Source organism: Megalops cyprinoides, chromosome 10 (assembly GCF_013368585.1).
Source record: "Megalops cyprinoides isolate fMegCyp1 chromosome 10, fMegCyp1.pri, whole genome shotgun sequence".
NCBI classification, from domain to species: domain Eukaryota; kingdom Metazoa; phylum Chordata; class Actinopteri; order Elopiformes; family Megalopidae; genus Megalops; species Megalops cyprinoides.
Genome location: NC_050592.1, coordinates 31,258,496 through 31,379,308, shown reverse-complemented (window position 1 = coordinate 31,379,308; position 120,813 = coordinate 31,258,496). Strand labels below are relative to the sequence as shown.

At 44.9% G+C, this 120,813-nt stretch overlaps 5 protein-coding genes across 13 annotated transcripts; 1 reads left to right on the top strand and 4 right to left on the bottom strand.

The window, feature by feature from the left end:
• The first annotated feature begins 10,776 nt into the window (after nucleotides 1-10,776).
• LOC118784913 (60S ribosomal protein L30) lies at nucleotides 10,777-12,757 on the top strand. Its single transcript, XM_036539392.1, has 5 exons — nucleotides 10,777-10,819; nucleotides 10,931-10,979; nucleotides 11,656-11,801; nucleotides 12,011-12,141; nucleotides 12,694-12,757. Exons 2-5 carry the CDS (start codon nucleotides 10,959-10,961, stop codon nucleotides 12,744-12,746), a joined length of 351 nt encoding a protein of 116 aa, XP_036395285.1. The 5' UTR covers nucleotides 10,777-10,819; nucleotides 10,931-10,958; the 3' UTR covers nucleotides 12,747-12,757.
• A 2,405-nt stretch (nucleotides 12,758-15,162) lies between these two features.
• On the bottom strand, nucleotides 15,163-38,922 carry LOC118784731 (matrilin-2-like). Of its 2 annotated transcripts, none has more exons than XM_036539126.1 (14): nucleotides 38,857-38,922; nucleotides 35,713-35,897; nucleotides 33,994-34,566; nucleotides 31,906-32,028; nucleotides 31,019-31,141; nucleotides 28,749-28,871; nucleotides 23,995-24,117; nucleotides 23,588-23,710; nucleotides 23,056-23,178; nucleotides 18,673-18,795; nucleotides 17,597-18,007; nucleotides 17,232-17,384; nucleotides 15,721-15,813; nucleotides 15,163-15,414 (listed from the first exon to the last, which is right to left on the bottom strand). In XM_036539126.1, exons 2-14 carry the CDS (start codon nucleotides 35,846-35,848, stop codon nucleotides 15,359-15,361), a joined length of 2,283 nt encoding a protein of 760 aa, XP_036395019.1. In that variant the 5' UTR covers nucleotides 35,849-35,897; nucleotides 38,857-38,922; the 3' UTR covers nucleotides 15,163-15,358. The 2 variants fall into 2 exon arrangements, with proteins under 2 accessions (XP_036395019.1, XP_036395018.1); XM_036539125.1 differs by lacking the exon at nucleotides 38,857-38,922 and adding an exon at nucleotides 38,345-38,433.
• Nucleotides 38,923-40,252: 1,330 nt separating this feature from the next.
• On the bottom strand, nucleotides 40,253-56,901 carry LOC118784967 (lysosomal-associated transmembrane protein 4B-like). Its single transcript, XM_036539477.1, has 7 exons — nucleotides 56,648-56,901; nucleotides 53,935-54,046; nucleotides 51,190-51,263; nucleotides 50,604-50,726; nucleotides 50,399-50,497; nucleotides 46,586-46,681; nucleotides 40,253-42,187 (listed from the first exon to the last, which is right to left on the bottom strand). Exons 1-7 carry the CDS (start codon nucleotides 56,738-56,740, stop codon nucleotides 42,113-42,115), a joined length of 672 nt encoding a protein of 223 aa, XP_036395370.1. The 5' UTR covers nucleotides 56,741-56,901; the 3' UTR covers nucleotides 40,253-42,112.
• A 3,169-nt stretch (nucleotides 56,902-60,070) lies between these two features.
• On the bottom strand, nucleotides 60,071-72,462 carry LOC118784804 (protein LYRIC-like). 3 transcript variants are annotated; one of them, XM_036539231.1, is made up of 13 exons: nucleotides 71,756-72,462; nucleotides 70,476-70,574; nucleotides 69,881-69,968; nucleotides 69,221-69,391; nucleotides 67,589-67,639; nucleotides 67,211-67,381; nucleotides 66,389-66,469; nucleotides 65,783-65,857; nucleotides 65,053-65,174; nucleotides 64,714-64,827; nucleotides 64,357-64,461; nucleotides 64,112-64,238; nucleotides 60,071-61,737 (listed from the first exon to the last, which is right to left on the bottom strand). In XM_036539231.1, exons 1-13 carry the CDS (start codon nucleotides 72,098-72,100, stop codon nucleotides 61,670-61,672), a joined length of 1,617 nt encoding a protein of 538 aa, XP_036395124.1. In that variant the 5' UTR covers nucleotides 72,101-72,462; the 3' UTR covers nucleotides 60,071-61,669. The 3 variants fall into 3 exon arrangements, with proteins under 3 accessions (XP_036395124.1, XP_036395126.1, XP_036395125.1); XM_036539233.1 differs by having other exon boundaries at nucleotides 64,357-64,458; XM_036539232.1 differs by having other exon boundaries at nucleotides 67,589-67,636.
• Nucleotides 72,463-75,360: 2,898 nt separating this feature from the next.
• On the bottom strand, nucleotides 75,361-118,580 carry LOC118783953 (E3 ubiquitin-protein ligase UBR5-like). Of its 6 annotated transcripts, none has more exons than XM_036537889.1 (59): nucleotides 118,358-118,580; nucleotides 107,580-107,624; nucleotides 106,906-106,987; nucleotides 106,238-106,314; nucleotides 103,879-103,998; nucleotides 102,868-103,156; nucleotides 102,184-102,343; nucleotides 101,693-101,842; nucleotides 100,684-100,895; nucleotides 99,362-99,478; nucleotides 99,059-99,169; nucleotides 98,527-98,681; nucleotides 97,759-97,876; nucleotides 97,192-97,376; nucleotides 96,992-97,101; nucleotides 96,367-96,479; nucleotides 95,714-95,857; nucleotides 94,960-95,071; nucleotides 94,694-94,848; nucleotides 94,355-94,552; nucleotides 93,829-94,021; nucleotides 93,230-93,356; nucleotides 92,793-92,944; nucleotides 92,598-92,693; nucleotides 91,946-92,069; nucleotides 91,604-91,701; nucleotides 91,237-91,391; nucleotides 91,038-91,129; nucleotides 90,708-90,854; nucleotides 90,495-90,613; nucleotides 90,031-90,157; nucleotides 89,432-89,561; nucleotides 88,665-88,825; nucleotides 88,219-88,458; nucleotides 87,547-87,670; nucleotides 87,292-87,403; nucleotides 86,813-86,944; nucleotides 86,277-86,309; nucleotides 85,401-85,658; nucleotides 84,712-84,980; nucleotides 84,231-84,442; nucleotides 83,394-83,627; nucleotides 83,071-83,144; nucleotides 82,179-82,351; nucleotides 81,651-81,764; nucleotides 81,096-81,313; nucleotides 80,737-80,857; nucleotides 79,937-80,282; nucleotides 79,269-79,356; nucleotides 79,029-79,173; nucleotides 78,743-78,873; nucleotides 78,572-78,632; nucleotides 78,156-78,337; nucleotides 77,969-78,053; nucleotides 77,711-77,866; nucleotides 77,286-77,399; nucleotides 76,494-76,638; nucleotides 76,185-76,270; nucleotides 75,361-75,687 (listed from the first exon to the last, which is right to left on the bottom strand). In XM_036537889.1, the coding sequence occupies exons 1-59, from the start codon at nucleotides 118,417-118,419 to the stop codon at nucleotides 75,475-75,477; spliced, it is 8,502 nt and encodes a 2,833-aa protein (XP_036393782.1). In that variant the 5' UTR covers nucleotides 118,420-118,580; the 3' UTR covers nucleotides 75,361-75,474. The 6 variants fall into 6 exon arrangements, with proteins under 6 accessions (XP_036393782.1, XP_036393780.1, XP_036393785.1 ...); XM_036537887.1 differs by having other exon boundaries at nucleotides 93,769-94,021; nucleotides 100,684-100,877; XM_036537892.1 differs by lacking the exon at nucleotides 86,277-86,309.
• Nucleotides 118,581-120,813: the final 2,233 nt, after the last annotated feature.

Here is a 120,813-nt window from a genome sequence, read left to right as displayed (position 1 = left end):
ATTAGTGCATTTTGTGATAACTGGGAATTCAGCTGTCAGTGGTTTGCAGTAGGGAGGAGGAGGAGAGACAGACAGAGAGAGAGGGTGGGAATAGTGAGACAAAAAGACGGGGAGAACAGGAGATTTTAAAATTTGTTTTAACTGGAGCCACTGCTCTTGCTACCCAAATTGGCTCAAGACATACTCCAATTACAGTTCAGACTACAAAATGGTAGTATTACAACGATCAGCTCTGAAGGTTGAAGGAAAGTGAGACAGGAACAAGACAAAACAGAAAACTTTGAAATCTGGAATTAGTCTGAATTGTCTATCACAAGTGTAGCATCAAGTATTATCATTACAATCACATTGCTTTCATGACAATAACCATTGAAAACGGCTGCTAAAAATGACTACTACCCAGCAATTTCTGACTGTAGTCACGTGCAGTACACATACTACAAACTCAAGCTTCTGACTGAAAATGCGTGAGGCTTGCAGGCTACCCACGTTTCATTATTTGATCTTACACAAAATTAAAAGGAATGATTTTCATTCCTAACGAATGACCAAGGAATATACAAACTGCAATAAAAGTGAAATACAAAGTTATTCACCCGAGAAATTACCATATTCCAAGATATCAAAACTTACATGCTTCTACAGGGGAATGGCAAAAAACAATGAATATCTTAAAAAAAAATTAACTATACATTTCTTTATTGTAGTTACAAATTATCTGTGAACAAATGCCTACAATCCGCAAAAATCATAATATTGGCTTCGATAAATACACTGAAGCCTAGCTCGTACTTTTGTACAGTATGATATGATAGCACCATCTAGTGGAGCACAGTAGATGTTTCAGTATCAAACTTCGACTACAGTCCAAGTGTTTCTGTAACGACGTACCCCCAGCAGGGTAAAGGACGATACAGTACCAGGAAAGCGGGAACGGGGAACAAGACTGTACTGGAAATGGCAGATGTAGTGGAACATTTGTCCAAACGTTCTAACAACTAGCTGGCAAGTAAGGTCACTTGCATTTGACATATGCCATCTGGTAAAAGTAGTATGTAGTAGCATGCAAAACGAATAATAATAAATAATATATAAATCTCTGATACAATAAATACAATTACAATAAATTAATATCTGCATTAATTGATAAAGGTACAGCCGGGGAGTATTTCTTAACTGTTTGTTATATTAACATGTCAATACACAAACATTAACGCAAGAAAGCCCTGAGCATATATTGGTATTGTATTGGAATAGTAGGCTACTCTGCTGTGGGGTATTTTGTGTTGCACGTGACCAGGTGCGCATTTGTTGTATCAGTCTTGCGTGGTTTACACTTAATCCTGCTTGTGTGTGGAAAGTGGTTTGCTTGTTTGTGTAAAATGTTGTGTCGTTTTGCTAGATGCCCTTTGTGCTTGACTTTTGGAGTCGCTCTGGATAAGAGCGTCTGCTGTATGACAACAATGTAAATGTACTGTTAAATGTAGGCCTACTCATCTTTTACCTCGCTCTGGATACAGCCGCTCTTACCCCAAGAAGCATGAATCAGCGGCCCTTGAGCGTGTAATCTAGGTAACCAAACGTAAATTGAATGAAATTGTGACGTCATGAGAGAAACCATGAAAATGGCTCACACGAGTAATCGCAAAGAAAGGCTAATAAGGACTTGCAGCCTCAAAACACCGCTGCGCATGACATCCGTTTAACAGTACTGTTCTACACTGCGTCCCTGCAGTTTAGCGCACTGCACCGCGGTCCTGGCGCTCTCTGCAGCTGTTTCTGTGCCAAGAACTTGCCGCGCTACCCTGTGATCCTATTGTGTTGTGTTACGGCACAGGAACGTATTGTGCGTACAGCTCAGTTCAGTCAAAATTAGCTAGCCACCTGTCTTAATTGCGAATAGTATCTGCAATGCAGTTTTTATTTCGCCATCCATAGGTTTCCCGAAATATGAGCGCAATCAAAATGAACATTTCCAAATGGTGCATGTGGATACAATGCTATATGCCTATTCGTCAAACGTTATCTGGATTCATTTTGGATTTTTATCTGATAAATAATAAACTCGTCCTTTTTGCCATCGCTACCATTTTGAAACAGCAACGTTAGCCAGGTAGTTTACTAGCTTTGTCTATAAATGTGCAGCAGGGGTGCAGCCTGGATCCTATAATAAGACTCTCTTCACCCTGGCTTTGTGCGGCCAGCTCATCCATAAGCAGAGGTGGACACCCCAGCTTCAGAAAGAAAAATCCTACCATCTAGCCATTCACTAAACAAGGTGATTTCACTAATTAGCTCCTCTACCTGGCTGATGAGTTGTGCTAATTAAATTCAGCTGGTGTAGTGCATGGGTGGAACAAATACATGGCAGGACTTTTACTTTCTGAAGCCGCGGTGTCCACCTCTGTCCATAAGGCATCGCCCCATAAAGACCACTCAACATGCGACCTCCTCAACAAATTATTGCCAGTAAGGATACTGCTAGCCACCTCGCAAACATGACAGGGATGCGATCTCCAGACTACATCATGAGAATGCGACAGTCGAATACAAGTGAGGTCTTCCCAAATCACCCTACTTGAGATGATGCCAAAATGTTAACACAGTAGACCCACAGAGGCCTCTGCCAAAATAAACTAAATGCAAATGACTGTAAGCTGTGAGAAAACCATTATTAGACAGCTGATTAATGCACGAATGGACGATTTGAATGGCCACTGCCAACCAAATAGTATGTTAATTAGATGTATCTATGACTGCTACCTTGATCCTTTGTGCAGCACATTGTACTCACAGTGTCTGTGAAGAACTAAGGTTTACTGTCTCTGCTTTGTACACTCGTGACAGAAACAGTTTATGGCTTCAAGGATATAAAGGTACTGTAAGATAACCCAAACTACAGTTTTGATTTAAATGTAAACATGAAAAAAATCAATATTAAATAAATATATATGATCCTTAAACCTTTTATGTAGCAGGGTGACAGTTGACTGAGCTTTATTAACACCTTGTTAATGTAGAAATATTACTATTACTATTAATATTTTCTAACGCCAAACTGAATTGAATTATTATTCTCATAATAACGGAGATATTGCGTTTCACTGACATGTTGAATCCTGTACATTTTTTTTGTTATCTCAGCACTGCGTTTGTCACTAACACGTTTAATGCCTAGTTGTATGCTTGTTTCTGCAAGGACTTCATGCTGTTTTTAATGCACTTCGTATTTGCACTTTGAAAGTCTCCCAGGATAAGAGTGTCTGCTAAATCACAAAATGTAAATGTAAATAAATATAAAATAGGAAAACCAAAAATTAAGTAGTCGCTAAGGAATAATTATCCTTCGTTAAAGAGCAAACATGTTGTGAGAATGGTTGTGGGTCTATATTAGAATCAAATGGTTCATTCCAGATATTAGCTAAGCGTGGATGTGGAGAAGAAAAAATGTTGAAGTGTAACAGGGTGATTCTGCATTCTGTGAAAAGACTGGCCTGAGTCACTGGTGGCTGCCAGCATCTTTATGGATTCACCTTACATATGTAGGAAGTACAACCCCATGAGTGTGCAGCCTATCCTTCAAAAATCCGGGGTTCCAGTGTAGTCAGCACTCTCGCTGGTATTATAGTATTTGTTGGTGCAGTTGTTCGTGTTGCAGGTGAGACTGCGTGCCACACCAAATAAACCTTCGGGGTTTACTCGTCAGTCATTTACTCGCTTTAAGCACACGGAACGTACTAAGCGGCCATTTCAAAACCCTCGACCCGCGACCTTTAAACAGCACTCAACTATCCCAGAATGTCAACATCAAGGCAAAACTAATCAACAACATCCCTCCAGGATAACAACTCTTTAAACAAGCAAGAGAACGCGTTATAAACAGGTAAATCTTACACTGTAAAAAGAAAATAACGGTTTTGGCTACACTACATCTCCCGGAGGATAACCTCCGTAGACCGCTCTATACCTCCACCCAGTAAGTAAAAACAATAATAAATTTACTTTTAAAGATACATATGAAATATATTATAAATACATGTACAATATTATTTGGATTTTAAACAATTATACAATATTTGGGTGAAGGGGTCTTTGATGCGACCTACGCATATAGTTGCACCCTCCCTCGTATGCCAACACTAGCCAATAACAACATCTGCATAACATAATAACTGCTGATAAATATAAATTGACGTGAACTATCTGAAACAAAGGCTTTTGTATAAGGGGCAAAGTCGAAGCCTAACTAACTCCATTACATAAGGAGATGTTCAAGAAAGAATGTTTTATTAATCTAAGTGAGGGTCATGTCTATTTTCTTTTATGACAATGGAGTAATTTAGAAGAGTACAGTATTCGTATTGAATAGTTTATATTAAATCCAAAAGTTTAAACATGGGGAAATATTAAATTGAATCCTTGGAAAATAATAAGGCATCTTGAAAATGAACCTTGTGATAGCTGAAATATAAACAGAGCGATGATGAAAAAGGCTGGAAAACTTAAACATTGTGGCCTCCCTGCATGTGTTCAGCCTTTGAGAGAAGGGGTGAGAAAACTCATCCAAAGAACAAAAAGAGGTCTTTATCATGCTATGAGAATGAAGAAGCAGAAAGGAAGACAGGACAAGAGAACTCCCAAACCTTTGGGGACAACTGGGGCCCCTCCAACTCAAAGGGGAGGGGGGGGGGTGTCCATCACTGAACTGTTTTTCTCAAAATCACTTGAAAAGATGTACATTAGATGTTGGCTCAGTGGCTTGCTAATACAAAAATGCTTTGTAGCTAAAATAGTTTTGAGTAAAACCAGGTTTACTGGTCACCTCGGGTATCTGGGGGGCACAGCCTCAGTTCCTTGGTGTATAGTGTATGTTTTACTTTGCTGCTAATGCTGGAATCCTTAGCCAAAGCACATAAAGTGCAAGATACTGTAGCTGTCCTTCAGAACAGTTTCAGCTTTAAAAAGTTCCAATTTATGTTTTTGTTAAATCAGAAAAATGTAACTGATGCATCTCATTTCCCACAAAACTAAAATGGAAATGTGTTTAGTTTCAGCTTAATTCCCAATGATACTACCTACAGCTGCACATTTTGAAACACATTATGAACAAAAAAAGGCAATGGCTTAGAATATTAACAACCTACAAAAATGGTATAGTGTGTGTGTGTGTGTGTGTGTGTGTGTGTGTGTGTGTGTGTGTGTGTGTGTGCGCATTTTCTCTTGCAGCCTCTGAGAGGAGAGGTAAGAATAACCCAGAGGGCCACACAAGGTGAGGCAGTAACAGGAAGAAGTCACTGCCACCTTATGATGAGGAGGTGACAGTGCCGAAGACAGTGAAAGGTCATGAAGACTCCAAGAAGTCTTGGGACAGCTTGGGCCGCATCACCTTCTGCACAGTGCTGTCAGAAGACAATCACAACCACATTCTCCACTAGGGGGTGCACTGTACCACTGCACAGCTGGGCATCCTGTGTCTTTTTGTAGCTCAATGATGTGCAGGATGCAAAAATAACCTCTCAGAGTCCTTCATCCCTAGAGGAGGGTCAGAGTACCATGCTGTCGGTGTCTTGTGTGCCTGCTCTGTGTTGTAGAGTGGGTGGAAAAGCTCTATAGAAGGGGAGCTTTAATAGGAGGAGGAGGGGGATTCAGCTCAGCCTATGCAGGGACCCATACATCAGATGGACTGCAGGCAGGATTTAACCACTTTCAGTTTACTCTTATTCAGCTGGATAGCTTAATTTTAATTACATGATATGTGAAATATTAAGACCACAATTTAACAAGTCTTTGATCAGTTTTACTGTATAACTGCAGTCACCCCTGTCACAAAGCAGTGTGGAAAGACTGTACTGTAGCTCTCATCTCTACCATGGTTTCCTCAGGTGGCCCTGAAATATGCAGAGAAGCTTGAGGATGATGAACTGCAGCTTGTAAGTACCTCTTGCATCACCTGTCACAGCCCAAGACAGGGAGCAATAGAGCCATAGCCAGAGAACTATGAATAAAGAGGTAGCAGCGTTCCTGTTTGTGTTTCAGTGCCATTTGTCTGCACAGAAGCAGACTTATTTACTCCCACCTGCTACTAGGCTTAGCTGACTAAATGCAGATAAGCCTCCAAAAAGATCTTTATTTCTTTAATCTGTGGGCTTTAAAGACATTTGATAACTTTTTAAAACTAATTGGCCTTCCTGGGCAGTAGGAACAGTTTCTTATTAGCTAGCATCAGCTTTGTTATAGGTCTTCAGTAACATAACTCTACATCATATGGTTCTTGTTTTGCCTCACAGAGCAGATAAACCAAGCAAATCAGAACCACGATTCCAGTTCTAGCTCCTGGTTCTTATTCCTACAGTGGAAAAACCCCAATGACTTATATGTTAGCCTAGCCCCAGCACCCACAATGTACTGGTACCAGGGGGACGTCTTGAGTGAGGCCCAGGTGCACAAAGTGATGGAGCAGCTACTGCCAGCTTTCCACCGCTGCCAGGAGAGGGGAGTTGTGCAAGACATAAAGCCTGAAAATCTCCTCATCCAAACAGATACAAGGGAGATTAATTTGAAAAATCTCATTGATTTTGGCTGCAGGGATCCTCTTAAATTCATCCCGTTATGATGAGTTTCCAGGTCAGTGAGGGGGGTTGCTCATGCATCTTAATAGATATTTGGGAATATGGAGGTAAACACTGATTCTTTGATGGATACAGGGGGGGTAACCTTCTATTGTATCTTTACACTTTAATCATTGTAATGTAGTGCTTACACAGCAGTTTTCTCTGTCAGTGTCTTAGTGTGGCACTATATTAAACTGTCATATCCTTATATGCCTCATTGTATAACTGGCCATACTGTAAGGTGTCTCTGTTTATTGCATACCTCTCAACCCCTGCACTGGTTCCCTGCAGTGGTGATACACTATACAGACTGGTTTGTGGTCATTGTGGTTGTGGCCATTCACCAAATTTAATAAGGTGACCATGAGCCAGGTGACATTTACTGAAGAACTTTTACCCCAGGTAAGGAGCCAGCAGGAGAAAGAGGGGTTTATTTGTTTGACAGTGTTTTTCTCAGTCCAGTCAAACATTTTCTGTCTCCTCTCCAAGAGAAATCAGGACCCACACTAGAGGAGCTCCAGCTTCACTCCTGGCTCTATCCCTGTTCTTAAAGTTTCCCCTTCACCCCCCCCCCACATGAATTTCAGGTGTTTGCTGAAACTGGCAAGTAAATTAGAATTTTGGATTGAGATCTGAGGTAGGATTCTCACCTGACTGTGGCACAAGGTTATTTAACCCCCAAAATATAAGGCAGTACCCAAGGGTAGATGGAATATAGAAGCAGATATAGAAGCCTGTCCATGCAGACAAGGAGGAAGAAGGGCTTCTGGTTTCTGTATACCCATTGACAAAGATAAAATGGTAACTGCATGCATTAAATCATTCCTGTGTTAAGCTTCATCAGTGTAATGATTCCCTTAAAAGTTTTTGCATTCTGTGGATTGGAGAACTTCATGATAGATCTCTTCTTGCAAACTAGTCAATGTTAATTTCAGGTTTAGAGATACATTTACTGTGAATAACAATAGTTATAATAATAATTATTAATAGTAATATACACATTTCATTTCATATTAATTATATTTCTGTGAAAATTGCTTTGGCAATATTGTGCATTTGTGTCAACATGCCAAATACACCTTGTTTGAAGAAACTTTCCACTTTCCACTTTCCACTTTCCTAGCAAGTTACACCAATGATTGGAATCTCCATTAACACCTCCCTCCTTGTAAGAGATTTCCTGGGTCACATGGTATAATTTTTGCTGGGGACTTTGATTGTGTAATGGCATTTCAGTCTCCACAGCTGAAAAGAGGGCGATTTACTGTTTGTTGGAATGGACCAAGGAGGTTAAACGACACGAGGTGGTTATTTGCTCAAAGTGCTCGGTAGCAGTGATAGCTGCACAGGTCACACTTGGTGGCTCACTCTGACCTGTTCCTGGACTTGCTGGTGCGTCTGCATGGAAAACATGGGACAGCATGCTGGGTGGGTTTCATGCAGGTTCCAGCTCTTGGAGGTGGAGGGGAAGGACAGATAAGGCCGCTAAATATGCCTTGGGTTTAGCCATTGTGCGGGTGTCTTTTCCCAACAGGACAGAGTAGAATAGGGGTTGGCCTAAGTGCTAATGGTAGCTGGAGTGGAACGCTGCTGTTAATGAGGGGGCACATTTTTATTTTATACATTTATTTGTGAAGGGGCCCCTGACTGGGAGGGGACAAATGGGTGAGGGATCGGTGACCAGGTTACGGCTGGGGCAAACACCCTGACAGTCATTGCGATAAGGGTACTTGAAACTGTGGCACATGTGCTGTTAAAGTGTGCTAACACTATGCTGTGCTAGGGAAAAGAGGGAATTGTTTTGCTGCCTGGCAGATATTTTGGGTTTACTTCTACTCTCTGCAGAATAGTGCTAGTGTTTTCTCTCTGGTTTTGGATTCCTTATGCTACAGGTTTGAATTCCAGGCTGCAAACCTGACTGTGAATTCCAAAACAGTGTAACTCCATACCTGTGGGTAGCAGCTATATGCTTCACTGCGTACAGACTAGTAGCAGAGGAACTAAAGCCTTCAAAAGTTGAGATACCTCCACCCGAGGCAGAACAAAGCACAACCATGTTTTTTCATATCTTTGATATGTTTATTTTATGAAATGGATGGTTGTATAAAATAAATAAACTAAAAAAATATACTGCACAAGTGGTTTATTTGGATGATATTTGGATCCTCCCCAAAACCAAAAATAGTGAAAATTTTGGATTCTACAACAGGGACAGCGTCTGCTTTATCACATGTATCTCTGGGAATAATGACCAGAAACTCACCAAATTTGGACTGCTTGTCCACAGGCAGTTGATGCATACAGTGAAACAAGAAAGTCATCAATATCTCTGAATATTTTGAAAATACATACCCTTAAACATACATTGAATATAGGTGGAAATTGTATATGTATATGCATGTAAATAAAAAAATAAGGACAACAATGACCACAAAATGTAATTTACAAGTACTAGAGACTTATCTTCTCATAAAAGCAAGTTGTTTGACCATTCAATTAACCCTCTGGTGTCACTAGCCCCAAACAGACACCCTGTGCCACCACACTGCACTGGTGTAAATATGTGAAGAGAAAGACACAAAACATGTCTTAATTCAAAAAGCTATATACATTTAACTCTAACATTTTGAACAAAGATGTGTTCATCATTTCCAACATTTGTTTTCTTTATAGTACCATGACTATCCTAGATATGATATTATGTACAATGGAGGTTACAATTTCCATTCTTGGGGAAGGATTTAATGTGCGCACTGGGGTATTTTGTTTTCTTGAAGATACATTGCTGATGTATGTCAATATTTATGTCAAAATATCTGTTTTGACAGATATTTGCCCAACATTTAGGATGCAACTGTGCTTTCATCCAGAATTATATTGGGGCACTCTAGACACACAGACGCACAGCCAGCTGCAATACAAGGACACCCCTTCCTCTGACTACACTGTTTGTCCTTACAGTACAGGTGAGTCAGGTCTCGCACTTCTTGAGGTGCTGCTGGCTTGTCATATATCACAGGCTCCATCATTCCTCCTGTCAACCTCCAGCCCTTCCCCACAGGACTCCAAAGCACTGACTTTTGGTGATGGTGATGGCTGTGGCACCAAATGCCAGTTTGGTACATGGCTCTCAGTACGTGGTGCCCTAATGCATCCTCTGTTGGGGGTAGATGAGAGGCAGGCATGTCGGAGGTGGAAGCCAGCACATACCGCAACTCGTTTAGAGTGGTACACTGTTTGCCTTTCTTGTTTTTCTTTTGGCCATACAGAATCAGAATGTACTGTCAGGCCACAGGCAATGAATCCTCCAGGTTTCCACTCAAACCAAAGTGACTTAAGCCAGTCAACTCTCCCAAGTGCCTCTCAAGTTTTGTGACAGCAGTTGTTTTTCCTATTCTGAAAAAACTGCTCGTTGTGTCACATCCTGTCAGTACATGGCATGCTGGAAGGCACTGGCAGAAGGGTTTCCCCAGCTGTTTGTACATTGTACTGATTGGCACAAACTTCTCTTTGCCAGCATAGCCTTTGTGCATGAAAAGCAAAGCGGAGTCCATGCTGCAACTTGCATAATACAAGAGCAGCACAAGCATGTCAGTGTCATCACACCTGATGAATACTCTCGCATGTGTCTTGGTGAAGTGGGTGGCGTGTAGCACTATTCTCGTGTCAGCCTCCTCATGGTCACTGCTCAAATCAGGTAGGCTCTCCGCTTTGTCTTTTTGAATACTTTTTGTCTCTTCAGCTTTTTCAAAACCTCCAGCCAAGACAATCGTCTGTTCTTCATTGAGTCTATGTGGTCCTGAGATTGTGATGTAATGGCAAACAAATGCAGAAAGCATAGCTTTGTTACCACTACTTGTCAGAAATCTCCTATAGTTTGGCATTTTTGTATTTCCTATCATGGGCGTCAGTTTCCTTTGAAAAGTGCTGGGGACAACGACGGGTTCTGCGTGTTCAGCTAACTAAAGGCTTTCAAAAAGTGGTGGGGACGAAATGGGCCACGACAAAAAGTGGTGGGGACATGTCCCCAGCGTAAATAACGCCTATGTTTCCTATAGCCCTAGCCCTAAAATTGAAAAACAGAAGAGGAGTTCAAGGGTTTCTTCCCTACTTTGTTCGCTCTCGCGATAATGACAACTCTGCACAAGCGCAAAGCACGATGGGTACTGCCTCCTTTTTCTCTCAGGCTGCATATTAGCTGAAGGCCGGTGAGTTGCGCTCCGTGTTTTGTGATAAAATATATACGATTGATATAATTGCCAGGTCCTGGACATATATGTTTTGAAAGAGTGGAGTCTCACTTTCTTTATATTGTTTAGGTGGGTCGCAGGGGACCAAACCGCGAAAATGGTGGCCGCAAAGAAAACGGTGAGTGAAGAAATGAATGCGGAGCCGCGCGGGTGTTGCGATTGCAGGGAAACGGCTAACATGCTAGCTCCTCACGTGGAGTTTATGTATGGGAGTTGCGTTTGGTTAACTGTGGAGTGGTTTTAACTGTTTCATACAGAGTCTGTTTTATAAAAACCGTCTCATAAAAAGTCTTACGCAAGTGCGTAGACCTGACAAACCATACTCAGCCTTTAGATGCTTCCTGTCTTCGTTTAACACACTGTGCTAGTGACTTAAAGTGACATAAACTGGTTGCTAATTAGGTGGGCTGGTCCAGTGCTCATTTTGATAGCTGGATAGCTAGTTTCCACCTGAACGTAACACGGACTTTTCTGTGCGTGGCTAGCAAGATATCAGCATGCATTTATCCACATGCAAAAAGTGGATTTGTTTAGCCAAGCTACATTTGTTTTAAGATGAATTGAAAAGAGGTTTCCCGGTATCTCTAGTAAAATTAGATTGTTGTGCATTGGCGTCAACTGCATGGTGTGGTTAGATGTGTCGTCATGTCTCCTTTTAAATGTGCATTTCGCCAAGTGTTGGAACTGGAGCAACGGGTGTTTAATGTTCCTATGCAATCAGTAGATGTTGACCAAAGTATGAGCAGAGGTTAGTCAGATGAGTGGCATAACCACTTTTCTCGCCTCGTACACAGAAAAAGTCGTTGGAGTCCATCAACTCCCGGCTCCAGCTGGTTATGAAGAGCGGCAAATATGTGCTGGGATACAAACAGACTCTGAAGATGATCCGCCAGGGAAAAGCCAAGCTGGTGATCCTGGCCAACAACTGCCCAGCACTGAGGTGAGCGTTGCAGACGCCGTTGGGGCACTTCGCCGGTTGCGTCCGGTTTGTGAATATGCCATCCTGCAATGGCCATTCATCGACGAGTGGCTGAAGCTCAGCGTTCTGCTGCTGGCGGTGGTTCATTTGCTCCAGCTGTAATACGTAATGTTGCGTTGAATTGGATTGCCGAATGTCTGTCCATAACCACAACGTTTGCGTCTCTACAGGAAGTCTGAAATCGAATACTACGCCATGCTGGCCAAGACCGGTGTCCATCACTACAGTGGAAATAACATTGAACTTGGTACAGCTTGCGGCAAATATTACAGAGTGTGCACACTGGCAATCATCGATCCTGGTGAGTTTTGGAGCTCTCAGCTGTTGCTGAAGCTCTCTGAGACTTGTCTCATCCTTTTTACGCTTGTGGATGTCATGATGCACAGACAGGGTCTCTGGTCAGGCTGTTTTGGATTGATTAATCTGTTCAGTGTTTGAAGTTTACGCAATGTAGTTTTTCCAATGCCAAGATTTGCAATGTAAGTTGTTGTTGTTTAACCCAGTTGACACTAACAACAGCCAAATGTAATTGCTTAGAATTAGTGGGATACCTGTAAATGTGTCCCTTTTTTAGCATCCATATATGTTTCTCAGCGAATAATTCTCGTCTGTTTGATCAGTCTGTGATCAGATCAGGGCTAGAAATTTGCTAGATTGACACCAGCTCGAGAGCTCACAGATTTGACCCGCAAGTCTCTTCTGTTCTCACTCCTGCCCTACTGGTTACATTTTCAAAGGCTTACCTTGGCTTTCTCAATCAGATACATCGATGCAGAGTGTGTTGTGAAACAGCGACTTGGGAATACGGCATGTGAAAAGTGGTTGAGGTGACACACTCTTTGTTTCCCGACAGGTGACTCTGACATCATCAGGAGTATGCCAGACCAGCAGCAGGGCGAGAAGTAAAGTCACGTTTTGTTGATGTTGTTATAAATAAATCTGCTGAACAGATTAAGTGCGGTTTGTCCTTCTTTTGTATGGTGCTTTGGGCTTGTTCATGGACTCATGTATACTTGTGTTGGAACACTAAGTACACAAGTAATATAGACAGTATCTGAGAAATATTACCTGGTTTCGGTATGCTGATTGGGTGGAGCAGTGGCAGCTGCGGCTTGCCTTGTAGCTTCATGGACATATAGGTTAAAGGAGGGTCTTTCATGGGAAAAACACAGTTTTGTGCTCCCAAACTTGATCTTGGTAGTTGGCGTTTGTAGGATTCTGAATAACTACATTGCTGTTATGAAAGGATATCGGTGCATATAATCTTGAATTTTTTCCCTAATTTTATTAATGTGGTACTTCATCATAATGCTGCTTTATTTAGTGGCTCACACTGATACTTCAACTCCTGTTCTAGAAGTTAATTGAATATACTGTCACGCATTTACACACGATTCAGAATGTCACGGTTCCTTGATGTAGATATATTCCCTTAAGAGTTGTTCATTAAGTCGCTGAGGAGGAAGCAGATAATTCCTGAATTTGTTTTTTGTGATCGAGTGTCTCACATTTCTCCTTGACCTGAAGCAGAGGCTTACAGCTACATGTATCTGTCTTCCCAACCCCACATGATGTACAAGGCAGTCAGTTCAAGTACTGCTATCCAAGTTAATAAATCGGATGGTAAACAGTATGCAGTACCATTTTAATGTTTGGACTGTTGTCACTGTCAGAATCATGCTTAAAATACATGTCTAAGGTCTTTGTGTTCTGAATGTGAATGAATTCCATTTTGCAAAAATGATGTATATCATGTAAACACTATTCTGCGCATGCCTGTTTAAGGGGAGCACATTTTAACACCACCTGAGGAGACCCAGGTTTGTACACTCCTGGATCAAGATCTACATAAAGAAAATGTGTCCTAAAGTATATTGGCATGTAAGGCCTGGTCATGAGGATCATAACCACTTGAAAAATACAAGCCATAAGTAATGTTTAGGCTGTGTGTTTGACCATATTATATTACATGAACATATCCTGCCCATGCCGAAAATTTCCCTGATTAATGTAGAGGGTTGTCTAAGTTCTGGGAATATTCAAAAGGAGTTCATTTCAACATGAAATTTCAGTACTAACATCAATGTTCTGTCGTCTACACAGCGTGAAGGCACTTGGTAACATTTAGGAAGAGAGAATTGCTTTCAGCAGCTTGGAGTAGGCTTAATGGGTTTGGGCAGTTAATAAATGTAATAAATGTGGGTAGCTTGGATTGCTCTCAGGCAATTGTGAGTCAGGATGAGAGTAGAGCCCTGTAAAAATGATTCGAATCTGTTAGGGAATTACATTTTTTCACTGCAACATATATAGGCGTAAAGGCCATACAGAACCAGTGATTTAGGGACAAAATACCTGATGAGTAAGTTCAAGCATATTGGTGTAGTGTTTGGTCTTCCTTCCATAACTGTACAATAAGCACACCCTCTTCAGGAATATGGGAAATGTTCAGGGTCTTTTAAGTGATTCCTGATGTGTAACGCTTTTCTGGGCTTATCTTCAGGAGTAATTCTGGTGTTCCACACATGATGTCGCTGTTGTGTTTCAACAGATCGGTAGCATCCATCACTCGGTATTCCAGGACCCTGCTGTCTAGCTGAACCAACAGTTTTCCATATGAAGGTTTACAGTCAGGGCCTCAGGAGCGAGTAAGCTTAGAGTTTTTACTTTGAACTTCAAAGAGGCATCAATAATCAAGCATGGTTTTATATTTTACTCTCCTCCTTACCACATAATTGCCCCTGGGTCTGGTGATCATGCTGTGAACTGACCTTCAACCCAAACAAACCATTAAATGGAATTCACTCCAAAAGACAAAAGCACAGTGCTTGGGCTGACAGACCAAAATATCCTGGCTGTGTCTTTTGGAGTGAATTTTGCCATTAATTGTTGCTTAGTTTGAAGGTCAGCTCACAGCATGATCGAAAACTAATGAAACGTTTGAAGCCTATTTGAAGTGGTATGGCAAATACATCATAATTAACAGGAGATTTCATATATGGCTCACTTCTTTACACTTAAAATTACGGAAACCCACTGAAGTGTAAAATACCAGACAATATCATGAATTACAACAGAGTACCAAGATCTTATAGTTGAAAATTTATTTAATCACTACAAAGTGTGTTGTTTTAATTCTGCTTTGTTTCTCTTGTTGGTATACAGAACCAATTCTCTTACATGTCATATAATATTTAATGTATATTGCATATACTCTCATGTTACACAGCAATGTAAAAAAGTAAAAACAAAATATCTTCCCTTATACCAGCAGGTAGCAAAGATATATCTGTAATATACCACCAGCCACGGTCACCTACCAGGTCCTTAGCTTTGCCAAAATGTGAAGTATGGCCATGTGTATAAATACCTCTTACAGTAAAAAAATAGCTTAACATCTGTCTCAGTGTAGTAAACAGAAATAGCTTTAAAGCACCACTTGTTCATGAGACAACACCTTGGATGTTTTGCTCAATGATAAGTCAAAACACACAGACATGAAGCGAGGTGTCTGGGATGGTTTAGTTGAATACCATGCGGTTCTCCAGGGTTTCCAGTCTCTTGGTCAAGATCTCCAGTGTTGATGGATTAAGGCAGCAACATAACATCTCATTCACACAAAATACTTTCACAGCGACTGATGTTTGACAGAGATTGGTTACTCTGAAATGGAAGTAAATTAACCTAATTGGAAAACTACAGGAAATGGTCCTTAAAAATAAACACACATAAAGATTCTACAGATATCCCTGTATTTATTTAGCCTGTCAGTCCCAGCTGGGACATTTGGCTGCAATAGTACTTGGGCAGCAGATGCTAGCAACCCCCTGCACAGTCTGTTGTATTTCATATCTATCTTGTGACAATACAGCTTAAAGGATATGTTTCTGGGTCAGTTTCCGAAGTTGTTCTGTGGCCTGGTTCTGGAAGGTTACCACATTTTCGCACTTGCACAGATCTTCAGGGGAGGGCTTTTCTGTGAGGAAACAGTACATGAGAAATAGAAATGACATTATTGCATTGATGGAGACACAGGGAGATGTGCTCACTGCGATGAAATTGTTAATTTTTTGAACAGGAGTGTAAATGTATGGTGGGACCCATCAGTTAAGTACAGACTTGTAGAATGAGCGTGACATTTGTGAGTGACTCTGGAGCTGTAGTTCCACATAACTTGCCAACAGGGGGCGTGGAAGTTCCATATGTAAGATAATAGCTGTTTACACATGCAAAGATGTCCATCCTTTGAAAACACACCTAACTCTTATAACAGATGGAAGGTTTTTTTGACATGATTTCACAATCAAAGCTATCCTTTTAACATGGAAAGAGGCAGTGTTTTGCAACGACATCTGCAGCAGAGGAAAACACAGTGTTTTTAATTCATAGTAAATATGGCCAGTTCAGGAGTAACCTTCCATATGGCAACACACTTCAACATGCAGCTTCATTGGCAGGTTTTCATCATCTGAGAAATAAATATTTAGTGGAGAAATCTGCTGGCACAGAAGATGTATTCTCCCTGCAAACGTGATCCAGCCGGTAAGAGGATATACCCATTCAGCCCCCCTCTGCAACAATATGCCCATCATCGGGCCATTGAGAACATTCACATCCATAAAACATTTACTGTGTTGTGGAAAATTACACAGGTAATATTTGCTGAACTACCACATGCAGAAACACACTGACGGATGAAAACATGCTCCCCAATAAACAGTACATGCTGTGATACCATGCATTTTATACTGAAGGGTTTTAAAAAGAAGACATTGTCTTTAGTATCAATGAAAGACATTATTTACTTTTATAGTTTGTTTAACAGTATTTAACAGTATTTAATGACATGCCTGCTTTAAATGCCTGCTTTGTTGGCAGATTCTTAAACACAGTGCAGTGAGCTGCCGTCTTGAGGTTCCCAGCATATGGCATTCAGAGCAATACAGTCTGTCAGCATTAGTCAGAATATAATGATTCGATCACTTTCCAGGCCCACACAAATCCAACAGCTGGTACACAAGCAAGAAGGCAAAAAATGTTATGGTCCAATGCCAGCTCTTTGGAGCATGTAATGGGAAGGTAATCACTAATGATAACAATAATCGCAACCATCACAGCAACCCCTGAAAGAGTCGTACACAGAGGACACACATGTTGCGTGGCACAGAATGGCAAGGCAGTTAACTGAGAGTAAAAGTGAGAGTCGTGATCACCATGCGGCATGCACCGTGTTCTCCTCGAGTTTGAGATGAAGGGGTGACACCCGGGACACCCACAAGCTTTATGTTTGGGTTCACCATGTGACGTGGTATGCGTGCAGCTTTGCAGAGACCATGCAGTGATGTTCCTTCGAAATGGAGCAGGCTGACGCTAGGACCTCCAGGGCGCGGGTACCTTGGCATATCCGCGCTTTCAGCTTGTCTGTTATCTGACCCATCAGGCTAAAGTCTTCGGCATAAAACAAGTGCTTCTCATCTGGCTCTGAGGCGATTTCCCTAAGCTCCTCCTCTATGGCTTTCCCAACACCAACCGCGTACATCGTGATGCCTGGGGGGACCGAAGCAGGAGACGATCAGGGCTGGAACAGAAAAAGGTTTGACCCCAAACAGGCAGCCGACACTGTGGCGTGTCTTGCTACTCTCAGAAATGCATTCTGTACTTCACACAGGGTGGGTTTTTTCATGCACACATTTAGGACCAGGCTAATCGTGACTCCTATAGCATGCTGTTGAACACTCTTCCATGGTGCATCACGTTACCAGCCTCCTTCGCCTGTGCAGCCCATTTGGAGACATCGTCCTGGGAGCGCCCGTCTGTGAACACTACAGCGACCCTGGGTGTGTCCGGCCGGGCGCCCTCTTTGGCGGAGAAGCTGAATTCGAACATGTGGCGCAAAGCGGAGCCGGTCATGGAGCCCCGGCCCATGTACTCCATGCGGGAGACGGCCTCCTTGATGTCCTGGGCGGAGCTGAACTGGGCCAGGGTGAACTCGGTGCGCACTTTGGTAGAATACTGCAGGAGGCCTACGTGTGTGGCCCCGCCCGACACGTCCAGCGAGTCCACGATGCCATTCACAAACTGCTTGACCAGCTCGAAGTTGGCCGGGCCCAGGCTCTTGGAGCCGTCGATAACAAACACCATGTCCATAGCCCCGTCCACACATTCGGGCTCTGCCACAGGGTCAGAGGGTCAGAGGGTCAAAGGGCACAATAAACCAGAACATCACTGCGCAGGTGCATCTTTTGTATCAAGATTTGTATCAAGACTCGGTAAGTCTGAAAAACTAATGTTAACTGCATAATACCCTGAATCCTAAATTAAGGACGCTTTTTTTTTTTTTTTTTTTACTGTTTAGCGATTATCTGAAGCAAGAGTTAACATATCATTGTATGCTTGCTTTTTCCATTTTGTAGGTTTTGTTGAAGGTGAACCTCAACAGGCCTGCTGTTCTCTAGAAGCCCTAGATGTGCATGACTGCATAAACATGACATAACAGGGATGACTCTATACCCTACAGCAAGACAAATCCCTCTTAATGTGCATTAATCTCTTATGTAAGGTGAGAGACCATACTGTATACATTACCTCATATTGCAGTAATTATTGGTTGGCAAACCACCCATTTTAGGCTACTATTTACCTTGAAAACCTGGCTGCCCAGGCCTGCTAATGACAATGTCAGTGGTTGTTATTGATCCCACTGAGAATTTGAACCAGCAGTCACTAGAAGACACTCTGGCTTTCCAGGAACAGGGTTCAGGTCAGCGGTGCTAAAAACTTCACTAAAAGGGCAGATTGATTTTGAGTTTTTTTTTTTCCCAGCATGCCAACTTACTTTTGCAGCGCTTGCCATCCTCTGCCAGAGTGTATCCCTCCCGGCACACGCAGATGTAGGAGTCCAGTGCATTCACACACTGGTGCTCACAGCCGTGCGAAACCGTGCTGCACACATCTAGACCTGAGGCCAGCGGGGTCGACACATCACAGGACGTTACAGTTTTTGAAGAAATCTTTTTTTTCTGCTCCTCAAATGGACTCAGAATAAGACTCAATTACAAAGTTATGAGTACACTTGCGTTTTCTTTTGCAACTTTAGGCTGATAGATTTATTCACAAATGTAAAACCGTTTCGATGTTAGTGCTAGGACAGAGACCCAAGTAGCTGAAACTGTTCTTTCATCTGCTCAGTCACAATTCACTCAGCCACTCATTCCTCATTCACTTATATTATTTTTGCAGAACACTAGGATTAACAATTGAGGAACGGATGCTTTTCTGAATTTCAGAAGTTCAGACTTTACCAGGGAAAGCAACAAGTCTCAAAGCAATGTAAAACAGAAATGGAGGAACTCCCTTGTAAAAACACTGGTCAAATACCTGACACCTCTGTAAAGTTTCAGAACGTGACTCATCATATAAGACCAATTTCATCATCAAAACATCTTTTAGACTTTATAATAGTCAGAAATGTATGTACATGTATGTACAGAAATTATTATTACAGCCCTCAGCTCTCAAGTTTGATTTCGATTAATGCACAGTCATTCTAACAATATGTGAAAATGAATGCGGCCTTACTGTGTCAATACTAAATATCAGCAATAGGTAACAATTCCTGTTCATGTTCACTGAGCAAAATAACCTGCAGGTACCTCCTATCAGGTTTCCACCATTGGAACCTTGGAGTGTCACAGCATAACAGAAGTATCATGTTGACAAAAAGTGAGTGTTAATTTTGGGAAAGGTGAAAACTGAGAGATTTCAGAAGCTGGAGAGGCAGATCTGCCTGAAACAGCCTGTCCTGGGATGGTTCGCATCAGGCCATCAGAAATGCAACTAATGAGCTGAATTGATCTTTAGCACAGGCAGTCAAAGAGGTTTCCACAGACTTGCCATCACTGTCTGTCTGGGTGAGGACAGCATTGATCTCTGGGGGGGGGGGGGGGGGTGATTCCTCAATCAGTTACATCACAATAAGAGAACAGGGTTACTCTCTGTGGTACCGGCATGCTCTTAGGATGGAAATCTGATCAAAAGCTGCGACACTAATCAGAAGAGATAAAACAGATACCTCGACTGTAGCTTTCTGAACCATGGTTATTCAAATCTCTTCACAGTGCGTGGCATCATGTGAATTAGCAGCCAAATTTCCAATTAAGCATTAACAGGATTTTACAAAATTTGCTGCAGTTAATTTCCTGCATGAACGAGGATGTTGCGTGTTTGACACAGACACAGCGTGTTCTGACACAGATACTATATTATGACCAGTTCTGGCATTACTTCTGTCCACTGTCTAGGAGGCTGCAGTTGGTGACGGAGGGTTCCGGTGCTGGCTGCATGGTTATGCTCTGTTTAGGTGTTCCATTTTAAGAATGCTCATAACAAGCCAGCAAATTGGAACACTTACAGCTGTAACAATGGCACAGACAGAATTTCCAATGTGAAGTACATCAAGTTCACTATCTGGACAATACATAGGATTTCTGTGCTGCCAAGTTCTACTTTTGATAATGATGAGTGTTACAGCAGTGGAAGCCTGGAGGATGGTGTCTGAGGTTGTCCTTATTACATCACACTCGCTCTACCCTGGAGCCCACTGTGCTGTAATCACGACAGATTCCATCACAAAGTACAGCCTACAGCCCCAGGAGATGGCCTCAGAACTCGCTGCACTGGGGATCTGAAATTTCGATAACCTGTAACCAAACGACATATTCGTAAATCATGTGGCAGTGGTCGTGTATAAGATATGTCACTGATTCTGACTGCTTCTGGCAATATTCATTCACCTTTAACTTCAGTGACTCAACGTCCTTTAATTCATCTTTACATTACATTGCAGCTGATAAAGCAGATGGTCTAATTCAAAGTGACTTACACAGTTTACAATTTTACATTAACCATTTATACATATTCGGATATATGTTTGGATACTGGATATTTGCTGAGGCAGCTGGGGTTAAGTACCTTGCCCAAGGGTACAACAGCAGCTCCCCACCAGAGAATCAAACCAGCAACCTTTGGTTTGGGAGCCCTGCCCCTTACCACTGCACCACTCTCTGCTCTCTGCCCCTACACTCCCGCAGCACCCGTGTAGGTTTAAAAACAGCATCTTTAAAGCTGTGATTTCTCCCTGGTGCAAACAGCCCATTCCCCTTAATCCAAAACAAACGAGCTCTGCTGTGAGTCAGTGCATGGGAGCGCTCGCTGCGGGGCCGGCGATGACCTCACAAACATTCCCCGTTACGTAACAAAGAGATACTGTACCGGGATGAAAAAGCCTTCAGTGCGGATTAATCTGTCAGGGCGTCGTCGCAGTCCAGAGCTGTGTGACACATCGCGGACGCCGCTCTGCAGCCGCAGCTGGCGACACCCACGCTCCCCAGCATTTACATCATCCGCATTAGAAACCATTTACAGGTTTACGGTTCTGCTTGCGCCGGAGCGCACTGAAAATCACAGATTCACACGCCTTGAGCGAGGCAGCGCAGATAATCAGGGTGTCTGCTAAACAAACTGAATTACGAAACCATGAGATTAAATAAATAAATAAATAAATAAATAAATAAATAAACTTGACTAGTCAAGACAGACATGCCAGTAATATACTGGAAGGCTTCTGCAGTACTTTAAAATACCTACGGGCGGCATACACTCTTGTATTACATTGATGTTTCTTAGGACATGCTCTTACTCAGAGCAACTTACATAGGTTACAGTTTTATCCATTTATAGAGCTGGATATTTACCAAGGCGATTCTGGGTTGCACAAGTACCTTGCACAAGGGTACAACAGCAAAACACAAACAAAAAAAAACAAAAATCAAACTAGCAAGCTTTCTGTTATAAGCGCAGCTCCTTTCCACTACATCACACAGCAGCCCGTATTGCATTAGGAGAAAGTCTGCACATTAGGACAAAGTCTGTAGATTTGTAAAACAGCTATAATTCTGCGAAAAAGGTACCACTTTGTTCCACAGAGCTGCAGCAGGCCTATTTACACAAACTGAGGCCTGCGTGCTGGTGGAAGCGGTCAGCATAATGTTGTTGCTTTTTTTCACTTCTCTGCCAGAGGCAGCCAATTACCTTAAATGCCAGCTCAGCTTGAGGGCAAGGGGGAGTTTGATTTTCCCCTGAAACTGTCACGGCTTGAGGTCCGGCAATGGGCGCCGTAATGACAGCCTCAGCGCTTGCATTGGCCAGAGCACAGTGCGGAAAGCTGACGCGGGTCAATTTCGCACTGATTCATCTACCTTTATTATTCCATCTATTTATATTCCACGCTTTTGAAGTTTTTCCGCAAAGCTTACGTAATAACTGCCAGAGGGGGGAGACAGCACACGGACTGCCGACACCCCTTACAAAGTGTCCAGTGGGCTGACTGCTTATTGGGAACTCTCTGAGTACCCATCTGCTATTGGATGACAGCCAAAACGGCATTACAGACCATAATTCAGCACAAAGTGAGTCTGACTGTAATTAACAAGGTTGAGAAACTAATATCAATTGACACAGAATATTTGCACATCAAAAAAAGTGCTACGTCAAATATAGTTCATGAAGCTGTCACCCTGCTGTCTCCAGGGGTATTTTCCCCAATAGTTAAAATAGCAGCCAGAAGGTGAGCTGAGGCAACATAGAGTGGTTATGTACTGTGTAGACCTCAGTTCCCCTGAAATGTTTTCAAAAGTGCGTCCAGTGTACCAGCCAGACAGAAATCAATGAGGGCAATCAGTATCTCCATGCAGCCCTACTGTGTCAACACAGGGAGGCGCTATGATTAGGTCGACAAACGATGAACAGGCCTAGACAAAGTGAAAACAGTAAATTAACTCAGATCCACCCACTGCTTTGCTGCTGAGTCACACACCCGCTCCAACACACAGATTCATTTCAATGCGCCACACAGTCTGAATGCCGGATTAAAAAAAAAAAAATCACATCCAAAAAAATCCAGGAAACTGCATGTCACCAAAAAATTACTGAGATGTTAGAAAGTGATACGAAATGAATTTAAATATCTGGACAGATGAATTGATCAAGCTGACATGAAAACTGCAAAAATATCAGTCATTACACCTACAGAAGAGGAGAAGACAACTGAGAGAGACATTAAGAAAGGTTCATTTGTTCACAGTCTGGCATCTGGGAGCATTTCTTGGTATCTCTGGCCTTGAGTGAAATGACATGCTGGAATGTAGCGAAGGAGACTTACTTTTGCAGGTTTTACCGTCAGGATTGAGTGTGTAGCCCTTCCGACATTTACACACGTAGGAGTCTTCTGTGTTAACGCACTCGTGTGCACAGCCGTGGGTACCCAGTGCGCACTGGTCAATTTCTGCGTTGAGCAAAATTAGTGAGGAGGGACAAGGACAGGGGCAAAGCCACAGCTATCATCATGTTTATGCAGTAAACACTGGATAGCCATATGAAATTGTTAGAGCAATGGACCTACAGCTTGGAAATACATGTTCATATTCCCAGAGGTGATAGGGGCTCTATAGCATTGAAGAAAGTATGTTATACATGATGCTATAAAAAGCCAAGCTTTGAATTGAGTTTGCTGCATGTGAAATGCTTTACACAGTAAGCCATCGAGTTGTTCTGGATGAAGAGTCCAGTTTGGTTATGATGGAAATCGACCACATCCACACATATGACAAACATTTTTCACACATGTGCCTAGAGTAACCAAAAAGCTAACAACAGAAAAGGCTCAAGCATTCTGTGAATATTGCTGAACTTACTTTTGCAGGTCTTGCCGTCAGGTTTGAGCGTGTAGCCCTTACGGCATCTACACACGTAGGAGTCTGCTGTGTTAACGCACTCGTGCGCACAGCCATGGGTACCCAGTGCGCACTGGTCAATTTCTGTGGTGAGCAAAAGCAGTAACGAGGACAGGGGCAGACCTCAGGATTAACAGGATAGAGCAGGAGGAGGGTTGCTGTCAGGTCAAAGGGCTTTTCACCAGAAGGACATCCAGTCACTTAAACCACAAAAACTGAGGAAGAAACTGTGTCCTAAAGTATGACACCTTTCTTCACTCGCTCACAAGCAGCGTGAATGATAAGTGAAACCAGCAATTAGATCTGTGTAAATTAAGCAATTAAAGAGCTAGCTGAGACAACATTAGAATGCAGCAGGTACGACTTACTTTTGCAGGTTTTGCCATCAGGTTTGAGAGTGTAGCCCTTACGGCATCTACACACGTAGGAGTCTTCTGTGTTAAGGCACTCGTGCGCACAGCCATGGGTACCCAGTGCGCACTGGTCAATTTCTGAGATACATTATTCAGCACGGACAGAGAGAGGGAGAGACAGGGACAGGGCGAGGCAACTGATTTGTGAAGGAGATTCAGGAAACAACAATGCGTTAGCATTACAAATGTTACAATATCTGTCACAGTTATTGTAAAAGACCATTGCAATGCATCTTGTAGTATTTCAACCAGAATGATTAGCATTATTCATCAGAGGTATGACCCCCATTCTGGAAACATTCCAGAATGCAGTGTTTTAGGAGAAAAAAGTGGATGCTGTGGAATGCAATCATATTCTTAAAATGAAGAAAATCATTAACATTGTCAAATTTCATAATGAATGAAATTTCCTTCATTTTCATGTAAAACAGCACTGAGCCCCTGGCATGATACCAATGACAAATTATGACAGGGTATTCACTGATGTTCTATCAAGAGCACATTGGGTATTTATTACTTGTTTTGCCCTAAAATGATCCTTTTACATATTTCAATCAGCAAGAGTTAGAAAGCAATTGTACAAGCACTCTGACACAGCTGAATACCTTTCATAGAAGGAAATCCTTGACAAGCATTCAACTAGATGCACCAAGGACAAAGTAAGCAGAAGACCTTTACAGGCCTGACTTTTCATGCTTAGCACGTCCATCTAAACACTTTCTCAGGGTTTCATTTTGTTGTTTTTTTATAGAGGAGAGCCCTGGATGATTCTGAACATTAATCAGATCACGTAGCTGCACTCCCACAGATGTATGCTCCCACAGTTATGCAGTGCACTGTATGAGTGATCAAAGAGGTTATTCAGGGAAGGGCACGTACACCTATACCACAAAACACCACCAACATGCTGCTCTTAAAAGGCAGCTCTGTAATAACCTCTGAAGAAAAATACCAGACATTAGCCTGTCATCATTTAGCATTTGAATCTAACTGAAAGTCAAGTTCATTTACAAACTCAGGTCAGTAAATACTTAAAATTAATCCCGGGCAGCCCCAGGGTTAGTGGGATATATTAAGCGCACATGAGTCTATGGTCCTCACAAGGCCGATTTTAGCGCAGCACTTAAGCACAGTGGCATCACCCCACAGTGATGGAATGGAAGCTGACAACAGCAGGGTGATCATTTCATAAGTCATGGTAAAAAATGTGGTCTCTGTTAAATACAGGCTAATAGGGGTTGCAAGACCATTTACATTTTATGATTTTACGAGGGGATCAATGCAACTTTACAGCCCTCTGCTACAGTATATGAATACAAATTGGACATCTGTTAACTGGGTTCTTCTAGAGGTAGATGCATGGAATAGTTGTTGTAATTCATTTCTGGTGCAGTGTGAGTATTAAAAGACACTGAGAGCACCATCCCAGATGTATGGGGTATCTGCCTGTCAGAATCTATTCATTTCATTAATGAAATGGTTATCTTTCAATGCACAAACAAGCACGGGTTTACATTAAAGTATGTGCTTTATATCTTATACCACATCCACTATGTAGGGTGAGCTGATGAACTGAAGGTCAAAGGTCATGGACATAATGAAAGCACAAACATGGCTATATAATTGCTTCATTGTAACCATATGTTCACCATTTTTGAGAAAATGGAAGTTTGCATTTTGCACTCTCTTATAACACACACCTGCTGGATACTCTCCTGGTTTCATAACCCATCCATTCTTTTAACATATATTATTGCTGTTGCTTTTTCTAAATTGACATATTAATTTACCATACCATATTAGCCCTTCACGACACTGTGGACAAGTCTTTATCACAAATCCAGAAAATGTACAGATGTGCTAGCCCAGGGAACAATCCTGTATAAGTATCGAACTGATTACATGTACTGAATCTAAGCTGCTAACCGCTGGATGGACAGACAGACACTCAATAACAGGACTATGTTACCAGCCTACTGACCATTAACCTAAAACCACAAATCATCAAATGTACATGCAAATGAGGCATTCCACTTACAACCCTGCTATCTTTATATTTTCACAGGCAGAAGTGAGGGTATGCATTGAAGGTAAACCATGATTTATAAGGCTTGGTGATATCATCTTTTCCTGTACAAGGCAACAGTTTTATGGGTGTAAGCTGCTAAAAAATGCCGGTCCCATTACTTTCATTACAAATTACTTTCAAGTTTTGAAAGTCCTCTTTAACTTTAATTTTACAGCATATTCTCTTCCCGAACCCTTGAATCACTCATTCTGTGACTCGAGCATTTAGGCTGGTCAGTGATAATGGGGGGGGTGATTACCGCTGTGCATTAGGAGGCACAAATCATCTCAACATTAAAGACACGTCATGTTCTGATGAGCTGGATAGCTGCAGCGTCAGGGGTCACATCCGTTCAAGGCTGCGGCTTGTTTCCAGTGAAAAGGCTCTCAGAGCATGATGGGAAGATCTATCACAGGCTCAGTCAGTGAAAAAAAATCTTCCCTCCCTGCCAGAAAAATGGGAGGGCTGGGGGGGGGTGCACATTCCTGTATGCATAAAATGCACCACCATCCTGCTATTCACCTTTCCGTGACATTAACAGACATTTATAATCCTGTGACACTGTTAATATATCACCATTAATTCATACTATCACCTCATAGCAATCCCCTCCCAACTGTGACTTTATGTTCTGTGGATTCGATGCTATCTGTAGTGTCCAATAAGTGCACCATTTTGTAAGCTGTAGTAGCTGAGTTTTATATACCTTTATACAGCCCTCCTGCAGAATGCAAGATGGCAATTTAAAAGCAAGACTGTGGTTGGTTGTGTCAATGATGGCACCTCAAGATAAGTAACATTCACTGGCTTTTCATTAATGTTTTATTTGATTTATTTATTTAAATTAGGGCTGTGAAGTGATTAAAAAATAATTAATTACATGCTTTGTGATTAATTAATCTAAATTAATCACATATATCAATATTTGCTGTGAGAAGCTTTTTATGTTCAAATTGTACTTTATACAACAGTTAGTTCTGACCAAGTAATTTGATTGGACAAGAGGCATTCCATGAGTGCTGATATTCAGTATAACAGCACTGGCACTTTTAACTATATCACTCCGCTTTACAGATGTTCCGATGCAATCGTTGATTACACCAATGCAAACTTAATTCGCATTTACCGACAGCGCAAATGTGGATACCTTTCCGTGTATGATATAAAAGAACCTAGCTAGCCTGCAGCTGGGTATGATAAATGCTTAAATGCTCAGTGACGTATGGGGTCACGGGGGATCATAGAGTCCGATTAATCTGTTTTAATTTTTTTTACGTGTTATTTTTTCTATTATTAATTAATCGAAATTAACGTGTTATTTTGACAACCCCAATTTAAATGTAAATGTATTTATTGTTTTTAGTATGTTATTTGAATAATTACTATATGCTTTATTGTTTTATGTGTGTTTAGTGAATGGATGGGCAATGTAGTTAGGGTCTGATCGCAAAGCCATGGACCCTAACTTCATGTTTCTGCTAACTCTTCAGTGTTGCCAACCATGGTTTTGCTGACTAATGATTTTCTGGAACATTATCTCCCATAGTCGGTGGGGTATTGCTACATTGTAACTGACTGCACTTTGCTCAGCAGCGGCCTCTAGAGGACAAAGCAGCATGTGAGGTCTCCATCTGGCATGGGGTTGAAGCTGACTCTTGTAAAGCTACCTGTTTCCACAGTGGGCTGGCTTCCTGGCTGCACATTCATGCTGGGTGGACTTATATTAGCTTTCCTGACAGTGTGTGTGGTGTAGGAAATCTGAGCTGGACCACACACCGTCATCTTAAAATGGACACAACTGACTCCTGTGCCTCTCCCCTCGAGTGAAGACATAACTAATGAGCTGCATGACAAAACATCCCTGAAAATTATGTCTGCTAATTTTTTAAAAAATTACCTACAGTGGCCTCAAACCTGAAAATTACTAGACAAGGATCATAGATCTGGTCAGGACCTGGTTTGACTAGGGCAACCCAAAAGGCCTTGTTTTCGAATGACAGTGTGAATCCAAGGGGGGTTTGGTCCACATCCTTTAGCATGGGACTATTTGCCCAGCCTCACTCATACCATGACATACTCAGCTATATTCATACTGATCTGGCAGCTTTTAGGTCTGGCAAGGTAAAAATAGGCCTTTTTAAATGACACAGAAAAGTACCAGCATGTTCATCTAATATCTAGAACATATTTATATTTGCATCCCATAAAAAAAAAAAATCTACTGGCCAATGTCTGCCTACAGCAGCATATAAATAATCCCTGTTGTGCCAGACAGTAAGCTGGCAAGAGTGTCCAGTTAATGCTTTTACAGTTAATCAGGGAAAGTAAATCAGGGAGTAGCATTTAAGAGCAACCGTTCAGACCCACAGCATAGAGGACAAGATGCAGACCAGAAAGGATGGAGCAGCCATTATTTTTACTTAAAAAAACCTATCCGTAAGGGTTTTCAGCTCTGACTGTCTTTAAATATTGGTTGCTGCTTGAGAGGTTTGCTTATGGTTTTGTCTGGCCATTCAGTTATTTTTTAATGGAATGTGTCGCAACCCATAAGGGGGGGGGGGGGGGGGGGGGGGCTACAGCAGTGTATGTGTGCACAAGAGAGAGAGAGAGTCGCATTACGGATCGACCCGTGCCAACTCACTCCTGCAGGTCTTCCCATCAGCGTTGAGGACGAAGCCCTTCTTGCACCTGCAGACATAGGAATCTGCCGTGCTCACGCAGCTGTGCTCGCAGCCGTGGTTCCCCAGGTCGCAGTAATCTATACCTGAACAACAAAAAAAACTCCCATCAGTAGGGACTTGGCGTCTTTTTCTGGCTGTGAGGAATGCACTGCTCAGGGCTGCGGCCCCGGGTTAAGGTCCTGAGAGGGATGCTCTTGTCTTATGCTTTTGATCGAGTTGTCCGAGCACAACTCTACATAAAAAAAGGAGTCACCTTGTGAAAGAAGCCCAGGGAGTCATAGTCCTCTGGGAGCTGGGCTGTGGAGAGAGACATTTATTTGGCTTTTAAAACCTTAGCACTAGCGCTACTGGAGAGGTCAGAATTAACTGCCTTTCTGCAGGCTAGGGAACATATCAGGTTACAGCCCAATCCCCTGATACACAGAATCTCCTGAGTGCTGTTGAGGTGGGGAGGGCCTCTCGTAAGGTGCTGGAAGCAGAATCCTTTTCATGCTGCACATATTGCCCATTCACAATATGATCCATCAATTCTGATTTATTGAGACAGAGGGCACCTCACCATCTCCTGACCAAGAGCCCCATAACACAAAGAATGAAGCTGGGCCCATTCCGTTTGCAGTAACTGCCTCGACAGCATCAGAATAATGCTTACATCCTACATGCAGTGCAGTTGGACGGAGGTTTGTATGTGCTGCTTTTTATTAGGAAGCCACTGAGCTCTGGTGCTAAGATGGTATAGTATGGATTACTGATGTTGTTTTGTTAATTGAACTGCTTCCCTGCTTGCCTGTTTCTTTTGTATGTTAATGCTTTTTGTGTTAATTCCTTGTCAGCTTGTGTCAGCAGGGTTTTCTTTCCTCCCTGTATCATTACCATCTGATCTTTACCCATTTCAAGACAAGAAACAATAAACTGATCACAAAAAAGAGAGCCATCACACAAAGTGCAAATGGCTCAGTCAGCAAAGTGTTCCTGTGAAAAACAGGAGTTAGCTACATTCAAGTGTACTGGAGCATCAGATTCATCTCCCTACAGAGCTCTTGCGTGAGGTTGTCACAGTGAAACAAGTCCAATGTTCAACTGGCAATATCAAAAAGGGTTACATGAGGAGGAGAGAAATGACACAACAGAACCACCACAATGCAAAAAATCTATTCGATCAATATAAGACACAGACTGCTCAAAAACACATGCTTCTTTTGGTCATAAGACTGAAACACTGAGGGTGGTCCCACAGATCGAGGTAGGCTGCAATTCCTCCACAGCCCACGTCAAACCCTGACGAGTTCGTGCAGTGATGAGAAAAGCACACAGCCTGCAGGAAACCAACATACTGCACTCCCGATTTCCGCCTGGCAGCTGTGGACATCTCCATGTGGGTGTAGAGAGGTAACTAGCCTGGACGGGGTGACCAACCCCTGGCAAGGAGAGAGTGAAGGCGCTTGGCACCGGCTGAAATCAGGGGAAATCCATCCCTTCCAAAAACCCAAATCTCCTCCTCTCATCCCTTACTCTCCTCCACAGCATTGTCAATCACCCAGGGTAAACTGAAGAGCAGATGCTCCACAGATTCATGCTCCAAGCCCCTTCTGTCTGTACTGCACACTGTGGGAAATGTGCTGTGCACCAGGCCTTCGTCGAAGATTGAGATGTTCTCCCAACATTTTTGACACGTGTAGACCCGGGGAAGGCATTCCTCAGTATCATGATTACAAGTAGCCATCCATCCAAGTCCATTACTTTGAGTTATGATAGCTTGGGGCAATCTAATTCAGATTAGCAGCACCAACGTCAAACACTTTTGCTGTCGGCTTACAGTAACTGCAAGTTGATGATTTTAATGTACGTGTATTAGATATGTGAATTGCACTGTCAGTCTGCTTGCACTGCTGATGACTAGTATCAGAAACACTGGTGCTGGAGGTGGTGGAGGGTGGGAAAAACAGGGTGCATAGTGTATGGGATCAGTGTGCCTGAGAGAGACGGTGTGAAGGAGAAAAAGTGACAAAAAAGTGACCGAAAAATATGACAACGAGAAGCATGTGTGTGAGAAAGGGTAAAAAAGAGAGGAAAAGGATGAAAGAATTAAAGAAAGAGGCAGTGAGAGAGATGGGGTGTGAGAGTGAGAGATGTGAAGTGAGAGTAACAGAGGTGGAGTGGGAGAGTGGGAGAGATGGAGCGAGACAGAGAGAAAGATGGAGAGAGAGAGAAGCAGAGAGAGGCTACTCACGCCGACAAGTCTTCTCGTCCTCGTTGAGCTCATACCCCTTTCGGCAGCGGCACTCCCAAGACTCCGGCAGGCTAAAACAGATGTGCTCACATCCACGGTCTGCCACGGCACACATGTCCTCCGCTGCAGAACCAGAACCAGCACCAGGGTTTACCTTCTCAGCCACAGAGCCAGCACCAGCAGCACTGGCAGGGCCAGTTCACAGAGCAATTCTCCCTCTGCCCATCATCCATCACCCAGCATTTGATGATTGACACCCCTGATTACACATCTTTATATTGTAGTTGGAACATCAATGGTAGAATAACAGAAATGTCAAAACAACACAGCAGATTTCAGTACTGTAGGTCTACATAAAAGAGCTAGATGTTTCCACAGGTTTATCAGGTTAGCTCTGGAATGTCAGCACAGTTAAACTGCTTAGTGTTCCTCCCCAGAGGAACTCCTCAGAGGGAAAAGAATTCACAAATCTGACCTGTACTACCAGAATTCTCTACAGAAGTCCTTTTTTGTGGACAGTTGTTGCTAGGGGTTGGGCTAGAGGTAATCTAGTGGGAAATGTTGCTTTTTGGTTGTTTTTTCAGGGCAGGGCAATGTGGTATAATGCATAAACACCACACTGAATTTTTGTTTACTTGATGAAGAAAAACAGAAATCTGGCAACACTGCAACTGCTCATTTCGTTCCACCCAAAAAGTTACCATTCCCTGTTCTTTACTGTTGGGGAAGGGGGTGGGTGTTATGTTACCCTCCTTACACCACTGGCCTCAGTTGGACTACATTCAGGAAAGCACAGGAACACTCTTCATCTGTCCAAAGGAAACAGGGACTGTTTCTGCCCTCCTTTCAGCAATGCAGACCGCCATGGAACCAAGGGGGGTACTCACCGCGGCAGGTCTTCCCGTCAGCGTTGAGGATGTAGCCCTTCCTGCAGCGGCACAGGTAGGAGGTGGGCGTGCTGACGCAGATGTGCTGGCATCGGTGGTCCACCACGGAACACAGGTCGGTACCTAGAGCACACACGGTGATTGGCAGGTCAGTCACATGGGGAGCAGCTGCGCACAAGAGAAGACTATTGGCCTGTAGCCCAGGGGCTTTAAGTATGGATCGGGACCCCAAACGGGTCCCAGGATTTGGTCTGGGCAACAAAGGCATGAAATTTTATATTCATAGTCATAACACAATTCTTACAAACACCACTGTGAGGCAGAAAAATATACATACACATATTTTGGCCTCTCAGACATAACTACATTAATTAACCAGTATGTGTTCAGATAATGAACACTTTTAACTTTGAGAGCTTTGTGTGTCTGTGACAAGATGTTCAGAAAAGCATCTGGGGAATACTTTGTAAAAGCACTGATTAGATAATGGTTTGATTTCAGTAAAAACTTTTGTTGTTAATTTCCCACGCACGTAGTTTGCTTTTGCAGTGGCCTTGGTCCAGCAGGCTATGTGGGCGGGTTCTGTTACATTGCCAGCTTTTAAAGCTCAAGGTGGGGGCAGATGATCTCATCCAACAGAACAGACAATTCATTCTCTAAAGTAATTAAAGGGACCAGCAGAATGAGCACTACAATCATGCAGGCTTTATGCTTAAGACAGCAGTGGTGTCACTGTTTAAGTCAGTAATCCTTAATCATTGCTTATGCAGTTCTCATCAAGTGATATTGCTACTGTAATTGTTTGAGTTACGACTGACTTATAGTATAGTATTCTTTAAAATGAACAGGACACAAGCTATCAAGCTATTACTGCTGATCAAAGAAAAAGTTAATTTGAAAGAAACAATAATGGATTATATGCTGATCATGGAAAACTGCTTCATAAACAGTGAAACATAAAAAGACGAAACGTAAAAAAGCTTCCACATATGTTTTGACTTTTGAGCACAGAGACTAATATATCCAGAAGTGGTTCATCTGAGGAAAGCGGAAATATGCCCATTCTCTTGTATTTTCTGCTGTCAGTGTGCAAAAACGCTTAAGGCCTCAGTTCTCAAATAAGCTTAAAACAGGTAAAAATGCTGTGTGTAGGTCTTTTTGGCATCGAGATGATGGATTGAATTTCAAGGAGGTGATTTTATGAGAAAAACCGCCAGACCCATTAACAGGAGTAGAAAATGTACCTGTTCAATCTTAAAATGTACTCATCTCTATAAGCATTTGCTCCTCTATTTGTCAGTCATGTGTTTAGGTTAGCTAATTCTAATACTCAGCTGATGCTAAAATAAGATTGCTAGGCATGCATAATGCTTATCATAAAATGCGCAATTCTTTGGCAGCAGAGCTGTACTAGATCTGTCCACACACCAGCTTTGGGCCTGAAAATATTTCATTGATGTCAGCAATCACTCCAGTATATACACAGGAAGAATCTACTCAGCACAGAGGAGAGGCAGTGGAAATATATAATAAAACCGCTACATCATAAATAGGGCAACTGTCCGCAACACCACTTACTTAGTCCTCTTTGTCCCGGATGGGACATATGGCCGCTTGTGGTTTCTGTACCATGATTTTTTGTTAAGGGGTGGGGTTAGCCAAACCTGGAGAGCCAGGTGCTAAATTTTGTCTGGCCTCTCACCTGAAACCTGGCCAGCATGGTTAAACCATGGCTGAAATCAGGGCTGAAGCCCCACCAGTCTAGCTGTCAGGCTCCCTGAAATATACGCTTCTCCCTACCAGCAACAAGGTAACAGGACACAGGGAAAGCATCCAGATGCTACAACAGAGAATATACCATCATCCTTTTGTGTTTCTCTGCCTGGGAACATTCTAACTTATGGTTTAACATATTGGAATGAAATCCAATGAACTGATACATCTGGAGATATGAAATACAATACTTTTGAATGCATCAAGAACCCATTACACCTGAACAGAACTAATGTGGACAAGAATGGAGTGCAGATTAAAACAAGCTGACAAAATACCCCCCCCCCCCACCCCCCCACGCAGCTGATAGGTCACCTGTGCAGAGCTTGGTCTGGAAGACGGAGGTGAGGGTCTCCATCTGGCTGAAGTTGGCCACCAGGTAGACGTGCTCGGCGTGCGGCTCGCTCCCGATGGCCCGCAGTATGCTCATGTCCACCCGGCCCACACCGATGGCAAAGATCTGGATGCCGGCGGCGCGGGCCCGGGCAGCGACCTCGGCCACCGAGTCCTGGGGCCGGCCGTCGGTGACCACCATGGCGACACGGGGCACGTGCCGGTCCAGGGGCCGGGCGCCCTCGGCCTCCGAGAAGGCCACGCTCATGGTGTACTGCAGCGCCAGGCCGGTCATGGTGCCGCTGGCCAGGTGGACCATGTTGCGGACGGCGCGCTCCATGTCGGCCTTGCGGCGGAAGGTCTTGAGGGAGAACTCGTTCTGCACCACGCTGCCATACTGCAGCAAGCCCACGCGCGTGGCGTCCGGGCCCACGTCCAGGAAGCGCAGCACGTTGATGATGAAAGTCTTCACCTTCTCGTAGTCGTGGGGGCGCACACTGCGGGAGCTGTCAATGACGAAGACGAAGTCCAGGGGCTTCCCCTTGCACCGGCTCTCTGAAAACACCGGCAAAATCTTTAAAAAATGCTAACTGTATTTTCAACGTTTTTTTTTGCTTTAAGGGATTCAACGGACCAAAATTTCATCCAAGTAAGTGTTTGTATTATTTAACAAAACATGCGGTTGTAATAACTTCATGACCTGTTAAATAAGGTTAAAGTGTATCTCACCTACTTAGTAGATATTACCTAGAAGATGTTAAGCTCTTAATGAATATGTCATTTATTTCACTAGACTTTGCTGCTGAAACTTTCACCCATGGCCTGCAAAAGCCCAGCTCTATATAATTGGGTGAACGATTTACTAATCCTCTAATGAAGAGAGAGTCTGAACTGGTGTGCACTTCTAAGAAATGTCGGAGATGCAACCTTTCAGGGAAGGGAATTAAAGCACAAAGCTGCTCTATCCGAGAAGCCAGGGGAATGTAATTAGGAAGCGGGATGCTACCAAGTGCTGGCAAATCATAAAATCAGGACTGACAAAGACAAGAAGAAAGGTTGCTGAGGGAAAATGGACACATTTACATTAGTATCTTTGTTAAGTAGACCAGGTACAGAGGCTCATAATGTACCTAAGGAGCTTATCAGAGGTGCTGTACCGGTCATTATCCTTAAGTGGGTCAGGAAAACGCAAAAGAAAAGCCCTAGATTTACAGTAATGTACTGCCTGCTAGTCTTCTTTCCTTTGGTGCGGGGGTAGAAAAATACTGTCACAGTTGTAAATGATCCTGCTGGTATTCTGAGTGCTATTCTGTCCAACACTCTGTATCTGAATTACATCAGAGGTTTCATTAAAACCCTTCTGCTCCAGCTGAATCATTACTCAAAGGTGACACGTGTACAAGTACTTTGGAGCCCTAATTTATGAGGCACAGCGTAGTCCAGCACACCCAGCCAAGGTAGGACACATCAAACACAGGAAGGAAAGTTTACAAAGTTTGTCCAGGGTTTACAAATCTCATTTGTACATCTGAATATGACCTTCTTGAATGTTTTCCAGATCTAACTGCCATTAAAAGAGGGCAGGTATTTTTGACAAGGCAATTTCAAAACAGATGTGTTCTCCTTGTCCCATGCATAGCACCATTAGCGAGAGTGATCTGATCTGTAGACCGTGGGTACATCACAAACATCTCTTCTTACCCAGTGCGTTGGTCTGCAGGGCAGCATCGTTCCGCCCTCTGGACACAGAGGATCGTGAGCGGTGGCGGTCTCGAACATCCCCGAGCGCCGCATGGCACCAGAGGAGGGACAGCAGGCTGATAGCCAGGGCTCTCATTTCCGAAGGCAGCGACCGGCGGGCCAGAGAGAGAACGCTTCCACACAAGCTAGAGGGAGAGAAACAGGAGCTCCAGGTCCTCGGCCACTGTGACCCCACACAGAAAAACAGCCTACTGTAAGAAAGGCGTGTGCCTTCTACAGTTGCGAACAACAGCAGGGTCCGGCCCCAGGCCCCCCGGCCAGCCCTCATAAATAGGTTTCGCTTTCATCTCTCCCCAGCCTGTTACGGAATGTCAGCTCTCACCTCTGTGACCCAGAATGCTTGTCGTGCCCAATCCAAGCATTGCAGTTTGACTCAGTGTGTACCACAACAGCATGACTCCAGAATGCGATTCATGTGGGACATCTACAAGGACAAACGAACGAAGACCAACAACACTGGGAGGCCAGCAGAAGGCCCCTGTGCACAGAAGTCCATTTTCAATAATATGGACAAGACAGACAAACAATATTGGTCGAAGACACAGGGGACACCCTTGCTTGGTGACAGATGAGGGGCACTGGGTATGGGGTGTCATATTTCACCTCATGTGTCTCTTACTTTCCAGTGTGCTAACCGGGGTGAATGTAGCCGTTGACTCCGTTGCACAGTTTGAGTCAGGCCTTAAAATGGGCGAGGGCACATCTCCACTGATCTGGGAGTGCTCGGCCATGCTCCAAGCCACCAGGGCAATCCTCCCTGATCCCTCGTTAGGGCACTGGGCTCAGGGACTGTTTCGGAGAGAGAGTGCGTGTGTGTGTGTGTGTGTGTGGAGGGGGGGTTAGATGAAGCTCATCAATCCTTCTCATACTCACTGTTCTGTTCCTTCACTGTGCTCACTGTTTAAAGGGAGAGGGCCAAATTCAGAGTGGGTCTGGGACACAACGACCAAAAGCCAAGGCAGCCTCTCTCTCTTCATTTAATATAGCATGGTCTAACAGATTTTATGGCATATCCTCACAGTGCATTAATCTGTGAAGGAAAACATCAATAAATATGCATATGGTTTTTTTTCTTCATTTTTTTGCCTGCAGTGACATGTATTAAGGTGCAATTTGCCACATGATGATGACACTAATACAGACTTGTTTTCTCACTTGCTCTGAGGAAAAAATAATAACAATATCAATTTTAATAAAGTGTTACTCCCATATATAGCTGTCCCACATATCATTTTCAGAATATGAATACATGGGAGAGATACATATCTTTTGAAATGCGTGCAGTAATTGTGGTCCGCCATCTGCACAGGAAGTTCCAGAAACAATCTTAACAGAGCAGGAGAGAACTGGGAATTTCAACTGACAGCGATGTACCCTTCGCTCAAAGGACAGATTCATTACCCGCAGCCAGGAGTGATTTAAAACTGTTAATGCTCAGGAAAAAAAGAGACAACAGACTGTTCCTGGTTCAGCCTTGGGAGAATAGTCCGTTTCCCCGCCCCCATTCAGTCTGCATGGTCCAACGCCACCAGCTTTTACAGCCCTGTTCTACAGAACAGAGGCAGTTTGTGTTGGAGCTGGGGGGTATCTGAACCTGAGGTTGTAAAAGGCGTAAAGCAGACTGTCTGTTACAGTAGTGTGGCCCGGGGACAAAGCAGCTGGCCCTGATCTGGCTGATGACACAGTGAGAGTAATGTGGCTGGTTGCAAACCTGGGTGGCATCGATACAGCGGCCGCATTTACGGTGGCCAGTAACCCCGAACTGTGGGGGTCAAATGCATGAAACTGCCCGTCCTGTTCTACAGTCCCCTTTGTTGGGGCAACGGACACACGGACTAGCAGACATACTGACCCCCAGCAAGACCCACGCAGTGCTTCATTAAACACCTGTAAACTCCGAGATGAACTTTGCCAAAAGTAGTTTCCTGAGAGGATAATGGGTCTACATTGATGATTGCTGGGGGGGACTGTGACTTACGCTCACTGTTACATAGAGGTGGACAACATTACACACTGGAGGAGAAAGCAGCCAAAAGTAAATAATAAAAATAACGCAAGCCAATATGAATCAAAAGAAAATGTTTTCCATGCTGCTTGCTCTATTCCTCAATGAGTTTCTCTCCAGATCCTCGTTGAAGTAAACATGAACATCAAGGAAACGTACACAAGGAAAGATAAACTGCCAAATATTTTAACAAATAAACATGTTCGACATCGTAAATAACTAATACACCGGTATTAAGAGTTGGGTTGTATCAAACAGAAGAGCCACGTGTTATAAACAACCCATAATGATTTTTCAATATGATGTTCAAGTCGGAAAAGCTGCGTAGCTGCCAAGAGCGGACTCATAAACACAGACAGGTGTTTAAATACAAGTCCGTTCAAGAAACAGCGTGTCCACACACTACACCAAGCAAAGTTCTAACTTATTATGTATTATCAATAATGTTCCATATAGTATGATATGCATAAGTATGTAGCTTACATATTACATGTTTGCTAATATGTACAAGCAATCGAATAATGTTTCTCATGATTAAATTAAATTAATTAAATATAATTTCTTTACCTGAATGAAATTCCCTTGTTAACGGCAGTACTCCGACAAATCCCTCCCCCCAAGAAATGTGCAATGATAAAGTTCAAATGCAACCTACTGTCTCGAGTGGGGAAATACATCTACTGGTACGCAGATGTGCTTTATTTCCATTCCGGCGTGCGCAGTACACTCGCCGCCCACAACCCCCCAATTCTGCCGCTTCTGTTTCTGTACTTAATCTCACCGTTACCCGAAACACAGGAACAAGGGAAGTCCATAGCAGCAGTCACTTTGCTATCATCCCTGTCGTCAGGTTGCGGTCTGAATGATGGCGGTGTCTGTAGCTCGGGCATTTCAGAAATTTAATTTTTAACCGACAATATATGTTATAATGTACCATTGTGAAGAGTCTTGTTTAAATTTGTAGCTAGCTAACATCAAACATAGCAACAATTAACCAAAAACAAAAGAAACCTCAGATTTATCACTTTTCATTCAGTAGGCTGCTTAAAAAAGGTATTTTAAAGTATTCAATTACTCACCCAATTTAGATTGATGAGAAAATATATTATACAGCTTAATTAAGGTTAAAGTCTCTTGAGTCCAAGTTCAGTGGTCCAACCTGTAGTGAAAGGGGTATATTGTTCAGAAGAAAGCGTGTGTGGAGTCTGGATGTTCTCTCCAGACTGAACTGAAGGTAATACTCCAGCAGCAGTTTTTGGAAGAGGTCTTTGTGCCAGGACCACTGTTGAACACACAGTTTAAATCATCCCAAGAAATACCTGTCTTAAAATGAGGACATTATGGTCAGCATTGCCACAGGTAAAGTCAGAAGTTTCCAGAAAGACCATTGGAGGCTATTTATATGAAAGGAAGGAGATAATGAATTCGTTACAGGCCACGGCTAAAACAAACATGAACTTTTTTGACTCTTGCGTTTTCTTTCCGTCTTTTTTCAATATTGATTATTTGTTCAGCCCTAAAAAACACACGTCTACATTTCTGGTTCTCCTTGTGAATAATTAAGAGGGGGAGTGGACCTTCTTTACAGCCCAGGTAAGAAATTAAGGGGAAAATATTCAACAAAAACGTTTCCACTTCATTGGCTGTGTGGAAACATTTAACTGACTTGATGCTCATTAAACCTTACAGAAATGTTCTTTTTCAGCTCAAATCAACACAAAGCCCTGTTTATGTGAAGGATATTTCTGTCTTAAGGATATTTTAACAGCAAGGATAAGTGGGGTAAATTACACAAAGTCACAGCATATATTTTAACAGTAATGATAAGTGAGGTAAAGAATTCCAAGCATCATATACTTTAGTTACAGCACCAGCAAAATATAATGAAACATGTTTCAAAGCACCTCTGCAGCACATAGATCTGTTCTGCCTATTGCATTGTGCTGCGCTCACATAATATTGTGAATCATGATACTGTTTCCATCAGCGAGCGCAGTCAGTGAGAGCAGACACAGATGTGGAGAAAGGGGAGTTCTGTGGCAAAATTATTCATCTTTTCAGCTATTGCCATTTTCCCATTATTGTGAATACATAAATCAAAAGTCTGTGGTCAACGTTCAGTGATTAACTGAGATGTCCAACAGCATTTTTACAAACTTTTTTTTTAAAGCTTTTCTTCTGATTCAGTTACATGCAGATTGTGATAATGTGACATTGCTTGAAAAGCCATTATGTACTCTTCACTTACGTGGTCGCTGCTTCCAGTACCTCCAGTGTACTAGTGTTATTTCTGAGCAATAATATCGGAATTGAAAAGGACACACTTCAGATGTAATTTATGATGTCTTTATTATTCAAAAATAAACACAAACCAGTGCAACTCTGATCATGAAATCAAACAAAATAGTGTAAATACATAAAATAAAGTCTAAACTTGAGAAAGACTGTCTTTAGCTCAGTGATCTTGCCTTCTGGTTGAAAACCCCTTTTTTACGAAACAAAAGCCCTCTTTAAAACATGTTTCACATTTTAACATTGTAGTCTTAATGTTCCTGGGAATAATATGCTCCAGTTATCACCAACAACGTCATGTGATTTCAATGAACTTACTATATGTAGTAGAGTCTCAGTACATTGGTCAGTGGGCCAGAATATTCAAATAAAATCATAACAGCATAAAAATAAAGTAAATGGACATTGCTGTTGTAGTCATTTAACATGATACGTACAAGGAGATGGGATAGTATTCAAATACTTTGTCCCAGATTTCAATTATTAAAAATACTCCTTCAAAAGGTCAAAGCTGCTATTCTTTTTGAGGATACAAAAACAAGACCATTGCATGGGTCCTTCCATGCAGTAATGCCCATAACAGCAAATAGAGACATCTAGCGTTAATGCAGAACTGCAGCTGCATGAAGCTGAGCAATAATAGCACAGATGCCACGTTTTGCTTAAACACCCTTCACCGTCCTTAGGAGTCACAGTGCATGCTACTCAAAAATTGTGGTGACCAGAACACCAAATCTTATGTGACTAGCAGTAAATGTCAGCCTGACTAACCATGCATTTTATAACCTTAAAATATGATCTCAAATACTTACGTACACAGAATACACGTCGGAACACACTGCGCGATAAAGTACGTCAAGTACAATATTCTGTCCTCCCACAAGAACCAACTGAGGTACTTCGCAAGTATTCTCTTTCATTGAATATTCAGTGTGTGTTTCAGCTGTGCACAATAGCAGCACAAGCACACGGATCTGGTTTAATATCTTCCAAGGACATCCCTTTTCATGAAAACGGTGCCAAAAGTTGCATCTGGCAGAATGGACTACTCTGTTTACATAGAGGGACGCTGGCTTAACCTAAATAGCATCCTTCGACTTTTGACTTTGTCTTCATTACTGGATGCACAGGCAAGATCACATTTACAAGCGAGGAGACTCCGTTGTAGAGAAGAAGAAAAAGCAATACAAACTGTCAACTCACAAATGGTTTTGCAGTCATGACACAAGTTTCACACACATATAATATTACATCATTATATATCCATGGGTAAGTATGTGATATACATCTGCCACTGTTAACAGATCAAGTCAGATTACAGGCAGGTGCAGATCTTTGGAACCCTTCCATCCTTGGAAACACTTCATACCTCATCTTTAAAGTGGACCCAATCAGAAAGGAATGTCGTATGTAAAGGCAATCAGACTGATCTCGACTAGGATTAAAAAGTACCATTAGATCAGATAGGAGACAGCTCTGTGTGTGTGTGTGTGTGTGTGTGTGTGCACACACGTGTGTTTGTGTGAGAGAGTGTGTGTGTTTGTGTGTTTGTATAAAACCTCAAGGAGCACTGGGGATCATTTGTTTTAAGGACCTATGCATCTACAGTACTAACAATAAGGTTTTTTGTTATATCTTGGAGGTTTTTGATTTATGTTCATTCACACAGAATCTGCAAAAGTAATACAAAATACACCAGTTATTACATTCAGTGGGTACAGGGGAAATCATAAAAATGTTGTCATGAATTTCTTACTTGCTGAAATTGAATTTAGGGGGTCTGGATAAACTCTGGAATGGGGAAGAGGTTTAAGAGAGTGTGTTGGGAGATGCTGTATTAGTGGAAGTTTAAAGCCACCAGGAGACAAAGGTAGCATGTAACTACAACAGCTTCACATTTCTGGGGAGGCACAGGGCAATTATGAACTGCACTGAACCTTCCAGAGAGTAACAGGAAGCAAAGGGACAGTGCTGTTTGAGGGTGGAGAGAATCGAGATGCAGTGATGGTGAAGTCCTGTAGACAAAGGGGAAAGAGCCTCCATTTACGCTGAGGTATAGGGGGGCGGGGCATGCTTTGCTGGGACAGCCATTGTGTCATCGTATGGGGGCAACAGCACCTGTAAAAAGAAAAAGAAAAAAGCACTTAAAAGCTGTTATGTTGCCTTACCCTGTTACTGTTAATTAATGAGGATGCTTTCAAAATGAAGCGGTGAGCGTTATATAGACCGTTAATACCAAATATATATCAAATTTCTGATCAGAAACATTCAGTTATACAGTTAGAAACTGGCTTTGGCTTTACCAATGAACAAGGAAGTCCTATTCCACACTCCTCTGATTTGTTTTAACTCACAAAATCCAGATGTCAGTCTCTTACAAATATTTGCTTCACTGTTTTTCCGAAGTTGAAAATACAGAGAGGAATACATTAATAAACAAGGGGCTCATTCATGTTTCAGGTAGCTTTGGACTTGAATAGTTTTCTCACAGTTGAAATAAGGTGAGGTTGAAAAGAAGTAGCCCAGAGCAGATGACATTCTATTATTTACTGCTACAGGGGTCCACTGCAAGGAGAACATTCAGGTACAGTGGGTGTCTTCATACAGTATGGCTGTTTGAGAGAACTCATATTTGTTTAATATTTTTATAATTACATATTTTATTTCATATGTAGGCTACTGATTAAATGGGAACAAAAATATGACACACAGTATATATATATTGGATTATTTCATCTGATTTAAAAGTTTTCTACGTTTCACACTTTAATTTTAACAGCGAGTAAAGTAAAGTAAAGTCACATATATGATTAATGAATTTTACTTTATACTACTTTCATAACAAAACAGGTCTCCCTTTAAATGCAGATCACACATCCCAGACAAAAGTGCTCATGTTATAGAATACAGATGCTAATTTGGGGTAGTGTTAAATAAGCTTCTGAGAAATTGCACTATATTTGTCAAACTGGCCGAATACAATGTGCTAATGAGAGGATTTTGAAACATCAGGAGATGCACAGATTGTTACATAACATGCTTGGAGAGAGAGAGAGAGAGAGAGAGAGAGAGAGAGAGAGATGGAGAGAGAGAGAGAGAGAGAGAGAGAGAGAGACAGAGGATACATATCAAAACAGCCTTTTTAGCTTAACATGCAGGCTAAGGCTACATGAATATCGTGTGACTGGTAGTTCAGTCTGTGTACCTCATGGATACAGAGTGTACCATAAACAGTCTCAGCCCAATGACAGTCAAAGACCCTATGATGTCTATGTCACAATGAACATTTCCCACGCATGGAGGTTGGGAACGCCAAGGCTGGAAATGGCTTTGCAGAATGTTTAGCCAAGGCCTCCTTCGGACATAACCCATCAGTGTTTTCCTGTTGCCTCCCTCATGGGAGCTGTCCGGGGATCACCACACTTCCTAGAGACCCCCCCAGTAGATGATCCTCTCTTGTTCTGCGTTCCTGGTTTCAGCTCCCTCCAGCACCCCCTTCAACCGCAACAAAACAACAAGCCGCTGTGGGCCAAAACATTGCTGTCCACTGGTGTGTAACACATATCTGGTCTCAGAAGGCTTTAGGAGGAACTGCCAATATTGGAATGCCTACGTAATACTCCACTTTGTTCTTAATTTTGAAAATATTGATGTTTGTTAACTAACCTCTTGAGCTGGAAGGGGTCTGTCCTTACTTAAGACATTCTTCATGAAATTATGATATAGTTATGAATTTACTTTTCATGATTTATTTTTTGACTTATTTGTGTGTTTATACTTCACCGCCCCATTTAAATGATTCACGGTAAGTCATTTGCTCAGGGGTACAACAATGACAAGCCCCACCGGATCCCAGAGGTCAAAAGTTTCATTTTCACTTCATGTGCCCCCATGGAGGAGCATGAACCCAAAAATCTCTAGCTACAAATCCAGTTCCCTATCCATTACATTACAATACTGCCTTTTAACTGATGGTTTTAAATCTTTTAACCAGGCACACCATTACGCCGGCTTGCTGCATTTGGCCATATGGGATTATGTTGAGCATAAAAGAGCATAACTGCACTCTTAATTATAGCAGGACTGTCCTGCTGTGTGTCTTTAATTGAAATAGACAGCACGGCTTGAGAAAGCATAATAGGCGAACATCATTTTTGGTTGCACTTGTGACTTATGATTCTGAATGCTAAAAAGCAACCTCTTCACTTCCTTTAGTGCCACAGGTGTTTTCTATATCATGGGATATCTCAGTGCTGCCACCATGAAACCAAAACAGAGCAATATCCTGGTTTACATTCTTTCTGCCTTACTTACTTTTTCATAAGCCAAAAGCAACCAGAAAAGCATTACCTTCAGAAATGTCAGCTTTGATCACACAAATGACAATACAATCCAAACGTAATCATCTTAATGCCTTCAATTAAGATGATCCAAAAAATAACCAATAAAAGTTTAAGCTTTGGAACTATCAACAGAACAACAAAAAGTGGGCCGCAAAACCCCAAGCTTTCATCACTTTAAGTCACTGCATCTCTATCTCCCGTGATGGAACAAAGGAACCCCATTAATCATTCAAAATGGAAAGCTGTCTGCTGAGCCAGTAACAAAACAGAAGCAATCCAAAACGTGCCTTAGACCTGTACCTCCCCCGTTTTTGCACTAGTGTTTTTATGTATCTCGTGAGGTTCCCCTATAGGTTCCGTGTGACCGTAACTCACTCTCAGAAACACTCAGATTTCTCCTCATGGAAGCTGATAGGTTGGTTGGTTGTTCTTGGGAAACTGGAATATGGCTAGCATACCCTTGCCACTGTATTGGACTAGCCAGCAAGCTTGACTCCTCCTTTCCCTGATAAGATCTATCGAATTCAGGAGCTACTTTGTTAATATGCTTTGTAGTTTCAGGTGGCATTTTCCAAGAACACTGTCTTATTCAACTTCATTTCTTTCAGTATTATGATTATTAGTATTCAGTACTGTGTTTATTTGCAGTTAGCATTAGCATGATTTAGAATTGATTATGTATTTTTTCATAGTCTTTCTATTACAAACAGTAGAGAATGGAGTTCAGATGTAGTCTGAACAAGGCTGTGAAGAGCATGTGAGGCAGGCTTAGAAATGGTGTGTGAGTGTTTGAACAACTCAAACAATATTTTAGCTATACTCCCAACCCTAACAGCATGTCTGGGATAGTCACTGTTATCTTAGCAGAAAAGGAGTGATCTGAGTGTATGAGGGTAAGTACGCCATTCCCTGAGGTGGGCTCCCTGAGATTCCATTGAAAGGGAGAGGGTATCAGTGAAAACTGTATGCTTTGCTGACACAGGATCCTCTTGCATGACTGCCACTTGAGTTATTGTACAACATGCTGTGGAATACATTAAAACCAGGCATATTTGGAACTATACATTTTTAAAAGGCCATCTTATCACAATATTGCAGCAGTTTGCTATCCCTTCTCTACACTCTGGGTCTTAAATAGCCCACTGTGGGTATCGGTGAGACAGCTGTAATGCTGTTAAATGAGGGACAGGCCTTTGCAGAGGCCATTGCTACTCAGCAGGCCACTCCCCCCAGCACATGGCTATAATGCATTCTCATGGCCTCAAAACAGGGGAGGTGCCTGATGCAGAAAGTGACCCTCTCCGACTGCAGGTCCCCGGTGTATTTCTTCCCTCACAGACTGTGCACTGTAAGTATGAAGTAAAAAGCTTAATGTCGCGGGGCCCCAGATAGCGCAGTCCAGGCGACTACACACTCAGGAGGTAAAACTCAGGAACAAGCTACTGTGGAGTAGCCTGGGCAACATAATGGATTTCCCAGTGTGGAACACCCCCCCCCCCCACCCAAAGCCACTCCCATCCCCTTCAACTTTATACTTCCTTCCTCCATCAACATGATGGCTATATGGTTCAGGGAAAGGCAAGCTACACTGCATAAATGTGTTCTGTGGAGCTATATGAACTGTTTTGTTCATTGGTTCCCCACTTTGTTTTATTTTCTTTGGAGTGTAATGAAACGCAACGGCAGCCGATCTTGCAGAAACGTGCGGGGGTGTGTGGAAATTGAAGCCGTGCCGGAGCAGGTCGAAGGCGGGGGTGTTGACGGCAGTGTTCGGGAGGCGACGTCGAGTTCCCGCCCACGCACAGGGGACTATGAGCAGGTGCTGGATGCATTGAGGGGAACACTCAACCCACTGCAATTATGGCCATAATTACATATCAATAGCAACCTTTCACTTTGTTCTAAGTGGATTCCATAATTTTCCATGGGAAGAAACTATAAAGGGCAGAAGGAGGGCACATAGTTGGAGCAATCCGATTCCATAATCTACTGACTTGTGAACAGCCTTCGATGTTTTCCCTCATCTGTTTTATCAAGTCTGTTGAATTCTTTAGGAGATATTGAAATAATTTTGTATTTTTAAAACACAAACCCTTAAAACACAAAACACTGTCTTATTAGATGAGTATTTACGTGGCATTTAGATGATTTTAGGGCCATGTTAGGGACTTACTGTGGTGTCGTTGGTAGTGACATACACCAGGACCTCTGTGGTGCCTCTTCCACTCACATATCTGTAGCAGTTCCACACACAGCCAATCAGGTAAGCCTGAAGAGAGAAACCACATTCAACATCAGTCATCTTCAATACTATGGCCTGTATAAACTCTAAGACAAATCAAGTGCTGCTATTATTATATAACAATCACCTTTCACATTGTTCAAAAACTCAATTTCCACTGATAACATGTCACTCAGAAAAAAACAAGTGCAGATATGATTTTCCATATCTAAAGGTTGCATTTGACTGGTATTTTATGTCACTTGGAGTCCGATGAAGAGACTGCACCTGGCTGTTGGCCGAGGTTGCTGATCCTCCGTATGGACATGATAACGAGGGAAAAGAAAGTGTGGATAGGGTGAAGGAAGGATGCCATGAACATTTGACATGGAAAGGAATTTGTAAGTCTGATTTTTATAGTCATGGACAGGACTAGTTTGTCTAGGTTTGGTAAAGAGCACAGGGATTGTCCGAAAATTCTTTTCCTGAACCTTTGTTTGGAACCTCAAGTACTAATGACTTATATGGAAAAGGAGGCAGTGAATAAAGATGCATGAACACATAAAATACTTAAAAATAAGATTAATATGTGCAACTAAGCAGCAAAATATAAATTAAGTAGAACTACTTACGTAAAACGTCTTAAGTGAAATGACTTTACTTCTAGGTTTTTAGTGCTTTTACATTTTGAAGGAAAATAAATAACACATTTTACTCAGAGGCCTTTTCTCCAGGCCTCCATCACATTTTATTCCCAAACACGCGCCACGGTTTCACTAACAGTAGTCTTACTTGAGTAGAATTTTGGAGTACATGCCAAATGGCAATTTATTTAACCATAATGGCAGAGACTGACTTTGGCTTAAACCACATTAAGCAAATTACAAGCCAGGGAATTTATATTCATCAAATGAATAAATGTCCCACTCAAGGGCCTGACATTGATGAAGAATTTGAGAGGAAGGAGGTAGCTGACCGCACGCACTCTCTGTCACTCACCCAGAAAAAACAGCAGCCGGGGGGATGCGCGGTGGCGCGAGTGGCAAAAAACAGGCTCTCAGTGTTCTCTGACATCCCCAATCATCACTTTCCTGCCAGTGGCAGCAGTCTCACGCCAAGGACAACACCATCTGTTTTAGTGACTGAGTCCCACTTGTGAGGCCCCAAAGAGCTAAGCTGCAGATCCCACTTCTCACACCACTAGAAACACTGCTAATATCCCTAATGCACTGCTGACCATGTCAGATTACAGCAGGCGCTTCCTGTATCTCATACCTTCCACAAACTGCCACCTCTTTCACATTACAGGCAATCTTCCTGTAGCCAGGACTACCAACACACTGCTGTCTCTTTCACATTACAGGCACTTCCTGTATCTCATACACCCCACACACATTACAGACACTTAATTTTACTGACACTCGAGCACAGTTTTATTTGTTGAGCCTACAGATGCCTCCTGCACAAGGCACTGAAACACATTATATTTCAGCTACCTGTGACCTATATTTCTTTAGTTAACATACTGTTCTAATCAGGACTCAACTTCATAATCTTGCAGTAATGAGCCCAAAAAAAAGTTAAAATGGAATGACACCAACCATGCAGTGCTGTGGAAATGGAATTTCCTTATTGATGGTCTATCTGTAGAAAACATTGAATTTGATTAAATTTTATGGCTTATTTCCAAAATTATTACAATAATTATTACAATTAATACTTTGTAGGTGGAACATACCTATTGTGTATGTCAGCTGTGTATGAACGTAATATAACCATGACTGTGGCTTCCGCCAGAATCAAAATACACTTTTTTTTCTCACATTTTCACCTAAGGGCACTCTGAAGAGTGGAGTAATTTGATTTAATGTCTTGATAATAGATTGAGGAGACTGTCATCAAAAACTCATCAAATCCAGAAATGGTAGCCACACACTCCCTTTTCATTTGCTTTTTGGTATATGCGCTTGTGTTTCGTGCGTTCTGCTCTTTGTAAGACTCCATTAGCTATTTTTAAAGCGAACAGACTAATTTAGCAGCAGATGATTTCTCCTCGCAGCACAATCTGTCCCTCTCTCTCTAATACCCACAGTCTGCCTGGCGAGTTGCTTATCTCCTCAGAAGCACCGGTGCGGATAACTCCACGTTAACCTGAATCGCAGGTCATCCGAATTAGCGTTCACCCTTCTCACTCAGACAATGGAAGACCTTTTACACCATAAAGAACAACAAGTCTACAAATACACAGACCACATGTGGATTGTAACACGCCCTTCTCAGAGTCTTACCATATGAGGTGGATCACTTTTTTTGTCTGTTGGTCTATTTCTCTCATTGCAAGTGGTCTTTGTACCATTCAACAGCAATATTGTGATAAGGACATATTTGAAAGGTCAGGGACCATAAACACTTTCACGCAGGCTTCTACTGTATTTTATAGCAGAGGTGCGCAGTTGGACGCGTGGCGGCTTGGCCGTTTTTCTCAGTAATGTGACAGCCGCAGCCCCGAGCGGCCAAAGGCAACATTTCCCAAGCCGCTCCATCAATGGCTCCCACTCTTACGAAAACAACGGTGCAGAAGGAGTCTGCTCCTGAAGACCGCTGCGTTTTCCCAAGGCTTTGAACTTATAGGAGACGATCCCCTGAGGGGCTCCATCATAAAAATAACCTGAATAATCTTTCAGATGACTGCAATTTTCCTCTTTGATTCTCCACAGTGTACAGAGTACTGAAGCTCCCTTCAGAAAGCCCTATAAGTACACCCCTTTAGCCCAGGGAAAAAGGGGCAGGCATGGCCCCATCCACACATAATGCACACTGACATACTACTGCTCTTGGAATACTGGTAAAAGCAGTGCTAATTACACAACATACCCCTCATGTCTAGGGAAGTGAAGTGAAGGTACGTGCATTGCCTATACTCTGCACACACACAGTGGAATATTTTGTATTTATAATTTCATTTTTCCCCTACATAACCATAACCCACTAGCTGCACAACACATTAACTGCAATCAATGGACAAACATTTAGCCATGTGTACTAATGAGTGTAATTGTGTTACTGTGAGTGTGTGTGTGTATGTGTGTGTGTCTGTGCATCACATAATAAACAATGAAAGTTACTCTGCTGCTGCCAAGTTGGATTCTGTTGTATGTATAGGCCTGGTTGTAGTCGTGCCAGGTATAGCTTTGTTTGTGAGTGGAATATTCTAAAATGCAATGGATATTGTTTGACCTATTTTCCTGTGTGTTGCACAGATCAGCTGTTGCGTTTCTTTCCCTGATAAACCTGTCTGTTTGAATCAGTGAACAAACAGTGAGCAATTATATATCCATTCTGGCCTCGCTGAATGCTCAGCGACAGCATGGCTCAGCTTTACCGGCAGCAATTTTGGTATTTTGAAAATGAGTGCTTTTTATGCATGTGACTGAGTGTGACTGAGTGTGCTTTGAGCAGACTTTGAGTATGGGCTATACTGTACCACCAGCAGTTCACTTGAAAAATATGGCAGTCAACGACGCAGTGGATTTATAATCAAACACAGGACAACAATAGTGTATCTTGGAGTAAGAATTGCTCTTGAAAAAATCGGGACACGTAAATGGATCACCGGGATTCATCCTTATAGACATAAATATGTACCCCATGAAGTGCTGCATAGGTGTGGATCTAGGTACCCATCACAGTATGTTTGTAAATTACACTGTGCAGGGTCCTCTGTGTCAGGTTGGATAGGGCCAGTGGGGCAAATTCAGCTGTTACCTTGAAGGCCAAGATGCAGCCGACGAAAAGGAGCACGATGAAGACAAGGCACGCATTGTTCGTGGACATGATCTCTTCCTTGTAGGGGAAGTTGCCAGGCTGCAAGAAGGACAGACAAAAGCGCGCGTCAGACACACCTCCCTATTTTAAGGCTGAGAGATTTCCTTATTTACAGAAAAAGTGAACATGAGAGTGTCCCACTCACCAGCTGCTGGAGGTAATCCTGAATGGTGTTGGGGTAGACCACAACACTAACTGCAACGAGGGTGTTAAGTGCGAAGTCAAAGATTTGGTAGCAGAAGAAGGGGATGATCCAAGCAGCATGTTGCTGTAATGGAAAAGAGATTATTTCACAAAGTTGGAACAGCTTAAATACTTTTGACATTTGGAAAGAGCAGGAAACTGTGACTGACATGCATTCCCAAGGGGAAAGCGATATTGAATGTAATTACTCTGACCCACTCGCCAATCACAAATCACAGGTCTGCTTGTGGCGGTGACTGTGCGGGTGTACTAACAGGGAGGGCAGCATGATTTACAGTAGGAGGGCAGGAACTGGTGAAAAATACGTGTGAACTTGTGCTGTGAAAAAATTACAGAATTTATTACATCCTACTGTATACTTGTGGGTTATACACATCATAAATAATGTAGCCTGAATGCAGCTTATACACAAATATAAATACAAACACACAGGGAAAAGCAATAGTATATAGTTTGGTTATTACAAAATAACATTTAAAAGGTCAAAACTTTGTTCAGTATCTTATTTCATGTAAACGATAAGTTACCTTATAAGCACCATATGTAGCCATCCCACATATTAGTATCATGAGAAGGGAGATTGCTGTGGCAATGCACATATCTGTAAAAAATAGAAAAGCTTATTAATTACAACATCATCACACAAGACCGTACTTAATGGGGGCCACTGTAAATTGTTCCAGGATTTCCGCTAATAGAGCGTGTTTGATTGCACGTTAATGTCACTTTCAGCTTGTCTCGCACGAACTTGCCCCTTATGTAAGAGAGATATGTAAGGAGGATTCTCGATGAGCTGTCGACCGTTTCCGTGCAGCGGTCAGAGGTGTGACGCAGGACTTGTGGGATTTTCCCGCACTCAGCCAATCAACATGGTCAGAGCCGCACTGAGCCGCCACAGATGTGAACAGATGCTGCTCGTCATGGCTGATTGCGAGGCCAGTCGTGGTGGCGACTAACAGCTTGCGCAGATCCTTCTCATTAACACCAACGCCAAACGAGAGCTTGCCGTTATATCTCTGCATATTGCTTGCCATTGACTTTGGGGGTGGATGGTGTTCTGCTTAACTGGTAGGGAAGACTACAGATTAAATCAGAGAACATCGCAGAGTGATAATATCCCTTAACGGGTATGGTTATGCAACTGGAAGTCATGATTACAAAAGGATACAGCATGTGCTATCTCTGCCCCCTTGCCCTGGGCTGGCACTGTGCAAAGTCATGGAGCCGTGCTGACATACAGCCCTGCTGACTCTGGCCTTCGGCGAGGTGCAGAGTCAAGCAGTATGGCCAATGACCTCTTCTATTTAAAGACCGGCGGGCTTTTCCTGAAGGCAGCGAATGACAGCAGTGAACAGAGTGTGCAGCACTCTGCGGGGAACCATTTCTAAATGATCGCAAAGCCAAGGCCAAGAAGAATCTAGGAAAGGCTAATGAAGTCTAATGAAGTAACACCTGAGCTGAATTCATCCTGCTTAACCATGAGCATGATAAGGGACGAAGGAATCATAACATTGTACATGTCTTGAAATGGCCTGTTTGTTAACAGTGGCACGGGGGCTTTTGTGTCTAAAATGAAGTTGCTTGGGAAATGCGTCCGTGTGTTTATCTAAAATGGCATCCCCCGTCGCCTCAATTAATTTCTCCCCACCATCCACAACCCAACAGGAGCTTGTCACATCTGATGACATCACCATTCTGGGTCCAGCAGCGCTGTCTGCCTTGAAGTGAGTGATTTTCCGATTTTAGCTCATTAACTAATCCCTTTGCTTCAATGGCACAGACTGGGAGGTCATTAATTTGAAAGTAATGTTGCAGCGGTTAAAAAAATAAAGAGAAAAATACAAACAGAAATGACTGCCTCAGTAATCTCAGAAGCTAGTGCCACATGTGCTAAATGCCCTTGAGAGTCTTGAAGAAACACAGCCTGTAGGCTCAATTAAACAAAAAACTGTTTTGTTTGAAATAATGTGTATGGCGCATTACATAACACACCAATCACGTGACACCCTCCAAACCGACCTGACCTCAACTTCCTGTCCGTTGAGCTGTTTGGGCGGCGACGGCACAGCACAATATGTCCCCCGTTCAGTGCCGTCATGACGTGTGAGAAGCGCGGCCCTATTAATCCCCACCATCTGCATGAGGCATGAGATTACTCCTTCCCCCGCACCTTTCCCCGCGCGCTCCTGCGGCATCTGAGTTACCGAACGGAGACATCGCTGCAGGACTCAGGGCGCGGGGCCACGCCTTACACAAGGCCCACCGAGCCAATAGCAGGGAGTCACAGGGTAGCTTAATCCCCCAGAGCTGGGACAGTGCAGTCACTTTTAATCAGAGTCACCGGTGGCGGGAGCCAGCTGGCACATAGCAGACCCCCCTTTCAGTCAGACCGTCATGTATTTATTCAGCTTTGTAACTGAAGCACAGTCCTGTGAGTTTAGAAGAAATAATAACAACAGAGCTGGAGAAGTAGAGCAAGTGAAGCCTGCTATGTGACAGAAAAGACAGCCGATGACATCGAGACCTTGGCTTTGCACTCGTGTCTGAGTGCATGTCACAAAACACATGTGACATATGGACGTGGGGCCATTCATTGCATAAGGAAACATGACAATACTTGTCACATGCTATTCATCCCCCTGAAAAAGATATTTTTTATCAGATTTTTCAAGGTATTCACTACTGTTTCTATGAGGGTTACTCCATTGAGTTCTTTTTCAGATGAGTGACAAATATCATGCTGAATTAAAACTGATAGCTGATGCAACGGTTTCCACTCTTAAATTCAAACTTGTACTTGGACTGAACGTCTGAACCACTGTCGGTGGAGAGAATATATTCTCATAAATGTGACAATACAGAGCGTGGCATGTCTCGGTTGTCATGGTGTGTCTTGTGTGAAAGCACGTAGTATGTCAAACTTTCAATACACACTTGATAAATACCGCTGCTGTTGAGTACAGATCAACCATCAACCTGCAGGTTTCGATTATCCACAGACATTGAGCTACTCTAAATAGTTTTGGGCCTCTCTGCAGCCAAACTGCACCGATACTGGATCACCGCAAACCCTTACACATGCCCCTATACAAGGCATACAAACTATATAGCACATCATTGAGGGGTATCCCCTCCACAAAGTCAGGGAGAGATCTGTCAGTTCTGAACTCAGCAGACCAGGAGGCCATGGCATGCTTTAATGGCCTTGAGTTCTGGAACTGAGTTTTCTTTTTTTGGGATGGGGGTTGGGGGTTCAACGGTTTCATACTCACTGGCATCGTCCATCACGTCGAGGTCATGGGCTAGCTCAGCACTGGTCAGGTGGTACTGGTCGGGATCGCTGAGGGCCGTGAGTAGAATGAGAAGCACCACGGCATTGATGAGCTGCAGATGGAGGGACAGACATTTAGACAAAGAGAACTCTGGGAAGGTTAGTACTCTTCCTACCGACTTAGAGATAGTAATACACTTTATGACTCCGGAACACCGTAAATCCATTCTACTCTTGTTTTGAAGAAGGAAAATTAGAATGTCCTGGTTTTGTAGTCATTTTACATTAATGTAATATATAGTACACGTATATGGATTTGGAGGAACAAACCATAAGGAAAAATGATCACTTCAGCTTCTTCTAAAACTTATTAAATTGATGCATTTACAAATTACACTGTAAAAACTGAAAAAGGGAAAAATGTTCAATCATTCAATAAAGCTGGTTCTATCAGATTAGAATTTATCCCATTTTAATAACTTCTATAAACTTCTATCTATAATACTTGAATGTAGGATTGTTTTGTACATGAGTCAGAACCTAAAACAATAGAACTAAAGGACGTAACAATTCAAAAACAAATTCCCTTAACAGGTAATAAAATATATTACATTCCTTTAATTCATTCAAAGCCTAAAACAGTGGTGAAATGATTGTATTATTCTTTAATACAGCCATAGCGTTTCTGTGGAACACAGGTCTGTGTGTGCTATTTCACAGGGCACTCATGCGTCTTCAGCTTGTCCTGACAGAAGAAACCGCGAAATGGCTGTCAGCGTTTCTACTTGCCGAGTATGCTCGTAGGTTAGCATGCGCCCCTGACGCACTACGTTAGATGAGATGTGACATTTCTGCAGAGTAAATGAATCATCGCATTACTATATCGTGATGGATCCCTGGTAAACCTGAAGGTGGCTGGCTCAGACGAAGGGTCACGGCTCCGTTTAGGCGCGTCTAACCGAGTCCCTCGAAGGCCCTGTTCCATGAGTTCTGACAGTCTCATTTCATGTGCACTGCCCATCAAACTCTATTACACACTACATAGTTTGCACTGTCTGCATCTGACGTTCAGAGGGACAGTATACCCTAGCTCTAAACACACACCAACCTCAGTCTTTTTTTTGCCTTGTGGTGCACTGCCCTTTCTGAATTATAATGCTATTGTCTGTCTACTGTAATTTTCTTCCTGTTCTCTTCTCTGTGTGGATGCTGGTTCACTGAATCACGCTGGCGTTTTTCTCAAGCTGCGACGTTTAGTCAAGGTGAACAGATTACATTCTCCATTTCTGTGAGAGAAATATGAAATGGCCTTCGTATTTCGTGGACACCTACCAACCCATGCCTTGTGATGGAAGTGCCCTCGCAAGTTTTAGAATTAAAATGGCCTTGAATCGTGCGTAAAAGTAAACGTTCGTGCACTGTTGACATTCATGCTACGAAGCCGTATCCTATAAAGACGTAGTGGCTGGACTCGGAAGAAGCGGAAAATATTACAACTACGGTGTATGTTGCTGAACTGTTGGACAGCTCCATTACAGTACTTTAGAGAAACGGAGTAGAGTTCACGTTTGTAATGGAAAACCTGTCATTGTCTGAGACAAGAGCACCAACATTCAGATCAGATTTCAACCTTGTCTCCATGCGACTTACTGCAAAATTCATAACAGTAGAGGGATAATATTTTCTTCCCGCCGGAGTTGGCCGAAAGTTAGGAAAATAACTGTTAGACATGTGAAACAGACACATTTGTCACTAGGCTATTTTCGTCGTAAAAGCTAATGGTTTCGAATTTGTTAAATGGGAAATATGCGAGTTTAAGACTTACCAAGATCTCAAAATATGATTTTACATATCGGAAATAATTTTACATATCGGAGTTGTATCGCTTCAATCAGACACGTATGACACAACAAAAGTATTTTAATAACTATAATTTCAATTCCAAATCTTAACGGGCCTAGACGATGATGCTTAGTATCGAATTGAAGCACAGCTGCATATTTACTTCTTTGTGTCTTTCAGTGACGTTGTTGTTGTTACCAGCGTGCCTCTCATCTGTTTCAAAGGGAGGGGGCCGCAATGCAGGAGCATTCAGGTAGAGGTCAATGACTTATCTCGCAAACTCTTCAGTTTCCTGCTGTTGTTCGTGTTTGAATATGTAATGTAACCTCTCCCATACATCAGAATAATAATAATGCCTTTAACTGTACATACGAATATATGTAATTGATTTGTATCTGTGAAAAAGGGAACATCACTTTTTTCAGGTATAAAAGTTTCAGCTCTGATACATTTTTCATTTGAGTAAAATGCTGTTGGCCGAATAGTCTTCCAAAATTACCAGTCGAGAAGTCACAATTAATGTGGAGAGATAATCGCTTGTTTTGTGATGTGAACGGTAAGGCAGAAAAACATATAAACAGAAAGGCAAAGTTTACTATTTAATTATAAAAAGTGACCACAAAAAATTAAAAAACAGGCGCACAATCATACACAATAACGATATTGAGCAACTAATTCATATGCACAGCGGAAAAAGAAAAGAAATTCGCAGTAACAAAGGTAGCCTACTAAGCAAATTATTAATTTTATTGTTGAAACTTTTGAAACTTTATCATAGCAAGGAGAAATCCTTGATCTTTCCCTCGATTTGAAAGGCAGACAGCATTTGACACCAGGAAACGAGTGAATATTAAATAAACAATTGAGCTCACCATATACCAAATCCCCAGAATAATGGTGCCCGTCCGAACATGACAGCAAAGGCAGCAGCTCGTCGAATACCATCGGTCCCACGGGGATATCATCTTTCACTTCGCAGCAATAAAGCTATATCATGTATGCTTCTGAATTATAATAGCCGACGGTATTGTGTTTATGGAAGGAATTGACGGAGTTCTCGTCTCCCACTATCTCAACATTCGTGCGGAGCTGTCCTATATTCTTTGATGTGGCGGCATTCAATGTCCTCAGCTAGGCAACGCTGGTCTAACTCAGTCCTAATTGACAAACATGTACCACGTGACCGGAGCTGGATTTCGAATGGGATCAGAGAGCCTGTGATGTAATGCGTCCTTTCGAGAACTAGTCAAATCCAGACGTCTGAAGCCGGGAAATTAAAACTGACCTGGCGTTATAAAGTTGCCTTTCCATACCCTCTTCGCAAATTGAGTCCAATTTTAGAGTTATATGCATGCCTCGTCATGTGCAAATTTGTCGGATGTCACAAATATCATATTTTTATACAATAGCCAGTTTTGGCTATTGCTGTTGTTGCTGTCAGAAAAGTATTAGTCGGGTATATTTGTGTAATCCAGACAATCGCATGCATAAAAATACATATTTCAGCTCAGATACTTAATAGCACAAAATGGAATAGTAAATATTACGGTTATTAAAAATATCAATAATTTTACTTGTTGAAAATTTCAGTTAGGGTTTGGATTTGATCTGTGAAAAAATTGTATGACACCGCACTGTCAAACAGCAGCTGTAACGTTTTTGTGTTTTGTGCGAGATTAACCTGAGAAGAGCACAAACTCAGCCCAGACATATTTTGTTCATATCTGTGGCTGAGGGTTTTTTTTTTTTTTTTTTTTGGCTGGAAAATAAATATGACCTACGAGACAGTCTATCATACCATTCGAAGACATTATCTTTGACGGAAGAAACTTCTGTTTATTTCACGTATGCAAGCTGTGTAATGGGAAATGTAGGAGTTGCTGCTGCTGCTGAAAACTCACACGGTATTTATAATTGTCCATACATGTAAAGGTTATTAGTATTGCCCAGAAGTGGCTGTACAGAGCCGGACACTATGTTTGCTAAGACATTTATTAACTGGACTGTGAGCTGATGTACCTGAAAGTGAAATGACATTCTTTGCGCTATACTGGAGTTTAACCATTTTATGTGTAGTTTAGCTTGTTCAGAGAATTGTTTGTTTTGCCTCCATGTGACCACTACTTCCACGGTAACTTCGAAATACAGGAAATATGGCTATTTGATAACACTTACTGTTTACCTAGTTGCATCATAATTTAATTGGTAAACGATCATGGCGAGGCATTGCATTTTCTTAGCACCTCCCATCCCATCCCTTTTCAAAGATCTCACAGTCAGTAGCAGTGAAGGAGGGTTTACTCGTCCCGGCCACCACGTGGGTGACGTACGATAACCATGTTCCACCAGAGCGCTCACCACGCATCAGTTGCATTAGAGAGGGAGGGACTAAATGAGGCCAGATTGAGGTTTTGGGCAGAGTCATCACCTCACAGATTCATGATGTGTAGAGATCATCGTGACTCTTTCATTGGAATGGCCACCACATGTTGCTGGGAAACTTCGTTAACTTTCGGCTGACGCTGTGTATCCAACAAAATCAGACATTTGCATATAGTCAATTCAGCATTTCTGCCATGGTTATCTGCCATTTCCTCATTTAAGCACTAAACAACTAGTGTATAATCAGGTTGTTAATGGAAATTAATTCGACTATTAAGAAGTGGAAAGTAACATGTAAAATACCTGTCAAAAGTTTGAACACACCTTTATTTTTTGCACATTTTCCACATTTTAGAATAATAGTAAAGACATCAAAACTATGAAATAACACAGATGGAATTAGGCAGTGACAAAAAAATGAAAACTATCTTCTTCAAAGTAGCCAAAAATGTTTTTTAAATTAAAATTAAAATTCATACATAGACAAATGTAAACAGTGACATTGATGACTAAGAAACAATTTCAAGCATTTAAGCATAAGTCTTTTAGATCAAAATGTCTTTGAATGCATATTTCCCATTATCTTAATCAGGTGTGTCCAAACTTCAGACTGGTCCTGTACTTGTTTTGCTGTAACATGTAGCTCAGTCGTTTAGCATGATTTGAGATACAGAACCTGCAGGCATTCAGTAATCAGCCAGTGAGTGTTTCCTGAGCAGTGAAGGTTTTGAAAGAAAGATTTCTCTGTTGTTGAGCAGTGTAAGCTGACCCTGTGCACTGGCCACACTCTGCACAAGTATTCTGCAAACACACAGTCCGGTCACTTCACGTCAAAGGGCTCGCTCAGCCCCCGCTGTGGAGTTCACAGGTGAACTAAACCATCAGTCAGTGACAGCTGGATCCCCAAGCAGAGACTTCTCAAACTTTGTAACTAATGTGATTTTTTTTCCCCCATTATTTTAGAAACAACTGACAGCAGGCTGCTATCTGAAATACCTGCTACTGACTGATGTCTGCGAATCAGAGTGGAGCTGTGTGATCAGTCGTTTTCAACAGCTGTGAATAGACTCCGGTCAAAACGGGAAAACCTGGCCACCTGGCGATACCTGCATGGCATGGGCTGCACTTCCTTTAAGCTCATTACGAGGGCCTGTAGATACGAACTCAGCACAAAATGGCAAGCTTTAGAGAGACCTGGAAATCCTAAATACATACAGTGGAGTAATGATGTAGCTGCAGATTGCTTAAGGAAAATCTAAAAATGGGAGCATTAGACTGACCTGGCAGCTAAGAAAGAGAAGAATGCATGAAAATCATAAACAAACTGAAAAGATTTGTCTACATTGTGTAAATGTGGCCATTCATAATTTCAAGATCTCATGAAGGTGTGATATATCTATATATTGTAATGGATTCTAATGAAGGATGAACTATTTTCTCCTATTACTCCAACTATTTACTCCAACTGAGGCAACGTGCATGAATTGATTATGGCCCAAAAGGGTGTGCAGTGCATTTAGAAATGCTGGCCTAAGGGCCAGGACCAAAAGGCAGCATTTTCGTATACTAGAGTTTTAGCATTACCTTACCAGAGAATATTTCCATCCTATTATTCATTGCCATTATCGTCCCTTCCAATCCTTACATTTCATTTTGTATTTACCTGCCAACCCCCCCCCCCCCAATACAAAAACAAGACGGAAAAACAACAATGTGCAGATAAGTTTCTCAATTTATTTAAACAAATCAACTAAGAAATGTCATTGCATTAGACAAACTCTTACACACGATCATGACTCATGTTCCATGTTCCAGAGCAGGTAGAAACACATCAATTGGAAACAGCCAGCACTGAGTTCATGGACAGGGATTAAAAAAAAAAAAAAGAGAGAAAAGCATGATGCTTCTGGAAGGCGTTACTGAGGCTACACCAGAGGTTCGCACTGTGACGGAGCCGCAGAGGACTATGGGTAAGTGCAAATAGACAAACAACATTTCAAGATGCACGGCTCCTCGCTCCACGCCGAGACGAGGCCCTGCGGATTTCTGCTTGAGCGAAAGCCACGAAGAAGCTCCTCACTACGTGCATGGTCCATTTCGTACTATTGAAAAGGGCTATTTACAGTGCACCGTACCTGTGCCTGCCACAGCACGACCACTTCAAAATCAAAATGCCCAGTTATAGCCTGCCGATATATGTTTACTTTTGTGACACTGCAAGCATGGTTACTGGCTACATGTACAGGTTATAGCGCTTGTATGAAACTTAGGATCATACTGTAAAGCCTCCCACTTCTTGCCCTGAAAGACTGTAAAAACAAATGCACTTTATCTCAATGAACAAATACACCTAGATGCACGTCACACACGCTACAGGTTAAGGCAATAGAATTTCATTCCTGATACGGTATCAACGACTCGGACAACGTGGTTTAAAGCTGTTTTAGAGACACCCTGCCATTTACCTGTCACATCACGTATTGCACTTAAATTGATCAGTTTCCTGACAGTCAACAACAATGAAAGACAGGAATGAACGCTGTTATTCTACCATATTCATCTATGAATGGAAACTCGTAGGAAATCATATAACCTGCAGCACAACGTACTCAGAAGTCTCAGATGTAGAAAAGGCCTTCATTTCTTTACATATGGCTTGGCTTTTTCTATTACGAAGAGGAGGTTACGACAAAGAAATGGTTCAAATCAACAGACCACAGAACTAGGACAGAACCAGTTAGAAATGTTAACATCTAAAAAGGTCAGGGCACCATGTAGAACAGTAAGGAAAAAACATTCAGGAAAAAAAACACTAAGGAAAAAAAGACTGATTTATGCAAAAAAAAAAAAAAAATCTCTAGAATGAGACACTTCCTAACCTCGGGCATTCTTTGGGTAACTAGGCAGTTACCGAACGCTCCGAGCACACTGCAGCCTGTCTATGGCTGTCGCTTCCCTCTCACCCCTACGCCCTCGGCCCATCCGTGCGGTCTGGTCTATCTCGCTCCGAGTCTGGGCGTCACTACACCGCTGTACTGAGCACAATGTTGGGAAAAGCGCAGCTGAGAACAAAGGTCAGAGGTCGCGACACGCAGATTTGCTTTGCCCATACAGTTCACAAAACTTTTCACGCTAGCCATATGATTTCAAAAAATCACCATGTTAGGTTAACAAAAGTACATCTTCCAAAGCTATTTCCATTGGAACAAGAGAAAAAAAAAAACAAAACAAACAAAATAGTAATAATTTAGAATCTTGCACCCCAGCTACGCGTCAATCAGCAACATCAACTGTGGTGGGGCTTACAGTGCACATGATCAGATGCTGCCTGGAGGACCAAACCTGCCCCAGTGGGACGTTAATGCAGGCCAGACTCAGGAGTTTGATTTTTTTTCTTTCCAATGTTAAAAAAAGTAGTCATAATTTGTATAAAATTCTGTACACTCAAATTATTGCATAAACATGAATTTTTTTTCCTTTTGCATATAATTCATCTGGACTCCAGGTCAAACTCATGTTTCTCTCCTTGCCTTCTTCTTTTTGACTTGCTTTGGAGACTGCCAGTTCTCTTCGGACTTTTCTGGAAGGTAAGCAGATGATAAAAAAAATCTGTCACGGCTCAGAGAATTTAAAATCAGGTACACTCCAGGAAAACATGCCGGAATAACCTTTTGTGTGTCATCCAGCAGTTATGCATATCTTTTACGTTCATTAAAATTCTTCTGTCACCACTGTCTGTGCATAAAGCCTGTCTTGAGTTTAAAACCAATTACCACTATGGTCTTGCGGGGTATTACTGTGGCCTTTTGTAGTAGAAGAAATTCAGTAAACACAGGTTCAATCACATTCACAGAGATACAGCGTGGTCACTAAGCACGCTGCAAGCAAGGCGAAGTTTAAATGCACACATGAAATGGGAGGGAAATAAAGTGTGATAACACACACACACAAGGGGGAAAAAAAGCAGAACATTCCCCCAGGGCCCGCTAATGGCAGTCAAAGCTAAACTTTGCCTTACAAATCCATCTTACATTTTGGCAGGCTGAAAAATTAAGCTATCCTAAAAGGAAATTAAGATGCGACAGATGCAATTAGCAACACTGCCGCCAGTTATTAGTGTCAAAGATGGGGGGAGAACAGACACAAACAGGAACAGCCACAGCACTCCACAAAATTACATCGTCAGACAGAAGCAACAGAGCTACATTGTGGAAAGACTGCGAAACACTCCATTCACAAATTACAAATGACCCTTCACATTTTGAATGCACAGAATCTCATCACAGTGTAGCATCGTGGTTACCGAGGAGGAGTGACCAAAAGGTTGCTCGTTCGATTCCCTGCTGGGGCCCTGCTGTTGTACCCTTGGGCAAGGTACTTAACTCCAAATTGTCTCAGTAAATATCCAGCTGTATAAATGGATAACATTGTAACTGATGTAAGTCGCTCTGCGTAAGAGCGTCTGCTAAATGTCAATGATGTAATGTCATGTAATGTACAACACCTGCAAGGTTGAACTAGGAGCAGCATCCATGCTAAAAATACCCTTCTGCACCCTCAAGAGAGAAAATGGGAAAATATTCTCCATACAGAAGACAACGTTCCACCTCTCCCCTTGCTACTGTCTGTCAGTCGCAGTCAAATCAGTGAGAACTCCACAGCTTAAGGCAGTCGGAGGAATATTAAAACGGAAAAAGTCACTTTCGCTTTTCTTAATCTCATTACTGACAGACGGACCCAAAAATGGTATTATATAATGCACTTAAACAGACCTACAGTGGCGAGGCGGGGGAGTGTGTTAGGTGAAGCCTGTGTTCTGACCCCAGAGCAGGTCTCACACTTGTGCTGTGATGGAGGAGGCTTTCATGTGCAACTCATCTCTGTTCACACAGTGCATTCCGACTCCTTATCTAAGATAGCTACGCTCATACACCCACTGAGGCATACCTGTAAGTATGAAGGATTTAGTCACTACCACAAAAACAAAAAAAAATCTGAAAAGACATCACTTCAGTTTGTCAAACTGGGAAATTTGCATGTTTTATTACTAAATTACGTATACACATCTTTCCTATATTTTTTACTTTTGCAGTTAAAAACCATTTTTAATATTGAAAAAATTAAATATTAACATTTATGTTATTAAAAGGTAATATTAAATAATTATACTGCTATTGAGCAAATAATTGTTCAATAATACCATCTTCATGACAAACCAATACCTCTCTCACCTATTTGAACCATCAATTTGTTCTGAGAAAAAATAAACTCAAATGAAGTCTGAACTCAGACTGAACTCATCAAATTGACTGATTATCCCAACCCTTCAGAATTCTAAGGAGCAGAGTCACAAATTCCTGTGATGTCCTGTTAGTCTGCTTGGACGAGCCTGGGGGTTCAGGGTGGGTGGGAGTACTTGTGTTCGAGGGGGCAAAGTGGAGAGTGCTGGATCCATTGCAGCGTACACTGATGATGAGGCTGGGATTGCCATTCACAAAGCATCTGGAGACATCTGGTAATATTCACCAGGCTCAGAGTCACTTCCTGCCCCTGTCATAAATCACTAAGACACACAGCCCACTGGCTGGAGATGATCAGAGTGTGGAGAGGGGACATCCGAGCCGTGCGGGGTGAGGCCACCAGCCATTCATAATGTAGGAAGGAGGAGGGCATACTTTTCAAAACTGACCAAAACGAATTTGCTGGTGGGAAACACCATCTGAAACAACTTTCCTACTTTAAGTGTTTTGGGAGACTGGATCTAAGACTGCCATTTCCCTTAAAGGAAAGCTTTCTGCGTGCTTCCCCTCTCTGTGCCACAGACACCAACACAAATGCTGCGATGGAAGCGGGTTAATCCGTCTGCCCTGCGTTTTTTCCCGCCCCGGCTGTGTCTGACATGGACGGGGGTGTAACCATGACGACGACCCGTGCCCTAATTCCGCGGGACTCACTCTGCGAGGCGGGGGGCGAGCCGCTCTGCTTGGCAGCAGACTCCGGCTCCGCTGGCCTCTGTGGCACTTGCGTGGGGGGCTTCTGGGACGTGCTCTCTGGCGCCGCTGCCGGCCGCTCCGCCCTCACCTGCGCAGGGAAGGGCAGAGACACCTCCTCATACAGTGCAAGCACAAACAGGATGACAAACTACGGTGAGCGCAGAGGGACACACCAAGCCGGGGGCCCGCCAGCCAGCCACACTGACCTCAGCGGCAGGAGCTGCAGCCTGCATGGACTGGACGTTCTCCTGGACCGGTGGACTCAACTCCTCCACCTCGGCCGCAGCCTCCTTCTCCATCTCCGCCGACTCCTTCCGACAGAAGCAGGGCACAGCTCAGCGTAAAAAGCAGCAATGAAGCTATGCCGTGCAGATGCAGAGCACAGCCTGCCACTGCCCATTTCATGCAGAGGACAAAGCTGCAGGTCTGAGGTCAGTTTTCATGGGGCAGGCCAAAGACAGGCTATTCAGGCCGCAGGTCTGAGATCAGCTCTCGATATCTATCCTCCGACATGCTCTGCTGTATTTCCAGTAAGCCTGCCCTGTGCTCAGAGCTGTTTTTACCTGGGGAGCAGCACCTACATCTTCCCCCTGTTTCTTCTTCTTTTTCTTCTTTTTCTTGGATTTGCCGCCTCCCCCAGCAGTGGATTCCCCCTTCTCCTTCTCATCATCGGACCCCTGGAGGCAGAACGCAGCTGCCAATCAAACTCGTTTCTCAGAAATATTACAGGACTCAATTCGGAGGAACTGACGCCTACACTGTAATCATTCGGCATGACACATACTTAACTTTTGAAACAGTTTTGGGTGTGAATGATATGACCCGTTCGTGCGGTGAGCCCCTCACCCACACACCCACACACGCGCATACATACAGTGCATCCGTGTCTCCAGGTAACTGACCTTTATGGCCTCAGGGGCAGGTTCCTCAGGTGGGGTGGGGCTCTCTGGCTGGGGCTCCTCGTAGTTCCCCCACAGTTCAGAGGGGGCGTTCCAGTCAGAGCTGGGGTCAGCCGCGGTCCCATCTGAAAGATCAGAGTGCATGTCACAAGGAGATGTACGTCACACACGGCCCAATACCAGAGGATCTGCCTCCACTTTTCACATTCACTGTCCTGAATGATGAGCCCCTCAACAGCTCCACCAAGTGGCAGGGCTTTGCAGCCTCCAGAACCTGATGCCCATAAATGACTCAAACACCTTAACTAAACCATGGGCACGAGTCAATAAACAATTTACTGTTTTTCTTAAAGCAAATGTGGGTTTCTACAGGAGCAATTTACAAGAACTCCACCCAGCTCCTGCCAAATTCATACACATGGCTTGTTCCTTAACCCAACATGTAATCTAATGGTTTAATGCACTCGTTATCTCTACCAGCTAGGTTGTACCTTGTCTGGCCAACCACTGAAGCCTGATCATGTAGTGCATCTAATATTGTTGACTCATTATGGTTTTTTGCTTGTGTTGTACCCTGCCTCACTTGTAAGTTGCTCTGGATAAAACTGTCTGCCAAATGAATAAATGTAACGTAATGTAAATGTAACCTGCCATCTAATTAAAATGCAGGGTTAGGTGTCTGCGTGTTAGCAGCGTGCTGCTGTCAAAAACGAGCAGCTGAAAGCAGGCTTACTGAGGCCAGACCACTCGTCATCCACTTGAGGCTGGCTGTGACACTGCAGGTCTTTGATTGGCTGAGGCTCAGCAGCTGTAACACATAGAGGACAACACTACCTTCACAAGAGACTAGAAAATAGAAACATTTACACCTCACACTTTAAAAAGACAATTTTTTTTGCAAAAAGACACAGGGTCCCCCATTTCCAAACACTTCATGTACCAACACATTTTACACCCATATAAATGCTTTACAAAAAACTTCAATCTCCCCGTAGGTGTCATTACTGGGTTCATAAATTAATAAACTGCACCCTCTAGTGGTGAGATGAGTTTGCTCAGAATTTGTATTGCAGAACAGGTGACTTTACATTACATTCATTTCCCTAGCAAACACCTTTAACCAGAGTGACGTAAAAAGGTTTGGAAATGTTTGATATTTACTCAAGCATATCAGGTTAGGACACTTTCTAAAGCCTACAAATGCAGTAACCTGCTTTGTAGCCTGTTGCCTTCCAGTCAGTAGCCCAGCCCTCACCTCCATAAGCTGTTGGTAAAATAAATCGAAGGATGTGTATACAACCGCAGGCATTAATGATCAGCTGAGTAACCAGTCAATTACCTGTGGTGTTTAACCCCAGTGCCTTGAAGGAGACTGGACTGAGGTCAGCCTTGATCCTCCCATCCACGCCGCTCCAGGATCCTAACACAGATCAGCCCGTTACCAAAGCAACACTCCTTCAGTGAACACGCATCAGCCCAAAACACAGTGCAGGGACAGAAGCTACACTCCCAGCACAAGGCAGGCTGACATACTGGACATAGCCACTAAGCCACTGAGGGGTCTTACTGGAAGCAGGTTTGTATTGACAGCTAGCCTGCTCCCAGTATGACCTGGAATGGCTCAGTTACTAAACACTGGGAGTCACATTTCTACCCATGCAGTGGCTGCTATTCTCACAGCTGACATTATGTTGTTCCCACTTTTTGACCACCAGTCATATCAGTAACACTTATCCAGGCTACACTACCCATTTTAAACATTCCCTGGCTGTATGGAATGGTCTGGGCATTTAGCCAACGCACAAGTGCACAGTCTTACGGATATATTAATCATACAGTATATAGCTGATGGAAACACAGTTCAGTTTTATGTTGGAATTTTATTAATATTGATGGGAGAACTGAAAAGCTTCACATTCTGAAATCCATTAAGGTTAAGTGCATTTCAAAATTTCAGGGTTTTGGCTCTGGGAAAGCCTGACATTTAATTCTACCATTGCTACGGCACCAGTTTTGAAAATAGCACAGCAGTTCATCATGGCGAAGAGAGATTCCAGAATCCAGTCTTAGCATGCTAGTCAACTGTGCTCATGCAACTGCAGCAGACAGAGTACAGCTCTACCATGTGATAAGTGGATGCAGCCGCCATCATCATGGGTACCTTCCATCTCCTGCCCCCAGGCGGGGGGCTCCGGATTCCTGTGCCCAGCCGCTTTCGGAATGGTGGTCCAGTTCTCCCCATCGGAGACAGTCATCTGGACCGGGAGCTTCATGGCCATGTCGTTCCACCCTCCTCCGTTCACCGCTGGAACCTCAGTCCAGCTGGCCGACACTGAGAGACGGACACATTCGTTGGCCAATGAGGACACCCGTTGGGCTAGGCAATACTCACAGCTAAAGTCACTAATCTGGTATCTCAGCTGAGGAACAGCTGTGCACTGGATGTTTCATCCAGTGTTTCTTTAAGCCAATATTCACCAGACACTCAGCGGAAGAATAAAATATTCACCACTCGATTGACATTGTTCAGGAGCATTACCTTGAGATATGATGGCTTCTCCCTTCCCAGCTTTGACACGCAGGGGTTCTGCTGGGGGTGAGAGGAGGGATAACAGTGAGAGGAGAAAAGCACAAGAGAGGACCCTGAGATGCTTTCCAGGCCTGGTCTGTTTCTTGGTCAATCTGCTCTTGTAAAGGACAGACCCTTGCTAATTCTCGGGGGGGGGGGGGGGGGGGCTTACCTACACATCCCTGCACATGACAGAAACTATACTGGACTGACAATTAAGACCAAGGGGATTTGTCCCTAACAAAACACAACCACATTTTCAGTAAAAAAAACACTAATGCAACCAATAATTAATATAAATTAGCATATATTTGTTGGTGTAGTAATGCCATTGACACGTATTACATGTAAAATAAATGTAAGAGAACAGGGCCTGGCTCAGGACTGTTCAGCCAAGGAACAGGGGCACTGCCTGGCACAAACATTTACGACTGTAAATGGCTTTGTTCCTCCTTTTACAGAGAACAGAGAACAGGTCAGGGCTACCTCACGTGGCCACACAGTGCAGGTATCATCTGACTCAAACCAGAAATGAAAGAATTGGCAAAAGGTGTGGCAGACACCACATTCGTCCCCAGACGATCACACTCCGTGCTGCTTAACCGAACGGCAGAGGCCCCCAGGCAGCTGGCTCCGAGCAGGAACGTGCGGTGAGGGATGGCAGTAAACACGCGCTCCCTCCCTGGGTCCAGAGCTGCGCGAGGGATGACAGTAACAGCGAGCACTCTCCCCTCGGCTCGGGGCACGGTGCGAGATGGCAAGCCCCCCCTTCCCCAGGTCACACAATCTCAGGTGCCTGTATTTATAGCAGTCGCAGACAAGAGGGACCACAAGCGTACAATAACACCCCTCCCCCAGAGGAGCGCTCTCCTGCTGCGTGCCAAATTAGCAATCTGCTCGCCGGCTATGGGGTAAGGAGGCAATACCTGCAAACGTCGGGAAAATAAATACAAATACAACGCTGAGCACGGGAAAGGTGGGTGATCGGCCCAAGGAGGCCACTTGGTCATCTTGGTGACGTACTCCGGCGGCATTACTGCCAGCATGAGGGCGGCCGCTGACGCAAACGGAGATTGTGCTGGGCGAGGCTAGCAGCAGTGTCTGGTTCCCAGAAGGTCTTTCCACGAAATCTGAGTTTCCGTGCTTCAGAGAGCGCCCAGCAGGGAAGAATAATTGCCCAGCTCACACCGTGAATGAGGCTGCTCTGGCAGTGGATGCACAGCTTTCACCCTGACGTCCCAGCGCTCAAAACGGCGGCCATTTTGATCACCGTGTGTCAGAAACAAGCTGGGGGGAGCATGGCAGTCTCTGTCAGCCTGATCAAGTTATGACCATAATGTGTGTGTGAGAGAGACCCTGAGACCCTGAATGAGTGAATGAATGTGAGTGAAGCTGAGAATGAGAGTGGGAATCAGGGACTGAGAAAGAGAAAAAGTACAAATTACAGTGAGGGAGACTGAACTCACTCAGTGAACAGCAAGTATGAGAGAGTACAACACTGAGCGAGAGACGGTCAAAGACAGACAGACAGAGACAGAAATGGCCAAATGTTTGTCAGCAGTATTTGCTCAGTCCTACAACCTTCCTCCATAAAGATCTCACCTTTGCTCTTCCTCTGGGCCGCTGGTACAGTGGCTGTGGCCTTGGGCTGTTCCACTGGACTGCTGGCTGGGGCGTCCACTCCCCCCGGACTGCCCGAATCGTCGCCAGTCTGCTTGTCCTTCCTGCGCTGCTGCCGTTTCTCCCGGTTACTGATCTTGGTTTCCCAGGCACCTGACAGACACATGGGCTGGGGATTAAGTGGGATAATGTGGCCTCACAAATACCTGCTGCTCTTCTTAGCAATAGAAACAAAGCAATCCTTGGGAGGATGAAGCCTGCAAATGGACTGTATTGAAAACTAAAGTAGAAAAGCTATTATGCTTGACAGTAGCTCTCACCCAACTTAGTTTACATGGTAAATTATGCTGCTATCAAGGATATTATAAGGTTGCAGAGTGCATGTTTTTTATTTAATATGTTTGGCCAGAGAAGAAACATGAAGCTACACAATTTGTATGCAACACACCAAGGCAGAAAGGAGGACTGTCAGTTATACAGGACTTGTGACTCAAGAGCTAAGTTTAAATCCATAGTTTAGCATTTTACTGTAGCACAATTAAGTGATGAACTTAAGCAAAAATGTAAATTGGTTTTATAAACGTGGGAGATCTTAAAATGATATACACAGTACTCTTAGATGGGGCCTGAACATAAAAGTACCTTCATCAGGTTCTTTGCCATCAGATGGCGAGACTGCCTTTGGCACTTGCTTTGCCTCAGTTTTTGGCTTCTTCTTGTTCTTCTTTGTCTGCAGAAACAGCTTAGATGTAAGGACATGCTTATGGCTACATTTTGCTCAAAAACCTAGCTGTTAGTTGAAATCCCTTATGGGAAATTATATGTACTAGAATACAAATCTGATAAATAAGCTGCTCATAAAATGGGGTTCTCATTGCCTCAAATGCTGTTACTATGGGACCAAATGACTACTGTGGAGAACCAAGTCGGTAGTCCAAACAGGGAACTCCCAAGTCAGCAGGAGGTCAGGACTTGCTGCATCTGCATGTTCAATGGCAACCGGACACTGCCAGTTGGCCCTGCCAAATCACTGTCTTTTCAGGGAGATCAGAGATGCAGTCATCCCTCGTCTACTTGTGCGGGAATTGGAGAAATACAGCCTCACTAAAGCTTCACAGGACGTAGCTTGTGTCAAACGCCTAAAGCGTTATAAACATAGTTTCTTGGAAGTGGTCGTTTGTTTAAACTCCCACACTGATAGCAGACATTCGTCTACCACCGAATAAAACGCACAGACCTTTTCAGCCTTGACCTCCGGTGACGGTTTCAGATTCTCCTCTGCAACCTTAACGTCCTCCTGCAGCTCCACCACAGTGCGGCCGTTTGGCTGCGGTTTCTGTTGGGCAATCAACAGAGACAAATTGCGTCAAGGTTAGATAAAAATGATATCATCATTTGTTTTAAACTATCTGCGCAGCTCTCTGTACTCCGTTTTATTTGAATGCACTTTACATACACACTCGGGCGGCCAAATTAATTTAAAAATTACCGCAACACTTGAAACCGACTTCCAGAATTACTGAACTTTACAATTACAGCCCTTTAAAAATGTCGTGATTATGTTCCACACTGTCTGTCCTCAGCCGAACCAACCTACTCTACTTCAGACTCGAGAAGCAAAAGGAAACAAGCCAACTTGCTTGCTAATGGTAGCTGGTCACGGTTAAATAACTTGCAGCATTTTGTAAACGACATTCCTTAGGTGAACGGGCGACATACTAGCCGACATTTCTCACCTGTACGCGTAAGGCAACTCTTGACGTAGCCAGACAGCTTTGCAACTAAGCGAGAAGCACGAGCCTCACGACCTACAAAGCTAACGTTAGCCAACTGCTTACATCCAGTAATCTGACAGATCTAACAAAGATATAAATCGATAAAGACTGCAATACCGTACTTAAGAGACTTAGATATCATGTTAGCCAGCTAGTTATTTAAAAGCATACCTAGTTACAGCTAGTTAGATCTAGAAGTTAAATCTCACAGCTAGCTCAAGTTATCTACCTGGCTACCAGCGAGCACCAAAGCGGTAGCTAAATGTCGATTTTAAGTTAAGTAGGCAGTTACCTAGCTATACAAAAACAATGGTTTCTTGGCCGTGCTAACTAGCTAGATACGACTGGCTAATTAGCTAACCCTATAACGGTAGTCGTTTGCTCGGGCTATTTCGCTGGCTAGTTTAGCAAGCTAGCTAGCCACTTTGGCAAACTGGGTTTAATTTTAGCTGGTTGCTTAAGACAGCTAGCCAAATTGCGTTTCCAGATAATGAATACAAAACCAATAAACAATTATTCTACCGTTAATATCTGAATCAGTCGTTTTGCCATTACATTTGGGTGGTTAAACCTAAACCGCAATGTCGTGTTTTTTCCAGTAGCTAATCTATGCTAATCACTAGCTCTCAAGTTCGATAATGTTAGCTTGCTAACTAGCTATCGTGCCTAAAGATGAAATCAGCGCAGCTAGCTAGCCACCGAAGGATACTGGCCAGCCGGCTGGTTAAAGAATGACACTCACCTTCTCTGTGGGTTTCTTTTTGATCTTCTTTTTCTGCTCTTCGGTTTTGGCTGCTTTGTTCAACGAAGCCTTCGTGCTTTCGTTCCTCTCTTCAGCGGCGCTGATCGTCCGCTTCTTTCCCCCGAATATCCCGCCGCAGGCCGCGGCCCACAGCGCGACGATAAGCAGCGCCCCGAGGAGCGCTGTTAAGAGGATCACCCAGGACGGGTACAACTGGGGCTCCAGACCCAGATCCACCCCGAGCTCGGAGCGGAGCAGGCCCAGGCCGGAGGACAGCAGCTCCCGCAGACGACTAGCTATCAGCTCGGCCTGCCGAGTCGCTACGTCCTGCCAGCTTGCTGCCATCTTAAACACTGAATCTGACAGTCGCAGCTAACGTTACAGTCTTAGTAACGTTAGCGGTAAGGAAGCGAGCAGGGGGAGGTTCAGTTTGACAGCATCATCTCTACAAGGGAATAAAGACTGGATCAGTTAGCTAGCCAGCTCATTCATACGGCTGGCCGGCAAGCCTGCTGATTTCAAAAGGAAACCTGTAACTTCACCGATCGCCTCTGCTCGATGGTCCGTTTCGGCGAGTTGCTCCCGAGATGGTTGTCCGGTGTTGTTTGCGATTACAAGAGAAAGTTTCTCGGCGAGTATAACCACCCCCCCACAGGACTAGCAAATCGAAAGCGCTCCTAAAGCCCAGGCAGCTCCTCGCTTGAGACTCCTGCTTGAAGATTAGTGCAACGTCACCATTAAAATGGACGGGATGTAGCTCACTAGCTAGCTAATGTTAGCTAATGATTCGAAGTAATTAGCAAGAAAATCCTACCACCAAAAGATAACGGAAATAATTTGACATTTTATGTGTGTTGAATAGCTCGTAATATGGTTTGTAACCAAGATTGTTTCCGTCAGTGACTGTGCTCGCTAAAAGTCGCTATTGTGGTTAACGTTAGTTAGCTGGCCGCAGGTACACTTTTGAAATTCCCCCCATTGGTTTTCAAGAAAACAGAATAGAGAAAAAAACTGCGCGCTCGACCACGTCTGACGATTAGACGAAAATACAGGAGAAAAAAGATCACTTGCACATTTTCAAACACAGCTATTAAAAACCCAACATCTTAAAGTTTAAGTAATAAGTTAACGTCCCCATGTAGTGTCAACATTTTTTCATGCTTTCCCATTACAGCAATGAACTTTTTTTTCAGGGGGCCAGTGTTTTTTTTCTTCATTGTTTTCAACAATGAAAACAGTTATCCAAGTCATTGTCCACACTCTTTCCAAAGTTGTAATGAAAGTTTGAATACAGCGCCATTCCAGTATTTTGTACAAAATATTGTATAGCACAATTCTGTTGCACTTCTGAATAATACATGTTTTCTTGTTTCATTTAGTAGTGAATTTTACTTTTGATTCATGTAATTCTTTGAACATCACGCAGCATTCAGTTGCAGCGTTAGTACTGCTCTACCTGTGTGGCTGAAGAGATTTAATTACGGATAGTCGAAATGGTGGCTAGCTGAATTTCGTGCCTTCTTTAACGGTTTGCCGTGTCTCCTTTTCGGTCATGCCCTGACAGTTCTCTCCGCAGCTTGTGTGATGAAATCATTCACTTCGTCCTCCAAAGCGTAAACGGGGCAGCTGCCCAACAAACAAAGATTACTGCAGTACAGACTCTGGTGGAAAACAAGACCCATCACTAGAAACATACGGGGGACCTGCGTTAGGCTACATAAATAAAACAATAACAAAAAGTAAAAACGCTGGTCAAGGCATCGTTTTGTTTTGCCTCGAGGCAGCATGGAACGAATAAAGATAACACAGTGCCTTCCTGGCAGTGATCTGAAAACCAAGAACAAAACCATCATATTGCAGAGCTGCTGTCTGGGGAAATTAGGATTCGGCCCTCCGCTCATAGAGCTATGTTAAGATACTGTAGATGACTGTACCACAGCCTTTTTAAGTATTCTGCAGTAGCGGAGATAGGCCATGTCAAAATATCTTACAATAAGAATCGTCATTTGCATTTCTGCCTCACATCTTCTAATGAACCCATTTGAGCAGGTGAGTCTGTGCATCGGGTAGGGTTTACAACTCGCAATAAAAGATCTCTACAGTCAAGGCAAGAGTTTATCCCCTCGCGGATCGTCTTTTTCTTTCATTACAGGGTACCTCGAGATGAACCAGGTATTAAATAAGTGTAGGTCACCAGGCACCACAGAGTATATCCAGTTATACAGAGATATATACAGGTGTTATCACCAGTTTTTCACCAGGGAATTTACCTGTGAGGTACTGCTAAACAAGATGGAAAGATAATCCCAAGTGTAACAGCGTAAAAGGTCAGTAAATTCATCGACAAATCTGTGTGCTTACACCTGGAAGATGACACAGGGTGGAGGATGACGCAAGACCTGTATTCAAAAGACTATCCAGTTAAATAGTAAAGCTAATCGATTTTTACTGCTGACCCTTACAGGAGATTAAATGTCAGTTTAGCAAAAGTGGTTTTAGTGCCCGATAACAACCCACCGTTCTTTTTTGCTCAGGGTCTGGATGGCACTGAACCATACAGTTGATGGATATACCGTTTTGATTCCACTGCACACCTTTGTGTCAAGCTCACAACTTCTTAATGAAGTTCCACATGTAGGCTTGTCATCGTTCCACAAACCAAGAGTTTGATTTCTGGGGTCTTTGGACTGATCACGTTTTGAAAAGCTTATTAGTTGGTGCTGAGCCTTGTGTGCAGCTCCTCCTAGTTTCAAACAGAATCCTACTACAGGTTCTACAGAGTTTGCCAGATAGAAGACATCCAATTGCACCTAAATAATCAATGCAAGTACTTTCCCATTTTTGAGGTAGCATTAGGAGAGCTGGGTTGTCATCCATAAGTAGCACCTGCATTTATATACCATGCACTCAGACTAATTACTGAAACATTGTTTGCTGGTTGTAGTTTTCCTGTGATCACAAATTGCCCAGCAACCACCATCTGTGGTTTAGGTCAGAACAAGCCAGTACTTTTCTCATAGAAATATCAAAACTTTACCCATATTCTGTAGACTTTTTCATGATATCAGTTTTCTTCTGTTCATCCTTAATGCAAATTTTTAATGAAATCCAAGTAATTCCATGAAAACTACACTTTCCATAAACTGATTCCCTTGAAACATTGTTTATATGTTTTTCCATTTAAAAAGCATTGGAATTTTAAGCTTCACTAATAAAACAGCACTATATTCAAAAATTGAGACCAAATTAATATTTTGCATCCAAGTTTATTTTTGAAATTCCATACTTCCCCTATACAAGAAAAAATGACTTTCCACAAAGGCAGCAGTGAACTTTCAGTGATATTAAGTATTCTGTTCAGGGCGAAAAAAAAAAATCATACTCACAGTGTAACAATTTTTTTATTTCTGCTGTCATCTTTGGCTGGGGTATGGCTGACAGTTTACTGTCTGGCCAAATTCCTGGGAAGTTACAGTTCAAGCTGGTAGGGCCGAGAGTGGTGGGCTTCAACTTTACAAACCCAATGCAGGAATGTATGCCTCTTGAGAAAACAGAAAATAAAATTGCCTGCATTTGCAATGCAGACCAAAAAAAAAATACCACCAGGGATGTGACAGCATTTTTTTTTTAACTTTCATAAAATTGTATAGACAAAAAATAAATCTACAAAAATGGAACTAGCAATATTACACAACAGTAAACACGTTGTTCGTCATCCTCTACACGAAACCAAAGTTCTTGGTCTTGATGGCTAGTAAGAGTTTCTGTTTGAGGATCTGCTTGGAGGAGTACAGCGGCACGTAGAGGCGGGAGATGCAGGTGTTGGCGGTGGGCAGGTGCTGGTCGTCCGGGGGCCGGATGGTGATGGATGGCATGGGCTGGAAGCCTTCCTCACTGGCCGGTAGAGATGGGCTGGATGTCCAGAAGTAGACCTTCAAGGGGGAAAGAATGGAGGAAGGGATTCCTTCAAAATCAGGACCACAGACCAACATGGAAAAACATTAAGGACGACCTCCCCTCCAAACCACCCTGTCTGTGATGCAGGCGGCAGTTTTCCCCACACCACATGATACAGTGTACTGTAGAAAAATGAGTGCTGATTGGAGGAGCAGTCTGTCCTTTTGTGATGACAATGTATAGTTGCCTAGGACCTAGGAAGTGCTGTTTCAGCACTGAGCCAAGGAGCCCTAGCCTATGTAAACCCACCTGCCCCCCATGGGAAGAAAATGTCCCACTGCTCATTCTTGCAACTCACATTTGGTTAATGATGCAGCCCAGACCTTACCTAGCAATGTCCTGTTGGGCTCAAGCTGCACCTTTACCACCTGAACCACGGGGCAACCCACTGGGGTTCTGCTGCTAGCATTTTACATCCATGATTACTTGGCATAAATGGCACAGTCTGGGGAGCTTGGGAAGACAGCCTTACCAGATCTTGTCTCTCAGCCATGCTCATCTTCTCAACAATGGACCAAAACCAGCGCTTGAACTGCAACAGCTTCTCTGCATTCTCCCCTGTTGAGTTTCAACCAGCGAGATGACAAGATGAAATAAAACCTGACACGCTTACACATCAAGTCATGTATTAGAAACATAATTTGTCTCCCCCCCAAAACATGTTCCTGAAGTGATCCCCAAAACCAAATCCACACGTGAGCAGTAGTGGCCACAACAATCCCCCCACAGCCCTCCCTAGACAGCCACATGTTTACTCGGGTCTCAGAAGGGGATCCTGTACCTGATTCGTCATTGAAGGAGGTGAAGCTGATGAGCATCTGCACGTTGACCTCCCCGCAACCGTTCACCAGGAGCCGGAAGTCCTCAGCAGTCAGGTCCTCCAGGGCGCTCTTAGGAAGCACGTCCAGGAGGCCCTTCCTCATCGCCTGGAGCGAGAGGACATTCTCTCAGCACTGCGGGCATGCTAATCACACTGCCACCTCACACCTTTCCCAGCGGGTCGTTTATCGGCTGCTCAACAGCCACTTCCCAAGGGGAGTACTCAGAGCATCTAATAAAGTATAACATCGAGTGAGATTGTGTTTTGAACACAAGTGGTCACGTCGGAACGTGCGTCAGCCTCTTATGCAATGCTACGATAAGCAGGGCGTACATGCTTTGACACAAGTGCAAGAAACGCTATAGCAAAACTACAACACCCTCCTACCGTAAAACTATAACCCATCCTACAATAAAACTACAACATACCCTACAGATTATCATCACAAATAAGGGAAAGTGAATCACGCGGAGCAAATAACTGCAGAGCTATATTTTTCTTTTTGAGTATATCCTACATTAATTATTGAAAACGAATCCAGTCTGCACTGCAGCATCCGGGGAAAGTACACCAACACTCTGTGGTCATGGGAAGGCGACTGCAGAATTTGCCTCCATACATACAAATGCCTTTCCACTTGTACTAAGAGCTCTGGCTGGCTTTTAATCCTATGTTTTCAAAGCAGATTAGTCTCAAGCATCCCTGTGAGATTACGGCTAACTCCAGACGCTAAACCCCGTGAAATGTACTTACATGCAGAGGCTGCTCAGCCACCACCAGCATGCGGTGCTCAGCGTACTTTCGCACATACTCGTACACGTTTAGAGGGGTCACGGGCATGTTCACACCACCTGACAGGAGCTCCACCTGAAATGAACAGAGGAAATGTTGCAGTCCAATCACACCTCCATCCGGATTACTTAATGCACAAAATGCTGTTAGCATGTTTCCAGGAACCTTCAAAAAAAAAAAAAAAAAAAAATAATAATCCTGATGGAACTTTCACTTTATTTACTCTTCACTTCCAAAGTTTTTTCAGATGGTCCCGATTAAAATGGGAAAAAGAAAAAAAAAAAAAAAAAAAATCAGTACTAGTGATGCTGCATTTTACATTCCGCTAAGCTTCAAATCTGACTGAAGGGCCAAAACAGTTAAAGCCAGTGTGGCTTCTTTCTCACCTGTCCAGACCCTTCCTCCTTGCAGAGGTCGATGGCGAATGCCAGTTCCATCTGGGCGAAGACCGCGTCAGCCTCGCCCGCCTGAGCGTGGCGGAACAGCTGCCGCAAACTCTCGTACGTCACCGGGTCGAAGAACGCAAAGTCATGCCAGTTCACCTGTGTTCACAGACACGCCATCAGGGACACATTACCCACACACACACGCACACACACACACATGCAGACAAAGGAGCGAAGGCTTGTCTAGCATGTTCTTACCTTTCTCCCGAGCAACACTTTGATTACGTGTCTGTTCAAGGTGATGGGACAGAGTTCATTCTGAAGCAGGCATAACCCAAGTATTCTGAAGGGTAAAGTAAAAAGAAAAAAATTAATTGTCTATTAAATGTTTTTATTTTAGTTCTGACCTTGTGATAACTCCTGTGTCGGATGAGGAGGTCCGTACCTGCCGATGTTGCGGAAGCAGTTGAGGCGAGCTTCTGTGTTCTTGCCGGGGCGGGGTGAGTAGAAGCCCCTCTTTCCGGGCTGGTAGAAGAGGGGGGCGTTGTCGTCTCCGTCGTCGGGGTCGTCCAGCTCCATGTCCACCACGCTGCGGCTGGAGCCGTGTCGCTTGCGGTTCTCCTGTTGCTGGAGACAGAGTGTGGCGTCACACAGAGACACACAGTGCCAAGCTGCCTGAGCTAAGCTTCCAGCAGCCACTCACACTCAACCTGACACTGCTCCAGCAGCCTTCCTGTTCCTCATCTTGGCCTTATCATACTACAGTACACCATTCTGTGCTACATGAACATATCTACCTCCCAGAGACATTTCCCACACACCCCACACTGCATTCCACTGACACACTGAACAGATGCTAACCTGTGATTTATCAGACGTGTCCAACAAGCCGAGGTCCAGTATGCTGTCTGCGCCATTTTCCCTGCAGAGAGAGGAGAGGAGGTGTGACGAGTGCGGCCTCACAGTTAAGCCCCCCTGCACTGGGAGCTGAGAGCAGGAGCGCGCAGTGTGGTGTGGAGCGGTGAGCGGTACCTTCCGTGGGCGATGATGAGCTCCATGGCCTCCTCCACCCGGGCCCTCAGAGAGTCCTCGCTGGCCAGGAGCAGCAGCAGCTGGGCCGGGGACAGCTCCAGCAGCATCCCTGTGATCTTACTGGCAAAGGCCTGAATGGACACAACCACCATCACACACTGTGCTTTGGAATGACTTACAGTAGCAAACAGTATTTACAGGAACATTTAGGTTTAACAGAAAGACGGGTGGCATTAAAGCCTTTGGCACTGAACACAGCTGGCTGTGATCGGACGACAGGTCGTACCGGCTGCATGGCGTGTACTCTGGGGTACAGCCTCTCCCCCAGGGCCTGTCTGTGTGCCGGCAGGGGGTCCGGCTCATCGCTGGGGTTCCCCTCGGATGCGGGCCTGAAGGGTCGGGTGTCAATGGACAGCTGTCTCCTTGAGTCCCTGACAGACATACACAGGGGCAAAGGTGTGTTAGGCGTGGAGCGGCGGTAGAGCTTGGCACTTCGTCATGGAGACTAGCATGCATGTGGGCTTACCTGTCGCGGTCTCGCCGGGAGCCTGCCCTCAGACCCCCGCTCCTCCTCTCTCTCTCCCGGTCCCTGTTCCTCAGGCGTTGCATCAGATCTGCACAGAGAAGGCCCCATTACTCAGACAGTGCCCCCCTTCCTCTCAGCGAGGGCGACATACTTCAGACGAAACACAATGCTACTCTTCCTTAAAACTCATCAGGAAATTTAAGGATACACCTTAAATGGGAGACAGCATGGTGCAAATGTCAAATAAAAGTAACATTTACATTGTTTATTACTCAAAGTTTTGGACCATGTGCTTTGACTGAATCCAGACCTTAAGAGTTTCATTAAGCACTCAGGTGATTCTCTTTAAGTTCATACAAGACATGAGTGATAATGGAAATGATGTATGATGATGGAATCTTAGTGGTTGCAACCACTGCACCTTTGGTTGCAAGGCATGTATACAAGTGCCACGCAGCCTGGGAGCCAATGGGCACGAGCAAACCATCTGCCCAGTAACTTAATTTTTTTTTTTTTATACATATACACGTTTCCTGTGTGTGTGTGTAATTTTCAAGGAGGTTAATAATGGTATTTCTAGCATATTAATGTGAAAATCTAGTCCATGCGTAGAAAAATACACTATCCATAAAAGGATCTGTTTTCAGTGGTGCAGTGAGGGCACGTACTGCTGGCCTGCATGCCCTTGTTGGCGTTCTGCACGCAGTCCAGATTGGGCAGCTTCTCGCTGGAGAGGAAGGCCTGGGCGATGGCGGTGTAGAAGCTGCGCGCCACGCCGCTGCCCTCGCCCGGCTCGTCCTTGAAGGTGACCTTGACGCGGTGCACGGCCATGGGCGTGGTGGTGCAGCGGCGGCCGAAGTGCGTGTTGAGCTGCCGCATGGTCTGCTGGATGAGCTGCTCGCGGTCGCGGTCCACCTCCAGCGCCAGGTCCCGCGACTGCTGGTTCCGCAGCTTCTCCATCTCCCGCCGGAACTTGGACTCCTTCACCTCGAAGCCGCCCAGCTCAGTCAGGATCTGCCGGGGGGAGGGAGGGCGCGTGAACGAGGGGCAAGCACCAAATCGGGCAAGCGTGAACCAGGTCTTAACCCCGAGGTCTGTCTAGACATCTCAGCTTCACTATTTCTAAACTGGAGTGTAAAAACAGTGCTGGGATGTTTACAAATGACTGTGTTGCTGATGAACAGGCGGTTTAAAATGACCACCTCTAAAAGATAAATGGAAGACGTCCCTGCCCTCTAACGATAAGTGCACCCTGCTTCAACAATGACAAAAATCAATCACTTACTATCAGTCCTTCAATCTACACAGACAATCCATATGATAATCCATGGTTGAGAAAAACTCAAGTCTAAACAAGTACTATGATATTGTCTCAATAGTACCAGCCGCATGTCCTTCACTTAGCTGAAAGACATTATGCAGGTTTTCACATCAGAACATTCAGCCCCAGCACAAGCACTCCACCCACCGATCCAGGCTCGGCCCCCACGTCCTCCATGAACACCCGGCCGAAGAGCTCCAGGGAGAGCCGCCAGCGGCCCAGCAGCATGTCGTGGGAGATCACCATGCCCATGAAACTGCAGTGCGGCCTGCAATGGGGGGGGGGAGAGAGAGAGACTGTATTACACACACATAAACTCACTCTCACACTCTCTCACAGTCGCTCACACACAGCTACAAATTAGGGATAGAAATACAGTTAAAGCGTGTAAGCTTTAAATGGGTAAAACCAGGGAACAAACATGAACTATCAAGTGCTTGTTGAAAATCCATTGAAAGATGGGAGCTGAAATGCAAAGACCCAGGACCCTGCTCGGAAGCACACACCTGAAGGAGGGGAGCGGCGGGCCCTCGCTCTCCGTCAGCCCGATCTCCGCCAGCAGGCTGCTCTTCAGCTGGGCCGCCAGGTCGTGGGCGGAGGGCCCGGGTTTGGGAACCTCCATCTCAGGCTCGGCCGCCGCCTGCTCCTCCCCACCCTTCTGACGCGACTGCATGCTCATAACATTCTTCATGTTGGCGGAATACGACATCTTCGTGGGCAGGATCTGAGGGGAGCAAGGGAGATACAGGTTAACCTGCACTGCTGACAGATTCACCTCAAATCATTCAATAAAAACTATCACTGATCACCATCAGTAAAACCTCAGAAACAGAGCTTCAGAGAACTATTCAACAATCTGTGCTTTACTTTGCCACCATTTATTTGTCTTTGGCAGATGCTTTTACACCAAATGACATACAAAGCTAACAGAGCTTAACATTAAATGCATCTCAGCAGAAATAAGAGCAATGAAACGATTAACTTGCAGTTTCATATATTACTCCTGCGGCCAGAGGCTGTGTAGCTGATTGGTTCACAGGGGGAGAGGTGTCCTGCTTTACCTCTAGGCAGTTCCTGTCCACAGTCACCTCAGACAGGCCTTTGCTTGTGCTGTATGAGGAGGAGTACAGGCCCTGGCTCGGCCGTCCGAAAAGATCCTCCTTCCTAGCATTCGGCTGAGAAATACCAGAGGTGTAAATGTAAGTGCAATGGCTTCCTGTAAATTGTTTTATAGGCAACAAAGGCCTGGATTCAATCACTTGTCCTTAACTCACATTTAAGTGCAGGCATTACTTATATTCTTTGCACACAGTGCACCAAGTTCAGTGATCAGTGAAGTGGTGGTTCCTACTTAATAAAGTACTTTACTTGCTTGTCAATGTTAAGGACAAATGTTGACTGAATCCGGGCCAAACATTCTCGTTGTGGAGATGATCAATGGAAAGATACATTGCTTATTGGCAAGAATAAGCACCAAGCTTTCTTTATGGCTGATTCCCCTTTACGTAACCCTGTTTTTTAATCACCAATGGTATACCACACTCATTTCACTGGGTAAAACCTCACAGTCACGCAGCTGGGTGCTTTACCTGTAGCAGGTGTGGCTGGTCAGCCAGTGGAATGGCCTCAGCTAGGGGCACCTCGAAGGGGTTTGGCGGGATGCAGCCCAGGAAGGTCATGGAGTCGGAGCGGCGGAAGAAGGGGTGGTTCTGGCCTGTCTCGGCAGGAACGGGCTCCTCGTCTTTGTCCTGGAGGGTGGAGCCTGAGGGTGCGAAAGACGGTGTCTTATTTGGGTGCTCTGTTCAACCTCCTCTGTTCAACATGCTTGAGGCATGCGTCAACCTCCGCAGCCTGCGGCTGAAGGGAGACTGGCCCACATGCATGAGGGGAGAGCACAACTCCCCCTTCATGGTGGAACTGACATCTCTGACCCAGTGAAGCAAAATCCAAAACGGCAAGCTTTTTTCAACAAAGCATACCAATTACTCACTTCTTCATTGACAGGGAATTATTCATGCCCTTTCCATGAATTATATTTTTACTGTAACCTTACAGATTAGAGACAAGGGAAAGAACATAGGAAAATGGAATAGCACAATTTAAGCCCTTCTCTCAAGTACTCACTATTGCAACAAGGACCTTAAACCCTTTAAAAAAGGTCCAACTGTGAAATTGAGTTTGTCTTCGGCAAAGACGGACTCTGCTCTGAAGTGTACCTTTGAGAAATGCCCTCTTCTTCTTTCCAAATTTCTGCCTAACTCCTCTCTTCCTGTGTCTGCCTTCCAGAGACCCTACCGGTACTGCACACACCATCAAGCGGACTTGTCATTCAAAGATCAGCACTGCGAAAATGCTGCACACTTGGTGATATGCTGCATGCCATATGATTTAAAGAGCAACAATCCAAGAACAGTGTTACCAAAGGTTTGTGACAAAGTACAAACTGGCATCGTTGAGCTCTGCTGTCATGCGGTAACTCACTTTGATTTGTGTCTTCGTCGTTCTCATGCTCAGAGTCCTCGTTGTCCAGGCCCAGCTCCAGAATCTCACGGGTTCTGAAAGTGACAGACAGGGTTATGGAACACAAAGCACATCTGCTCCTTTGGCAAATTTCACATAGCATCAACTTTCAACACTGTATAGAAATTTCTTCTTACAGCATCTGGTAGTGTGTGTGTGTGCATGTGTGTGCTGCTCGTGATGGCATACAAGTCATGAAATGTAGACCTCTCATGTTCATGCAAGGTTGGAATTCAGTGCGTATGTCTGGGGCTTTCGATGTGAGCGCAGGCCGCACACAGTACCTCTTCCTGTCCATCTGGGGCGTGTCCAGCGTGGTCTGCTGGTTCATGGCCTTGATCCAGTAGATGAGGGCCTGGAAGACGTAGGCCACGTGCTTGAGCGAGCACACGTCCAGCACGGGCAGCACGTCCGAGTGCTCGTCGTTGTGGGAGCGCATCAGGGAGAGGGCGTAGTTCAGGAAGTCCCCGCGCGCCGACATCATCCCCTGCCGCGCAGTCAGCAGTGTGGCAGCACGCCTGGCACACATACACACAGAGTTACTATTATACTAGCCTGGATGTCAATCTGGCATAGTGGTAAAGAGCGGGGCTCGTAATCAAAAGACTGCCTGTTCAACTTCCCGTTGGCTTAATGCTGTTATACCTTTGGGCCTGGTACTTGACCAAGACCTGCCTCAGTAAATATACACCTGTACACATAGATAACATGCAAAACTGTGACCTATGTAAGTCGCTCTACATAAGAGCATCTGCTAAATGACAATGCCATAGTGTAATGGGAGCCTGATGACAATGGCAACAGAATGCAGAACACCAGATCAATCCACTGGCCCTGACTTTGAGAGTCTGAAACCATTCCCTGCTGCTGCTTTATTTAAGAAAAGTGAACATTTCTTCAAGAGAGAGGGGAGATCTGGCCAATGGAAAGGGCACTGCACAGCCTATCAGACAATTACACGCCCCTGCGAATCAGACTTTAGCCATGATGGTATTGAATGACTGCGAGTTAGCCAGCCTCACCCCTCTGACTGATGTCTACTGTGCATCAAGCTGTGGGAGCTAATCATTGAGAATCACTCCATCACTTCTGATCCCCAAGTACCGTTCGGTGGGTGTTACCTGCGCCCCTCCAGCGTCCTGAGGCTGGCCTCCTCGCGGGCGGTCATGCGCTCACGCCGGCCCGAGTGCTGCGAGGCGTGCAGCGGGTGGCTGGGGTGACCCGGGTCGCCCGCCGAGGACAGCGCCGAGCCGTAGCGCAGCTGCGCCTCCGTGGAGTCCATGATGGACACCATCCAGTTCCAGGTGGGGATCAGCTTCTCCTCCACGTAGTTCTGAGATACACACACATACACACACTCAGATGTACTGATCTTTACACACACAAACACATGCCCCACTCAGCTGCTACTCGCACAAAAACAAGACAGAATAAACTCTGACTGAGCAATTACGCTCGGCTTGGCACCAATCACTCTGCTTTGTGAGAGCGACTTCACCACGGTCTCTAAAGGTTTATCACACTGAGGCTTTATTCAAACCCGGGGCTGTGAACACTACGTGAGAGCTGCCCGGTTTGCCCCTGCATGGTCTGACAGCCCACCTGCAGGTTGACGGCGTCCTGGTAGGTGAGCTTAACGGCGGCGGGGTACTGGGAGTACACCAGGTGCGTGTATTTGGGGATGAGGCTCATGAGGTCGGAGATCTGGCGGATGACGATGCTGTAGGCGCGGGCCAGGCTGCTGGCGGAGGTCAGGTAGCTGCTGGAGTTGCTGGCCTCCAGGGCGGCGGCGGCGGCGGCGGCGCTGGTGCTGATGGCGCCGCTCCGCCGCAGGTTGGACGGGTCGATGTAGATCAGGCCCGTGGAGCTGGCTGCACAGGGGAAAACGTACAGCAGGCGTCAGCGCACAGTGGGAGACAGCACGCTTTCCACAGCGCGAGAACACTGTGTCTTTTCTGGGCTGCTCCATTATGAATCATAGAACAGGCCATAAACACGCACCTGGACACTAGCGCTTCAAGTGCATTTATAAGGGAAAAATAAATGTCCCAATCTGAGTCCCAAATAGAGTTACACTCTACAGTAATCCAAAGTCTGGCCCCAAAACTCAGTTTGTGACAACATTGTGTCCAGTTAATGCCCTGTAGCTAGTTCCATGTTTCTTCCCCAGGAACAGCAAAAAAAGAGGGGGTTATTAACTGAAACATCCAGGTTTCAAACAAGACTAAACGAGGCGTTTGACTAGGGCTGAATGTACACCAGTCTCCAGGGCGGGAGACCCTGTGACGGACCTGCGGGGGTGGAGGAGCTGGAGGGGGCGCTGCCGGAGGCCCTGTGGCTGGGGGTGCTGCGCACGGCCCACTGCATGGAGCGCGGCGCCTGGGCGGCGCTGTTGGCGTGCGAGGCGCTGGACGTCCTCTCCAGCGGCTCGTCCAGCAGGAAGGTCTCCTGGTCCACGTCGTCGCTCTGGCTGCTGCTGCTGTCCGAGTCGCTCGAGTCGTTGGACTGCGAGTCGTCCTCTGAAAAGAAGGCAGGGACACTGCTGGCACCTTCGGGAAGGAGGAGGGATTCAAAACAGAGACAGTTCAGTGCGGGCCGCGCCCCCGCCCCTCTCCCCTCCTCCTCCTCCTCCTCGCACGGTGCGGGTTAGTCTACCACACCACCACAAGACCCAGCTCACCCCCATCAGGCACTCCACCCACAACGTGCCTCTGAGGCGATGTTAAAGTGACACTCACATTACATCACAGCCTTCACTTCTCTCCTAAAACATACACTGTCCATTTGTTTCATGACTCTCCCTCAGCAGAACTGCGCTTGTTGTAGGTAGGGTACTGGTGCTTTCAAACGCAAGGTGTAAACCTCATTCTACACTTGAAAAACGCACCAATGAACACCAAAGAGGAATGAACCAAAGGAAGGAGCACACTGGTTAGCAAAGACCAGACAGGCTTGTTATTTAGTTTGTTACTTAGCATCTGACAACTGAAGCAAAAACCAAAGATTAGAGTTCAGGTATGAACTGTTAATATGTTAATAATACAGATGGTGCCTGGGGCAGGTGAGGTTCAGGGCTATGTATCTGGACCAGCTGCTCAGGTAAACTAGGTGTGTATAATTCACTCCTGTCCTGACATATATGCATCGAAATAAAGAGGAGCTCATACCAAACAAAGGAAATGCCAGGGAGACCCTACTTCCTGCAAATGAAATAAATTGTGCATTGAGCCAATGACTAATATGAATAGCATTTCAATAATGACCGATCACTTCAACTTCCCTGCTGCTGCTGTTTCAATAGGGCCTTCTGCAATGCCATAGATCTACATTTCACCAAGACCGTGACATGGACAAATGGGCCTCAACACAGACAACCATATTTTAATATGACTTGTACATCACTAAAAATAGCAAAACCAATACTAAAACAAGAAATGTTGTTAGTGAGGTTGCATCTGGCAATACAAAACAAGTACTGCAGTGCAAAAGCAATTTCCATGTTTGGCTTTACAGGGGAACAGAAGGCATTCTGAGTTTAACCTACATCAGTAAAGAAAGGGAACTCAAAACTAGGACATCTAGAGGGTTCACAGCATGGCCAGAACAGGAGGAGAAAATTAAATCTACAAATTTACATTCACGACTCAATCCTCAATGAATAAAGGTAGGTTCTGTGCCTGTGCCTAAAAACCCGTCCAAGTACCTGCTTCGGAGCCAGCGGTTGCCGCGGTGACCACACTCCTCCGGCCGCTGGCATTGTCCTGGTTGCTATGGTTGCTCTCGCTGTCACTCTCGGTCTCCGCGGCCGCCAGTAAGTCCAGCTCCATGTCGCTGCCTGGGGGGGAGCAGACGAGATGTCGGCCTGAATCACTAAGACTTGACAGGGGGTCGCTTTCCAACGCTACCGAGCCGAGATATGCGTCTAACGCCCCATTAACGGCGCCCGGCAGCAAAGAGGCGCGATTACTGAGAACACGCTGCTGCCATCAGGGCAGGTCCAGTGACAGATACATCACAGGGTCAGTATCAGTGAAGCAGGCCTGGAGGCCTTTCTGCGTAAGTGTTCATTAGCCCATTCAAAGGCAGCACTGTACAGCACTGCTGATCGTTATGTTGTACGTATGCAGTGCCGCTCTGAGGAGATGCTGCCGGACAGGCACAGTGTGGCGGGGGTGCTCTTACCATCCTCATCGTGCTCGTCGTGCTGTCCCTCCGCCTCTGCGTTCTCCTCCCCCTGCTCCTCGTGGTCGTCATGGTGATCCTCCTCCCCGGCCACACCCTCCACCACCTCCACCTGACAGAAAAAGCGCGTTGCTTTAAACGCCGGCCGGGGCCCTGTCACCAGGGCGCAGGGCGGAGAGGGGCAGGTCTGCACTCTCTGTTCAGACATTGGTGGGCCGTTTGCTTTAGCGTGCAGGCGGATAGGTGGGCTCTCACCTCCTCGACGTCGGCGGACACGATGTCATCCTGCTCCTCATCCCTCCCGCGGGCGGGCTGGGACTGGCTGCTGTGGCGGGGCGGAGGGTTCCTCATGATATAGGAGAACGTGGACTGGCTGGAGCTGCAGCAGAGACACAAACGCAACACCGTGGTCAGCTGAGATGGACCAGAGCTCGGCCCAGCAGGAAACCTGACCGGATCTGGAGGGCGGCTGTGGTAACGCTTCGGTTACCCACTGAGAAACACACCTCTTTTGTCTACCCTGTAAATCAGCCTGAGCAACAAACCCATTTAACACCAAGCCCTGGGCCTCACCATGGAGAAAAGCAGAGGCCGTGTAGTAAAATCTAAAAGATCTAAATAGGACAGAGCTAACCTGCTTTCAATTTTATTCTAACGCATATCTTGTAAAGAAAACCTATGCAAATCCAAAAAGCCCCACAGATGCTCTATTCTGAAAACTCATAAGCTGGCACAGCCCTGAGTCTGAATAAAGCATGAGTATGACGAATCTTGGTAAATATTACGGGTAATAGCCTTGTGGTCTCGGTCATAGTCCAGGTAGTGTGAACAGAGCTGAGGCAGACTGCGTGACCTTTTGATTAAATATCTGAAACCGTGTCATCAGTTCCATGTAGACGGCTGCCATGCTGTCGCCCGTTCACCCACCTGTTGGACTGGTCTGGGGACGGCCGAGGGGGCAGCGGCTCCACGGAGAAGAGCTCCTCGCTGCCCTGCACGGCGTCGATGCTGGTGCTGGCCAGCGTGAAGGGCGCGGTGGGCCGGGCCACGCCCATGCGCACGGGCACGATCAGCGACTCGGCCACGTTGCACAGCTCCTCCACCGCGTAGGGCAGCAGGGCCTGGAACACGCGCCGGCACTTCCCGATGGGCTGGGGGATGAAGTTACTGACACAGAGACAGACACAGACGCACGCAGACAGTTAATCATCGTTTCTCCTAAAGCACAGGCACAGCTGCTGATCTACGAACCTAGCGTCTGAGACAGGTACACGAGTTAAATCCCAGGATTCCATTCAGCTCCAGCCTCTAGCCCTCTTAAAGCGTTCACTCCCAGTTCGGCAGGGTCAAGCCTTTCCCCGCAGCACACGTACTTCTTCTTCTTGGACGAGGCCATCTCCACGCTGAGGATGACGAAGACGCGGGCCACGGAGCGCAGGAACCTCATGGTGACGTTGATGGCCTCCTCCCGCCGGCCCGGAGTGTACTTGTTCTGCAGCTCCTTCACCAATGTCCCCAGGAGAGTGTCAATGAACTGCCAGGAGGAGAGCAGGGGAGGGGAGGGTCAAAAACGATCTCCATTAACTTACATTTACCCTGCGTTTACTGAATTTTGGAAGCGTTTAAGAGAATTTTTTAAAATCCATTCGCCATTTTTTCAGATGTTCACAATCCATGCTTCTTAAATGATTATCAATCCCTGTCCAAGTACTCAAATACTGATGTTCAAAACGAATTTTGTAAGTAAAAACATTAAAATAAAAAATGAAGTTCTGAATTCACCTACTGTTGCTGAAATATTGTTTCATGCATTTCGGAGACATATTGGGAGCAAAATTCATTACAAAATTCAGTAAACCCTATGGAAACTGTGTGAATTATTATTATTGCAGATCATGTCGAAATTCCAGAAGGATTGCAAAATATGCCTAGCGACACAATTTGATACTAATGAAGCAAAGTTTTGCTGACCAATAAAAATAATGGGACAAAATTTCATACAAGCAGTAAAATTTCAGCCCTGTTACTGTATCGGATGAAAATGTATCCTAATGGAAACCATGGGTCGGTTTGCTGTTTCGCCACTCAGCAGAAAGGAAGGAGGGGACGTGGGACGCCAGCACGCTGGCTGAGGGCCTACCGTGATGTCGGGGGCGCACTTGACGATGAGGCAGTGGGTGAAGCAGTCGAGCCGGATGGTGCCGCTCTGCTGGCTGAGGTACACCTGCTCCTCGGGGAGGAGGTGCCCGATCCGGCTGCTGGCGCTCAGGCTGAAGGGGATGGGGGGGGGTCAGGGGGCGAGGATGACACACACAATAAGCCCACAAAAAGAGCTAATCGCAAATACACTGACGACAGAACATTACATTTTATGAAAAAGAACTCATTGCAAAGAACTAATTGAATATGAAGAAGAGCTAATCACAAATACACTGACAACAGACCATCATGTGTTATTAGATTACACAATCATACTGAGTTTTTTCCAAGCCTGTTCTGTCTACTGATTGTGCCACCTCAACAAAAGACTAACAAAAGAACATATTTTATGTTATTAATTTATATATATATTTAGAGCTTTTTCAAGCCCATTGTATCCACTGATGGTGTGAACGCCTGCTACCACCTCTGATAAAATAACATTTGTCTTTAAAGCTCTTTAGTGATGTGAATAGTGACTGTCATCAGTAGCAGACATCAAAGCGTTGCAGAGGCCTCTCTCTGATGCGGGGCACTCACGGGTCTTTGTTCTCCTGGGAGCCGAAGAGGATCATGGACCGGAGGGCGTTCCAGTCCTGCAGCACGCGCTCCAGGGCGAGCTGGGCGAAACGGGGCGGCTCCAGGTCGTGGTCGGGCATGTCCGAGTCTGCAGGGGAGGAGAGAGCCGTTAGCACCGAAACAGCCCTGCAACGCTCCTCTGCAGTCCTGCAGTGTCACGCAGTGAGCAGCATGCTGCTGGGTCATCAGTCCTGGCCTTTCAGAGTCGCAGCCATTGTGGGTAGGAAGAGGAAGGCTTAAACACTGCGGCACACCGCACAGACAGCTCTGCAATATTACAGCATGATGACGCACACCTATGGGGGCTCAAAAGAAGTGCTACTGTAAGTAGGATTCATACTAAAATTCACTGGCTAGATTCCTAGATTCTCTTTCTCTCTCTCTCTCTCACACACACACACACACACACACACGCGCACACTCACCTTCTGCATTAGCAGCCTTTCGGTTCCTGTCCTCTCGGATCCGCGGCGGCCGGTACTGACAGTGCTCCACACTCTGCCTGGCAACAGTCTGGACCAGGAAGAGGAGGATGTGCTCCCCCCTGTGGTGGCAGAGAAGGAGTGTGTGAGTGAGCTGAGGGGTGAGGTGGCGCTGGCGAGTGGTTGGACTGGATCTCTGGCTCTCGCTGTACTCGCCTGCTGTTGGGCGTGGTGACCAGGTTGGTGGTGGTGAGCAGTCTGTAGAGCAGGTCTAGGCGGGCGGACTTCTGCCCCGCGATCAGGGTCTTGCACTTACACTTCTCCCAGCAGTCGCAGTAGGCGGTGGGAGATGTCCTCTTTAGCCTGCAGACAACATAGGATTGGATATCCACTTTACAGGAGTCCAAAGCTTGGAGCGTCGGTAAACTGCGTTATTTTAGCCATCTTGATGAGAACACCTCCATTCACACCCAACACAGTACAGTCAGTAGATGAACAACTGAAGGTGGCTCAGAAGCGGTCAGCGAGACGGTCAGATGTACTCACTTGCAGTCATGGCCCTTGTGACAGACCCGGGCACACTCAGTGCAGCAGCAGAGGGACTCCAACAGGCCGCAGGTCCTGCACTCAAAGATGTCCTGAGAACCACACGGGAAGACCAGTCAGCTGGCAGGTTAGTCTAAGACCTCCAACGGACACCAACAACCACATCTCGCACCCCCCGGCAACCCTCAGGACTGCTCACCTGGTTGATGTGCTCCGCCCCTGTCCAGGTGAAGCTGCAGGTGTCGTTGCAGCAGAGGACGTAGAGGGGCGAGTCGTCGGGGTTGGTCCCGGGCGGGCAGATCATCTCCATGAAGATAGAGTCGGCGTCCTCCTTCTCGCTGACGCCAGGGTCACCTGCAGCACGAAGAGCACATTAACACATACAGGAGAGAAGCAGGCTGAAAGGCAGACCCCACACAAAACCGACTGTACAGTGAGGGCGTTCCAACAGACCGACAAACATGATAATAAAATAAATAATAAAAGGACAGTCAACTGTGTTCTTCCCCAAATGTGTTACTTGATTCAGGGGGACCCCCGATTGGCTCAGTCTGTCAGGCTTTTACCTTTAGCGATCTTCTGCGCCGCTTCCAGAACGGTGATGGCGGCCGGGTAGGCTCTCCCGCTGACCGCCAGCATGAAGGGGGTCATCCCGCGGGCATCCCTGTCAAACGAAACGAGCACTGAGCACGAGAAAGCGCTTTAACCGGGACACCAAACGAGGGCTGCTTACTTTCCAGAGTGGATGAATACAGTAAAAATGGCAAAAATGCCCCACTCTGATGACAGAGGCTCCTCAGATGAAAAGTGCGTGGCTGAAAGCACCAGCCTGGGGCCAGCCTGCAGCAGCTAAGCACCGAGGCTCGGTTTCCCACCCCAGTGAATTCAGGGTAAGGTGAAGCACGTACTTTGCGGACAGCAGCTCCCGCAGGTAGGGCCGCAGCACCACGCTGTCACACATCAGCTTCAGGATCAGATGGGCATTGGCTTTGCGGTCTTTGGACTCCACCACCGAGGGCTCGGACGATGGGCCTAGTAAGGACAAATAAGCAATTAATGATCAGTCAAGCACTGCAAAAACTAGCAGCAGGAGAGCGAGGCACAAAATGCCCAAAATGAGTTGAGCTATCTGCCGGATCTGAACCAACCAAAAGGCTTCCCTCTCCACTGTAAAACGCTATGATTGGTTGAGATCAGAGCATCAGTGATGACACATGCTGGCATGGTGGGGTTCATGGAGCCTTCCCCCATCACAAGAAGAAACACAGGACCAACTAAGTACATGTACCTATCAGCAGTCAAAACAGACTGTAGCTGTAAAGCAGCAGCGTGGCGTACTGATAGACAGGGCTTGCAACCCTGCTGCCAGCTTGATAACCCAGCAGGACACTACTGCTGTACTTTCTTGGGCAATGCACTTAACTCTAGCTGCCTCAGTAAACATCCAACTGTATGGACAGTGGATGGAAGGTGCAAAGTGCAAGCTACGCAGGTCACACTAGATAACAGCATCTGCTAAGCAAATTGTAATGCTATGTGATGCTATGTGGATGCATTTACCCGGTATCGTGGAGGTGCTGGGCCCCTGGCCGGTCCCAGCTGGAGCAGTGGTGAGCGAGCCCACCGCAGGGGCCAGGATGAAGTCGATATCGCCGTCTGACAAAAGGACCAGATAAGAATAGCCAGGTTATTACAGGGGAGGGCTAGAGCCTGGACCTGGAAGAGCCTGCTGCTACCGAGACCACAGCCCGCTACCTGGATCCATGGGTGGGGGGTCTGGCACCCAGCTGGGTGGGGCGATGGGCGGAGACACCGGGTCCTGGTGGTCGCTGGAGGAGGGGCCTGACTCGTGCCGGCCCAATCCGGCAGCCCGGAGGGACCGCCTCATCATTTCCCGGAGCCGCAGGCTAAGGAGAGCACAGCAACGTTAGGACACATAGCTACAGCTCACAGAGGGACACTGTATAGACTCAAACATTGTTACAAAGACAAGTGGGTCCACCTTGGGTATTAGGTGCATGACAGCTGCTTTGCCAGCAAAAACGGTCATTTTTAATAACCTTTCATTCAACCTTTCATTTCAGTTTTGCATTGTGTCATACTATGATTGGTTCGTATGAATGATGGTCAGTTATGGGGAATGTTAAGCCTGTTATTAATGGCTGCCTGTAACGACATGGACAGACACACACCCTCTGCTGCTGGAAGACCCGGTCCTGTTTCCGGAGCTGTTGCTAGAGACCACAGAGATGGCGTTGGCGATGGCCTCCACTGCGGACAGCCTCTCTGCAAACGTGTTCCTCTCAGACCGCTCAGCTTCTGGAATGCATTGGCCAGACCGTAACCATGACAGTGCTTACACAGACCACAGATGTTCTATATGAACAGATATTCAACTCCTGCGTTCCCCGCTTCCATATATGGCAGGGTCTGGCTGGTGGTGGGAGCCTCAGGTCTGCTGCTGCGCCAGCTCAGGGTGTCCGGTTTCAGACTGTGCTCTTTCAAGACTGTGCAGAGTGAGCCAGTAAATCAGAACACAAACAACTTCAACACAACAACAGATGCACAACTTTTCAATGTGCAGCGCAGGGAGCTGAATATCTGTTGCACATATAGAACATCTGCACAGAGGCAGAGGGAGGAGCAGGGACAAACAGAACAGGCCTGAAAAAGGCAAAAGAGAACAGGGCGGTGCCTGAATATTGCAGCCGCTGTCAGAGTGGCCCATCACCTCTCCTCCTCGGCGACGGCCGGGTGGCCTGCGCCCGCGCGACCCCCGACCCCAGCTCACCCTCCTCCTCCTTGGTCTCCTTGTTGCTGACGGGGAAGCAGACGGAGACGCAGGCGTGCAGGATGTTGCGGTTGCCGTCGCAGCGGTGGCCCAGCAGGGCACCCAGGGCGTGGGGGCTCTGCTCTAGGTTGGCCAAGTACAGCCGGCAGGCCTCGTAATCACAGCGCAGCACCTGCTGCATCAGAGTCTGCTTCTGCAAGAGACACAGAGAAAGGGGCTCACAAAACCAGCGCCAAACCAGTGCAGGTTACAGAACGATACAGGATTTTATTATCAAAAAGGGTACTGAATATATGAAACTAAGAAATGAATACAAAATTCTTCTTAACAGTTTGCTATGAGAATTTTAAAAAATGTTTCACTTTCATTTACGTGATACAGTCCGTGACACGCTGATAACAACCAAACATGAATTTTCCTTGCAAATCACCATAGGGACGAAACAGTGGCATGTAACAAGCAGGAAGCCTTTAATCAGTCCAGACCCTGGACATGTAATGCCGTGTGCCAGCAGAGAGGCCCTTACCTCCACCGCCATGATGATAATAGCAGCTTTCTTTTTTATGGTGGAGTTGGCGGGAAGGTTAGAGAGGGAGTGAACCCCCATTCCGAGGCTGGATATGGGGGGCAGGTCTAACCAATCAGGGTCTCTTATGCCCCCCATGCAGTCCTTAGCCATGGGGTAAATAGTTCCGTTTCCGTCCCGCAGAACCACGGGAGATTCCTGCAACAGACAAAACAAGTCAAAATGGGGGGATAAACGTGGGCTAAATACGAGTCTAATATGATTAATAAATTACAGCAGCTCTGTCTTATTTCCACAAGGCAGTGAAAGCAGAGAGGGGCTCGGCAGAGGAGCGCTCACCTGTCCTGCAGTGAAGATGGCCACGTTATGCTCGTTCTGGCCCAGAAAGGCCAGGCTACTGGTGGGGAAATTATTCTCCTGCTCAGCCTTGCCTGTGGCAAGGTCAAAGATACAGTATCTCACCCAGCTCCCTGTCTTTAGCACTGCATGAACTCCTGAGGAGAGAACACACACACAGGGGGTCAGACGCCTTTGATGCGTGGGTCTCCAATAGTGTTATTCAGAACATTGTAGCCCATCACTACATATGCAACACGGTACTGTACCTTTGGAGTCAACATTCACAGCCAATATTTCAGCTTTTTCAGGGATACAAAGTTTTTTGGGTGTGCGTTGGAAGCAATCTGGAACTTTTGGAGTTCCACCAGTTTTTACTACCTGTTGAAATAAGAAGGGACGGCATTAGAGTAACCCAAAACAGCCACCATACGCAGACCTGCAGCTAAGATCATCAGCTCATACGCCAGCCAGTAAAGCTTTACATAATATGAAATTACAGTGCTCAGTATGCAAAATTTTACATCAAAAAAAGACAGCAGACTTCAGTAAGTATTTAATCTGGGGTTAAACATTTCATTGAGAAGTTGACACAAGTCTGTAGAAAGGCACTGACCAAATGAGAGTACTATATAATTACCACACAATGTGAGAAAAAACACTAAGTTATAAACAGTGCACCATTAGGCACACAGATGGGTGTGTCTGACAGGCTTGGCTGGGCAGGGTAAATGTGTGTTGTGGGGGCAGCAGTGTGTGTATAAGAGGAAGATTGTTTTAGAGAGTGTGTGCGTGAGAGAGAAGAGAAGCAGATGGTTTGGGTACAGTGGTGAATGTTTATGATGGGCAGGCTGCTCGTGTGTGTGTGTGTGTGTGTGTGTGTGTGTGTGTGTGTGAGAGAGAGAGAGAAAAGGAGGTGGTCATCTACGGGGGCTAAGTGTGGGCAACAGGAAGCAGGTTGCTCGTGTGTGTGTGTGTGTGTGTGTGTGTGTGTGTGTGTATGCGCGCGGGCTCTCGCTCTACCTGCAGCTCATCGATTCTGAGGAGCCTACAGTCCTGCAGCAGTGAGGAGGGGTCAGAGTCAGAGGGAGCTGCGCTCTGGCTGCTCACGCTGCTCGACGTCCCTGGAAATTTCACAGCAACATATGCACCATCGACTTTTAGCACCTTGAGTTCAAAAGAAAGAGCTTATTGCAAACGCTGCATTGAAAGGGCATCACACATCACAACAACAAAACAGACAGTGCATTTCATATTGACACATGGCATCCAGTGCATTTCAAAGCAGATACTGTAACACCAGCATGGAAAAAAATTACATCTCTAAATATTTAACATACTTCATCTATAATACATATTGTACACATTCATGTATTTTCTGGAAGTTGTCATAAAATTAAAACAAATTTAAGTTATTAAATCAATCAATACAGACAAAATAATACACCGATTTTCATTTCAGTAAGTATGCCAGATTATTTTTTCTATTGTCTAAACCATTACATTCTTTGTTTCGTTTGAGGACTGCTCCACCCGCACATCTGATTGAGGGGGCAGTCACGACTTTCTAGTAACGTCAGTCGAGTAGGCAATCAAAGAGAACGCGAAACAATGGTGGCGTTTCCCTGTTCCCTCCCACCAGAGCTGGGATTGGTCAGGACTGTGGCCACACCCACCTTTCCCACAGGGACATTTTTAACATCCTCCACAAAAACCACTTCTCGAAGAGGCCACTGCTCTTCGTTTACTTTCTCCTCCTCTTTGGGGGCGGGGGTAGAGCGCCGGCGCTCTGCGGCACAGCACACAGCGGTTAGGGAAATCATTACACGTGCATACGCACAGACACATACCCACACACACGCGGACACACACATGTACACCAGCATTTTCAGCACAAATGCTCACAATGACCCAGTCTGAACTAGGCTAATTCTCACCACGCCACAAGCGCACAGTCTCAACACACCCTCACACTGCAGACTGATTCTCAACACATTACACACCCCTCCTCGCCGCTCAAGAAACATTTGTCTTCAGCAACCATAACACACAGTCAAGTGCGGAAAGCACGTTCCCACAGCGCTCGCTCACCACACAGCACACACCGACATTCATCCTCAGCACACAACGTGCCTGCTACAAATGATTACAAAGGTTCTGTGACGAGGTATGTGAGGTCTCCAGAAGAAATCTGCTCCCTCGCACGATTACTATGGTTGCATTCGTTTCGGAATTTAAACACACGGGGTTTTAAAGCTGCGGGGCTGCAGCCCGGGCGTGCTCAGCGCGCTGACGACGTACTGTAGGGCAGCGAAGCGCTGCTGGCGATGGACGACGTGTCGCTGCAGGTGGAGGCCGGAGATGGAGGGGGGCCCATCTCGGTCTTCACCAGCTCCGGCTTGCTCTCGGTCCTGGAAGCAGAGGTCAGTGAGTATATGCTGGCTCCTGGTGCCCCCAGCAGCTTGAACACAGAAAGGGCCCCCTGCATGCGCCAGGCTTACTTGGTCTCCTGGGCCTTGCTGCTCTTGTCCATGCTCTTGAGGCTCTCCGGGGAGCGCTGCTGGAAGCGGCAGCTGTCGTTCATGTTCCACACGGACTCCAGGAGCACGCCCACCTTAGGCACGCCCGCGCTGACGGAGAAGGCCACGGCGCCCGCGTGGTACAGCGGGTTGTTTCTCAGGCACACCTTCAGGGCCGAACACAGCCGAGTCAGACGTGAAAGACGTGAGCACAAACAAAGCCGTGAACACACTGTACAAGAGACCCACATCACTAATCTGTCAACCGCTGTATTGAGTATTTCCACCAGGAAGCACTCCCTAACTGCTGGCTTCACAGAGTGTAGGCACTAGTGCATCAGCTCAAACTGTGATTAAATAATACAAATGAATGGCTATTATCTTAATTGAAACACAGTTATTGTTCACTACATTATTGCATAACACAAATGTGTGTGTGTGTGTGTGTGTGTGCGTGCGTGCATGCCAAAGGAACAAATCTGTCCCACAAATGGAGTAGGCCCTCTGTATAGGAGAGCTAGGTTTTTTTGAGCAGGGCTCATTCCTCACCTGAGTTCCCACGGTGATGTTGGGGATGGCGGAGATGCCGGTGCTGGACTTCGGCTTCTTGTTCTTGGCTCGGGCCTTCTCCAGCATCTTCTTCCGCTGACTGAAAGGCACGACGCCCCTGCAAAACAGCCGTGTCAAGTGTCACGCCACTTAGCGCTCAGAAGCACCGCCCCCGGGGCCAACACACACCGCAGGGTAATGTTTTCCATTTTTCAGCCCAACATTAGTCTTCGCTTTCCGCTGAGCCAGGGCTATTAGGCACAGGTCCTAGAGGGCTGCAGTCTCATCAGGCACTTACACCACAGACATTCTACATCCCTGCCAGATATTCATCTAGAGTTCCTTCCATCCTCTGTCCTTCCCTGTTGAGGAGGTTACTAACAAGAAATTCCACTGCTGTCTCAATTGCTGTACCAGCTACAGATGCTGTCTTTAAATCCCACCCCTTTATGAATATGTAAGAGGCCAGCAAATCCCAGCTCCTGTAGTGTCAACAGTGCCAGACAATTTTCAAAGTGGAGCAAATGGAGCTGAACTTCAATGTACAGAATGGCTGTGCTTCAGCCACTGGTTAGTGTTCGAGGTTTACTGAATGATTCAGGGGTGTGTTAGTGGATGAGAGCATGCTGGAGGACATGCTGGCAGTGTGCTAGTAGTGGTGTGCTAGCACCGGTGCACTAGTGTGCTAGCAGTGGTATGCTAGCAGCAGTGTGCTAGTGTGCTAGCATGCTATCCACCATGCGGAGATGTGGGCCTCCTGCTTCTTACCACCAGTAAAGGCTGCTATCCAGTTGGGCGCAGGTGTAGAGGGCGCAGCAGTGCAGGGACACGATGCGCTCGCCCTGCAGCTCGGTGAACGCCTGGGCCCCGTGCTCCAGCTTCGACGCCACCGTGCTCAGGGTGTCATCCACCCACGTCGCCACCTGCACGCACACACACAGGCACAGACGGTCCAGAGATTCAGAGCGCACCCAAATATACACGCATCACAGGGCTTGAAATAATTGAGATGACTGGGCAGGCGCTGCACGGGGGCGGCGAGCCCTCAGCATCCCCGCCGCCGAGCAGAGACAACCGGAGATTAATGGAGTTAAGCAGGCCCTGAAAGCAGGGGGTCAGCTTTATACACAAACCTTCGGCATGTGTTTTAAAGAGAAATAAAAGAGTGGAAAACCACACACGGGGGGTATTAACCAAGTTAATCTGTCAATGTTCAGCGCCCAAATCCAGGCCCAATTACACAGCTGTGTTTATTCCTGCTGCTGGGTTGCTCTCCCGTCCCGGGGAGCGGCCCACTGACCTTGTTGGTCTCCGTGGCGACTGTGGCTCTGATGCTATTGGCCGAGAGGAGGGTGATCTTCTCATTGGTCAAGCCCAGGAATGAAGCCCGCGGGTGGTGAACGGCAGGGTTCTGCAGGAGGTGGGGAAGAGAGGAGGGTGCTCATTACAGACTTTCTCCTCAGACTAGATTCATCAGACCCTGAAACCACAGTCACACAGGCAGCCCTCGTCTTGGTCTGGTGGGCAATTTTCCATCCACAAAAAAAAAAGAAAAGAATTTGCCACCCCATTTGCCAGTATGCCTGTGTGTCACACTCTTTACCTGTGCGTTTCTGTAGGGCTCTGGTTCAGTCCACTTCCACTGATAGAGCTCTCCTTTAGAGCTGACTGCCACCAGCTCAGAGTACAGCGCTCCGATACTCACGAACTTTGTGCCATCCTGCAGGAGCAAAAGGATTTTTTTTTTTAAACTCTAAACAGTGGAAAAAAAAAAAGTAAAAATTCACAGATGAAAATGTATTTCTAAATGGTACCAAGTCCATGTTTTTTACATCATTCAGGGGGATTCATGTCTCACTTAGACAACTGCCTTATATCCTCAAGGAGATCTTTTTCTCAAGTCAAGGGGAGCCTGAAGCAGAGCAGTGAGATCTGCGGACCTTGTCCTTCCTGACCTCATCATTCAGACAGAGACTGCCAGAGCTCTAAACATTCTTCCTCGGTACTTCAGTATTCTGCTACTCCTTGCTACTGCAGCTGCTAGTCTCCAGAACTAGGGTGAACAGAAATAGGTGGTTTTGAGTGTTTTTTCCCAGGGAAACTATATTCCCTGCCTTTTTCGCACGTAATGTGATAACTATCAGTGGCATCCAAAAGCCCTGAAAACAGGGTGGAAACCAAAGTTAATGCGATCACTTTAAAAACATCCTCTCGTTCCTCTTTCCCCTGGATTCTCTGGGCTCAGTTCACCAGCATCGCCCTGCCAACACTCTACACAAGAGGAGGACTTTTATTACTTCCCATCTGTAAAAATAAGGAGAAGCTAAGTGACATTTAGTACAAATGGGCAGATTCACAAGGACGTGACATATTTACCAAAGGACGAAAGAGATGGCATCTGGTAAGAGCTGGACCTGGAACTCAGAGCCACACCTCCATAAACAGCCACAACACACGGGGATGGCTGTCTTACGGCTATTAACGGAAGGAAAGGTCCGAGTTCCTGCTCACAACGATGCCCAGCCTTTTCCCACAATGATGAATGCATCAGCCCTCTGTCAATCTGGCCCTCGGTGCAAAGTCTGCCTCATCTCTCACCCCTCGGGTCTTTGTCTCACAAAGTTCAGTGCAGAGAATGAGGCTCCCCCAGCTACACCGTTAACGGGAGCAACTGCCAGTTATAGCAGAACTATGAAGTGCTCAAATCATGGCGTGCAGATTTACACATTAGCTCCAATAATACCAGTGACTGTATGCAGCAGCTCTGAAACATTAGCTCCAATACAGTGGTTACTGTATGAAGTAGTGCTGTAGGAGCGTCCTTCTCTCAGTTCAGATTTTTCCCCGCCCTCCTCTTCAGCACCTGCTGCTTACCGAACAGGAGTTTCCATGCATTCACTACAAGGACGTGTGGGGGCGGCTAACCTTGTCAGGCCACCACTGGAGCTCCTCCCCGAGGCTGACGGGGCTCTGGACGGGGACGCTCTTCCTGTCCAGCCCGGGCTCGCCGTCCCTGCTGGTGGAGCCGCGCTCCGTATCAAAAGAGGCCCCATCGAGCCAGCGCCGCTCACGCAACCTCAACACAGACTCACGCTCGCGCAACAGCTCCGAGTCGCGCTCTAGGGGGAGAAGGAGAACTGGTATGCAATGGGGTCACACCAGTGGGATAAAAGTAAGCCACTCTCTGGGAAAGACCCTTCACAAAAAAATATGTACTTATAAGTACTTTAATAAAGAAATGAATTGCAGCAGCAGTAAATCAATCAATCAGTCGATGAAAGGTAAAGAAAATGTCAACACCCACAAGGCTATTTACAGAAAGGAAAGGACATGCAAAATCAGGAGGTTAAGAGTTTTGAGTGGAAGCTGCAGTGGGGGGTCTCTGACAGACTAAAGCTCAGCCAAAGAGCTGGGCCGACGGGCCTTTCTCAGAGGGCTCACTGCAGGTGCTCTCCATGCAGACCACAGTGCAGTTTATTATATATAAATAACTAATGCAACACACACACACTCTACATCAGAGCGTGCAATGCTGTCTACGTACGCTCTCATTCTGGCATGGAGGGACGAACAGCCACAAAATCTGCTTGTTATGCCTACCACATATTTAGACTAATAACAATGTAAACAAGCAATATAAGAAGCGCTGCTTCAACAGAATGCAAAACTGTTAAAGCGAGAAATGGCCTTCCATAAGACAGAAGGTGACAGCAGCACCATGTGTTTAGCCTGGTTTCAAGCGCCTTTCTATTTTCTGAAAATGCTGGGTAGGTAAAATCTCACTCGATAAAACCTCTTCATGATACCAGTGTACCTGGCTTCTGACATTACAAAAACCAGTCAGCTTATAAGCTGTGTGGAGGGGTGTGTGCAGGAGAAGCCATTTTGAGGAAGAGGAGGACATACAGACTGTGTATAAAGGGTAGGGAGTTACCTCGAGAGGAGCCCAGCCGAGACAGCGAGGAGCGCCTGAAGGAGGGGTATCCGAAATAGCTGATGTCCTCCGAGAACATGGCGTCAGCATCGATGATGACGCTCGGGTGGGCCGAGTGGATGTCTGCATCCAGCAGAGACATCAGGTCCTCTGAACAGAGCAACACAAAACAAAAGAAAAAACACACACATATCACCCACAGATAAACAGGAGGCCAAGCAAGGGAGCCAATACTCTGATCACATGTTCCCACTAAACTGTATATGTTGACATGGAGACCCTTCAGTAACAATCAGCAGCACCCTTGAAGATGGATAAACGCTGAAAGATTGCACAGATTTTGTTGGTTTTCTTACACTACTGAGAGAGAGTGTGAGCAGGAGCTAACAGGCTCATTACTCTTATTTCCCAAAGGCACTAAGAAGCCCGCTGGGAGATGAGGAAGGAAGGAGGCCACAGCTGGCCTGTGGTGGGGCCCTGCCCACACTCACCTCCAGGCAGATAGGACTCGCTGGCCGTGTCGTCCCCGTCATCGCCGTCCTCGTCGTCCCTGCTCAGCAGGTTGTTGACGGCCAGGTTCACGTCCAGGTTGGTGCGCTGGAGCTCCCGGATGATGACGCTCCTGGATTTCCCCTGAAGAACCACCTGGGCCTGGGGACAAGCCGAGGCCAGGGTCAGGATTGTGAAGGCGAGCTTTTTCAGTCGGCTTCAAACCACGGCTCACAGCAGAAAACTGTGTTCATACCAGTGACACAGGATCGTTATGTACACCTTCAGTGTAGGTTCATGAATATTGAAAACCTCCTGACTCTGATCACAGTTGGTGACAGTATTCAGGACAGATGGATCCATCTTTCAGTGTGAGACAGTTCCCTCTTCTCTCACCCCTGCAGAAGGGGTGTGTGGAAGGCTTGTGTGTGCGGAGCGTACAGGCAGTGTGTGCAACTGTGTGTGTAGTTTGCAGTTACAGACAGTGTGAGTCTGGGTGTATATGTGTATATATAAGTATGTGTGTATATGTGTGTGTATACATTTGTAAGTGACTGTTAGTAGGGGTATGTGTATACATATGTATACCAGTAGTATGTGTATGTAGGGTATATGTAAACATATGTACGCCTGTGTATGTGTATGTAATTGTGAGTGCGAACGTGTGTGTGCGTGTGTGCGCTGACCTGGGAGATGAGCTCCTCGGGGATGACCGAGGCCGGGATGACGGGCTGGGGCTGGCTCCCCAGGAGGCCTGAGCCGCGCTCCCTGCCCGTGCGGATCACCCGCGTCTGCCTCCGGGAGTCCCGCGCCGCCGCCGAGGACCGGCCCCCTCCTCCTCCTCCTCCACCTCCGCCGCCTCCTCCTCCGCCCCCGCCTCCACCTCCGCTGCCTCCCGCGCCTCCGCCGGCCCCGCCCGCGCTGCTGCTGCTGCCTCCGCCCCCTCCACCGTTCACCCCCGAGCTCCAGCGGCTCCTATCGCAACAAAAGGGCGGGGAGGGTCAGGGGGGCCCAGGGGGGCACGCGGAGGCACACTCATCAACAGAGGCCTGAGCAGCAGGCATCCGGCAGCGCCGCACCTTCCAGCGGCCCCTCTCTCCAAAGCCGCAATTAGCGAATACCTCTGGGCTCAGGCACATGATTACTCTGACAGTGCTTCCTAACGGGGCTCGGGGGGGGGGGGGGGGACGACAACAAAGGCCTGCTGATCTCTAAGACCAGGTTTGCCAAACTATTTTACCAGAGTAAGGTGAGATGGCCGAATTTCTCTCTGATCCACTGCTTACAGATGTCTGATTTGTTCCCATACCTAGGCACTATTTCAGCTGCAAGTGCTGAACACACACAGTAACAGGGAAAATGGTATACTGCAGTAACAGAAAAGCTTTGGTTTATGTAAGTCTTTTGGGTTTCCTTTAACCATTTTGTGCCACTGCACAGTCCAGAGCTTTTAACTTGTTTTAAGATACCCAAGGACAATGCAACTGGAGGGCAAAGCCAGGAGGTCCTTTTAAGCACATCATTCTCACTGATACCATCCTGTGACAGTTTTACTCTGGGTACCGAATCTCTGTCCATGGTATACCATGCTGAAACCCCCACAGCATGTTTGGTGGTGGTGGATTTGGCAGAGTTCCTCTGAAGGCTGACACCTTTACCTGAGGTCTATTGTTATTGATGACCCTGCCAAAACTTACCCAAGGGTGTTGCCTGCCAGTCTGCCCAGTGTGTCAGAACCAGACAGGAACCAGGGCGGATCACTAGCCCTGCCTGGCCTGGAGCTCCTTCCTGTCCCTGAACCACTGCTCAACTTTGAACTGGAAACAAAAGACGGGAGATCAGTTACAAACCTACAGTCCCGCACGGGATCACTGAGAACAGCCTGGGGGATTCCCAGGTCTTAGAGCCCGTGGGCCTTTTCAAATTCTCCTTAAACAGGGAAAGTGTGGGGGTGACAAGTGGGCAACACCCTTGGGAGCTGGAACTGGCTGCAACCCATTCCACTTTTAGCCTTTTCCCTTAGAGAAATGCGAGTGTGAGGGCTTCAATTTCTCTCTAACAATGCCGGTCTCATTTAGGGCAGACTTTAGGAGCACGTCAGCGTATGCGAACGTCTGATTGAGTAAAGTCATTTGCTTAATGTGCTGTCAATCAGACGCAAATGAAAGGTTATCCTGCATTGCATCACCTCAGGTTATCACTCCTCCTGCTGCCCATGCAGGGAGGGACAACAGAAGCCTTTTCTGCACCTCTCAGACATGAAAAACAAGTTTGATAACCACTCAAAGGATTCCCGGTAACCAAACAGTTTAACATGGATTATGTTACATTACACTTGTTTTCCTCCAGTTAAACTCATTCTACAAACCAAAAAAGAAAAAAAAACAAAAGCATGAATAATAAGTCAGACAATTCACATGAAAAATTACTATGCAGAAGCAACCAAAGACTACAAATTAATATCACATTTTTGCCTTTTATACAATTTCAAACAAATCTTGTCTGCCTTTTTGTGGTTTGCGTTTATAGTATGTTTGTGTGTGTGCACCCATAATCCACTGCACAGTGACATCCTGAGTCCCGCAGTTAGAAACTGATAGTACATGGGATATCACTCGATACGATCAATGCAATAAGCACAGCCAATGGGGACAGCTGCGTATTGCTCCCATCATCTGAGAGGAAAAAATGCTGGAATATTAAATATCACACCCACAGCTGTCAGATGGTGAGAGCGACCAGGGACTGCACCAGCCAACATGTCGTACTGTACAAAGCAGCAGAGCAAACGGTCATCTCTGCAAGCTAGAAGCAGGGTAGCAAACATGGCCGCCGAAAAATGGACAAATCACAAGAGGAGAACATTTCTGATGTCACAGAAACACTACCCCTGCGTTTCTGGGTATCTGTATATGGGTATCAGTTTCTGCATGGAATTAACACTCAAGTGTAACAAGGAAGATCCAGGGATATAAAACGAGTGGCATTATAATGTCACAGCAAAATGAGGGAGGATCTTCCACTACACAAATATGACCCTCTTCAATATTTTACTTTCAATGGGGGGGGAAAAACACTGTAAATTAGCTCAACTGCCTCGAAAAAAAATCCTATACATTCAGTGTGCGTTCTGGCGACTTGGTGCAGTTGGTTGTCGTAGTGCTATTTGAGAGCCCGCAGCCCTGGTTTCTAAAGGCTTTCAGTCTACCCACAATGCTGCTGACTGCTGAAAGGCATTAACATCTGAAACCATCTCATTTTCTTTTTGAAAATTCAGCTTATTCTGTCGTGCCTGGCGACGAAAACCTGAGCTCTGCAGAAAAGCTTTACCAGTCACACCATACAGCGGTCTTTATTTCCAGACCCATCTGAATGCATGCTTAATACTATCAGGGCTAGAAAAAAAAAACCCTCTTATATCACTGCTCTCTCTCTCCCTCCCTCGACTGTTTTAAATGACTCCCTCTCCGCTGGCAAGATGTTTGAGGTGTCAATGAAAGAACACAAACACATGCTTTCAGCCTGCGCAAACCCTAGCAACAGCTAAAGGAATGTCGCTTCATGCAGAACGGATCGCAGAAGCGGCAGCGCTGGAGAACAGGAGGAGCCCACTGATGCCGGTCTGCGGGGTGTCTGCGCACCCCCAGCGAGCAGATCTTTCCATTCATTTCCCGTCAGTCAGAGATCAAATTTGGGCTGCCCCGATCAGCAGTTATCATTTCAGCCAGACTCATGCTCTCTGCAGGAATCAAAGACTGAAAAATGAAGCGGCGCACGCTTCCTGGTTCGTTTCAGCCGCTGCGGGGCACATGCTGTGGATTTCCTCAGATTTACGGAATAAATTGGAGAAAACTCAAATCCTGAAAATTTTACATTATACCCAGAATTCCTCACAGGTGATCACTCCGCCATCCCCGGCTTGTTCGCTCCACAAAGCAGAGTGAAGCCAGCATCCAGAAAGCAGCAGCCTTACTGCAGTCTGTCATGATTCTTCACGCTACTTTAGCTTTGTTCTTTCCAATGAGGAAGCAAATAAGAAGCAAAAAAAAATCTCACCCATCGCTGCCATCAGGTTTGCCCAGCTCTAGCCGGTCGGGCTGGACAGCAAAGCCGATCCTACAGACGCGCCCATCCTGAAACAGAGAGGCAGAGCTGTCGTTTCCACACCTTCTGCTGGTTTGCCTGACTCAAATGCAAACGTCCTGAGTCCCATACAGGTGGAAATCTGGGCCTTCAGCGAACATCTTCAGAGATTTTCTTACAGCAGTCAGCTGTTTATAAACAGCTTCCCTGAGTAAATGGTACTTGAAGTGTTTGTAGCATAACTGCCACAGGGCACACCACACAGCTGTAGACTGACAGCTTTTTGGCTGGATTTCCTGCAATCTGGCTAAAAGTACACGCAAAGCATAAATAACAGCCACTTACAGTCCTTGTATTAAAGAGCTTCACTGACTTTGATTGAGCAGGATTCAATACAGCCTTCCTTAACTGCCTTTTGTGCCAAAATAAAGGATCTCCCTCATCACCATCACTGAGGGCCATCACAGCAACATCAAAATTGAAACATAATTTATCTAATCATTTGTGGAGTGGTGCCCTGCATTGTACTTCTTGCAAAAAAAAAAAAAATCATGGTCATTTTTAATATGTTGATGATGTTCTATGATAAAGTGCACAATACTATATACACACAGTTTCTCCCAACAGACGGTAAAGGTTACCTCTAGGAGAAAGCCAGCATGGTTGGGTCCAACCACACACTGTTTAATTGTGGCCTGCTCCAACACATTGAGAGGTGGGTGACTGCGGCAGGAAAGAGAAGTTAGACTTGAGCATTTCTGCACGGTTCAGTCAGCCACAATCAAACAGAAATTATTCAACAGTTTTGTCCCATGATTCAGCTTCGGAGGGATGGTCACTCTGCAAGATTAACTCCAAAAGGATCATCAGGAATATTTCCCCCGTTACCTGCAGCCCCATTTAATACAATGAAAAGATCTGGGTTTCATCAGACATTCAAAAGGATTAAGTCACAGTCAGGGCTCCAATTTCATAAAAATAAGAGGCTATGGAGAAAGTGACTGAAACATTTCAATGTTTTAGCTTTTGTCCTCCAGTGATTAAATTGCCTCTACTTGTACCATAGGCCATTAGCGTAATGGCAAAGAATCAAAACCCAAAAGACAGCTACTCCCCCACCACAGAGTACCACCACACTGATGGTAAGATCCATTTGTGCTGTTCATTCCTCATAATAAACTCATTTGATTACATGAAACAAATTTGAATTTGAACTCAATAACTATTACTGCAAAACAGTTCTGTGCACAAGAGAATATGTCAGTGGTTAAATCACACATCTGATAGAAGAGGTACAGGGCTGTGACCCCCTCACCTGGTGCAGTTATATTTGTTCAGCTTCTCTGAGACCTCCCGTAATCTGTTGGAAAGGAAGAGGAGAAAGAATTATATGACTTCAACAGGAAACAGATGATTACCTGCAACACAATGATGCTGTGACGTGGCTGACAATTAAAGTTGCGAGGAACACAAGACCTGTGCCTTACTGACGCACACCATTTACATTTCATTGTCATTTAGCAGACACCGTAGTACTGTAAAGTTTTAGCCATAGAACGGGCCGCTTGTATCATCTTTTTCCTGCTGTTAACGTGACATGAAGTCAGTCTAAAATGAACCTAGCAAATGGTGCTATTTAATAGATGCTACACAATGGAACCTTATAAAGTCACAGTAATAAGGAAAAACAAGAGATGTGAGAGTTTGGACAAAAAATGAAGCTGTTACAAAAATATATTTTCCTACATGCGGTACCTTTATGACAACAACAAATGATCTGTGTCAACAGGTAAGGCTGAGTGAGGCAGGTACCGGTGTCCACTGTCAGCGCTGCCACTGTGGGCTGCAAGCAGCCAATCAGATGTGATGAGGAATAGGTAGCCAGACCTGAATGATTACCAAAAAGTTTGCCATCTACTGACTGTTGCAGCTAAAATGCTAAGGTGAGTGGTAAAACATTGTAAATGGCGCGTAGAATTGCTCAACAGGCTAAGCACACTATCAGTACTACTTGGAAGCAGGTTTAGAGCACCTTTCCTGAAGTCAGTGCAGGCTGGATTTACCCATGATCACGCGGTCGTAATGGGTCCCCTCATACCCGGGCCGGTGGCTGCGGTGGCTGCCTTCGCAAATGCAGGGTCAGCCAGTAAGGGGGTCACACATTGAGTCAAAGGGACGGTGCAAACACGCGGCACTCGATTTAACTGGGCCAGTAGGTCACCCCTTTGGCTCCCGAGCATGTTCTACCCCTGAGCGGGCTATCGAGCATGAGGCAGAGATGGAGCACAGCTTCTCGGTGCAAAAGGAATCCCGTCGACTGTCACGCAAAATAATCAATCTGTCACTTTTTCTCAACTTCAAATCCAGCGCTACAATTAAAACGACGGATTCACATTTTACAACCACTTTGAGCAGATCTGGGACTAATTGCAGGAGGACAAAAAAATGAAAGCATGCCCAAGCACAGCCAAAAACCCCCCTGGTGACTGTGATAATCCATCACTTAAAGGGATGATGCACACAAAAAGAAATCTACAATCAGAAACAAAAAGTTAACAATACATAAATACATGAATCATGTCACAAATACTTGGCCAGCCAGCCACCCAATGCTGTTCACAAGTATTTCATCTATTTACCTCTGGGGTCCTTGGACAATGTTCAGAACAACTTGTAGCAACATGTCTAAAGCAATGCACTTTCTGTTCCTCCATGGCAGCAGCATGTAACACATACACTGCACGTGTTGCCTGAAGGCTCCTGCTCTCAGCTATAGAGAAGGATCAATGAATCTATAGCCTACACCACACCACACCACTGAAAAATAGATCCGATGAGAGAAAAACACAGCTAATCAAAGACCTCTGTGATTTTCCTTCAGCTCTTTTCAGATGATTGGGCATAACTGCTTTCCCTCCGTAGCCTGTGATTAGGGGTGGGCGATATATCGAATATACTCGATGTATCGCGGCTTGTTCTACGCGGGATGTAGTGAACGACTATATCCCGAACATAGAGTACATATTGTCACGTAATTTCTTAAGCCGCCGGCATGAGGCTCGCTTTGGCGTTTCGCTTCTCTCGCTCTCTCCCTCTCACAGACACAAAAAGAAAAAAAACTCACACACATATGTCACACACACTCGCCCAGGAGAGTGGTCATGTATATAAATGAGACATGGACATGTGTTTTTGTATCTGGAGGGAACAGGGAAAGAGCCTGGCGAGAGCGAAAGAAGTGAAGCGCCAAAGTGGGTTTTGAAAACGGTTCTGAAACGGTAACAGAAGATGGAGGCAGATGAATTGGTTCCGAAAAGAAACAGCGCTGGATCCATCGTCTGGCAGCGGTTTGGGTATCGCAAGAAAGAAGCTGAACAAACAACGGTTATCTGTAAAATGTGCAGCAAAACCATTGCCTGGTTTGAATAAATACTGTTTTGTTAAATTTAACTTGGTTGTGATTTCCCCCTTTTGCATCCAAGTTTAAAATTGTTCCAATAGAAACCACTAATGAATATAAACAAGAATGCTTTAATGCAGACATGTTTCAGGCAGGGTTTCCGCTAGGTTTTTTACTTGACGGTCTGGTGTCCGGAAAGAATTTATTTAACCGGACAAACCTGAAACTTACCGGTCATGTTTCAACAACATCTAACAACATCACGTCTATATGGGTTGAGGAAAGAATGACAACGACCTCAAATCAGTTTGACTATTTAACGAACAGTGACGATTAAATGTGTCCAATGTATCTTTGCAGCTTGCAATGCGCATAAGCTGCATCACTCTCTCCTCCTCCAGATGACTTTGCAGCGCCGTCTTAATTCGATTCTGCAGAGAAGCCCCTCTCTGCTGGCACACTTGACACAGTCAGAATACAGGCAATTTGAGCCAGTGTAGCCCAGTCAGGGTACAGCTCGCTGAACTCATAAATAAGCATGTTTCGCTGTCAAAACACAAATGTCCTGTTTAGGGACAGCCTTCCTTATGGCTACGTTTTGTATGGGCATTACCGGACATTTTGACTGGCGAGTTTTTAATTTAAATTATTTTTATAAATTTTACTAGGCAAAAACTGGTAATTACTAGCTAACAGAAACCCTGGTTGCAGGGACTACTGGAATCATCATACGGGTGTGATTGTATGCATCAAAGGGTTAAATCGAGCATTTATGAAATGCTTTAGAGGAGATTTCAAAATACTGAGATATATTATTGTGTATTGCGATATAGCCTAAAAATATCGCAATATTATTTATAGGCCATATCGCTCAGGCCTGCCTGTGATGAATCCGATTCTCATGCGCACATACTGAGGTCTAAATGCCCCCCGTTACGCATGTGGAAGAGGATGGGCTGTTTTCAAAGGCTGGCACAGGTGCACGCTGTAGCGGCTGTAAGTGCGATGTTAATGTCTGTGGGCGAATCACTGGCGTGGCCCTTCTCTGCCCCTTTTCCGTCAAACCGGCTTCAGATAATCGCCTCTGTTCTGCTGCACGTGTCATATCCCCTTTCACTTGAACACTCTGCTAAAGCCAATTATGTATGGTGGAAAAGGAAGTCAGCGTTTAAATCATGTCCATCACTTGCCATTACCACTGTATCACACTCTTCTATATTCACTTCCATGTATTAATACAATCTGTACTCCTCAACTCACAGACACTCAATATGTTTAAATGCATGATTGATGATGATGATATGATCATTCATATCACAGTTTGTATAAATCTTTAATATGAATCTCACTCCTGTATTAAACAATAAAGGTGTATACTACCATTCTTTGCATAAAATGGTCAAATCTGGCTGGTGGCTGTGACACTGAGATGGGAATGGCCCTAAAATATTTTGCGTTTAAAAACAAAATTGCCATGCATCTTTTACATGGATGCAAAAGATGACCCAATTTCCAAAGCGGACTTGGAACGCAAACCACTACGTTGCAACAAGCACAAATGACCTACAAGTGATTACAAGAGCAAAACAAGCTCTGCTAAAACAGAGGGCTCTCAAAACGGGCGTGAAGGGGTTAAGTCCTGCACAGTGGACTGCCACGAGTCAGTCCTCATCAGCCATTTCCATCTGACAGTCCCTAATCCAAAAGAACACTGACATCAACCTGGACGGTCAGATGTCTGTCAAGAACAGCCCCCTTGAATAAAAGTGTACCCAGAGCACACCGGGGAATGGCTGGGGAGCACAGGCGGGCCCCTGTGCCACCCATCTCTCATGAGACTGGCACGTCCTCATTGTGTCCTCTCCTGCTCCATGCTGGTGACAAGGCTGGATCACCCACGCGCCGAGTTAGGCTACCGTGAAATCTGACGTTTCTCCCCCGATTCCTCATCCCCCGATTCCTCATCCCGTTAACTGACATCTACAACCACACTTACGTGACACATCCGTGATTAACTCGCGGCTCGTCCATCTCTTCCCCATGCCAAAAAACACGGTCTCTGTATGTGCTAAAAACGGTTTCCTCACAGTGGCAAACCTTGGGCTATTCCAAAGTAAACAAGGTGTTGCACATGACCGTGACATTCGTCAACGTCCGTTTTTCACTTTTGGTTGTCACTTTCCTGGTCACCGCCCAAGGAGGACATTTTTATCAATAATAAATGACCGTCATTGTTAAATTGCCAGGCCCAAAATAACAGCTAGGTGAATTTTTCATGCCAAACTTGAGACAGAGTGGTTACAAGAATGCTTACATTTAGCACGGAATGGCACATTACAAACATATTGCGTTAATCATGGACTGGATTCATGCAAGGTTCTCAAGAAGTAAAAACTTGGAAGAAATTAGTATTCTCAGAAAATGGCTTTTTAAGATGTTTCTTCCCATTTGTATTTATATGCTTGTAACCAGCGAGTGAAAATAATGGTAACGGCCGACAGTTATATAGCGGCGCTACCTGTAACACTTCTATGAAAGTGTGTAAGAACGTGTTGCAACTGGTGATTGCAATTACCAGTTCTCACCTTTTCTACACATAGACTACAACTCTGAATTGATGTCATCTCTATGTCTTTCAATGCCGAGCTGCTCTGTACCTCCTATCTTCAGTATCATTTTTTACAGCACCTTTTATGCAGCAACTACAAAGAACCAAACATGACACACTCCATAAACTGCCTGCTACTTTCTTTCTTTCAAGACAAAATCAGCTCACAGGAGGTACTTTCTTAATTGGCTCTGGAGTGTTGTTCAATACTAATCTACATTGTACTGGTGTGATTCTCACACACACACACACACACACACACATTTTATGTTTACATACATACATACATACATCATATATGTATATAAATATACATTATATATATACATATATATACATGCACGTATAATACATACACAGCTACACACATGTATATATCACATGAAGATTGCAGTTAAGCTGTACATACACATATAAATGGCTAGAAGCAGACTGACAACAAATTCAATTCTACTACAGAACTGGCTATATTTTCAACAGCAAGGCAAAAAAAAAAAACAAACAAAAGACAGAAACCAGGGGGTGTGAGGCTCCCCAAATGCTTCAATACACGTTAGTAAGGCGTGACATTAATGGCAACTCTACAGCTCAGGGCTAACAAAATACTAACGTTAGGAGGACAGCTACGCTGGATCGTAATTAGACACCAGCCTTAGCTAGTGTGCCGCTGCTAACTACCTCACACAGTAAGAAAGATAATATTAAGAATAAATATATGCAACGTAAGTCCAAAAAACCTACAACAATGTCATCACAACTCAATTTAAATGTTTGGGTAACTATCTCATTCAGGCAACAATCCACATTCAATCATCTGGTGACAAGTCCAGTCCTGACTTACAAAGAGCGGTGACATGTGCAACTTCTCTTGTGTGACACATTTTAATACATTCATTCCATATTGTGTCTTTGTTAAATTAACATCCAAGGGACCTTAGATGTTCTAAAAGCCGCCACATTTCGAGTGGGGAAACCACGCAGGGCCTCTCATCTCACTCTCTGGCATGCTTATTGGCACACTGCATAAAAGAGGAACGAAAATCTTAATAGTCTTTGATTTAGGCTTTCAGCAGAATTTCCTTTAAAAGCTGCGCCAATACCAGCGCCCCGGGACTCCGGACCGCTCTTTAAGACGGGCTGGTTCCGCACGCTCAGTGGCCCAATCTCTATATCCCCAGGAGAAAGGCAGCAACAACACCCCCTCAGCTTACAGGAACAATTCGCTCATCAGGGCCACGCTTCCGCTCAGGAAAATTAACAGAAATGAGGGCAAACAATGAGACCGGTGCGTCAAACAGCAGCACGGCGCTTGGAAGCGGTGCAAAGAGAAGCCCGTCAGGTGGGGCTGCCGTGTGAACAAACTTCCAGAGGGGGAGCATCCTTTCAAGGGCACATTTAGGAGCAGCGCCAGGCACTCAGCCTGGCGGCCTTACAAATGCTGTGAGGCCAAGGTGCTGCCGTGTCAATAAAGATTACAGCTAACAAAAATGCACATGTAAAGAAACGAGTGAAAACAAAGCTGCAGTCAGACAGTGATTTATGGTGACTTAATTAGATTGCAGTGATACAAAGACGTGGCATCGCAATTCACGAGTCCCACCACAACGTGAGGGATGCGATCACAAAATGTGCGATGAAGTAGAATTTCCATTCTGTACATTTCCACAAACGTAATGCCAGCTTTTGTTACCCTTCACATCTCAAAACAGCCCCTGCCTCTTGCCCCTACAACAGAGCCTAAAACAATGATCCTGTCAGCCACAGGCTTTAATACAAGAGTGAAGAATGGAGCTATACTGACATGTGAGCTGTGCTCTTCGCACAAGGATAAACTGCAAGACTTGAGGAATGTTAACAGTATTTATAGAGGGCCTACAATGCACCGCAGGGAATAAAATGATGAACTACAGCATGAAGCTGTAACGGGCAGAACTGTAAGACTGCCGAACATGAGCTGCATTCAAAACTCCAGATGGAGAAAAGATTAACCGCTTCCAGACAGGCCCGACCTGTGATGCGCAGAAACTGTAAATACATAAAAGCCGAATAGAGAAATGTTAACATTATGTGACCTACAATTAAGGCAAGTTTGATTTTAGACTTCAACAACAAATTAAATACAACAATCCACAAAGAACCTTCATAAATGTTAATCTGTAAAATGAGTTCTCTCATATTGAGTTATTAAAATGAAAAACTCAATGGAAATTGCAAGCATTTTCCTTTTATTACAATAAGCTGTACTCTACACCGACTCTATAATTGCAGTCATTTAGTATAATGCAGACTGTTGAAGGCAATTCAGAATATTAATACTTCTCTCATTTCTATGGTGTTACTGGCAGTTAATAACATGCAAATTTAAATGAATTCATAAAACCACTACATGCTTCCAGTGACTGCTATACATATGATCATTAGTGTTGCACAACTTCTTTGTCAAACAAAAGTGATTTCAGCCCCTGAATATTTCAGGAGATAGTGAATTATATATACAGACTGGGTCACAAAGACAGGCCTGCTCTTCAACAGGGCAATAAAGTAGTAAAGTATAGCGCGCCTGTTAGAGCTGAATATTTGAGGCACACAACAAAAGTTTGGATCGTTCATAAGTGAGCACTGTGAAAGTGGTTGGATTGATTCATCAAAAAAGCATACCACAAATCCCTGCTGCCATCACCTCTGAAAATGGGCCGCACTGAAAGGTTGTTTAAGTATCACGTCCTCACAGCACCTCTGCCGTTCCTATTAAAAACTCATACTGTACTGAACACCACGAGGAAGGGGGGGAAAAACCCAAGCAGCAATGAAATCTCCCAGAAATCCTCAGCTTGCATACTGGTGTTTGCCAGCACTGTCTTTTGAGTCAGACATAAGCCAATAAAACAATTAAACAGCACCTGCTGAGCCCTTCTCTTCCAGTGTTTGCATTGACAAACATGAGCAATCCATTGCCTCTGTCATGCCTGGTGCTCTGTGCCAGGACTCATGACTGGGTTCCATTGTAGTGGCCCGGTTGCTTTATGTGCCAGTAGATTACCATGCGTCATTTGGGAGGGAGTAGCCTTCCTTGCAGTGCAGGACCTGAATCCGTCACACAGTGCAGGAAAGGACCAGGCCAAAAGAACCTGAAAGAAATGCAGGCCTATACCGCGACTTCTAACCAATCTCAAGCACACCAGACCGATTCTACAAATGCAGGAGCATCTCAGTGATTGGGCCCGTTTGCCATGTCTGTGCGCAAAAGGTCCGCACCAACAGATCCAGTCGCATCCGCACCCTGCTCAAAGCGCCCTGCTGTGGGGGGAAACTCGCTCCCTTATTTTGGCTCTCTTATGAGCCAAAGCGGTAGCTAAGCTCCTGACCGACTTCACTCAGGCAAGTTGTGCACTCGCAGGCGAACAGTCGGAGGGCAAAACGCTGTGGCAGCAGGCATGATTTATGCACATGTTAACATCAGGAAGGACTGTTCATAACAGAAACAGCATCGCCTCCATCACACAGAAACATCTGCTGCCGAAGCAGTACCAGCCCGGCTCCCCCGAGCCCCAGAAACGCTGCTCTTCATGCAACGCTTCAATAATGAAACTAAATCAAATTCCGCCAGGACGAGAATTAAAGATTTCCATTTTGTTACAGTTCTTCATGCCTCCCTCATCTACCCACTGTGAGGATGGCTCCTCTTGGATAACACTCGCCTCTTGTTTTTGCTGCCTTCGCAATGCTCATGGATCAATTCCTGAGACAGAGATCAGGAGCACTGACATGGGGCCCATAAATTCAATGGGGTTCCTGTTACTGTACTTCCCATTGTTCTCCATTGGTTTTCCTGGTAAATCTTTTTTTTCCATCCAAGGCTTCAGCTGTAATAGTCTTTCTCTGAATGGCTCTGATATGTTCAAATGTTCTAGAATGGGAAATAACTGACTTCAACTGATAAAACACAAGTTCAGTGAACAGTGATAAATACCCCCCATGTTGCCAATTGTGTGTGAGTTCTCCCCATGAAATTCAACCTGATCGAACTAACTGAAAGAGACAACTGAACACCTTTTTAAATACCGCCCTTCAAACTGCATAGCTTCAAAACAATTCTATTTCTACGCTACCCCATAAGTAAACCATTACAACAAGAAGTTCTGCACACCGACATAACAGGTACTTAGAAAATTTAGGAAACAATGACTTACAAAGCGGAACATGCAACTATTTCGGTCATTCAAGGAAAGATAAAACATGTGGCACACATTCAAATGTAAGTTTCTTTTGTGGAGTAGAAACCCAGTTGTAACCAACATGGGTCACTGACTACTCTACTCACTCCACTAGACAAAACACTCACATCTTCAGACAGAAGAAAACTAGTGACAAAAACAGATTCAAAGCGATTCCGACTGACTTGCAGTCCCATTCTGCTTTGTCAGAATCTGCAGGCTGTTTAAGGAATTTTTTTGCAAATGCATTTTCTGCATTCTTGAGGTACAATTAAAGCCAATTAATCGACTCAGTCTCACTAGATAGCATAAATGTGTTTTATATAAATAAACTGCAAATTTGAAATGCAGGTCACAAGAAAATTCTTCCTGCCAGACAAGAGCATCTGCTCAGATGAGATGGTTGCTTGCTTGGTCCCACTCTTCAATAACTTCAACAATATTATGTTTTGTCATCCAATAAAGCCCTCGTCCACCCGTCTAGATCATCACTGACGAAAGCTCCATTTTGACTGTACTTGATATCATCTCCTCCACGGAAGTAGTGTTTTGCCTCAGTTTCCTATTAATATTTAGATCACTTTTTGGCTTTTGATTGACAGTGTAAAAACGGCCACGTTACTGGCCCAGTCTGGTTATTCACAACAGGGGATCTGTGCAGGCATTCTCTACCAAACAAAAAAAGCTCTGCAATTGCGTGAGTAGGAGAAGGCAATGGAATTCTCACAACATAGCATCATCCAAGTCGTGTCACAGCACTGCTGCCCACATTAGCTAGCAAGCCAGTTACAGACTGACTGCATTTGTGGTTGATAGTATTTTGTTGGCTCAAACTAAGGTATTCCAACATCGTATGCTGCTAACCTCGTCGGTTCTTATCGGGGTGTCGCCAAAGAGCTAGCTGGTTAGCAAAACCAAACGTCCTGGCGAACTATGCAGCTCAGTAGGTCCAAAAACCATGAAATCCCAGAACAAAGCTGAATACGAAATTTGCGAAATAAATTACACAGACTAGATGTGTTAAATTAGGCTGTCGTGACTCATATTTTGTAATAAATATCTGGCAACCTTAATTAGCCAGCGACCGTTGTCGAGTCATGTTTGCAAGATGATGGTGTGTAACGTTAGCTTGCTAGGTAGCTAACCAAAATAACCAAAGGACGCTGCAGTGTCGTTTCTCTCTCTGGCCAGCTAGCTAAATATTTGCACATTTTGACATAATCGGAAAATTGGTTAACGTTACTCTAGTTAGCTCCTGTGGTCAGCGAGTAAAGCTACAAAATGTCCAAAACTCGCCAGCTAGTTACGACACCGGACATTACTCTCATTCGTAAATTAGCGAAACCCAGACGTTACATTTTTTAGAAAATCGTGGCTAGCTATCGTTAGCTACCCAGCCAACCAACAGCAGTGCGGTTAGCTTAGCTGGCTTACTTTAAACGTTTCCATTTAAAGTCGTACCGATACCGTAAATCGTTCGGAGCCATAAAATCTTAAAATTGTGTAATAAACGAGACGAGACGTTATGCGGATTAAAAACGAAACGCGAAACCGCTCTCAAAACAAACTGTTTCCATTGACGTTCCCTCTCTTTTTCCCCCTTTCCCCCCCATCCCCCAACCCGCATTGTCCGCCTCAACTTTGACTATCCCTCCACCAATCACTCTAGCCAGCTAGCTTAGCTACGCTGGAAGACAGGGCGAGATGCCGGGCCCTCGTTACACTTTCGTCAAAAATACGCCATTTTCCCTTTATAATCCACATAACAACGGGGTTATCATAACAGTTACACGAAAATAAGAGTTGTGCACCACACCCTGCACATTAATATTGATTAAAAACCCTCTTTCCCCCCCGCCCGCAACAAATACCTGTCATTGAGCTGGTCCTCCGTCCCGGGCAACGGGTGAACCACGAAGTGAATAGACGTCATGAGTTCAATCCGAAATAAGACGAATATGTGTGAAATGTGGGGAAAATGTTGATTCCTGGTTAATTGTGACGGTGCGGTTATAAAGAATTCGGCTATAAGGGAAGAAAACCGGAGCTTTGATCTACTACCTCCTCACCCACACACCGCCATCTTAACTCTACCAGGCTTCTTCGTTCCGTGTTGATTAGCGCACATATAACCTCAACGCTGATTGGACAGTGAAAGTGTATAGGAAACATGTAAACGTAAATTTTATTGGCCTGAAGAATAAAGGCAATGAAAGTCATCTAAGCAAAGGCCGATTTTTTATGTATCGTTACGCAGAAGTCGACCATGTGCTGTCAATTGCGGGAGCAACGTGTTTTGTTTGTTTGATCAGCCAGCTTTCCAGCTAGCGAACAAAGCATTTATGCGAAAGTTGTACTTTCTGACAGTTCGTTTCTAGGATACTGACTGAGGTGTGTCATGTGTGTATTCGTCAGGCATTCCGATGATTCGTTCTGAAGCGATTTTCTAAAATATTTAGTCGGCCAGCTATCTAGCTAGCTAGCTAGCTAACTAATGCAGCGTAAATGAAGAGTGGCTTGCAATCCAGCAAGCCATATTCGCATAAACCTCCTGATAATAAGATAATCGTCATAACTGTAAAGTGCCATTCCTTCATATGATTACCTCCAGCAAAATGCAGACCACAATACGAGGTTGGCCCTCTAAACTGAGATATCGGAGTGACGGAGGGCATGTTGAATCTTGGAATAAAATCATTGAATCTACATTGACCTTACAAGACATGGAATAAAAGGTAGCTTTGCATTTTGCACGACCTCAGGGGACTCCAGAACTTCTATTTGGCGTTTCTAACCCTATCCTCCATCTAGTTTTTTATTTTAAAGAGGTAACTGATTCAATATATTATTTCAGTATCAATACATGGTAAAATGATACATTTTACATCATATCATACATGCAGTATTATTTAAAATCAATATACAATCAAAAACAACAGTATGCACAGATAAAAAAAAACAAACCGTGCATTCATAGGCAGGTTTGATAAGAATATTATTGGGTTTACTTAAGGTCAGTAAAAATTTCTTTATATTTTTAAACAGGTTGTGGAAATTACATCCACGTAGCATCTCAGCTTTGGTGTAAAAGTATAACTCCCAAACATAACAGAAGTCCTTTGCAGTATGATGTGCCCATAAACAAAAATCTCAATCTTCTAAATGTAGAATGGCCACTTGAATTGTATGGTCACTTAACCTTTTTCTGTATATCTAGGCCCACTTTTTTATTTCTTTAACGTTTACATCTGTGGTAAATCTGAATTGTATACCATGACACCATTGACATAAATGATCATTCATGTTGCTTGTCTGTTTTTGATCAGGGTGATACATTCATTCAAAACCTGCCAGACAAAGTGTCTTAGAGTGAGCTGTTCTAAGCCAGCAGACATATTAATTTCAAGAAAAGAGCCGTTGGTTCAGGTTGTGCATTCCCCACGGATAACCATAGACCAGAGGGAACAAAGCTTGAAATGTCCATTCAAAGTGCATGTTGCTGGATATCAAAATTTTACATCTGTAAATATAAATTTACTTATTTTGTAAAATGTTAAATGAAAAAATGTAGTGAAAATGTCCATGTCAATGCAAAATAAACATCTGCAGGAATCTAAAACCTCACACTGTATGTGTTCTGGCCTATTGTCAGAGCAGTTGGTTTAGCATTGTGGAGGGGGGGGTCACTATAGACCTTTGCCCACTGAAAGATTTCCCTACAAATAATTGCGGAAACAAATATCCCTCTCAAACACGCCTGGTTTTGCCAACAAAGACGGCTTTTTGTCTCCCCAAGGCAAGAACGGAAGGTCAACAGTAATAACTGTGCAAATAATCTCTTGTTCTTTTCAGAGGCTTTCACTGTTTCAAAGGATGAGCAACCCCTAAAGCACTGTCCTCATTGGCTGCATATATAATCGCGGGTATTTAGATGCCGTTCAACCAGGCTCTGCTCTGCAAAGCTGTGGGAATGCATGCTGCCCCTGTTGGAGGGTCCGGAGAGTTTGGGTGTGCCTGCTGGCCCATGCAGTTGTCACAGTGGGAGGATGTGCCAACCAGAAATATTGGAAATGACACCATGCGCAAGTTCTGGGCTTGCAGGCGGGGAAGGGCGAAGGCGAAACAAAAAAGGGTGTCAGATTAAATCTGTCTTTTTTGGCACAATGTCAGGGGTAACTTTTGTTGACAGCAAATACCATTCCCCACCTGCCTGATGAAGGATATCCAGGGGTCACGTCAGGACTGAGCTGTGGAAAGCAATAGCTTCCACACACTGTATCTTGTCCTTGCTCCTTTTCTAAGATGCACATAAAAGATAGTATTCACA

Bases quoted from the DNA above. Each gene is read 5' to 3' on its own strand.
- LOC118784913 (XM_036539392.1), top strand. From the start codon at position 10,959: ATGGTGGCCGCAAAGAAAACG. The intron at 11,802-12,010 runs GTGAGCGTTGCA...GCGTCTCTACAG, and splicing joins AACAACTGCCCAGCACTGAG to GAAGTCTGAAATCGAATACT. The intron at 12,142-12,693 runs GTGAGTTTTGGA...GTTTCCCGACAG, and splicing joins ACTGGCAATCATCGATCCTG to GTGACTCTGACATCATCAGG.
- LOC118784967 (XM_036539477.1), bottom strand. From the start codon at position 56,740: ATGATATCCCCGTGGGACCGATGGTATTCGACGAGCTGCTGCCTTTGC. The intron at 51,264-53,934 runs GTGAGTATGAAA...TATTTTTTACAG, and splicing joins CGACGTGATGGACGATGCCA to ATATGTGCATTGCCACAGCA. The intron at 50,498-50,603 runs GTGAGTGGGACA...TCCTTCTTGCAG, and splicing joins AGGATTACCTCCAGCAGCTG to CCTGGCAACTTCCCCTACAA.
- LOC118784804 (XM_036539231.1), bottom strand. From the start codon at position 72,100: ATGGCAGCAAGCTGGCAGGACGTAGCGACTCGGCAGGCCGAGCTGATA. The intron at 69,392-69,880 runs GTACTTTTATGT...TGTGTCTGTCAG, and splicing joins TGGCAAAGAACCTGATGAAG to GTGCCTGGGAAACCAAGATC. The intron at 65,858-66,388 runs GTAATTGACTGG...TATGTGTTACAG, and splicing joins ACTGGGGTTAAACACCACAG to CTGCTGAGCCTCAGCCAATC.
- LOC118784731 (XM_036539126.1), bottom strand. From the start codon at position 35,848: ATGAGAGCCCTGGCTATCAGCCTGCTGTCCCTCCTCTGGTGCCATGCG. The intron at 28,872-31,018 runs GTGAGTAGCCTC...TTTGTTGTTCAG, and splicing joins GGACGAGAAGACTTGTCGGC to GTATAGATTACTGCGACCTG. The intron at 17,385-17,596 runs GTAACGTGATGC...CGGTCCCCCCAG, and splicing joins TGCACAGGCGAAGGAGGCTG to GCATCACGATGTACGCGGTT.
- LOC118783953 (XM_036537887.1), bottom strand. From the start codon at position 118,419: ATGACGTCTATTCACTTCGTGGTTCACCCGTTGCCCGGGACGGAGGAC. The intron at 89,562-90,030 runs GTGAGTGCCCCG...CATCCCCTTCAG, and splicing joins TCCCAGGAGAACAAAGACCC to CCTGAGCGCCAGCAGCCGGA. The intron at 86,945-87,291 runs GTAAGAGCACCC...GCTCCCCCCCAG, and splicing joins CGACGAGCACGATGAGGATG to GCAGCGACATGGAGCTGGAC.